The following is a 144179-nucleotide window of genomic DNA, read 5'->3' as shown; positions in this document are numbered from 1 at the left end:
TTTTCACTTAATATAAACAGTTTTATATAGTTTTATACAGTTCATAATTATAATTTTAAATGGCTACATAATATATTCTTTTATTTTGCATGTTCATATCAGCTTTATTATTTTCTACCTGCCAGCATCATTTACACAACTCTTTTTTTTAAGTTCTTTTTTCACACACACACACACACACACACACACACACTGTATTTTATTTTTACAAGAGATAAACTGACACCAAGCATTGTAAATGGATGACCACAACAAAAGCAACGATGATTGCAATTACCAAACACGAAACACACTCATACTATGTCATAATATTGACATTCAGTCCAGTAATCCTCCACTGTAACCGCTCCTTTACTTTGCAGTGAAAATTGATTTGTATATTTTTTGCCTCTGAGTCCTTGTGGGACTTTTTTTTATTCAAACAGAAAGTCACAAAAATTATAATCATCCTCATCAGTTCACTCAGTCCCATGTAATTAATTTTTTTTTCATCTTGATCTTTTGTTAGCACTTTTATGAATTCATCAGTTTTCCACTAGAGTTCTGAAAATGCTTATTCATTCAGTTCAGCAGTATAGTCAGTTACCAGAAACCTGTACCTCTCAGAGTCTTTTCCATGAATTCCTTGAAGATGAAACCCTTTTATAGGAACATCTTTGCAAAAGCATCAGGGTACACCCAGAACTGTCTGTAAATGACAAAAGACTTAAAAATGACCACGGTTAAAGATTTGATGAAAGTTCATAATAATGCAATTGACAAGGAAATTTAGTTATTTCTGAGATATACATTTTAAAGTAATAACTAGAATTATGACTTATAACATTATACCAGAACATAGAAGATTTTTAGAAATTTCATGTAATGTCTGAAACATTTATATTAACATATTTCCATACAAATAACCCAAAGAAAGTTTAGTATTAGTTGTTTTTTTTGTTTGTTTGTTTTTTTATACTGCAGGTTCTTATTAGTCATCAATTTTATACACATCAGTGTATACATGTCAATCCTAATCGTCCAATTCAGCACACCACCATCCCCACCCCACCGTGGTTTTCCCCCTTTGGTGTCCATACGTTGGTTCTCTACATCTGTGTCTCAACCTCTGCCCTGCAAACTGGTTCATCTGTACCATTTTTCTAGGTTCCACATACATGCGTTAATATACGATATTTGTTTTTCTCTTTCTGACTTACTTCACTCTGTATGACAGTCTCTAGATCCATCCATGTCTCAACAAATGACTCAGTTTCGTTCCTTTTTATGGCTGAGTAATATTCCATTGTATATATGTACCACATCTTTATCCATTCGTCTGTCGATGGGCATTTAGGTTGCTTCCATGACTTGGCTATGGTAAATAGTGCTGCAATGAACATTGGGGTGCATGTGTCTTTTTGAATTATGGCTTACTCTAGGTATATGCCCAGTAGTGGGATTGCTGGATCATATGGTAATTTTATTTTCAGTTTTTTAAGGAACCTCCATACTGTTCTCCACAGTGGCTGTATCAATTTACATTCCCACCAACAGTGCAAGAGGGTTGCCTTTTCTCCACATCCTCTCCAGCATTTGTTGTTTGTAGATTTTCTGATGATGCACATTCTAACTGGTGTGAGGTGATACCTCATTGTAGTTTTGATTTGTGTTTCTCTACTAATTAGTGATGTTGAGCAGCTTTTCATGTGCTTCTTGGCCATCTGTATGTCTTCTTTGGAGAAATGTCTATTTAGGTCTTCTGCCCATTTTTGGATTGGGTTGTTTGTTTCTTTAATATTGAGCTGCATGAGCTCTTTATATATTTTGGAGATTAATCCTTTGTCCGTTGATTCGTTGGCAAATATTTTCTCCCATTCTGAGGGTTGTCTTTTGGTCTTGTTTATGGTTTCCTTTGCTGTGCAAAAGCTTTGAAGTTTCATTAGGTCCCATTTGTTTATTTTTGTTTTTATTTCCATTACTCTAGGAGGTGGATCAAAAAAGATCTTGCTGCGATTTATGTCAAAGAGTGTTCTTCCTATGTTTTCCTCTAAGAGTTTTATAGTGTCCGGTCTTACATTTAGGTCTGTAATCCATTTTGAGTTTATTTTTGTGTATGGTGTTAGGGAGTGTTCTAATTTCATTCTTTTACATGTAGCTGTCCAGTTTTCCCAGCACCACTTATTGAAGAGACTGTCTTTTCTCCATTGTATATCTTTGCCTCCTTTGTCATAGATTAGTTGACCATAGGTGCGTGGGTTTATCTCTGGGCTTTCTATCTTGTTCCATTGTAGATCAGGGCTTCTTAACCTTTTTTGTGCCAAGGATCCCTTTGAGAATATAATAAAGCCCATGGATGTCTTCTCAGAACAAAGTTTTTAGATACACAGAATACAATACGTAGGATTACAAAGGAAGTAAATTATATTGAAATGTACTTATCAAAATACGAAAAATGGAAAACTGTCATATAGTTATGTAAGTGCTTGTTATTAATGTAAGTAGCAAGATATGGATGCAGCTCTGATAACCACAGTAACTTCAAAGTAATGATGAGTGTAAAAATATTTAAAGACATCTGTAATAACAGTAATGTGACATAAAACTGTGATTTCTACTGATGACAAAGTCACAGGTACTGCTAATACTACTGCGATCTATTCTCTGCATTTATAATGGAAGGAAATCTAAATTTCAGTTAGAGGTTGGTGAAAATACAGATGTAATATTTTTCCCTTGAAGTTCATTTATCCCCTGATTTTTTAAGAGTTCCTGTTCTAGACCAACCACCTTATAATATTAATAACAACAGCTAACATGAATGAGCCTTTACTATATGCAAGGCACGGTGCTAAAGGCTTTACAACCATTTTCCATTTATTCCTCCTAGCAAGCCTATGAGGTAGCCTTGTTTTACAGCTCTCCCAGAGATGGAATTAATTTTCCAAGGTTACACAGCTGGCAAGTGGAAGAGAACGACAGAAATTTATTTTCTCACAGTTTTGGAAACTAGAAGTCTGAAATCAAGGTGTTGGCAGGGTTGTTTTCTTCCGAGGCCTCTCTCTTTGCCTTGTAGATGGTTATCTTCTCCCCTGGTCTTCACGTGGTCATCCCTCTGTACATGTCTATATCCAAACATCCTCCTTTTATAAGGATACCAGTCATATTGAATTAGGGCTCACCATAATGACCTTGTTTTAACTTAATTACCTCTTTAAAGATCCCATCTCCAAATATAGTCACATTCTGAGGTATAGGGGGGATTAGGATTTCAACATATGGATTTTGAGGAGGAACATAATATCACCCACAACAGATCCCAATTATAAGGATTCAGATTCAGTAGGTCTGGGGTGTGGACCAGGGATCTATAATTTTAAAAGGTCCCCAGGTGATTCTTATAGACAGCCAGGGTTGGGTTCCCAGCCACAGATTTTCTTAGCACAGTGCTTGGACATGGTAGATGCTCCATAAATATTTGTTGATTGACCAAGAGGTGATGCCTGAACTGATCCTTGAAGGATGAACTGGGAAGGCTGAGTCCATTTTCTAGTGCCGAGTTGAGATAGTAGATATACAATACTTAGTGCCTAGCACATAGTGAGAGCTCAATAAATGTTATATATTATTTTACCTGACCCTTTCAAACAAACTTGAAAGACAACCTGTGTTTGCACTGAGGCATAAATGAGATAATGCATGTAAAGTACTTAAGATAGTACCTGGTACATAATAAGTGCACAGGAAAAGGTGGCAGTGGATAGTGTTGGTGGTGGTGGTTTTATTATTTTTAGGTTTTACTGGACTGAGATGGAATCGTCTATCTCTGATCTTCCGTGTTGTATGACTCTGCAGTTTGTCCTGTTACATTATTTCATATATAGTGTCTCCAAGCGTGCTTATATTTGAGATTTCCCTTATAACAAGCACTGGCCCAGCCACCACTACCACCATCACCAGTCATGTGGTGTGTTCATGTTGTAATCTCCAAAAGTGTATAGAAAATAGAGGAGCTGATGGTAGAAGAAATGGATCAGAACTCTGGTTGCCTTGGAAGATATTTTTGTGTAGTAAAGGGGTAGTCTCTGGTTTTCTGATCAGTACAGCCCCTGAAAACAGCTGGTAGAAGTGAATCAAAAGCTTTCCCCCTCTTTCTTGGGCACTTTCACTGTCTGGTAGAGTATACGTAGGCCACAAGTATGGTCCTCAGTCCAACCCAGTCTCCCCACTAGCAGCTGACGATCAGTTTTCCCCCAGTTTCCCTAGCTAGTGCAAAACTCTTAGTGTTCTCGCAGAGCTTCATGGATATCGTAATGGGCATTCGTAAATGGTGGGTATCAGACTTTGCTAGCTTGCTGCCCTATTAACCCAGAGATCCCCTGGATATAATCAATTTTCTTGCTAAGGACTTCAGTGAGAAGGCACAAAAGTCCTTTGTTTTTTCCATGGTCCTTTGTTATTAGCTTTCCACCTCTCTCCATCCTGGGAATCCTGTTTTCACCAGTCATCTCATTTTACCCAAAACAGTAGTCTTCTCCCTCTTTGTAAGGAAAAACTGTGTTGTACTTTCCTGAAGCTTGGATCTCCTCTTGAAAGAAGGAGGTAAGGGCAGAAGGAAGCCAAGTAAACCTGGGGGGTGGTTGTCAGGGTGTGGGTTGAGAAGGATGGAGGTTGGGGATGCTGTTTTCTGTGTTCTTCTCTGAACTGAGAATCAAGGCAAATTATAGAGAGCAATGCAGGAGGAGGGTAACCATCTCGCAGAGATAACTTGTAAGGCCTCTATATTGTTTGTAGATCCGAAGCTACTGATTAGGGGCCCCTGACCTAATATAGTAGAAAAATGGTTCGTGTTGCTCTTGCTGCTGTTTTTAATATCCTTCCTGAGGTGTATCTCCCTTCCTGTATTAGCTTTCTAAACCTTGATACTGTGCCCTCAGATTGATCTATTTACCCTACTTTCTGCTCCTTGGAGCATTCTCATTTACCGTTCAGCCACCTCTAGAATTCTGGAGTCGGTTTATCTAGCCCTTTGTCACCATTCCATATGTTGACATACAGGCAGCCTCCAACATGTACATAGGCTGAGATCTCAAAGTTCACTCTGAAGTCAATCGTTTGGAAGGTGACGTGCGTTTTTCCATAGGAGAAAAAAATTGTTAATAAATGGTAGTTACATTTCCAGGCCAGCCCACAAAAGATATTTTTTAGCTTTAATGTACTAGAACAGTGGGCCATTTGCGATGAAAAAGTAGAAAATCTTAGTAATTCAGCGAAAACAAGAAGATAGTCCAAGGGAGTAAGAAATGCTTTAGCCTGACTCTGCTGGCTGGCGCTGGAATCAAGGAGGTTGAATTGGATGAGGAAAATGGGGCTTTCATGGAGGCTCTCAAGGGGACTTTGGAAGGCTACACTAGTTCTTTGTTATTTCTAACTTCACTTTGAAATGGATCGCTTTCAATAATAATGAGTACTATATACTGAGCACCTACTCTGTGTCAGGCCCTATGCTAGACAGTTTACATACTTTCTCTTCATTTCAACCTCACAAGAGCACTATGAGGCAAATACTATAATGACCTTTATTTTACAGATGAGGGAACTGAAGCTCAGAAAGGTTTATAAGCTTGATGAAGGTTATTCACACAGTACAATGGGAAACCAAGTCTGTGGTTTCCCACTCACCAAACTCATGCTTTACGGCATGTTACCTGGCTACTCTTTTCTTTTCCTTATCTGGGCATGTCATGAGCACTACTTTTAGGGCTCTCAGCCATAATTAGAGTTGTTTGTTAGCTTACAATGTAAACAAGAATCAGAGAAATCAAGAGAGGTGGAGGGAGGGAGAAAAGGAAGGAAGAAGGGAGAGAGTTTTACTAGGCAAAAGTTCAGCTAAGAAACAGGTATAGCAGTGCTTCTCAACCTGTACTGCGCGTTCAAATCACCCGATGCTGCTTCTGTTGCTCCACGGGCAACACTTTGAATTGCAAGGCCGTACAGTGCAAATGATAAACGAACAAACAAAACCCATTAAGCATCATTAATTTCTTGTTACTAATTTAATCGGGGTCAGCTTCTATACTGAACAGTCGCTTATTACACTCTTTTCTCCTGTGGGCTGTCCTAGGCCATCGTCTCTGCTTTGGATCTGCCTGTCTGCTTCAGCTTATGCTCAACTGTTTTTTAAAATACAAGTGTTAAAGACATATGAGCATCTTCTACCACTCTGAGGCCTAAGCAACCTCAATCAAGCATTACTTTCTCTTGGCACAAGCCAGATCTCTGGCCATGAGGTCCAGGCTTCAACAGCTGCTCTCAGCTTTCTCTGTCTTCCTAGGAACAGTCTTATAAAGGTGAGGCATGTAACACTGCTGTCCCAGCTCTTTCTAATTTCCTTTCTCAGAGCTACTGCCTTCATCTGGAACAGGAAACAGCCTGGCTTTTTAAAGAGTCCAAATCTTTATTTCTTCCGCATAGTTGAAATAATACCAAGCATTAATTTAAGGCAGCCATTGAAAAGGTGCTTCGCAGAGTTCTCCTGCTAATTCCAGAAAGCCAGTAAAATTTGTTTCCTGGAAGGTTATTTGCTTTATCTTGCCACCTTCTCCCCTCCCTCCCCTTAGGATTTTGATTGTGATCATTTTGAGCCATTCTTCAAGTTTTTCTTCTATTTTTAGATGCTCTGACTCATTCTTCCCCACTAGCAAGAGTCAGGGAGAGCCTTCTATTCTAGCCAAGCTCTACTTTATAAAGTAGGAAATAGTCTCTCACAGTGTCTACAAATCAACTTGATGATCTGTGGCCTGCAACGACTCCATTGCCTTTCCATCTTCTTTAACAGTAGCCTTTCTAACTCCCTTTTCAGGTATGTATTCATCCAGCCTCCACTTTAATATACTAGGTAAGTTCACATTTCATCATTGGACAAATGAAAAACTGTGCAGAAAAAGATTTGCAATCTTCTCCTTGTAACTTCTATCCATTAATCTTACTTTTACCATATGGAGCAGAAATAACCCTTCAAATGTATCATATCATTTGAAGGGTTATTTCTGCTCCATATCCTTTAAAGGTTAACTATCTCTTTGCTAGACTAAACATGCCCAATTCCTAATCAATCCACTCTAGTTTGTAAGTGTTCACTTTAAAATAAGGTGCCCAGGAATGGATGTACTGCTCCATGTTTGGTTTGACCAGAGCTGAGTACATTAGGACTGTTCCATCTTGTGATTTTCTAATGCGATTTTACTATTGTGTGGGCTTAAAAAAAGTCACTTCTTCACATTCATTGAGCACCTCCTTTGGGTCGGATACTTCACATCTACTAAGCAACTTCTCCAAAGGTTCAGTGGCAGAAGTTCTCTGTTCTCTCTTACCCCGTGGAGCCAGGAAATGATATAGTTACCCTCTTCCAATCCTTCTTACTGTTACCTACAGCCCTCCAGGTCTCTCACTTACTGAGCACCTCGGTACCTCACTTATAGTCTCCCCAACTCTGGCCCTTAGATATGCTCAGCTTTCTCCTATTAAAAAAGAAACAAACATGGACCTAGAGATTATCATACTGAGTGAAGTGAGTCAGACAGAGAAAGACAAATATCATATGATATCACTTATATGTGGAATCTAAAAAAATGATACAAATGAACTCAGTTACAAAGCAGAAATAGACTCACAGACGTAGAAAACAAACTTATGGTTACCAAAGGGGAAAGGGAAGGGGGGAGGGATAAACTAAGAGTTTGGTTTCTATCTATAAAAGAGTTTGTATCTATCTATAAAATAGATACACAGCAAGGTCCTACTGTATAGCACAGTATCACAGAATCACTTTGCTGTATACCAGACGGTAACACAACACTGTGAATCAACTATACTTCAATTTTAAACAAAGAGAAACAAACAAGCAGAACTCTCCTTCGACACTATCCCTAACTGGTGCTCACCCTATTTCTTTCCTCCCACTATCATAGAAGCTTTTCAAAAGAGTAGTCTACACTTATTGTCTCCTTTTCCTCACCTCCCATTCAAAAGCCAGCCCCGCCTCCCTCCACCCCCCAGTCTGACTTTTCTGACCCCAGAACACCACTGTTAACTGCTCTTAAGGAAACCAATGACATCCTGATTGCCAAATCCAACGAACAATTTTAAGTCTTTGTTTTACTGGACCTTTGTTTTACTGGACGTCTTTCTGCTGCATTTAACATCTCATTGTTCCTCCACGTCTGTCCTCATGCCTCTCTCTCTTTTTTTTTTAACATCTTTATTGGAGTATAATTGCTTTACAATGGTTCGTTAGTTTCTGCTTTATAACAAAGTGAATCAGTTATACATATACATATGTTCCCATATCTCTTCCCTCTTGCGTCTCCCTCCCTCCCACCCTCCCTATCCCACCCCTCCAGGTGGTCACAAAGCACCAAGCCGATCTCCCTGTGCCATGCGGCTGCTTCCCACTAGCCATCTACCTTACGTTTGTTAGTGTATATATGTCCATGACTCTCTCTCGCCCTGTCACAGCTCACCCTTCCCCCTCCCCATATCCTCAAGTCCGTTCTCCAGTAGGTCTGTGTCTTTATTCCTGTCTTACCCCTAGGTTCTTCATGACATTTTTTTCCCTTAAATTCCATATATATGTGTTAGCATACGGTATTTGTCTTTCTCTTTCTGACTTACTTCACTCTGTATGACAGACTCTAGGTCTATCCACCTCATTACAAATAGCTCAATTTCATTTCTTTTTATGGCTGGGTAATATTCCATTGTATATATGTGCCACATCTTCTTTATCCATTCATCCGATGATGGGCACTTAGGTTGTTTCCATCTCCGGGCTATTGTAAATAGAGCTGCAATGACTCTCTTGAAAGTGCCTACTCCTTGGCTTTGGTGATGCTGCTCCTCTCCTGATTCTCCTCATTCCTCTCTAGTTGCTCCTTTATATGCTTCTTTGTGGACTCTTCTTCTGCCACCCGTTAAGTGCTGGTGTTTCCCAGGATGTTTCTCATTCTACACCTTTCCCTTAGATCATCTCATCCATCCCCGTGGTTTTATCGACTGTGCTGTTGACTCCCTAATCTATATCTATGGCCTCAGACCTCTCTTGTAAGCTTCAAGCCTGAATACTCAATTGCAGCTAAACATGTGGGACATATGTGCCACAGGTACCTCAACACCAAACTGTGTGTCACAAATTCATCTTCCTTTTCAGATCTGTTCCTCCTGCTCTACCTACCCCATAACTACCATTTTGGTGACTCAGAACTTTATCCACAGTAGTCCAGGCCTGAATGTTGGGAGTCTTCCTAGACTCTTCATTCAACTAGTTACCAAGACCTGTTAAGTCTATCTTCTAAGTGTCTATCTGGTATGTCTTTTCTTTGTATTACTACATTGTATTAGTCCAGAGTCCCCATCATCTCTTTTTTTTTAAACTACTAAAATAGCTTCCCAAATGGTCTCCCTGACTCTGGGCCTACTCCCCTTTAATCTCTTCTCCATATTGGTACTAGAATGAGTTTTCTGTAACGCATATCAGATCACATCACTCCTCTGCTTCAAGCCCTAACATGGCTCTCCACTGCTTACTGGTAGAGTCCAAACTGTTCCACATGCCTTGCAAGGTCTTTCACAACCTGGCCCTGGCTACCCTTCTAGTCTTATCTTCTAGAATCCTTTCCTTATCTTCTTGCCCAAATGGTATCAAACTGAACACCCCACCATGCCTCCATGCCTTTGTACACACTGTTCTTTCTGCTTAGAATGACCCCTTGTTTTCCAGCCAAACCCTTATTCGCCTTTCAGAATTGGACTTGGTGTGTGTCTGGATAGATACACAAGAAACCAGTGACAGTGATTTGCCTCTGCAGAGAACGGGGTGGCTGGGGCACAGTGTCAGAAGGCAGACTTGCTTTGCCCGTCTTTTTGTATATCTTGTACCACAAATCTGAATCGGTTATTCAAAAAATAAATACAATGTGATCATTTTTTAACAGACTCAGGGATCATGTCCCCCTAGAAAGTTGTCCCCCCCTCATATTCCTCCTCTGTAGTTTTCTGTCCCTTCTCTGTGCTACCTCTGGGCCTAGTATGTGCTCCTGTAAGTAGAATAATCACATTGTGTTGGAATTTATCTTAAAAGTTGCCTGTCTCCCCAGGTTGTGAGCTCCTTCAGGGTAGGGGATGCATCTCATTTCTTATTTCCCTAGAATCTAGCACAGTGCTCCAAGAATGTTTATTGAATAAATGAAGAAATGAGTGAATAAATGAATGAACTATGGGATTATAAAATTATAAAACAGGACTCTTAAGCCTGTGCTCTTTCCAGATCTCCCTCACTCTGTCCTTTTGCCCTGTGTTGAATCTAAAAAGTATTACTTCCCATTTATCCCTAAGTACTATCCATCACCTTGTCAGTTTGGGTTCAATCATCCAAGACTGCCCAGATCTGTTCAAAGTCCCTCCTAACTCTGTGTCATCAGCAGATTTGGTATGTACTTATCCTGGGTCACTAAATCCCAGAATTGGAATAATTTGTCTAGTGCCTGCTGTTTATTGAACACCTACAGTGTGTTAAGCACTGTGCAAGGTGTTTTCCCCTATGACATTGTCACAGCATTTGCTTCAAGGTACGTGTTTTTATCTCCGGTTTACAGATGAGGAGATTGAAATCAGTGTGGTTAAGTACTTTGCCTAGGGTCACGTTGCTAATAAGTGGTAAAGCTGAGATTTGAACTCAGGTCTTTTTTTTTTTTTGCTGTGCGTGGGCCTCTCACTGTTGTGGCCTCTCCCGTTGCGGAGCACAGGCTCCGGACGCGCAGGCTCAGCAGCCATGGCTCATGGGCCCAGCCGCTCCGCGGCACGTGGGATCCTCCTGGACCAGGGCACGGACCCGCGTCCCTCGCATCGGCAGGCGGACTCTCAACCACTGCGCCACCAGGGAAGCCCTGAACTGAGGTCTTTTGACTTCAAAATTTATACTTGCTTCATAACACTACACTGGTTAAAAGGGGTGTCTACGTTGCCCGACTACCGGGCAAGGGGTTCTCCAAGGTTGGCTTGAACTCCTCGGTGCCTAGTGTTCATTGCTCCCCAAGGCAGCCCGTTCCAACTTTGGACTGCTCTGACCATTTCAAAAACTCTTATTTGTAGGAAGCCAAAATTATAAATGAGCTGAACAAGACACAGCCAAGAATAGAGCTTTTTGGCTCACTCCTAGAACTTCCCTTCTAGTCTGACACCAAATCATTCGTTTGTTCAATCAGTTACAGACTCATTTCAACAAATAGCTGGAGCACCCAGCCTATATTCTGCCATCTCGTCTGCAATGAAATTATGGGAAACTTTATCTAATGCCTGGATGAAATGAAATCCACTATAGCTATCACATTCTCTGATCTGCCAATCTAGTAACCAGGTCAAAAAAGGAAAAAAAAAAAAGGAAATGAAGTCTGGGAGGGATATTTGTTTTTTAACGGGGCAATTTGTCAATGACTCAAAGTAATGAGTTTCTAGCAGCAGACTTTCAGACACCATTGACAGGCTGTCAGGAAGATGATTTTGGGGCAGTGGTCTTCCTACCAAGTAGGAAGGGCCCCCCATTTTCATTGCTTTGAATTGTACAGCACCTGGTTTTATTTAGGCTCCCATTTCCGGTTTCTATGCTTTTATTTTTCTTTGTGTTCTACCCTTGCACATGTTTTCTCTATCTGGCTCTTTCCCTAAATTTCTACACCCTCCCCCCAAACACACACACACACACACACACACACACACACACACACACCCTCCTTGTCATTTGAGAATCAGTGCACGCAGCCCTTCCTCTGGACACCTTCTCTGGTGCCTCCAAACTGGGTAACTGTTTCTCCTCCTGTGTCATGTGATGGAAAGTGCACGAAATATCCATCGCAAAGTAGATGCCCAATAAATGTTAGTTTCCTTCTCTCTTTCCCCGGGTATTTCGCTAAAATAGTATTGATCACACCATATCATGTTTTCTTGTTTACTTGTCTGGCTTCATCAGTCAATTCTGAATTCATGTGTTCTATCATTCAACACATATTTATCGCCTGTCTACTGTATGTGCAAGTCATTGTTCATGCTAGGTGCTGTGGATACAATAATTTCTGAAAATCATACTATCACTGTATCTTTTTCATTTTTGCATTTATAGCACTTAGCATAGTGCCTGGCAAATAAAGATTGCTCATTATAGGTTTGTTAAGAGAATGCATTTCCTCAGAAGAGTTTCTCCGAAGTGTGGTCCTTGGACTACTTGCATCTGGATCACCGAAGGGTGCAGGTTAAATGTTAAATCTCAGTTCCCAGATCTTGCTCTAGATCTGCTGAGTCAGATTCTCTTAAGGGTGGGCTTCAAGAAGCTGCATTTCAGTCTAGCTCTGCAGGTATTTCTTTCACACTAAAATTTGGGAACCATTGCAAAATAGGAGTCGGGGAGGGGGGAGAACTAATGCATATTTTTTAAAAGTGTAGCTAAAACCAGTTGAATCATTTTTAATGCCTCCGACTACAGTAGGAAAATTTAGTAAAGGGGGAAAAGGGCATTCATTAAAATTATCTGGGAAGGTTTTTTAAGTAGACTTGGAATATTCAAATAATTAAATAAAAGTCTAAAGTCTAAGATGATGAGTGGAATTATTGCTAGTAAAATCTAATCTTAATTTAGGTCAGATTTATGATGCCAGAGAGTTCTTATTTTTATAGAGCTTCTTGTGTACTTGATAGTACATAGGGATTCTGCCTAACCTAACAACACAATCTATTGATTTCCATATTATAGGCTTGAATCACAAATTTATTATTTTAAATCATAAAAGAGTATGCCACAACTGTATTTGTGCTTTGACCCTGATCATGTACGCGTTTTATCTGATGCCTAGTCCTTGATCAGGATGATACTAGTGCTCATTCTCCATGAAAATTTGATCCATTTTACTGTTTTATGCCGTATTTTCCGAGAGCGTACTGTTATTAAATGTGTTCTTTGGTAATAGATGAGGTATGTAAGATCTGAGTCAACCAAAGGTAGCGTAACTTCCCTTTCAGGAAGACTTGCAAAATTGGATTTTATGACCATGTTCCTGGGGCTTTTGGAACTTTCTATTTTTGGTTTGCCTTGATGTGATCCTCATGGTCAAGAGCTGAGATGTCTATGCATCTGGGCACAAACCTCTTAAATATACACAGGTTTGTATTTCAGTTTCCCTCCTTGTAACTTTACTTTTGTTAAATTCAATTTAGGGTTTCTTTGGTGGTGATACTGCTGCTAAGCTGGATCGGGAACTGCTGCCCTCACAGCACCCACTGGGCACTATGTCCAAGGACCTGAGAATTCTGTACAGCGACTCCTCCCTGGAGCTGAGCGAGTACCAGGGCCAGCTGTTTAGTAGCAACGACAATGAGCGTGAAAAATTACTGATGGAAAGCTCCACACTGTATGTGGGGAATCTTTCCCTTCATACAACCGAACAGCAAATATTTGAGCTCTTTAGTAGATGTGGTGATGTCAAGAATGTTTTTATGGGCCTGGATAAAATAAAGAAAATGGCACGTGGTTTCTGTTTTGTAGAACAGCATAACAGAGCTGATGCCAAAAATGTCATGCGATTCCTAAATGCGACCCACCTAGATGACCGTATTGTCCACATAGCTTGAGATCTAGGCTTTAGAGAGGGCAGACAATATGGCCATGGCCAATCTGGGAGCCAGGTAAAAGATGAATTTTGTGAAGAGGAGGCTTTGGAAAACAGCCTCAGGTCCGTGGTAGGAGAGGAATCCACCAGAGAAAAACCTGCAACTGTAGCCCCTCAAAAAATATATTAAAGAAAAATACCAGGCCAGCAAATAGCCCATTTCATAACAAATCTAAATTACTTTATTTGCTGGGCAAACCCTTTTGCTGTATCTTTCTCTCTGAAATGTTATTAAATGGTGCGAACAAAGATAGTCTCTTGTTCTTGTCTTAATTTTGAAGCTGGTTGTCAGATTACCAGTTTGATCATCAGGTGGTCAAAAGTGAAGTGTTCTTCAGGAATAAATTAGGTACGTTAGATATGAGTCATGAAAAGCACAACTTCCCTTTCAGGAAGCGCCAGCTGGATTTCATGACCATGTTCCCAGGGCCTGAAATGATCATTGTTTTAGACTTTGCATAAAATAAAGTCAAATAATTGGAAAACTTTAAAAAATTATTAAAAGAATACAAGCACATTATTTTAAAATATTAAAAAATCCAGAAGAGTCTATAATGAAAGCAAAAATCCTCCTGCCCCACCTCTTCCTACCCCAGGCCTATTCCCTGGGTAATAACTTTCAATTATTTTAGCAGGTTGTTTTGGTTTCTTTGCTGGTAGTTTCCTCCATATTTCTAAATAACATGACTGCTTATACTGTTTATTTTAATTTTAAATGTCATCTACTGACTCCCTGCTTTCATAGATGAGAATTTAGCTCACTTACACCCCCACTGGCACTTCTCTTCTCTCAATCCTCTCAATATAGTTTACAACACTTTACTTACATTTTCTATTGTTACATCACATAGGTTAGGTTATGCTGCAGTAACAAACAACCCCAAAAGCCTTAGTGGCTTAAAATCACTAAAGTCTGCTCCTCACACTACATTTCCATTGCTGATTGCCATGATCATGTTCCTTCTGGGGCCCAGAAGTCTTATCTACTAGCAGTAGTGTGAATCAGTTATGGTAATTCCCTCTTTCTTGCTGGTGATTGGTTTAGGAATCCAGGCTTAAACCAATCAGAGGTTTACAATCCCGTGAGATTAGTTATTAATAAGGTCATAGGTGGACAATGACCAGTGGGGTCCCCCGTAAGACAGAAATGAAAGATTTTTAATTTACGTTTGAAGGAGCTGTTGTCTCTCTCCTTCCCACTGGATGTGAATAAATATGTGTAAAATGATTGCTACAAGCAGCCTTCTTACAACCACAAGAGAAAAAATCCCTAGGATGAATTGGACTCTTTAGAAGGTGGGAAGAAGGACCAAAGAAACTGTGTCCTTCACAAAATTATCCAGCTGCCGAATCAACTAACCTTGTAGCACACACTACATCTGGATGTCCTATTATGTGAGAAAATACATTATTTTATCCTGTAAACCAGCTTGTTTACATGCATCTGAAAGTACTCTGATACCAAATACTTTTTCTTAATTTCATTCTTGCACAAAGAATTTAAATTGCACTCTCATGACCCCAAACTTACCTCTCCAGGGTTCATCACCTTTCATCTGGAAAGTTAGATAAAATCACCTTCTTACTCCTGACTGCTTCACCCTGTGACCTGAGGTTAACCTCTCCATTCAGTAACATTCTTTCCTGAGTAGAGGAGGAAAGGGAATGTCAATTTTTATAACTATTATGTTCCGGGAAATTTGCTAGAGGCTTTAAAACACAATTTCATTTACTCTTAACAGCTCTGCGCCCTTTACATAGATGAGAAAACTGAAGATCAGAGAGGTAAGGGCATCAACTAGTAAGTGGCAGAGCTGGGGTTCAAACCAAGGCATCCATGTCAATGATGGTGCCCTTAATCAAGGTGCTCTATTATCTCTTTCCCTTATCTTCAGTCAGGCCAGGAGGTGGAAACCTCTCGTTGAGTTTCCTCTTTCTCAGGAAATTATCCCACTGACTACATCATATCTGAGCTCTCTCTCCCTCAAGCAAGCTTCTCAAGTGTGATCGCCTTTCGGCCTTGACGTGGAGGATCACTCAGACTCCACCCAGCCATATTTATCTTTACTCTCTGGGAGAAACAGGAGTACCCGACATGCATTTCTGGCCAATTTAGCTTACTCTGCATACAGCAATGGAGTTTACTAACTTTTTAGCATTCCCTCTCTGTAACTTCCCTAAAACATAAAAAGAGATTTTTCAAGTCATGTGATTAAAATTTTGTTTTTATCACAGGATGTTTGTGGAGGAGTACCTTGGCATATCTCCCAACCACTCTTCATATTGGCTACCCACTTACCCTGCTCCCAAGGATGTCTTTAAGGATTTAACAATGTCCTATGAAGCATACTGTTGGTTACTTTAAAGGAACTTTCATACTGTATGGCTAGAGGACTCCTCCAGTAGTTCTTACAATATAACATATTCTTTAAAATCATGCTGAATAGGGGCTTCCCTAGTGGCACAGTGGTTAAGAATCCACCTGCCAATGCAGGGAACACGGGTTCAAGCCCTGCTCCAGGAAGATCCCACATGCCATGGAGCGACTAAGCCTGTGCGCCACAACTACTGAGCCTGCGCTCTAGAGCCCGTGAGCCACAACTACTGAGCCCAGCTGCCACAACTACTGAAGCTCGCATGCCTAGAGCCCGTGCTCCACAACAAGAGAAGCCACCGCAATGAGAAGCCCACACACCACAACGAAGAGTAGCCCCTGCTTGCCACAACTTCACCGCGTGCAGCAACGAAGACCCAATGCAGCCAAAAATAAATTTAAAAATAAAATAAATAAATTTATTAAAAAACCATGCTGAATAAATCAACAGAATAAAGGATAAAAATCACGTGATCAAAATTCAATAGATGCAGAAAAAACATTTGAGAAAATTCAATACGCTTTTCATGATAAAAATGCTCAACCTAGTAGGAATAGAACAGGACTTCCTCACTCTGATAAAGGACATCTATGAAAACCCCACAGCTAACATACTCAATGATGAAAGACTGAAAGCTTTCCCCCTAAGATCAGGAACAATAGACTTTTATTCAATATTGCTCTGGAGGTTTTAAGCTAAGATAATTAGGCAAGAAAATGAAATAAAAGACATTCATATTTAAAAAGAATAAGTAAAATATCTTTACTTGCAGGTTGCAAGAGAAAATCCTAAGGGGTCCACAAAATAGAGAACTACTAGAGCTAATAATTCAGCAAAGTTGCAGGAGATAAAATCAATATACAAAAATCAATTTCACGCCTATGAACTAGCAATAAAAAGTCCAAAATGAAATTAAGAAAGCAATTCCATTTAAAATAGCATCAAAAAGAATAAAATACTTAGGAAAAAATGCAAAACAAGAGTGCCAAATTTATACCCTGAAAACTACAAAATATTGTTGAAAGAAATTGAAGAAAACTTAAAGAAATGGAAAAATATATCCCATGTTCATGGATTGGAAGACTTATTAATATTGTTAAGAGGACAATACCTCCCAAATTGATCAATTGTTTCAGTGCAATTCCTATCAAAATCCCAGCTGGCTTTTTTTTTTTTTTGAGAAATTGACAGGCTGATCCAAGAATTCATATGAAAATGTAATAGAATAGCCAAAACAATCTTGAAAAAGAAGAACCAAGTTGGAAGGCTCACACTTCCTGATTTCAAAACATACTACAAAGCTACTGTAAACAAGACAGTGTTGTACTGGCATAAGGATAGACATATAGATCAATGGAACAGAATTGGGAGTCCAGAAGTAAACCCTCACATTTACAGCCAAATTATTTTTGACAAGGGTGCCAACACAATTCAATGGGGAAAGAATAGCCTTTAAAGCAAATGGTACTGGGACAGCTTTAAACGGATATCCACATGCAAAAGAGTAAAGCTGGACACCTACCACACAGCATATACAAAAATTAATTCAAAATGGATTAAATAACTAAAGGTAAGAGCTAAAACTATAAAACTCTTAGAAGAAAACATAAACATAAATCTTTAAGACCTTGGGATAGGCAATGGTTTCTTAGATATGGCACCAAAAGCCAAAGAAGAAATAGATAATTGGATATCAACAAAAATTTAAAATTTTGTGCTTCAAAGGACAGCACCAAGAAAGTAGAAAGACAATCCACAGAATGGGAGAAACATTTTGTAAACCATATATCTGATAAGGAACTTGTATCTAGAATATATGAAGAATTCTTACAATTCAACAAAAAAAGACAAACAACCTAAGTAAAAATGGGCAAAGGATCTGAATAGACATTTCTCCAAAGAAGAAATACCTATGGTCCATAAGCACATGAAAAGATACTCAGGGTCTTTAGCAATCAGGGAAATGCAAACCAAAACCACAATAAGATGCTACTTCACAAACAGTAGGATGGCTATAACCAAAAAGTCAGATTCTAATAACAAGTGTTGGTGAGGATATAGAGAAACAGGAACACTTATACATTGCTGATGGGAATATAACTTGGCACGGCTGCTTTGGAAATAGTCTGGCAGTACCTTGAAATGTTAAGCAAAGGGTTGCCAAATGACCCAGCAATTCTTCTCCTAGGTACATACCCAAGAGAAATGAAAACATATGCCCACACAAAAACTTGTACACATATGTTCATAGCACCATAATTTGTTAGAGGTAAAAAGTGGAAACAACTCAACCGTCCATCTACTAATGAATGGATAGATAAAATGTGGTATATCCATACAATAAAATATTATTTGGCCATGAAAAGAAATGAAGTACTGATACATGCTATAATATGGATGAACTTTGAAAACATTATGCTGAGAGGCACCAGTCAAAAAGGACCACTTATATGAAATGTCCACTGTAGGTAAATCCACAGAGACAGAAAGCAGATTAATAGTTGCCAGGATCCAGGGAGGTGTGGGGCAATGATTGCTATTTGGTATGAGATTTCTTTTTGGGGTAGTGAAAATGTTCCACACTGATTGTAGTGATGGTTGCACAACTCTATGAATATACTAAAGCCTTTAAATGGGTGAATTGTGTGGTATGTGACACGTCTCAATAAAACTGTTTAAAAAATCACACTGAATAAAAAGTTTGTTGGGGGCTTCCCTGGTGGCGCAGTGGTTAAGAATCCGCCTGCCAATGCAGGGGACACGGGTTTGATCCCTGGTCCGGGAAGATCCCACATGCCGCGGAGCAACTAAGCCCGTGCGCCACAACTACTGAGCCCTCATGCCACAACTACTGAAGCCCACGCACCTAGAGACCGTGCTCCATAACAAGAGAAACCACCGCAATGAGAAGCCCGTGCACTACAACTAAGAGTAGCCCCCGCTCACCACAGCTAGAGAGAAAGCCCTCACACGGCAACGAAGACCCAGTGCAGCCAAAAATAAATAAATATATTAAAAAAGTTTGTTGGATATGGGCAGATATAGGGGGAGACAGGCTATTTTATCTGTGTATATCCTGGTGATATTGAAGGCTTCTTCAATTAAAAATTTATTGTATAAGACTTGTCTTCCCTACAACCCTACTTTCACCCCCAATTCATCTTCTTTCAATTTGTGTTCTTTGATGGGTTTTTCTATGGTGCTAGCACCACCAACACTTTCCTTTGTGGGGAGGGGGCATATATATTTAGTCAGACATTTGGATTTGTTCCTGTATTCTCTTTGTCCTGATAAGGATAGGGCACTGGACCAATTTCTGATCTCAATCTAGGGATAACTGGAAATGATATATAATGCTACCTTTAAATCACTTCCTCCCTGAAAGACACTTTCTCTGTCCTCTTGAGGCTCTTGGATTTTTTATTTTTGCAACTGGACAATGAGATTTTCATCTTCACCAATTTTCCAGACCAAAAAAGAAATCCCCCTGGAACTTTAACTAGCTGTCTCCAGTGGGTGTAAATTGGGCACAAGGTACAAAATAATGAACTGAGAATGGCCTTGTATCTCACCTCATAGGATCTCACATCTCATCTCATAGGATTCCCCCAAAACTCCCTTACTGAGATAATCCATGCTTTTCTCTAATAAAGTTCACTCTTTTATTATGTATGTTCTTTTGCTGATGGGCAGATAAGACCTGCAGATAACAACTTATTCAAGGTTTACCAAGAAATCAGGGAAATGAAAAGGAGGGAAAACATTTTATAATGAGTTATAAATTTATAATGAGTTATAAATTCTTTAATAGTCTTATAGTAGATTTCTAATTATTTTGAAAAAATGTGGTTTCACTATGTTTTTGTTTTTTGGTTTCACTATTTTTGAACTCATATTCATTAAATAATTATTGAGTGCCTACTATATGCCAGCCAGTCTGTAGGTTCTGGGAATACAGCAATGAACAAGATGGACAAAAATTCCTGCCTTCATGGATCTTGTATTCTAAAAGGAGGAGACATAATAAATACATACAATATATATGTTGGATGGTGATAAGTACTATGGTGTTAAAATAAAACACTATTTAGTGAATGAGCAGGTAGGATTGCAATTTAATATAGAGTGGTCAGGAAAGGCCTCACTCAGAAAGTGTCACTTGATCAAAAATCTTTAAGAGGTGAAGGAGCTAGCCATTTGGATAATTGAGTGTGGTAGATTGTATGACTGGAATAATCCCTCTCATGCAGCATGCCCTTTTTGTAATGTGACTTTGCTGCTCCTCCTATCGAGAAGTGGAGTTTCCCCTCTTCTTCTTGAATCTGGGCTGCTCCTGTGACTTGCTTTGACTAATAGAATGGAATAGGAATGATTTGTAAAATTATCAATGCTAGACCTTAAGAGGTTTTGCAGCTTCTGTTTTTACCCTCTTAGAACGTGGCTGCTACATAGAGAAATCCAAGCTCTCTTGATGTAGAAACAGGCCACAAGAAGAATTAAAGTGCCCCAGTTGACAGCGAGCACGAAGGCTCCATTCTTGTGAGTGGGGCCATACTGGATCCTCCAGACCTAGTCAAGCTGCCCCATCCAATACCATGTGGAGCAGAGATGAGCCATCCCCACTGAACTCTGCCCAAAGAGGAGACAGACAAAAAAAGGTAAATAAGTAGAATAATTATAAATTATAGTAAGTTCTACAAAGTAAACAAACAAGAGACTAAGAAGGAGAATAATATAAGGGACCTAATTTATTTAGAAGGATTGGCCAGGGAAGGCGTATCTAAGGAAATGGCATTTGAGTTCAGACATAAAGGAGGTAAAGGAATGGTGGTAAGAGTATACTAGGCAGAGGGAAAAGCAAGTGCAAAAACCCAGTCTCGAAAGAGAGCTTAGGTGTTTCAAGCACTTTTTAAAGAAGACAAGGGGGGCTAAAACAAGGGAGATGATTCCGGGGAAACAGACAGAGATTTGATTATACAAGGTCCAGCAGTTGATAAAGAATTTATATTTTTCCCTAGGTGAACTAAAGGGTTCTAAGCTGTGTAGTGACATGATCTTTCATTTTAAAAGGGTCACTTTTGCTGCTGTGGGAGAATGGATTAGAGGGGTCAAGAATGCAAGTAGAGAAATTAGGTCCTATTGCAATCCAGACTTGAGTGGAAAGTAGTCCCGTTAGAGTGATGACAATGAGGATGGAGAAGTGTGACTAGCTTTAAGGTATGTTCTGAAGATACAGCCTGCTGAGCAGTGAGGACAGGATAAGGGAAAAGGAAGAATCAAAGATGACACATCGATTTCTGGCTTAGGAAATAGGATTGATGGTAGTGCTCACTACTGAACGTAAGGAGATGATTAGGGGACTCCAGACTTCAGTTTTGAATACATAAAGTGTGCTATATTTGTGAGATATCTTTATATAGGTGTCAAGTGGGCAACCGGAACTCAGAGGAGAACTCTGATTGAAAGATTTAAATTTGGGGGTCATCAAAATAAAATACGGTATTTAAATCTATGGGAATGGCTGAGATCACCCATTGAGAGAACATAGAGTAAAAACAGAAGAGAGTATAAGACAGATCACTGAAGAATACCAATATTTAAAAATTAGCTAAAGGAGGAGCACATAGTTAAGCAGAATGAGTAGTGGCTAAGCAGTTACGGGGAAAATCATGGGAGAATGGTGTCAAGAAAGGCAAGAGAGACTGAATGCTTCCTCTCCCATTCCTCAGAATAGCTATTTTGACCCTATACTATGTACTTCCCTCCTTGCACTGCGTAGATGACTTTGCCTCCTACTCACAAAGAATATAGGCCATCAGGAGAAGGATATCTCTCTCACCAACTCCTTACGTACAAACTTACAAACTTACCTACGTATGCACAGTCCCATGTTTTCTTTCTTTCTTTTTTTTAAAATTAATTAATTAATTTTATTTATTTATTTTTGGCTGCGTTGGGTCTTCCTTGCTGCGTGCGTGCTTTTTCTAGTTGTGGTGAGTGGGGGCTACTCTTTGTTGTGGTGCATGGGCTTCTCATTGCGGTGGCTTCTCTTGTTGTGGAGCACGGGCTCTAGGCGCACGGGCTCCGTAGTCGTCATTCACAGGCTCCAGAGCACAGGCTCAGTAGTTGTGGTGCACGGGCTTCGTTGCTCCGCGGCATGTGGGAACTTCCCAGACCAGGGCTCGAACCCGTGTCCCCCGCATTGGCAGGCGGATTCTTAACCACTGCGCCACCAGGGACGCCCTGTTTTCTTCCTTCTTAAGTGCAAATCTATCTACGCTCCTGTCTAAGGCTAATGCTTCAACGATGTGGAACTGCACCAATGTGCCCCATGCCAGCGATATCCCCTCTCTCCTGTATCTTTACCCTATTTCCACTTGATGTTTCCCCTGAGGCTATAAACTGGCACGAATCTGTCCCATCTGAACAACAGCAGCAGCTGCAACCACTACCACCACTGTCCTCCCTCTGGACTTGCCTCCACAGGCAAACTTGCTAAAAGAAGTCGAAAGTAAAGTAAAACTAGTTGAGAAGAAGTTGCTGTCTCCACTTCTTCATCTCAGAATCACTTCTGTGAAATTTTAGCTTTTTATTTGAACATAACTTCAGACACAGAAAACTTGCAAGAAGAGTTTAAAAAAATCCCATTTTGCCCTTCACTCAGATGCCCCAAATGTTAACGTTTTACCACATGTGCTTCCTCCTCTTCTCCCTCCCGCTTCTTCTTCTCCTTCTCCTTCTTCATGTCCCCCGCCCCCACCGCCACACACACACACACACACACACACACACACATGCACACACTTATGTTCTGGACCATTTGAGAGTAATTTGCAGACATGACGCCATCTACCCTTATATATTTCAGAGTGTTTTTCCTAATAATAAGGAGATTATTAGCACAATGATTATTATTAATTAAGGATATCAAGCACAATGATTAAAATCAGGAATTAACATTGATACAGTATTAATAAATCTACAGACCTAATTCCTAATTCAGATTTCACTGAATGCATTGTCCCAAAAGTGTCCTCTGTAGCAGAAGAAAATCTTGGTTCGTGAGTAGCACTCAGCTTTCGCGTCTCCTTTAATCTGGAATAATTCTACAGTCCTTGTGTTTCATGCCATTGACAATTTTGAAGAGTACAGGCCAGCTATTTCGTAGAATGTCCTTCAGTTTGAGTGTATCTGAATTTTCCTCATGATTAGGTTCAGGTTATGTGCTTTTAGAAAGAGCATCACAGAAGGCCTGTGTCCTCAGTAAGCACATGATGCTGACTTGTCCCGTTAGTGGCCATATTAACTTTGACCACTTGGTTCAGATTCTGTTTGTTGGGTTTCTCTGCTGCAAAGTTATTTTTTCCCTCTTGTACTAATAGATATCTAGTAAGGAAACACTTTGAGACTATATAAACATCTTTTTACTCAAACTTTCACCCACTAGTTTTAGCATCCACTGACGAGTCTTTATAAGAGAGAGGAAGGAGAGAAGTTAGAGAAGGTGATATGACATCAGAGGCAGAGACCATGAAGGATATGTGACAAGATTACGCTGCTGGCTTTGAAGATGAAAGAAAGGGCCATGAGGCAAAGGAATGCAGGTGATCTCTAGCAGCTGGCAAAGGCAAGCAAATGGATTATTCCCTAGAGCCTCCAAAAGAACCAGTCCTATTGACACCTTGACTTTAGCTCAGTGAGACTGATTTTAGATTTCTGACCTCCAGAAGCATAAGAAAATAAATTTGTATTGTTCTAAGCCACTAAGTTTGTGGCACTTTGATAGCAAATGCAATAGAAATAGAAATACAATACAATAGGAATACAGTACAGTAGCAGTAAAAATCGAATTCACTGGGGCTTCCCTGGTGGCGCAGTGGTTGAGAGTCTGCCTGCCGATGCAGGGGACATGGGTTCGTGCCCCGGTCCGGGAGGATCCCACATGCTGCGGAGCAGCTGGGCCCGTGAGCCATGGCCGCTGAGCCTGCGCATCCGGAGCCTGTGCTCCGCAACTGGAGAGGCCACAACAGTGAGAGGTCCACATACCGCAAAAAAAAAACAACAAAAAACAATTCACTTACCTCCTTGTTACTACACTGTCCTGCTTTTCCTACCTCTTTGGCTGCTCTTTTTCCTTCCTTCCAGGGGTCTCTTCCTCTGTCACTCCTTAAATAGTGAGGATCCCCCAAACTCTGTCCTCAACCCATCTCTCACCTTATTTTGCAGCCTCTTCCTAGGTGAACGTATGTGTTCTCATAATTCCAGTGTGCACACTCATGATTTCCACATCTGTGTATTCAGCCCTTATCTCTTTTCTGAACTCCCCATCCACATATCCATTTGTCTACTCAACAATTCCACCTAGTTATTCCTCACACTCCTCACACTCAACATGTCCCAAACTGATCTCATTATGCTTCCCCCACATTCTCCATCCCCATTTCTACCCAAAGTCTGCTTCCCCTTCTGCATTCCCTGTCCCGGATAGTAACACCACCGTCTCCAAGTACCCAACCAGAAACCTGACTCTTTTTTCTCCTTCACTTATTTTGTCACAAAGTTCTAAATCTCTTTCATTTGTGCGTTCTCCTTGTTATCTCTTGCTTCACATATTGCAGTGGTTTCCCAACAGCTCTTCTGCTTCTGTCTCAACCCCTTCGAATGACTTCAGCTACCTGAGTAATTTTTCTAAAATGCAAATTTCATCATGGCATTCTTCTATTTAAAGCCATTCAAAGATTGCTCATAGCTTCTGGATAATGTCCATACTCCTTGGAATGTCATTCATGAACTGCCTTCGGACTATCTCACCAGCTTTTTCTTTTCATACTACTCCATCCTCAACCTATGTGCCTACAATATTTTTTTAAAATAAATTTATTTATTTATTTATTTAGGGCTGTGTTGGGTCTTCGTTGCTACACGCGGGCTTTCTCTAGCTGTGGTGAGCGGGGGCTACTCTTTGTTGTGGTGCGCAGGTTTCTCATTGCGGTGGCTTCTCTTGTTGCGGAGCATGGGCTGTAGGTGCGCGGGCTTCAGTAGTTGTGGCACGTGGGCTCAGTAGTTGTGGCTCATGGGCTGTAGAGTGCAGGCTCAGTAGCTGTAGCGCATGCGCTTAGTTGCTCCGCAGCATGTGGGACCTTCCCGGACCAGGGCTCGAACCCATGTCCCCTGCATTGGCAGGCAGATTCTTAACCACTGAGCCACCAGGGAAGTCCTGTGTGCCTACAATATTATTCATTTATTGAAGTTACCATGTTCCCTTTGGCCTCTGTGCCACTGTACCATCTTTCTGAAATGCCCTTCTTCCCCTGAACAACATCTACTCTGCCTTCGAAAGAAGACATAGTGTTTTCTTTTTTAAAGTCTTTATTGAATTCGTTACAATATTGCTTCTGTTTTACGTTTTGGTTTTTTGGCCACGAGGCATGTGGGATCTTAGCTCCCCAACCCGGGATCGAACACGCACCCCTGCATTGGAAGGCAAAGTCTTAACCACTGGACCACCAGGGAAGTCCCTCTACTCTGCTTTCAAGACTTACCTTTCCCTGGCTGCCCTCCTCCCACTTCCACTGCTTAGTAGGATCCCATCCTACATGCTCTGTAGCAGCTTGTATTTATCGTATGTCAGTGCTTTATCACACTTTATTGTAATTGTCTGTTCACTTATCTTTCCCCACTAGACTGTGGACTCCTTGAGGACAGGGACTCAGCACACACTGAAAAAATTAACGCTAGTATAATGAGTTTGATTTACATAAGGCACCAATGAAAACCAATCCAATTGTTTTGTAGTCACAGGCTTGTATTTTATCTCATTGTATATGCATTGATAATTCCTTGAAGTAAAATATGACATATATATATTTTTAAACATTGTTTTTTTTAAATATTTTATTTATTTGGTTGTGCTGGTCTTAGTTGCAACTCACGGGATCCTTAGTTGTGGCTCATCAGCTCCTTAGTTGCAGCATGTGAACTCTTAGTTGCGGCATGCATGTGGGATCTAGTTCCCTAATTAGGGATTGAACCCAGGCTCCCTGCATTGGGACCATAGTCTTAACCACTGTGCCACCAGGGAAGTCCCAGATTTATATATTAATTGTCATGTATTTTGATACATTTGCTAATTCTCTCATTCTGTCCACCTGGACTCCATTTTCACTCCTTGAAGCTTATAGCTCCTTAGAACACAACTTAAAGTCCATTCTAAATGATTATCTTCAGTGAACAGGTAATTTTCCACAGTCGCACAGAACTGAATTCTTCATTTTCTCCTACAAGCTTATCAGGAGTTAGAGAATCTAAGAGTTGAAAAAGATCTTCATAGGTCTCATTTTCCAGTGCTTCCCAACACTGATAGCTCATCTGAGGGAGCCTGTAAATATACAGATTCTCATGCCCAACCCAAGAGGTACAATACAGTATAATCTGAGATCAGTATTTCTAAAATTTTCCTCAATTAGTTCAGATGAGCAACCAGGGTTTAGAACCCTTGATTGGGTCTAATCATCTTACCTGTCCTTAAATACCCTGGATGGCATTATAGCATATACAATTCTTCTTAAACTTTAAAGTGGAATTTTACTCGGTAGGTCTGGGTAGGGGGCCTGAGATTCTGTATTTCTAGGAAATTCTCCTATGATACGATGTGGCTGGTCCTTAGGCCACACTTTGAATAGCAAGGGCATGAAAAGCACACAATGGTGGAGTCAAGAGAAACCTGGGTTCAAATCCTACTTCTTCTACGTAGTAGTTATGCAACCTTGGGCAATTTACTTCACTTTTCTGATCCTCAGTTTCCTCACTTATAAAATTGATATGATAAAGCCTCATTGGGCTGTCGTGGAGATTTTTTTTTTAAAGAATACAAATTGACACAGATATATTCTTTTGAAAATTCAAGCAATCCAAACCAATTGAACTTTCTCTTCATCTTGATTATGCAGACACATTCGAAGAGAACATCTTTACAGTACTGTGCCTTCCTATACAGAAATGTTGCTGTTTATTTGTCTTTATGTGCCATGATTAAATTAAATGAAATAATGCTTTAGAAACACTTAGCATGGTTCCTGGCCATCTTAAGTGCTCAGAACATGGTAGCCGGTAGCTTTAAAAAAAAATTGATTTTGGAAAATTTCAAACACACGCACTGGAAAGAGGACAGTATAAGTGAATCTCCATGTATCCATCACCCAGTTTCAACAATTATCACCATATGACTAATCATGTTTCACCTGTACACCAACCCATGTCTCCTTCCTCTGGATTATTTTAAAGCAAATCCTAGACACACTTCAGTGTGTATCTCTGAAAGACCAATCCCCACCCCACCCTTATCTCCCTCTCTCTCTCATTAAAACCATTATGCCATTATTTTCACCTAAAAATTGAACCCCAAAATCTTAATGTGATCAAATATCCAATCAGCATTCAAATATCTCCAATTATATCAAAAACAGTCTTTTGAAGTTGGCTTGTTCAAATCAGGGTAAGAATGGAAGTTGTATTATTCTTATTCTTATTATCATCATCATTATTATCATTTCTATCACACAAATCTCCAGCCTTGACCTCCAGTGATGAGAAGCTTACCAGCTTTCACAGCAGCTCGTTTTTATTATTATTTCTTTTTTTTGCTGTGTGTGGGCCTCTCACTGTTGTGGCCTCTCCCGTCGTGGAGCACAGGCTCCGGATGCACAGGCTCAGCAGCCATGGCTCACGGGCCCAGCCGCTCCGCGGCATGTAGGATCCTCCCAGACTGGGGCACGAACCCGTGTCCCCTGCATCGGCAGGCGGACTCTCAACCACTGCGCCACCAGGGAAGCCCTCACAGCAGCTCATTTTATTTTTCGATAGTGTGACTATGAGGTTTCCATTAAATATAAAGAAGATTGCTGTCTCCCTGTATCTTCCATCCATTTGGGTCTTACATGGAACAAATCTGCTCCCTCTGCTCCGTTACAGCCTGTATTAGTTTCCTGTGGCTGCCGTAACAAAGTGTCACAGACCAGGTGGCTTAAAACAGAAACTTATTGTCTCAGTTCTAGAGACTAGAAGTCTGAAATCAAGGTATTGACAGGGCTATGTTTCATTTGAAGGCTCTGGGGAGAATCCTTTCTTGCCCCTTCCAGCTTCTGAGGGCTCCTGCTCTTTGGGTTGTGACACCACAATTCCAATCTGTGCCTCCTGCTTCACCTGACCTTCTTCCCTCTGTGTCTGTGACCGAATATCCTTCTCAGAAGGACGCCAGTCATATTGGGTTAAGGGCCGACCCTATGCCAATATGCCTCATCTGAATGAATTGCATCTGCAAAGACTTCATTCAAAAGTAAGGTCACATTCTGATGTTCCAGAGGTTAGGACTTCAACATACCTTTTGTGGAGGGGGCGGGACATGATTCAACCCATAACACAGCCCTTCAAATATTTGAAGAAAATAATCAAGTCCCTTAGAGTCTTCTCTTATCCTGGTTAAACCTTCCCTGTTCCTTCAACCATTCCTGAACTTTGGCTTTATTTTTTTCCAAACCACTGCCATTTATTGAATAATCCAACTGAGCTCACTGATTGAAATGTTGTTCAGGCATAGTTTGACCATGCAAATAGACCCACACTATCTCCTCCCTGGTTCAACATACTCTATTTCTATCACTGCAGCTTAGGTTTGACGTATCATTTCCTCTACCTCCCCTCATCTCAGGCTGAATTGGGTGTCCCTTTTCTGTTCTTTTGTTTTACCTTTATCATTGCACTTACCACACTATGTAACAATCATTTGTGTGAAAAGAATTAAGGGTGTTATAAGTCAACCTAATGAGCCAACAGTATGTTATGGCCATAAAATAGTTGATTCATCAAATATTAATTGAATTCTTACTATGTGCCAGGCACTGTACATGGTGTGATGGATACAATTTTGAATAAAGCATAGTCCTTGCCCTCAGGAAACTCATAGTCTAATGAGGGATACGGGCATGTGAACAGACAAGAAAAATATGGCTGGACTAGTGCTGGGATAGAAGCAGGATGCTTTGGAAGCACAGAAGAGGAAAATCTAACCCAGCCCAGGATGGGACATGTTAAAGAAGCCTTCTTTTAGGAAATGATGCCGGGGCTGAGTCTGAGAGAATGAGAAGAAGTCTGCCAGGCAAACGGGGAGTGAGAAGCAGAGAGGATGGGCATCAAAGCAGAGGCTGCAGCATGAGCAAAGTCATAGAAGTGTTTGGAGAATTGCAAGGTTGCAAGCAGTTTGGTATTGTTGAGACATTAGCTGTGAGTGAGGCAGTAGTGTGGGAGATGAAGCTGGGAAGTTTGAGATTTGCATGGCCCTGACGTAGCTTGGATTCCATCTTGCAGGTAATGATGTGTTACATGATCATATCTGCAATTTCAAAAGCTCGTTCTGGTGGCTGTGCGAAGGGTTGGACAGGGTCAAAACTGGAGGCAGGGAGATCAACTAAGAGTTGGTTACAGTTACTAGGTGTGTGATGAGGTGAGAAATATTTGAGAAGGAAAATTATCGAGATTGGCTGGGGGGGACTTCCCTGGTGGTCCAGTGGGTAAGACTCCACGCTCCCAATGCAAGGGGCCTGGGTTTGATCCCTGGTCAGGGAACTAGATCCCACATGCATGCCACAACTAAAGATCCCACATGCCGCAAGGAAGATCCTGCATGCTGCAACCAAGACCCAGCCCAGCCTAAATAAATAAATAAGTAAATATTAAAAAAAAAGATTGGGTCAGGATTTAGCTATGGGGGGAGTGAGAGGAAGTGAGGAGGCAGAACTGACTTTCAGGTTTCTGGTGTGGGAGGGACTGGGTGATGCCATCAGTTGAGACAGGGAATATAAGAAAAAAAATAGATCTGGGGAGGAGATACTGAGTTTGGTTTTGGACATGTTCAAGTTGAGGTACCTGAAGGATTTTTCAGACTTGGAGTAAAGTTCTGGCCTGGAGTTACACATTTAGGTGTCATCAGAGCAAAGGTAAAAATGAAAACAATGAGGATGGATGGGACCATCTGGGAGAATTTGGAAAGTGGGAGGAACCAAGGACCCAGGATGAAATCCTGGTCAACACCTACGGGTTGATGGAGGAGGGGGATCACGTGAAAGAACAAGCAAGAATAGTCATAGAGGTGTGAAGGGAACAAGGAAAGTGTGGTGTCATGGAAACCGCAAAAAAGAAAGAAATGAGCAGCAGTGTTAAGTGACACTGAAAGGTCTAGTAAAATAGGGATTCCAGGAAAGAACTTATTTAATGCTTTGCTAAAATCCAAAGAAATCCAAGATTCCATTTGCTTATTCTTCCTAACAATTAGCCTCATCAAAGAAGGAAATCAGGTTAATTTGACTTATTCTTAGTGAAAACGTCTCCCTTTAATAATCTGAGCGTTCTAGAATTTTTATTAAATGGACATATATTTATTGAGCATTTAACTTATGCCAGGCGTTGCACTAGGCTCTGTTCTAGGCTCATCATTAGTAGACTAGACAGAAAAAAATCCCTTCTCTTGTGGAGCTTGTAACTGAGATACACTATAGCTATGATTCTGACTCCAATTCCGATGAGTGTCAGGGGTTGTCCCCATACCACCAAGCAATTTTCCCACACCAGCCGAGTGTCCTACAATTCAACTCAATTCTGACACTATCCACCTGGACATAAATGTTAGAACACACAGGTTAAGGGCTCAGTCCTATAAGACCCCCACACCTTTAAATGCCAATCACAAGATCAGATTGTTGCCTGTGCTTCTGACCCACTGGCTATAGATTTGAGGTTCCAATGACCCCCTCCTTGAGTTCAGTTAATTTGCTAGTGCGGCTCACAGAACTCAGAGAAACATTTTACTTACTAGACTACCAGTTTATTATTAAAAGATATAATTTTAGGAACAGCCAGATGGAAGAGATGCATAGGGCAAGGTATATGGGAAGGGACACTGAATTTCCAAGCCCTTTCTGAGTGCCCAATCTCCCAGCATCAACATGTGTTCATCAACCTGGAAGCTCTCCGAACCCTGTCCTTTTGGATTTTTATGGAGGCCTCATTACACAGGCATCACTGATTAAATCATTGGCCATTGGCTATTGACTCAACCTCCAGCCCCTCCTCTCCCTGGAGGTCCCCTGACAACCAGCATCCTACCTTGGGTGTGGTCCAAAATTCACCTCATTAACGTAACAAAAACACATTTCACACTCTCATCACTTAGGAAATTCCAAGAGTTTTAGGAGCTCTGTGCCAGGAACAGGAACAAAATTCAAGCATATATTTCTTATTATAAATCACAATATCACAATAGCATAATGCTTATGAGCCTGGGTCTAGATCCTGGAATCACCACCTGCTAAACTATATGAGTATGGATAAATTACTTAATCTCACAGCCCTAGTTTCTTCGTCTGTAAAATGGGGAGACTAAGGATTATTGCCGGGAGGTTATTATTAAGGTTAAAGGAGCTAATACACGTAAAATGCTTTGAACAGTGTCAGGCGCATAATAAGAGCTCAATAAATGCTAGTTATTCTGCTGTGTATGGGGGCATGGGGACAAGCCAATAAATAAGAAAATATGCATTAGTGCAATGGAAATAATTAAAATAGATTTGAAAGCAAGTAAATGCATAGTTACTTTAGATTGGATTGTCTTACTCTAAGACAAGGATGTTTGAGTTGAATTCTGAACAAAGAGGAATTAGCTATGTAACAATCCTGGCAAAGTACACTCCAGGTAGACCAACTATGGCCCTTGGGCCAAATCCGGTCCATAGCCTGTTTTTGTAAATAAAGTTTGATTCTTTACATATTATCTGTGGCTGCTTTTGCTCAGAGATGAGTAGTTGCGACAGAGACCATATGGCCCAAAAGCCAAAAATATTTACTGTTTGGTTCCTTAGAGAAGTTTGCCCACCCCTGCTCTAGGCAGAAGGAATAGCAAATGCAAAGGCCCTAGGCAGGTATGAGCTTGGAGAGCTCAAGGAACAGAAAGAAGTACTGGAATGGGTAAGAGGGATGAATGGTAATGAATCTTGCCTCAGACCCACATTAAGCCCACACTGGTCTGTAGTTTGCAGAATCCACCTTCCTTCCCCTTTTGAAAGCCATTCATCTCCAATCTTTGAGAATCTGATACTGGTACTTCTCCCTTGTGTACGATTTTCCAAGGATCACTAACCGTGGTTCATCAATTGTACTTGCAGGTTCTCATTGCCTAGGGAGTAATTCATCTGGGCCAGAAGATTTGAACTTATTTAGAGCAGCACTCTTAACATATCGCAGGCCAGTCGATACTAACAGTAAGCACTATCTCCAACCACTGCTTTATTTTAAACTTGAATCCCATTGAACTTCATTTCACTGATATTTTTGACTTGGAATTTATTGTCATGGATCTTAAGTTAACTCTGATTAATATCCATTATATATATATTTATAGATATACATATCTATATGTTTGTCTATACATATCTATACTTGTCTATATCTGTGACAGTATTTCCAAAACTGTATTTTGAGAGATGCTAGTATCCTGTGAGATATTAATAAGTGAGTAGAACATGAAAGTTCCACGGTCAAATATATATGGTAAATGCTAAGCAAAGCTAAAATAGGTTTTATTTCTGGCAGGACTTCTTAAAGCCTTAATATGCTAATGTGTGCTGTGAGTCTCTGAGAGAGAGATTCAGTGTGCAACATTTCCTAAACTTACTTGATCAAATTCATTTTTCTTAGAACACCAGTTAGTACCCCGAGGGACACTAGTGTTTCTTGGGTCAGTTTGAAAATTGCTGGCTTTTAGGCAGTTGAGGCACTGAGAAATGTATCTGGCCTCCCTGCGTGAATCTACTATAAATTTCTGCCAAAAGATCCTTTTCATGTGATATTCTCATTGCAGATTGAAAGTTGGGGTAAATCTGTATCGGTGTGATTAAAGTTATCTCTGGACTGTACTCTTTCCTGATTCTTGCCATCCATCCAGCGAATATTAGCACCTACTATGAGCTAGGTCCTGTTCTAGGTGTTGGAGATACACCAGTGATGGAGACAGACAAGGTTCCCGTTCTTGTGGAATATATATGCGTGCGTGCGCGTGTGCATGGCGGGGAACATATAACAAACACACATGATAATTTTAGCTAGTGATAAGTGCCCTGAAGGGTGTTATATCAGAGAGTAATGTGAAGGGGTAACTTTAGATGGGGTAGTCAGGGAAGGCTTCTCCGAGTATGTGATGCATAACCTGAAAGAAGGAACTAGAACAGCTATGTGAAGAGTGGAAGGAAGAGCACTCCAGCAGAGGGAGAGAACTTGCAAAGTTTTGGGGATGGCCAAGAGTTTGTGGTTCAAGGGGTGTCAGAAGGCTAGTGTGTTTGGATTGTAGTGAGCAAGGGTGAGAGTGGATGGAGTGGGAGAGGTAGACAGGGGCCAGCTAATGCCAAGTCTTATAGACCATGTCAAGAAATTTGCATTTTACTCTAATGGCCATGAGAGGAGAAAGTAAAATGGTCAGATTTCCATTTTTAAAAGATCACTTTGATTGCAGTACTGATTGCAAGAGGGCAAAAGTAGAAGAGGGGAGACCCAAATTAAAACTTGATGGATTGAACATTGGGTGTTGTGGAGAGGAGAGCATCAAGGATGACATCCCAGTATCTGGTTTAAGCAATTGGGTGGTGCCATTTACTGAGATGGGGAGGACTAGAAACCGATAGGTCTCTTTTGGTCACATTAAGTTAGCGCTGTCCATGAGGCATCCAGGTGGAGATGTGAAATAGTCAGGTGGAGATGCAAGTCTGGACTCAGGGGAGAGGTCTGAGCTGAAGAGCTAAAGTGGGGATTGTACTTAAATCACGGGACTAGAAGAGGTCACCTAGGAAGTGTAGCTGTAGGTGGAGAAGACAGCCAAGGACCAAGGCTTGGCTCACACCAACCTTCAGAGGTTGAAGAGCAGGAGGAGGAAGCAACAGATCCCGAGGAAGAGGCAGTGAGATGGGAGAAAAACCTGGAGGATGTGAAGTCACAGAAACTAGACCCTAAGTGACCCGGTGCGCTGGTTAGGAAGTCACGGTGAGCCAGAAGGTCTAGGCTTGGCCCTAAAGATTAAAGCTCTAGGAAGCCCGTGAGCCACAACTACTGAGCCCATGTGTCACACCTACTGAAGCCCGCGTGCCTAGAGCCCGTGCTCCGCAACAAGAGAAGCCACCGCAATGAGAAGCCCACGCATGGCAACGAAGAGGAGCCCCCGCTCACCGCAAGTAGAGAAAGCCCACGCGCAGCAACGAAGACCCAACACAGCCAAAAATAAATAAATAAAATAAATTTTTAAAAAAGAAAACTTAAAAAAAGAAAGCTCCAGGGAAATATTTACCAATATACTATAGATTTCAAACAGATGTGTTCATTGTAACAAACACAATAATTCAGATAAATTACAAAATTAATGAAAGCAATACCAAAATATAGATCAAAAGTGAATAAGAAATACCAGGAGCATGCCATTTCTTCATACTGGGAATGTATTTATTTTGAACATGGCCTGTTCACAACTGGTTTTAGAACAATGTCTTATTGATGAGCCCGTGCCAAAGGACTTTTCACCATCCTGTTAAGAGCCCCCTGGTTAGAAAAGCCTTCAGTCAACCTCTGGATTTCAGACAACTAGCTGCTTCTTTTGAGAGCAGCGTGAAGGTTCCCTTCTGCAGAAGCAACAATGCTCTTGTGCAACAAAATCTCCCTTCTGTGATTTTTTTTTCCTTCTGAAACAGACTGGGTTCTGTGCTTCTCTCTGTAGAAAGTATCTGGAGCGTTCCCCTGCCTACCCTGCCCCCCTATTTGTAGTTAGAAAAAAAGAGCCCATGAGCTGTCCCTTTCATACTGTCGGACTCTGGTGTCCTGAGTCTGCCTCAGATTAATTCAATTAAACACCTCAAGCTGAATCTGTCAATCGTCTTTTTTTTTTTTGCCATGGGCCTGATTTACTCTGCTAATAGGATCAACACATGTTATATACAAAGGTAACCATTAAATAATTATAAACAAATAATTTCACCCCATACTCCCAGCCGATTTTGCATCTCCTGCCAAATACAAAACATTTACTTTAATACATTTACAGCGATAATTTGCATAAAACCACTGAAAGTGGGGATATTTTCAAAGCAGCTGCTTATGTGATGTGATTAGCAAAATCTTCCTACCCCTATCCCCATCCACCCACGCTATTCGTCATTGCTTTGAGTTAATACATTGAAGCCCTCTGTTAAAATTAAAACATTATCTACAGAGACAAATGAAGTTATTAACATTTAGTTCAAATCAGTTGATTGAAATCCTTAATCAGTAAGGTCCTTTGTGAAAGGAACCCAGAAGCAGTGTTAAGTTTTGAGGAAGGAAAAGGAAAGGTCCAGAATATGGGCTGCTGCTCGGGGAGGGAAGATGGGTTTGGGGCACTCTGTATAGAGCTCTGGTAAGCCAGGGAATAGCTTGAAAGCACTGGAAGCTCAGGCGGAGGGGAGACTGCTAAAAAGTAAAGGAAAGGGTGGTTTCTAAAGGACAATAAAAGCCATTAAAAGCAAGTCTCCTTTAAGTGACAGTTCTGCCAAGAGCCAGCTAGCTTGCTTCTGGTGTGTCTATGATGAAAGTGGTCATTTCTTCACATTTTAGAAAATTCTCCAGCTCTCTGTAGGGATCATATCAAGTGAGGTTAAAGAATTCTCAGGGGTCAATTGACTTCTGACTCAACTTTGGGATTTTTGGAGACATATCTTAAAAACAATTTAACTACAAAAGAAATTCTGATTGTAGAATATTCAAACAGTTATAACATATATAGAATCAAACCTGGGGACTTCCCTGGTGGTCCCGTGGCTAAGACTCCGTGCTCCCAATGCAGGGGGCCTGGGTTCAATCCCTGGTCAGGGAACCAGATCCTATATGCGGCAACTAAGAGTTCGCATGCCACAACTAAAGATCCCACGTGCAGCAACTAAGACCCAGCACAGCCAAATAAATAAATAAATATATTTTTAAAAAACCACCTTGAAAATAAAACCTGAACGATCCCCTCAACATCCACCACAATTCTAGGCTCACACTATTTTACACTGTGCTTCCAGGTTACTTTCTATGCATTTACTGGCATATACATACATCTATTTTCTTACACAAATACAATAAGCTCTACCTGTTCTGTATACCTCCTTGTTCTTTTTAAAATTTGTTTTATTGTGGTAAAATGTACATAACGTAAAATTTACCATTTTAACCAATTTTGAATGTACAATTCAGTGGTATTAAGTACATTCACAATGTTGTTTAACCATCACCACTATTCAGTTCCAGAACTTTTTCCATCATCCAAAATAAAAACTCTGTAACCATTAAAGAGTATGCCCCCGTTCTCCCCTCCCCTCAATCCCTGGTAACCTCTGTTCTATTTTCTGTCTCTATGCTCCTCTTTCTTGCAAAATTGTTTTTGAAAAGGTAATACACAAACATTATAAAAAAATTCAAACAATACAAAAGGGCAGATACAATGTTAAATACTTCTTCTCCTATGCTTGACTCCCAGGGAACCAGGTAATCAGTTTCTTAGGTATCTTTACTGAAGAGTCTGTGCGCATACAAGCACACATGGACAGACATATACCTTCCCCCCTTTTTTACATAGTAGTAGCAAACCATACACAGCTTGCTCTTTTCACTTAATATCTGCGATATATAAATATATATAATACATATATATATAATTGTTATACACACACTTCTGTTATGCTAGGATCATTTTATTTCTGACTCAATTTTTTAAATGAACTTTTTATTGTGGCAAAAAGCATATAACATAAAATTCACCCTCCTAACAATTTCTAAGTGTACAATACCATATTGTCACCCACATGCACATTGTCGTGCAACAGATTCCCCAGAGCCCCTCACCCCAGTCCTGCATGACTGAAACTCTACATCCACAAAACAACTCCTTCCCTCCCCTTCCCCCCAGCCCCTAGCGTGCACCATTCTGCTTTCTGTTTCTATGAGTTTGACTACTTTTGGTACCTCCTATAAGTGGCATCATACAATATTTGTCCTTCTGTGACTGGCTTATTTCACTTAGCATATTTATCCTCAAGGTTCATCCATGTCATAGCATATGATAGGATTTCCCTCTTTTCTAAGGCAGAATGTATATGCCATATTCAGTGCATATACGCTGAATGTATATGCCACATTTTCTTTATCCATTCATCTCTCCATGGATATTTAGGTTGCTGTTAATTCTTGTTATTGTGAATAATGCTGCAATGAACATGGGGGTGCAAATATCTCTTTGAGAGTCTGATTTCAATTCTTTCATATATATTTCCAGAAGTGGGATCGCTGTATCATATGGTAGTTCTATTTTTAATTTTTTGAGGAACCTCCTTACTGTTTTCCATAGCAGTTGCACCATTTTACATTCCCACCAACTGTGTACAGTGTTCCAATTTCTCCACATCCTCACCAACACTTACTATTTTGTTTTTTGTTTTTTTGTTTTTTTAATACTGGTCAGACTAACAGGTGTGAGATGATATCTTATTGTGGTTTTAGTTTGCATTTCCCTGATGAATAGTGATGTTGAGCATCTTTTCATATGCTTGTTAGCCATTTGTATATCTTCTTTGGAGAAATGTCTATTCAAGTCCTTTGCCCATTTTAAAATTTTATTTATTTATTTATTTATAGCGGTATGCGGGCCTCTCACTGTTGTGGCCTCTCCCTTTGCGGAGCACAGGCTCCCGACGCGCAGGCTCAGTGGCCATGGCTCACGGGCCCAGCCGCTCCGCGGCATGTGGGATCTTCCTGGACCGGGGCACGAACTCGTGGCCCCTGCATCGGCAGGCGGACTCTCAACCACTGCACCACCAGGGAAGCCCCTTTGCCCATTTTTAAATTGTGTTATTTATTTTGTTATTGGGCTGTAGGGGTTCTTTACACATTAACCCCTTATCAGGTACATGGTTTGCAAATATTTTCTCTCCTTTCTTGCCTTTTCACTGTTGATTCTCCTGTTGCACAGAAATTTTTAAGTTCGATGTAGTCCCACTTGTCTATTTTTGCCTGTGCTTTTGGTGTGACTCTTTTACTTCTCTTAGGGCCAGACCTTCATCAGGATAGCTTGGTTGTGATTTTTGCCTTCCTTTCCACCTCAGTACTCTCTAGCACATCGTTTTTAAATAAATTTGTTTATTTATTTTTGGCTGCCTTGGGTCTTCGTTGTGGTACGCAGGCTTCTCATTGCCGTGGCTTCTCTTGTTGCCGAGCACAGGCTCGCGGGCTCTAGAGCGCAGGCTCAGTAGTTGTGGCGCACAGACTTAGTTGCTCCGCGGCATGGCATGTGAGATCTTCCCGGACCAGGGCTCGAACCCCTTGTCTCCTGCATTGTCAGGCAGATTCTTAACCACTGCACCACCAGGGAAATCCTAGCACATTGTTTTACAGGGGTGTTGGCTAATTACTATTGGTTCTCTGATGGGATACACCCAGAATTACCTTAATTTTTCTGGAATCATTCCCATGGAAGGTAAAGGGAGGCCTATGTGAGAGGGGGTTGTTTCCTCCCATTTTCTCACTTCTTTCCCTTTCATCTCCCCTTTTTCTCCCCTTCCAGAATCTCCTCTGGGGCCTCCTTCCCTCTCCCACCCTCCTCGTGAGTGGGGCAGTGGTCTCTGAGACAATGACAGGTCAGCCCAAGGGCTGACTCCAGACCAATGACCGCTTCTGGGTTCCAGATGGACCAATTAGCTTATTAGGGACATTGAATACCTGTATGGCTGGCATCTGTCCCATTGTCCTCTTATTAACGACCCTCTTGTTTTGTCCATCAAGGATTTGAATGTGTAAATGAAGCCGTATTCTCTCTCCCATTTTTTTTGTTTTGTTTTTAAATTTTGGTGGCTTTAATCCATCCCCACAACTTCTGCCCAAGGCCAATAAAACACAGCCATTCTCCCTTTGTAAAAAGAAAGAGGGGTTGGGTTTCCTTCAATTGTCTGCCCTTTTCTGTCTCCTCCACTATTTTTGTTTTACTCTGTAGTTAACTTTGCATAGAGCAGCTTCACCCGAGGACCTGTGCGGTGGACCTAGGCACTCTTTTCTCACTGCCGGTTGCAACCGCCTTGTCGTTGTTCTAACCTGGGGGTTTGTGGGACCAGGGGCTTGGCGGCTGGGAGAAGAGTTTGGCCAGAGCCTTCCTTCTGCATTTCACACACATTCTGCTCTCGCTCTCTCTCTCTTACTTACACACACACACACACACACACACACTCACACACACCCGTTCAGGCCCCTCTCCGTGTGTCTTCCTTCAAGATGACAGGGCGCTGGAGAAAAGGCTGCTGGAATCAGCTGGTAGGTACAGTAGTAGCCCGAACCCCACCCACCCGCTGCCTTTGCTCGCTCAGGTTTCTCCGGTCACTCCTGCCAGGGGAGAAAACATGTAAACGCGCCTCCAGAGGAGGGGCAGGGGGAGCTGGGAGCGGCGGGGGTGGCGAAAGGTGAGCCGGGGAAGGTGGCCGAGCACCGTGCTGCCGGGCCCTTCCCAGAGCTCCCTCGGGGCGTTAGTCCCAGCCCGGTTCGCCCCCACCCCATCCCCCTTTTCGTCAGGATTGCCTTTTTTTCCCCTCCTTCTGCGGCGGCGGAAATGACAGTGTGGTGCTGCCGCGGTGTCATGGTGCTGCCCCTGGACTGAGGAGCGAAAACTCTAAGTTTGGCTCGGGAGACCCAGCCGCGGTAGCTTGGCGGCCGCCGTGCTGTCCCCGGCGGGGCGCGCGGGCGGGCGGATCCCGGCTGCTGCGCGGCGGCGGCGGCGGCGAAGGCGGGCGGCGGCCTAGAGCGGCGACGGCAACGGCGGCAGCGGCGGCGGCGGCGGCCGGGGAGCTCGCGCCGGAGCCCGAGCCAGTTCGCGCAGGAGGCAGGCGAGCACCCGGCGCCCTCGGGCGCGCCGAGGACATGGCCGGCAGCCGGGAATGCTCTGGGTAAAACGCGCCCCCTCGCCGCGGCCCCGGGGGCCGAGCGCCACCGTAGGCGCAGGGCTCGGCCCCGGCTCGGGCCGCGTCTCAGGTGCGGCCGGGGCCCGGGGCGGGCAGAAGGCTGCTCCGGGGCTCGGCGGGGCGTGATGACGGGGCCCGCGAGGCTCGAGGTGGCGGCGGCGACGGAGGGCGCCCCGGCCCGGCCCTGGCTTCCCGTTGCGCCGCTGGGGCCCGGGCACCAGTCGCTGCCTTCCTGGGACGGAGTTTGCACTCCGCGATGCGGGGCGGGGGCGGGTCCGCGGCCTCCCGCGCAGCCCGGTGGGGCCGGGTGCGGCCCCTCGAGCGGCTCTCCTGGAGCCTGGGTGCTAGTCTGGGAAAGGGCACCGCCGCCTTCCCACGCTCCCGCGGCCGGCAGCCTCCTCGGCCCGGGCGGCGCCCCTCGGCCGCCCGGCGGTGGCTGCTGCGGCAGCCGGTTGCTGCGGACAGCCTGCCCGCAGGAAGGCCCGGCGAAACTTAATCCCTTTGCTGCTGGGGGAGCGATCCTCGAGTCTCCGTCTGGGTGGTTCCTTATTTCTGGCCTAGCTGTGAAAGCAGCTCAGTGGGGGAGAGGGAAAACTTATAGGTGCCCAGGACAGGCTGCGACTGAACCCGGGAGAGGTGGGGTTTTTCCATTCCTGGCTCGTAAGAATTAAGTAAATAACGGCGGAGTAGATTTACAGAAACATTTTCGGTGATAAGGATTAGGTTACTTAGCATTTCGTATGCAGCGCATTTCTTGGAGGTGTTTCTTCTCGGAGCAGGAAATTGGGATCCTGGGGTCCTTAGGTTCTTCACTTTCTCTCTTCCACACTCCCCTACCCGCCTTCACGCTCACTCGCCTTCTTCCTACGTGGTCGTCACACATCTACCTGCCCACCCGAATCTCCCACCAACCACCCGTCCCCTGGACTCCTCCCCATCAATCTGTGCACTCCCAGCCTCCCAGCCATGCAGCCTCTGGCTTGTGAACCACTTTGCCTTTTTGAGGGTTTCTGAGTGTGGGGACGGTGGATGGTGATGGTTGTTTGTGAAGAGGAGCCCTTATAAAGGAATATATTAGAGGCTATGTAAATAGACAAGTACTACTGTGTGTGAGTTGATTCTTCAGATTCTCAAATTGGGCCAAGAGGTCTACCTTTAACCCCATTCTGTTCCCTCCCAGTACTCTAATCAGTTCTCTGGCAATGTTCCAAAAGAAGGGAAATGCTGAATAGGGAGACTCCCTCCGTACTCTACCCGGGCTGGCTACCCCTAACCCTCACATGCCCCTTTTCACTTCTCTCCACTGATCACTGCCTTGGGGGGGGCGGTGGGGAAGAGTCTTTGCTATTTTTCTATATTCCTGCCCAATCAATTAACTTAATGCAGATATATAATGTAAATTAGATTTCTCCTGATTGTTCCTCACAACTTGATTTATGTGCTTGAAATACAAGTCTAGGAGCCAAGAAGATCAGAGAGTTCATTCCCAAATCTGATGTTGCATTGGCTTTGTGGCCTTAGGACATTCCTATAACCTTTCACTTGTATGAAAGGCATCGTATTTTGTACTGGCTATTGTGAGCCTTGGCATGGCCCTTTGAAGATGAAAGGGCTCTATAAACTCTCAGCACTATACTTTTCGAAGAAAGTTCTTCATTTACCTTTTATTGGGGTAATAGATTGGGTGTAAGTAGCAACCCTAGTTTACTGGGAACCCTCACTTGCCATTATTAATTCCCCTGGGAGCCAAATATATCACTCTACTTTGGTCCTAAGTCTGTTTCTTTTTTTTTTTCCTCTCGTGCACATGCAACTGAATGAAAACATACATAAAAGTAGGCATACAGAGTAATTGGTGATTATTTTACACTAAGGCTTGAATCATATCTAATGTACTCCAACCTAACAATCTGAGTCAGACTCATTTGAAAACATAACCTCACTAATTTTTAGCCCGTATGGGGTCAGGTAGTTAATTTCTACTGAAAAGTGGCATAAATAATTTTAGTCATGGCTATCTGAGCATGATTAGCATCTAGCAGTGGTGAGTCAACAATATTTATTAAAAGCACCTACAGCATGCAGAATCCTCTGTTGACTGGTCTAAGGCCGCAGCCTTGGCCTTGTATCTTGGCCTCCTGCTTGTTTAAGGCCTACCTCCTTACTTGCAGCTCCGGGATTAGTCCAGGGAGGGGCTGTGCAGGGCAGGGGTAGAGGCTATAGGGACATGAAGGAGCAATTGTTTCCCTCCCATTTACTTTCATGACTACTAGACTCCTCATCTAGCATGTTGTACCTTGCAAGGCCACCCCCCTGGGAAGTACTGCCGCAAATCAGAATGACTTGCTTGCTTCATGAACATATCATCTGAACAGTGCAAACTGATTTAGGTGAAATTGGTTTAGTTAATCCCTCCTCTAAGTGCAGGGCAACTTGCTCAAACTTGTATATCCTAAAGCAGTGCCAGTGGAGTCTCATAATAGCGTCCAAAAATTGCTGTGGGTAGTGAGCCTGTCCATTCCCTCATCCCTCCTCCCATGAAATCTGCTGACACCATGACAGTTGAGAAGGAAACTGCAGAAGGAGTATGTCTTTGCTACTTGGTGAAGAGGAGAGAATGTCCTCCCTTGACTCTGTCCCTTAGTACTCAGGTTCTCTCTTTCCCAACAGGGACAGACAGCCCTAAAAAGGAGGTGAAGACAGGGCGGAGGCACAGAACGTGTCTCAAATGGCTGTTCTCAGAGGTACCTGCTTGGCCTTGTGTGTGTGTGTCATTCAGTCTCTATGGGTCTTGGTAAGTCCCTAGCTGTTAGGCCATGGTCCTCTGCTGCTAGTGGAGGCCAGGGGGTGTTCCATTTCCAGTTAGCATTAAGTTTGTGGTCTTCTCTTCTGTGCAAAAGGGGAACATGTGGTACTGTGTTTGTGAAGCACCTCCTTACTTAGGCTGAGTGCCTTGACTTAGAGCATTGCATCACCAAGATATGACACGTAACATGTTGATACCGGATATACGACAGTTCAGGAGAGTTCACAGTTGTTCACTTTTTGATGAATGAAATTTGGGTACCAAGGTGGTGTTGTGCTAATGTCTGTATTTCAGGTCTCTCAACAAACATTGTGTTCATCACTGAGCAGTGTGAAAAATAGACTAGAAAAGTGTTTCTCAACCAGTGTGTTGGATCATGCTAACATGTGAGAAGACCAGATGAGTGGTGTTGAGACAAGAAGTTCCAACTCCAATGATCCCCTCTGTACGGGCTGCTAGCCCTCTTTTTATTTCCCCTCTCTTCCAAGGATCAATATATGTTTCTGTCTCCATTTTCATGAATTAAAACTCTGCTAAGGGTCTTCTGTGGGCACTGGAGGTTTGTGGCTCTTTCTACAGTTTCTCTTTTTCCATCTTCCCCTTCTCCATGATCACAGCCAGACATATTCTTTTTGACAATCTCCCAGCTCCTGCATTGCCCTTAGAAATCCTGTAAGCTGCTAAGACTACTAGATGGTTAAAGTATGGGTGGTGGAGGGATTTTGAGTAATGTGCCAACATCCACTACTCCCTTCTCTGTGTTGGGTTCAACTGAATACATAATAAGGGTGTTGGTTCTGCCTAAGTGGGTTAGCAAAGTATCCTTAGGAAGACTTGTTCTACTTGGGTTCTTTTCTCCCTGCAGAGCTCTGACTGCCTGACCTTGGGCTTTGTCTCAGACTCTTTCCTGCAGGTCAGACTCCTCTAGTTGATGAACAGCATCCCCAGTCTCTGAATCTTCCTCTTACAGAGACCAGAAGATCTGATAACAAATTCATTATATAACCTAAAATCCTCCTGAAACAGAAAATCCCGGTATTTACAGTTTTCCCAGTTAGGGGTATAATGTATGGGCATGGTAGACAGTGTTAATGCAGGACAGTGACATGTCTGAATGTATACAGCCCAGAGATAGAAAAATGGTTTACGGTCCAGAATCCTCCATCGCTTTGTCTATAGCCCTTTGTTCAGTGTTGCTAAGATCCATGTGGTTCCCAGGGGAGTAGAAGCTTGATTTCAAATAGGCTTCTGTTCTCTGTCCCTTGTCTCTGACCTGAACTTGGGGTCCTCTCAGCCTAACACTCAACAGCATGCCCTACATACATATATTGCCAATTTTATTCTGTAGAAGTAGAGATGACTGCCCATATGGGGGGGGCACTGAACATTAAAAAATTTACAAATATTTTATTGGGTAACAGATTGGGAAAAGCAGTCCTAGAATAGATGGAAAGCTGTGCTGGTAGCAGTAGGTAAATTAAGTTTGTTCTCCAATCTGGAAACTGCTAGTGTAATTGGCATTAAGATAAAGGTGTTATGAATTATACTTAATGATTTGTGACAATTATCATGTGTTACCTTGGTAAATCTGTTTCTTGGTTACTTAGATTAATCTATTGTGTTTGTAGCAGATCTAGGACTTTTAGTTCTGCTATTGTGATATTCCTTTTAATGTTTATGATGACTATATTGTATAAAATAGCCAATGGCTGGATTTAGGAGCTAATTATTAAAAAACAAAAGATCATTAAGGAACTTGCCTGGTTGAGACTTCGCCTTCCAATGCAGGGGGTATGGGTTGGATCCCTGGTGGGGGAGCTGGGATCCCACATGCCTTGGGGCCAAAAGGCCAAGACATGGAACAGAAGCAACATTGCAACAAATTCAATAAAGACTTTAAAAATGGTTCACATCAAAACCATCTTTAAAAAAAAGTATAGGTCTCAAGTCATTAAAAAAATCATTAAATCCATGTACTGTAAAATATTAAGTAGGCTTTAATAACCTATTGGACAGGAACTGGCTCTGGTGCTGTCAGTCGGTAATCAACCTCCAGTCCTGAGCTCACCCTGTGTGTGATAAAAGCTTAAGAAAAAAGAAGAGAGACAGTTCTTCCCTTTGCGGGGGACTCCAGTCTAACAGGGGAGACATATGAGCATAATAAATACCACAAGAAGACTCATGGCCCTCCAGAAAACTTGTGGGGGAGTGTAATTGTCCTCCATTATGTCAACCATGCATTTGGGGTGAATTTCCAAACATGTGCTATTTCCTTAATAACTTGCTCTGTATCTGTCATCTGTGAATGTGTGTTGAGAATATCTGTATTTTTAAAGCAAGTTGATAATTTTATTTTATTCTCATCTGATCCTCACAAGAGCCTGTGAGATGGGTAGGGCAGGTATTTTTCATTTGACAGATGAGGAGACTGTGGCCCAAACAGTTTAAATGTCTTACCTGGGATCACTCAGCTAATTCAGTTTAGAGCTAGGACGACAACCAGGCTCTGTTGTGAGGATCAAATGAGATAGTGGCTTTGGAACCATTTGAAAAGTGTAAAACTGGTACACAAATGTAAGGTGACTGTTATTATTAATTATGCTTACTGACCACCTGCCTCTTTTTTCTGGGTTTCTATTTTCAGTCTATCTTTTTAGGGTGAGAATTCTATGCATTGGTTACCTTTTATGTTCCCAAATGATCATTTCTGAAATTAAAGAGGTCTTTTCCTACTAATAGTATTCTAGGATTTGGTTGTCTTCCTTTTCTTCCAAAAGGTGTTGTCATTAGTTTGTACTCCCATGGGACTCTCCTCACCTTTAGTTGTCCCCTGGAACACCCATTATATCTTCTTTGAAGTACAACAGGCAAAACCAGCCACTGTCCTTGGGCACCTTGGCTTAGCCAAGGGTAAGTAATGCATTTTGTTTATTTCCAGTTCCTTTCATGATGATGCCCATCTCTTGTCAGCCTTTCTTTTCTTTTTTTTTTATTTTTATTTTTATTTTTTGGTATGCGGGCCTCTCACTGTTGTGGCCTCTCCCGTTGCGGAGCACAGGCTCCGGATGCATAGGCTCAGGGGCCCAGCCACTCCGCGGCACGTGGGATCTTCCCGGACCGGGGCACAAACCCATGTCCCCTGCATCGGCAGGCGGACTCTCAACCACTGCGCCACCAGGGAAGCCCTGTCAACCTTTCTAGTCACACTAATAAATAAGACTTGTGTCTTGAGGAGCTGGTTTTCAGTAATCCAAGGTGTCTTTCCTATGTGGTAACAGATAGCAAGAGCTCTGTAATAATAGGATGTCAGAGCTGGAACACATGTTAAAGATTGTCTGGTGATTCTAGTCCAACTTGAATGACATTTTACAGTTAAGGGAACATCAGACTAAGCCAGGACTCATTTGCTCATCCTCCAAGGCAGAGAGACAGTTTCTGGTGTTTTTAGGAAGAGCTCATGGGACATTACTGTTAATATCCTGAAGAATGTAAATCCTACAAGCCAGCTCAATCCTCATTGTACAGCCCAGGGGTCAGGTTGGGTTTTACACTCATGGTCTTTCTGTGAAGAAAGGGAGACTGTGGCTCCTCAGGGAGGTAATGAGAGCCCAGACCCGTGTTCCGTGGATCTGGAAGATGAACACTAGATGGAATATAAGCTGTTGAAATAAGTAGGCATTTAATTATGTTCAAATAACACTTGAAATAATAGCATTCTGCCAAGTGCAGATCATGACTTCTCTCTCTGATCAGAGTTAACCGAATATTGGATTTGAAGGGCAACGCTGAAATCAATCTTTCATTTTGTAAGTGCAGAATGTATTATTTTTATTCTAATCGTCTGCATTGAAAACTCCTCCTTTGTATTTCTATCTACTCACACAGTCTTATGATACCTTCTTAAAGTTTATTCTCATCAACTTTTTTTTCAGGAGTCTCAGCCTGAAGGGGGGTGCAGGGTGACGATAAGCCATACAGAAACAATTTTATACTAGAACAAGGGCAAATACATAAGCATCCTTATTTGACTACACAGCAGTAACTAAATGATATGGAAGGGAACAAATCAGTGGATGTGGATGTGGGCATTTGTTTCTTAACATGGCATTTGGTCTGCCCGCCTAGGCATTTCATCAGTGCATTTTTATGACAAACCATTGTGTTTTCTGGCAAAAGCTTCATGATTACCTGTCATTCAGTGACACTCTACCAGGTTTACATCCTGTCTTTATCCTTAGTATATTCTCTAATTCTGCATAGATTAATGACTCACAAGCTTTTTGAAGTTGCAGCACTGCCATTGTTTTATTTTTTGTCATACCACTTCCTCCTGTACTTCCTAAAGGTATTTTGTGATCTAGGAGTCAAATATTTTTTAGGAGTCTTATCATTTTTAAATGAATTAAAAAATTGGGAGCTGATAATTTTCTGACACCCATTGATCATTAGAGATATCCCAGGTATTGCAAAACCTAGACAGGGAATCACTAACCTAGAAGAGCAATTGAAAGGAGTAAGCAATTCAGTAGAGTTTAGAAATAGTACATAATTACACAGTTGACAGTATGGAATAGTGGTTAGGTGTTTGTTCACACTCTGGATTGTGGGTTTGAATCTGTTTTAAAAATTAAGGTAAAATCCATATACCATAATATTTACCATTTTAAAGTGTACAATTCAGTGGTTTTTAGTATATTCACAAAGCTGTGCAATCATCACTGCTAAATCCTAGACATTTTCATCATCGTCAAGAGAAAACCCATACCATTAGCAGCCACTCTCCATTCCCTCTACCCCCATGCCCCCCGACCCAGGCCCCTGACAAACACTAATCTACTTTCTGTTCTTATGGGTTTGCCTATTCTGGGCATTTCCTATAAAGGGAATCATATAATCTGTGACCTTTTGTGACTAGCTTCTTTTACTTAGCATAATGTTTTCAAAGATTATCCATGTCGTAGCATGTATCAGTACCTCATTCCTTTTTCTTGCTAAATTATATTCTGTTGTATGGACATACCACATTTGTTTATCTGTTCATAAGTTGAGGGACATTTGGATTGTTTCCACCATTTGGTTATTGTGAATACTGCTGCTATGAACATTTGTGTACGAGTTTTTGAGTGAGCATATCTTCAGTTCTTCTGGATCATATGGTAACTCTACCTTTAACATTTTGAGGAACTGCCAAACTATTTCCCAAAGCAGCTGCATCATTTTACATTCCCACCCGCAATGTATGAGGGTCCCAATTTTTCTATATCCTGGCTGACATTTGCTATGTTTTTAAATTATGGCCATCCTAGTGTGTGTGAAGTAATATTATAGGTATCCTAGTGAGTGTAAAGTGGTATCTCAATGTGGTTTTGATTTGTATTTCCCTAATGGCTAATGATGTTGAGTACATTTTCATATGCTTACTGATCATTTGCATATCTTCTTTGGAGAAATGTCTATTCAGATCCTTTGCCATTTAAAATATTTTTTTGCCTTTTTATTGTTGAGCTGTAAGAGTTCTGCGTATTTCTAGATACTTGACCTGTATCACATGTATGATCTGCAAATAGTTTTCCTATTCTGTGAGTTGTCTTTTCACTTTTTTGATGGTGTCATTTATAGTACAGAAGTTTTAAATTTTGATGAAGTCCAATTTATTTTTTTCTTCAGTTACTTGTGCATTTGGTGTCATCTGAGAAACCCTTGCTTAACCTAAGTTCATGAAGATTTACACTTATGTTTCCTTCTAAGAGTTTTATAGTTTCTGTGCTGACATTTAGATTGTGGATCCATTTTGAGTAAATTTTTATGTATAGTGTGAGGTAGGGCTGTAACTTTATCCTTTTGCATGTGGGCATCCGGTTATCCCAGAACCACTTGTCAAAAAGATTATTATTTCCCTGTTGAATGGTTTTGGAACCCTTATCAAAAGTCAGTTGACCATAAATATATGAGTTTATTTTTGGACTCTCAGTTTTATCTGGTTTTGAATCTTAACTTTGCTACTTGCAAACAAGTGTGACCCTGGACACATTACCTTTTTTGTTGTTGTAAAATAGTACCTGCCTTTTAGAGGGTTGTTGTGCCTGGCACATGGCAAAAGCACAATAAATTTAAAGGGGAAATGTGCTTAGGTAATCAGGGAGGTAGGGAAAATGGGAGATAGGTTGAAAGGATGCTGAAATATTAGGAGTGACCAGAACAAGGTGGCCTCATAAATGAGAGATGAGATGAACAGATGTTTGGAGAAGTTGCAAAAATACTCAGTTCCCTGAAATTGTAAAATAAAACAGAATAGAAACAGTATAATAGAAAAAGTTACTTACCATAAGGAACAGAGTGTAACCATCTTATATTATTCTCTATACAGCCGAAATCAGTTAAGGTAGTTATTTTAAAGCACTGATGTTTGGCTTTTTTTCTGCCAAGGACTCTTTTGAGAACATTTTGAATGCTATGGACAACCTTCTCCCCGTGAAAGTGTATATATGATATACATACAGCATCCTTTAAACATTTCTAGGAGTTTCAGGAATCCCTGGTTAAAAATCCTATTTTGACCTTATCCAAGGCAATCCTGGCCCATAGCATGCTTTCCTAAGCTTAGTTACATAGTGAGGTTCAAGTGTCTCATGTAGTCAGGAACAACTTTTAGGACTGCGGGAAAATTCGCAGAGCTTTTCCTCTGTACAGAAGAATTAATATGGCATGATCCTAAGATTTAGAAGAGTTGTGGTACTCTAATTGTTTTTGTAAAGGTTACAACACAGAGGCAGGTCTATCAGCAATGCATCTTGACCAACTATAATTTTGGCAGGAGGCCTTACTCGATTCTCCCAGGTAGCTTCCAACACAGACACTGAGGAATGCAGACCTGCAGTTCTGGAAGAGGCAGTAATAGAAATGCAGAGTAAGGTGGAGATGGGCCTAGAAGAAAGAGGTATGATTCTGAAAGGGACTAGGAGTGAGAGGCAGATTCAGAGAAACTCAGAGGGACACAGAGAGACAGAAATAGAAGTGGAAACATGGTGTCTATAAGCCCTCTTGTAAATAGTCAAGATATTTGTCAAGTGAAGGAGGTGAGATGATTGAAATAAAGGTGTGTGGGAAAGAGCACAGGCCTTGGCATTGGACTGCCCCAGTGCTCTGGGTGTGTGTGTTCCTGGTTCATTTACTTAATAACACTGAGCCCCAGTTTCCCAACCATAATATGCGTATAGTATTAGTACCTTCCGTACAGCCTTCCTGATAGAATTTAATGAAATATTGTGTGTAAAGTTCTTAACATGGCACTCAGAATACAGGAGGTACTCAATAAATGCTAGGCCCCTTCTTTAACTTCCTCTACTTGAAGGGATCCTTCATTTAACAATTTTTAAATACTCTGTGAGTGTGAGGCACTGTACTATGAATAAAAATATGAAATAGTTGATGCCCTCAAGGAGCAAGGAGGGTTAGCTGGAGACACAGATGTGTAAATGAAATAAAACAGAATGTTCTGGAAGCCACCAAGTGGTTGAAGTGATAAACATGTTCAGTGAGAGAACTCCTAGGTTTCTAGGCTTGGATGGTGACATTCAACAGATAGGGAAAATTGGAAGAGGAGCAGGTGTTTTGTTTTGGGGGGCAGGGAAGAATAGCAAGTTCATTTATGGACATGTTGAATTTGACCAATGGAACTACCAAAGGCAATATTCCTGCCTTGAGCGGAAGTTGGAATCTATCATCTCTAAAGTCTCTTCCAATTCTAAGATTCTATGATATATGTACATTTTAATTGTTTTACTTTTTCATCTCTATAGGTGAATGCTGATAGATGTTATAAGCTACAAAATACTAGCCAACAATTTCCAAGCTCTTGTAAATTGTAAAATAAGAATACCACACACCTCACTTTTAAAAAAAGTGGTTATACAAACATCTAAACTTATCAAAACAACTGAGAGTGACCGTTTTACAAAAAGATTCTTCACTTTTACAGTCCAATTTCCTATAGATTTCCATTAAACAGCTAGTTAGTTCAGTGCACTTAAAAGGTTTGATTTAGAAACAGCTTTTAGGGATACATCTATTGTACTTATGCACAATGTATAATTGTACTCCGTATTTAAGTTTCCTGTGAGAGGGCTATGCAGATGTCTCTGACAGATGACAAAACCTGAACAAATACCAGTGGCGGAATCCAACTTTCAAGCCCTGATGAGAGTCTCCGGTGATAGTGAGATGATGAACAAAAGTTATTCAAAAGCAAAAGATGCCTTTCTCTTTCCTATAAATAAGATTAACACTTTAAACCAACAAAATATATTTTATACTTTTTATATTTTAATATTTTTCCTATTTGTCTCTAGTAACTCAGTTTACTAGAAATAGGATGGAACAGAAATTTCCATGTGTGGTAACAGGAAGTAATTCAAGTTCACACATCTGAAGGACTTATTATCCTGTGCTGAGAACTACATTTTTCTAAAGCTCTCTCTTCTCTTTTTATGCAGGCTCTGAGAATGGGATCATTTCAAGAACTAGAGAGTTAGTTTCAAATATGGCCTTGTTTTCCTTCCACTAGATGTGAAATAGGAGCAGCCTCTGTATTTTAACTGGAAGTAAAATAGAGAACAATATCGGAGAATGGAGACTGAGAATTTGGCAGGGCCTCAGGTGCATCATAGTCCAGGACAAGAGATGTCAGTGGAGAGGGTGTGTGAGAGACTGATCCGCACCAGTGTGGTGAGTTGGAACAGGAATGTGAGTCAGTAAACCGGGATTCAGAGATGGCCTCTAGTTTCTGTTTATTAGCGCAGGAAAATAAACCCAGGCATTTGTCAAAAACAAGGTTTAAAGGGGGAGAATGGCTTTTTGATTAATTCCCAGCTCACTTTCCTATTGCTCCAGCATCCCTGGGGAATCCAGCCTGTAAAACCTCCATTGGTTAGTGTGTAATTATGCTACATCCACGTTTCCTTTGGAAATGCTTAATGACTCTTGCTTCGTGTTCCTTGCAGGTGAAAGCCCAGCCTCTGCGGTTCTTAATGCCTCAGCAGGATTATTTTCACTAAAGATGGAAACACTGGAGTCTGAATTGACCTGTCCAATCTGCCTAGAGTTGTTTGAAGACCCCCTTCTGCTCCCTTGTGCTCACAGCCTCTGCTTCAGCTGTGCCCATCGCATCTTGGTCTCGAGCTGCAGCTCTGGTGAATCCGTTGAACCCATTACTGCTTTCCAGTGTCCTACGTGCAGGTATGTTATCTCACTGAACCACCGGGGCCTGGACGGCCTCAAGAGGAATGTGACTCTGCAGAACATTATTGACCGCTTCCAGAAGGCTTCCGTCAGTGGACCCAATTCCCCAAGTGAGAGCCGCCGGGAGAGGACTTACAGGCCCAGCAGCGCCATGTCTAGTGAGCGAATTGCTTGCCAGTTTTGTGAGCAGGACCCGCCAAGGGATGCAGTGAAAACATGCATCACCTGCGAGGTCTCCTACTGTGACCGTTGCCTGCGGGCCACGCACCCCAATAAGAAACCTTTCACCAGCCACCGCCTGGTGGAACCAGTGCCGGACACACATCTTCGAGGGATCACCTGCCTGGACCATGAGAATGAGAAAGTGAACATGTATTGTGTATCTGATGACCAATTGATCTGTGCCTTATGCAAACTGGTGGGGCGTCACCGAGACCATCAGGTCGCGTCCCTGAATGATCGGTTTGAGAAGCTCAAGGTAAGGGATCTGGGAGATACCCCTTACACGACTTTGTCTCTTTATACACAGTTATACAGTTAGCAAGTTCCCTAATAAACCAGGTCACTTTTTCTATATGACAAGTGAATTAACTCCAAACTCTTCTCGTGACAAATAGCCTCCTCGCCTGCAGGCTCTCACTGGAACCTGTTTCATCTGTTGCACAAACCTGCTTGCGTTCATTCACCTCTGGCCAGTTCTGGGGGAATTAGCCTATGGCTCATACTAATAGTACGGCCAGAGAAACAGCAGCCTCTCTCCTCTGACAGTGATATATTGTACCCTATATATCTTTGCCATGATCTTTCTACCTCTTCTTTTAAGTATGTGAGTAACCGTGTAGGTGTATCACAATTAGCATATGTGCTGATTTGCATATATATGCGTATAGCTATGGGAAGGTTGGGTGTGTCTCCGGTATGTGTGGGTGGAGGTGTCTGAGTGTATCTATGTAGGTGAGAGGTTTTTGTGGAGGACAGTAGTGTATGTGTTTGCACACTCAGTACACTAAATAAGCAAAGTTTTGGTACTGGCCACTACCAGTTGCCACCAAGCCCTTAAGAGGGGGCTAATTCTAAACCTGCCTTAAAAAACAGAGCAAAGCAAAACAAACAGCCAAAAAAGGGACTTCGGTGTACCACGAAGTTAGGAGGGATAATCAAATACCTGAACTAAAAATTTAAACTGAAGGCAATAAATATTTAATCCAGTATCATATTTTGTGCCAGTGTTCGTTTTGAAGTGCTTGCTTGCAGTCTCTGCCTGGGAAGTTCCTGTTCGGTGGCCAGAGTTTTCTGAAGTTGTTGTGCCAGCATAGTATTTATATGCAAGTCTAAGTGCCTATTTTTTTAAAGCACTACTACCTCACGTTGATGTTAACAAATGTCAGATCCAGCAAAATTGTTTTAGTCCCATTGCCTGTCTGCGATGTGGCTTGATTTCTCTTAAGAAGCTACTTAACAGAAATTCCAGAAAAATAAAATGTTTAACTGAATAATAAGATTACCACTCCAAAATCAGGCCTAGATATATAAGCCAAGCTGGAAGGAAGACCCAGATGGGATGGAAGGAAGGCAATAAAAGAGTGGAGATCTTCCTCTTGCCATGCTATGGAAAAGTCATTGTAACATATGTAAAAATTATGATGTTGGTGAGGGTAGTAATACTCAGAATAGGATACATTTTCCCTTCTGTAATTTATTGAAAACAATATTGAGAGTCACATTGACAATGGTTTGTGCTGTTTTTGATTTTTTATTTACATTTAATATTTATAAATTTGTACAAATTTTAATGTTTGTTGATTTCACTAAGGGTGATATTCTCATTCACATCAAGACTGCAGAGCAACAATCTCAGTGGCTGCAATTCTTTTTTTTTCCCATTTTTAATTTTTATTTATTTATTTCTTTAACATCTTTGTTGGAGTATAATTGCTGTACAATGGTGTGTTAGTTTCTGCTTTTTAACAAAGTGAATCAGCTATACATACACATATATCCCCATATCTCACCCCTCTTGCGTCTCCCTCCCACTCTCCCTATCCCACCCCTCTAGGTGGTCACAAAGCACCGAGCTGGTCTCCCTGTGCTATGCAGCTGCTTCCCACTAGCTATCTATTTTACATTTGGTAGTGTATATATGTCCATGCCACTCTCTCACTTCATCGCAGCTTACCCTTCCCCCTCCCCGTGTCCTCAAGTCCATTCTCTACGTCTGCATCTTGATTCCTGTCCTGCCCCTAGGTTCTTCATAACCATTTTTTTTTAGATTCCATATATATGTGTTAGCATACAGTACTTATTTTTCTCTTTCTGACTTACTTCACTCTGTATGACAGACTCTAGGTCCATCCATCTCACTACAAACAACTCAGTTTCGTCTCTTTTTATGGCTGAGTAATATTCCATTGTATATATGTGCCACATCTTCGTTATCCATTCATCTGTTGATGGACACTTAGGTTGCTTCCATGTCCTGGCTATTGTAAATAGAGCTGCAATGAACATTGTGGTACATGACTCTTTTTGAATGATGGTTTTCTCAGGGTATATGCCCAGTAGTGGGATTGCTGGGTCGTATGGTAGTTCTATTTGTAGTTTTCTAAGGAACCTCCATACTGTTCTCCATAGTTGCTGTATCAATTTACATTCCTACCAACAGTGCAAGAGGGTTCCCTTTTCTCCACAACCTCTCCAGCATTTGTTTGTAGATTTTTTGATGATGGCCATTCTGACTGGTGTGAGGTGATACCTCATTGTAGCTTTGATTTGCATTTCTCTAACGATTAGTGATGTTGAGCATTCTTTCATGTGTTTGTTGGCAATCTGTATATCTTCTTTGGAGAAATGTCTACTTAGGTCTCTGCCCATTTTTGGATTGGGTAGTTTGTTTTTTTTATATTGAGCTGCATGAGCTGCTTATATATTTTGGAGATTAATCCTTTGTCAGTTGCTTCATCTGCAAATATTTTCTCCCATTCTGAGGGTTGTCTTTTGGTCTTGTTTATGGTTTCCTTTGCTGTGCAAAAGCTTTGAAGTTTCATTAGGTCCCATTTGTTTGTTTTTGTTTTTATTTCCATTTCTCTAGGAGGTGGGTCAAAAAGGACCTTGCTGTGATTTATGTCATGGAGTTCTCTTCCTATGTTTTCCTCTAAGAGTTTTATAGTGTCCGGCCTTACATTTAGGTCTCTAATCCATTTTGAGTTTATTTTTGTGTATGGTGTTAAGGAGTGTTCTAATCTCATTCTTTTACATGTACCTGTCCAGTTTTCCCAGCACCACTTGTTGAAGAGCCTGTCTTTTCTCCATTGTATATCCTTGCCTCCTTTGTTATAGATTAGTTGACCCTAGGTGTGTGGGTTTATCTCTGGGCTTTCTATCCTGTTCCATTGATTTATATTTCTGTTTTTGTGCCAGTACCATACTGTCTTCATTACTATAGCTTTGTAGTGTAGTCTGAAATCCAGGAGCCTGATTCCTCCAGCTCCATTTTTCTTTCTCAAGATCGCTTTGGCTATTCAGGGTCTTTTGTGTATCCATACAAATTGTGAAATTTTTTGTTCTAGTTCTGTGAATAATGCCACTGGTAGTTTGATAGGGATTGCATTGAATCTGTAGATTGCTTTGGGTAGTATAGTCATTTTCACAATGTTGATTCTTCCAATCCAAGAACATGGCATATCTCTCCATCTGTTTGTGTCATCTTTGATTTCTTACATCAGTGTCTTATAGTTTTCTGAGTACAGGTCTTTTACCTCCTTAGGTAGGTTTATTCCTAGGTATTTTATTCTTTTTGTTGCAATCGTAAAATGGGAGTGTTTCCTTAATTTCTCTTTCAGATTTTTCACCATTAGTGTATAGGAATGCCAGAGATTTCTGTGCATTAATTTTGTATCCTGCTACTTTACCAAATTCATTGATTAGCTCTAGTAGTTTTCTGGTAGAGTCTTTAGGATTCTCTATGTATAGTATCATGTCATCTAGTGGCTGCAATTCTTAGACTCCTAAGATGGTAGGCCTTGGACTTGGTCTAGTTGAAGCCCTACGCCTTAAAGTGGTATAAATGGAGGCTCTGAGAGGTTAAGCAATTTGGTCAAAGTCCCAGAACTGGAACTGGAACTCAGCTTCTAGAGCTGAGTTGAATTAAGTACCTTTCTATTGCAGCCTGCTGTCACTTTGTTTTGGACCTAAATTTTCCCTATGAAATGTGATTTGAAACTTACTTTTATGCTCCAGCAACTGCACATTTCATGGGTCACAGATAAACGGTTAACAGCGTCAAGGAAAAGACATAGTATAAACTTAGAGTTTTTTAATGGCAAGAGTTGGGGGCGGGGTGCAGGAAGAGTGGGGGACACGGAGAGGTAGAACAATCTCTTGCCAAATATTTGCAGGTGTTGGAACTATAATAAGGCATTGGCCTTGAGAAATATTCCAAACAGAAAAATCTGTATCCATATGTACTGTTGAGATAACAAAAGACTGGATAGAATAAGCCTGTATCTACAGAGCACCAGCTTTTTGAAAACATCCGAAAACGTGAAAACATTGGATGATTGATTAGATATTTGGCATCGTGCAGCTATAGTCCTTGTCTCCAGGGATAGATGGAACACAAAAGTATTTTACCAAAAGATCCTTTACTCTGTAACTAATCAGTAATTTTTGGAGAAAGAGAGGCCAAGTTTTGAATCGTTCCCCTTTAAGTTTTTAGGAAATGTGCAGAAAATTCAGATTATAAATTAAGTGGAAACTTCTTTGCTCATTTTTGGACGGAGAGTGGAAACATATGAATCATTCCCAACCGTGTGGTTTGTTATGTTGTCTGGAACATCTTGGGCTTTGAGGGGGGAGAGGGAGGTGCTGCTTGTGTGAGAGGGGGATGGAGTGGGGTAGGAGTCACTTTGGTTTGGTGCCAAGTATAAAAGGATATTAGTTCTCCGCATTAAGCAGAGAGGAAGTCTGACTTTTAGTGTCACATATCCTCACTTCTTTGAGTTAATTTTAATTTAGGAAAGCATTTAGGATTATCCCCTTAATCTGCTTGATTCTTCCCCAAGGAGAAAGGAGAAAGCCAGCTGTCAGAAGCTATAGGGGAGATGGCCTTGAGTATACTCCCCCTGGCCCTGAGAGGAGCACGGGAGTCCTACAGGAGTAGGGAAAGGGGTTTGACTTTCTGGCCAGTGACTGATACAGTGTTTGTTTGTACTTTTTTGTTCTGGAGATTCATTGTTGGCGTTTATAACTACACTTTTTTTTTTTACTAATCCCTGATTAGGATTAGTGGTCTCTAATATTTATTTGTTCAGTAAAGAATAAACAGATCATTACATTATAGATGAAAGGTCAGAATAGCCAGAAGCCAGCCTGTCATCTTAACATGTACTCAAAATGGACTAGAGGGTTTGGGATACTTAGTATAGTTTATTATCCTTAGTTAATAGTCCAGGTTACCTAAATATCCTTCAGAAGGCTATCAGTGGTTCTTCAATTTGAAAGAATAATTGTGTTTATGACAGTTATTACAGTTGTAAGGCCTATCAGAGTAACTATTTTCTCTATCACTTTTCATTTACTACTCCCAATATATATCTTAGTTCATGATCTGTGTTGCGTTTCTAGTGCTTCACATTTTAGAGTTTTCATTGTCACATGACTTCCTCCCCTTAGAAAAGACTGATATTATTGTATTAATAAATGTGGCTTTATAAAAGAGGTCAAATTTGGGTGACTCTCTATTGGTGACAGATCTCAACTCAATATTCCAAATTCTGTACAACTTGGTTCTCATGCTTGCCCAGCTGTCTTTTCTTCCTGCCACTCTCAAACATGTTACCTTCACCTGTCCAGTCTAACCTAACTGTCTGCTAAACATACTACTCTCTTTCCTGACTCTTAACTTTCACTCATACTGTTCTCTTGGCCTGCTTAGGAATCCTACCTATTCTTTAGTGCTCAATTAAAATCCCACAAGGCCGCTCCAACATACCCCAGTTTTACCATAAATTCTTTGGGGGCCAGGCACAGTGTCTTTTATTTCTCCAATGTCTCCCTTAGTGTCTAGCACACATAGTATATGCTCAAGAAATCCAAGTGAATTAAATCTTTGTAATGGATTTGCAGTAAGTATACCAGCATCTATAGCTTGTTTCCATACTCATAAGATATAAAGCTGTCTTACCATTATGAATACCTTAGAAGTCTGGGGAGAAAAATCTCCTGTGAACTACTGATAATGTTCAAAACCACAGTGTTAGCAAAAGTACGACATGTCCTTAATTTTAGGTGCCTATCCATTTTGATTGCTGGATTTTCCGACTGCCTAACCCCATGGTGACATCTGTATAAATCAGATGTGATTATTGTAATTCTCTTTGAGAGTGATGGCTTCACATTTCCATGCCCACAGCCTGCCAAAAATATAGCTGATGAAAACCAGGGGGAATAGAGGAATTTCCTGAAAGAAATAAACAAGTACATTTTCTTTATCTCATTACATTTCCACAAATTCATTACTACAAATAATTCTTTTTTTTAAGATATTGGAAATGTCTGTTTCTTTTTTTAAAATATTTCTTTCTTTCTTTGGCTGCATTGGATCTTAGTTGCGACATGTGGGATCTCACTGCGGCATGCAGGATCTTTCATTGCTGCGTGCCGGCTCTTCCTTGTGGTGCGTGGGCTCTTCACTGTGGTGTGTAGGCTTCTCTAGTTGTGGCGCGCAGGCTCTAGAGCACATGGGCTCAGTAGTTGTGGCTCGGGCTTGGTTGCCCCGCGACATGTGGGATCTTAGTTCCCCAACCAGGGATTGAACCCATGTCCCCTGCATTGGCAGGCGGATTCTTAATCCCTGGACCACCAGGGAAGTCCTACAAATAATTCTTAAATGTAGTTACATTTACCTATCAGGGGTCTTGTTGTTATAAAATATTACCTGGTATTAGAGTAAGCTTTTTGTTATGGGAAAGTAAAATACACACACCACACACACAAAGAGAGACTGAGACAGAGAGAGCCAAAGATTGCCAAAGAGAAGGGGGATATGAGACTTGGAGAATATTCAAAGGAAAACCACAACGAGAGTCAACAGGTTGGAAAATATGATATTCTAGAATCTTATCATAGTTGGTCACTTGTCCTTCTTCCTACTCAGTCACTCTATCATCTACCCACCCATTCTCACTCAGCCACCACCCTTCTCCCAGTTGTTTGTCTACTCACCCACTCCTGTCTGCCAAAACAGATACCCTCTCAACTTATCTACCAATGGACATTTGACTGTTTCTGAACCAGTATGAATATGAGTATATGGGAAGGAGAAATATCTTTATGAGAGACTGGGTTGAGAGGGCATATTTGCGTACATCTGTATGTGCCATTATATACGAGTGTGTGTATTTCTGCATGGGTGAGTGGCTGAGAATTTAATCTGTGTGTGTCTATGTGTATCTATAAATGTGTGTCACTGTGTGTGAGGAGGAGTGCCTGTGTTAGTCTTCTGTGGGCTTATCTGTGGATAACTTGGGTGTGAGGGGGCCATGAGTGTAGGGCAAGTTTTCTGTGGTCACCCTAGGGAGATTTAGGACTTTAGGAGAACCTATCCTGAGACTAGGGATCTCCCTAATAAATGAGCCTCATGATGAGACAAATCTTCAGTGGAGGCCAGGGTGGGTTACCATAGCTGAGGGAACAGAAAAAGTTGTTTCTCACTTTCACTCACTTAGGTACTGAATCACAGTAGCTAAATATTATAAGAGCAAAGCATTTGTGTCTAGATTTGGACTCTCTAAGGTATGGTGGTGGACATGTGTGCATGGGGTGGGTGTAATATCTGTCATGGGGTTTTTCAGCAAAACCAGCCTTCAGCTCAACAATAGTAAAATCATTCTTGCTTGTAGAACTTGCTTCTCTGTGGTCTCTTAATTGTCCAAGACTTGCTCCCCATTACTTATAATATGTATAAATCTGTACATGTTTTGTATGTGTGTGAGAGGGTAAAAAATGCATATTATTCCATTTCTACTCGAACTGTGTGCTAAGACTCATTTGAACCCCCCTTTCCCCCCTCCAATAATTATATTGATTCTCTGGCTCTACTCTCACATGGTATTAACGGGACTCTGTGTTGGAAGATGTTTTCTATTGTTTCTTAGGTTTGAGAGCAAGTTTAGCTAGTGGATACTCCAACTACCTGTGTTCTTATCTTTCTGTTTTTCTTTTATTTCTTTTGTCCCAAGTCTCCTCCTCATCAACATCTGAAAGAGCTAACAATCATCAGTCTGAGAACAGCTTACAAAACATTGACTCAGAGATTGTTCTTGGGTGGATGAAAATCCTGTCTGTTATTATTGGGCAAGAGGACATGTTACAGAAATATAATATAGGTGAAGAAAGATTAAGGAAACAAGAATTATTGAACCCAAAGAAGTGAGGTTTAAAGGAGAAAATGTGATAATGACACTCAAGTTCATAAAGGGTTGATATAATGAGGTACTCTCTTGTTCTTTATCTCCCCTGAAGATGGACCAGACAAGAAGCTAAACTGTAGCCCCAGGGTGTTAGGCCAGGGGCCCATTCATTCATTTAAAAAACAATTAATGAACATGCACTTTGTTTATTAAACACTTAAATTGTTCAAGTCATTGTAGTAGGAGCTGGGGACACAGGAACTAAGGCACAGTGCCCGCCTTACTGAGCTCAAAGCTCAGTAAGGGAGATAGGTAAGAACATCTTCGAATTCAGTATGGTAAATGCCATGGCAGAGGTTTGCACAGGGTTCTCTGAAGCACAGAGGAAGGGTCAGTGAAAGGAAGTCATTGGGCTCAAAAGCAGGGAATCATAAATGAATTCATTGGAGAAGAGGGCCAACTGGAGAGAGACTGTGAAGAAAGAATTGACAGGACTTGGAGAACGACTGTAGTGGTTATAGATGATGGAGAGAAAGAATTAAAAAATGATTTTCGAGGATGAGATGTCTTGAAGAATGGTGGTGTCGGTTACAGAAATAGAGAAATTAAGAAGGGACTAGCAGTTTTGGGCGATGACTTCAGACTTGAGTCTGAAGGTGCCAAGCACTAGAAAAGGGGTTGCGGTTCCAGTGATAAAGACAACACATCCCAACCCTGGTGGAGGTGCAGAGGCAGACGAGTGAGGACACAGTTACAAGACAGTGTGGTGAGTCCTGTGGCAGTGGAGGCACGGGGCGTGTGTGTGTGTGTGTGTGTGTGTGAGAGAGAGAGAGCTCATAGGAGGGGCATCAGAAGAGACTTTGGGTGGCGTTAGAGACTTTAGGTGTCCCTCCTAGTTGGGGGACAGGGATGGGGTCAGGGACAGGGAGTGTTCTAGTCCAGAGAAAATAGTTTGTTCAAATATCTGGTGGAGATAGAGCATGGGGCACTCTCAGAACTGAAAGGGCAAGTGTTCCAGAAGGGGTTGAAATCCAGGCCTTTGTGGTGGCCGAAGGATCAGGGCCAGAGACATAGGTTTGAGGGTCTTTAGCGTGGAGGTAGAGCCAGGCAGTAGGGAGCTGAATGAAGGCTGAGGAGTGAGCCTTGCAGCACACTCCTGGTCTAGAAGGTAGACAGAGAGGAAGGGCAAGTGAAGGAGAAAGGGGAGGATGTGTATGAGAGGCAGGAACCGAAGAGGAATCGTGCAAGTGGAATACAATATGGAGGCCTCCGGGAAAGTAGAGTGGTTTCAGCTCAATATTATCAAAATGAACACTGGATTTAGGTTTTTAGTATAGGTTTTCTTTTCGAAGGTCCAAATAATAATTTATACATTTAAGCTAGAGATTTAACCATGCTATGCAACTGAACAGAGGGAAAAGAAAAGAATGTGGGATTGTTTGTGTAACATTTCTGATAAGGGGACTGGGAGAGGGTGTGTCTTTGCTGGATGATTTCAGAACCTTCTGAGAAGAGGAGGGCTGGCCACCTGTTTCACCTGGCTTGAAGACCAGTCTGGTGATCCCCAGCAAACCTGAGGTAGAGTAGACCTCATACCTCCAGTATGTCACCTGCATCTCATTCTGGGACATAGCCCGTGTCTATACAACAGCGAATAAATGTTTGGGGAAAGAATAAACTCAGGCATAAGGGTGTGGGCTTCAGTTTGTGGACCAGATGGTGTGTTCTGCTGTTGAAAGGCCATATGTAATTGATACATAAAGTGACAGACTGAAGCAAAAGCAAAGTAAGTATTTTAAGACAAGCAGTTAAAAAAAGAAGGCAGAATGTGACCCCAAAAGTGTGCTAAGATTTTGGCTGCTGGCTTTTGGAAGAGCTGGGAACATAAGTGAATAGACAAGATGTCAAAAAAGAGCTTATTAAAGAATAGTAACGGGGTCACTGGCTCCGAGTATTTTTAAAGATGAAGATGTCTTCTGTCAATTGGGGAGGCTCGGGTTTGGGGTGGGTTGGCCCTTCTTCTCTTCACTTCTTTTCGAAACCTTCAAGGTTCAATTCCCACATCAAAACAGTTGGGATCTTGTCTAGTTTTAGATAATGTTCGCCTTGTACCTTGTAGAAAGTAAGAGAGAATATAGGCATTCAATGGCAATAAAACATGTTTCAATAGAACAAACAGAAAGGCTCTGACCCCTTTTTAGGCTTCAAGACTCGCTGTGTCAGGTAGGTGTATGTAAGTGTGCTCATACATGTGTGAATGCATGTGCCTTCCCGGAGCATGACATATGAAGAACACAGTCAAGTGTGTGCCATAAGGGGACTCTCTGGCTTCAGTGAAGAGCTGGTGTTTGGACATGTAGCTAGTTTTCTTCAGGGAGCCAATGAGAAAGTTATCTGAAATAACCTGTGTCTAAAGAAGTGGAAAAAAAAAACCCAGCAATTATTTGAGAGTGTTAGTGAAGCCATTTCTTTTTATGGGAAGCTGTCTGGAAGAAAAATAGCCTGTGCCTAGCTTTCTCAGAAATAGCAAAACATTTTCCTCTTTGGGGAGGGTATAACAGAACACAAACAGGCCAAGTCTATATGACACAAATGAAGTGGAACTTGGATAAAAATGGAATCAGTGTAGACTGCCAATTTAGCTAACTTGGGCCTTTTAAAATCTCAATTATGCAAATCAGCCAAACCTTCCCCTCACTTTGTGCTGTTTAGACACATGTACAGTTTTGTGAGAGCTCTGACAATGTAGCCACCTGGAGGTGTGGAGGGTCTCACAGTTTCATAGCTGAAATGGCTTCTCTAACCTTCACACAGGGAAGCACAGGAGGGCCCAGAGCTAACCTCCTGCAGCAGGAAATGGGAGCTTCATCCTGCTCTCCCTGCCAACCTCCTGTCCAGTTTCCTCCCGGCAGATATCTCCATTCCAATCTCCCCTGCCACTTGGGCTCTCTCGTTGTCACAGTTCAAGTGTTCTGAGAAAGCTGCACTAACTAGGCTTGGGCAGAAGGAGCCTGGCTCAGTCACTAAGTGGACTGCATGAGAAAAGAACACAGCAAACCGGTTCTTCACAACCAAGCAACAACAACAACACAACAAAGAGACGTGTTTAGTTTTACATAAAATTTTGCACACACACACACATCCTTTTTGTTTACTTAGTCTGCGTATAGACATGATAATTACTTGGCCAAATCAATGAAATTCATACCTAGAGTGGCCCAGAATTTCTAGTTTGAAATGATTCATCAGGGCTAAGCATGATAAGGAAGGGTGAGGAAATCAACTGCATAATTGCTTCAATTCTCGGCTTCCCTTTGCATATGTTGATTATTGAGAATCAATTCCAGCTTGAGAGGAGGCTTTAATTCCTGGTAAATGAATAGGAAGTGAGTAAGTAAATGTTCGGTGTTTCCCTCAAATTATGTCTTGTAATGTAAGAAAACAGTGGCAAAAAGCCATCAACAGATGGTGTTTTCATTAGCCAAAGATTTATTTTTCAAAGCCTTTTCATATTAATGAAGTAAAGATGAAATTAGAGTCATCTTGTCAGTTCTAGTTCTGGATTGCTAAAATGTGCTGGCATTCTGCAAATTGCTAGGGGGCCAGAGCAAAATAACCATTTGCCATAATGTTGTGATGGAGACCCAAGGTCCGTAGTCTAACCAGACCCCAAATTATGTGTTCAGCCCTAATTTTTGTTTTCAGTGGCTTTACAGAAGCTGTGAGTCTCAGTTGTGGGCCACAAATGAGGAACACACAGCAGGGATCTTAGTCCTGCTCTGCATTATGAATTATTTATAAGATATCAGTTTCATGACAAGTGTTGCAACAGGTTGCATACACTTGTTAGAAAACATTCTCCCCTTGGAATCCCATGTTTGAAAGAAAACACATTACAGTTGAAACACAGATTTCTTACACTGTATCTGCTCTGAGTTCCTCAGTCTACATTATATTTACCTAATATGTCCATAAACTCATTTGTGAGACATGGAATTTCCACTGATCTAGGAATCTGGACCACTCTGCGGGAGGAGATCACAAACTGATTGGGCCCGTTACACATGCCCACTCTCTAACTTGAGCTGGACCTTTTCATCAAACTACAGCTCCATCATATTCACCTTACGTTCGAATTTTTGAAGAGGAGTCCAGACTTGTAGCCTCCACATCGTCACTATTGACATACTCACTAACCCTGTACAGTTTGGCATTTGCTTCCAAAACTCTATTGAAACTCCTTTTCCAAAGGTCACCAGTGACCTCTAATTACCAAATCCAGCTGCCTTTACTCAGGCCTCGTATTTCTTGCGCTCTCTGCATATCTGAGAGTGACAAATCCTTTCTTGAAACGTGTTTCTCTCGATTATCCTCTTAGCTTGGCCTAGATCTGCATTACCAACTGCTTTGCATATTGCACTCTCCTCCTAACCAGTGCCCCTGCCCCCAGGCTCTCCTGTCTTAGTCTGCCCCACATAGGTTGATCTCATAAATGCAGCCCTGATTATGTCATAATCTTGCTCAAAAAAACCTACAACCAAGATGACTCTACCCAGCAAGGATCTCATTCAGATTTGATGGAGAAATTAAAACCTTTACAGACAAGCAAAAGCTGAGAGAGTTCAGCACCACCAAACCAGCTTTACAACAAATGCTAAAGGATCTTCTCTAGGCAAGAAACACAAGAGAAGGAAAAGATCTATAATAACAAACCCAAAACAGTGAAGAAAATGGGAATAGGAACATACATATCGATAATTACCTTAAATGTAAATGGATTAAGTGCTCCCACCAAAAGACACAGACTGGCTGAATGGATACAAAAACAAGACCCATATATATGCTGTCTACAAGAGACCCACTTCAGACCTAGAGACACATACAGACTGAAAGTGAGGGGATGGAAAAAGATATTCCATGCAAATGGAAACCAAAAGAAAGCTGGAGTAGCAATTCTCATATCAGACAAAGTAGACTTTAAAATAAAGACTATTAGAAGAGACAAAGAAGGACACTACATAATGATCAAGGGATCGATCCAAAAGCCTTTGGTAAACCCCTACTGCTTTCAAAAATAGGTACAGACTCCTCACCTAGACATTTAAGACCTTCATAACAGGGCCTCTGTCTCCATTTCCAGCCTGTGCCCCTCTATTTTCTTGTACCCTCTGTTCTAGTCAAACTCACCTCTGTTCCCTGGATGTGTCCTATGCCTTATTCCCTTTTACTTTTGCTCATGCTACTCCCTGTGCCTGGAACGCCCTGCCTGCCTCCATCTCTGTCTATTAAAATCCTGCTTATCCTTCAAGACCCAGCATAATTTCACCTCCTCTTTATCTCTGAAGTCAAAGCACCTTGAATAGAGTAGGTGCTCAATACCTTTTGTATTAAGTAGAAATGAAATACCTGTTGTATTAAATCTCCGAACTGCCATTTCTTTTTTTTCCCCTGACATCTACTTAGCTTAGAACTGATGTCCAAATCAACAATTACGGCCCTTTGTTTTTCCTTTTTCTCTCCCTTTTTCCTTGCTAAGGAGAAGACCACAGATTGAGATGGTGGTGGGGTTAAAGAAGGCCAGGGGAGACACTGTATCCAAGCCAAGAAAAATGGAATAAATGGTGAAAAATCACTCCCATGGGCATAAAGCCAAAGAAACCAAGCGAGATCTGGCCAGAAGCAGAGATTAAGCTGATTCTCATAATCCAGATTGAGAACAAGTGAGATCAGACTGCCTGTCCTAGAAATACATATATCTGTGGGAATACTCCTCTGGGATGGATTCATGGGACAGTGCCAAGGGTACTAAGGAGCCACAGCTACCTAGCAGAGAAGAAAGGGGCCAACACGAGTCCTCTCCCCTTCTTCCCACTATCCCTTGCCCCCTCTCTCCCCCGCCCGCCCCGCCCAAAACATGCACTTTGAACAACTATGAACCATAGGAACCATGGAGACAGCAATGAAGCAATGAACACAACCAAGGGAAGGAATGCTGTGCTAGCAGAATAAGGACCAGGAAGTTGGGGTATTCCATTTGGAACAGACTTTGTGGGGATGTTGGGATGGTGAGTGAGAGAGGAGTGGATATTGGGGCAGGTCCTGGAAGAAGCAGCCGTCAGAGCTGAAGACTTGGAAATGAGGAGGAATAAAAAAAGCCCATTACCAATCTAGAGTGAATAACATTCTATTTTTTTCACATGAGGAATGTAAGAGAGTAGCTTGCTCAACTGAAAATATGCGAGGAGGTCTTAGTACTGTTTTAACTTATGTTATAATAAACAGATTTGCAAAGCGCTGCTAATGTTTCCCTAAAAGGATCTATGTCCCAGTAAACAACAGTAAACAATGGATGTCCTGTCTTGATACATACAGCTAGGCTTTGCATTTTGAAGTCTGGCATTTCTGTAGGCTATTGCTTCGTGCCAAAGGAGGGAAGCTGTGAGATACAACGCTAGATTTTGATGAATTCCACACTGAAAATGCCATCTTTTTTTCTGAAGGAACCTACTGATAAATATAAAGTGTTATCAGACAAAGACAAAAAAATCATGGAATACTGGGGCAAAGCTGTATCTGAAGACTAGAGACCTGGATTCCAGTCCTAGCTTTGCTACATACTAGTTATATGACTGTGCAAAACACTTTAAGCCCACTCTGCAGCTCAGTTCTCTCATCTGTAAAATGCTGACATCTCCTACTTCATAGACTGTCATGATTATTAAATGATATGTATGAAATTGCCTAGCATAGTGTCTGTTAAGTAGTAATTGCTCAATAAATTATAGTTTTCTTAGTCAACTCATCTGTAAAAAAGAGAGAATAAAATCTGTTCTCCCTATGTCACAGGATTACTATGAGGGCAAAATGAGATATTGACTATGAAATACTTTTTTTTTTTTTTTTTTTGCGGTACGTGGGCCTCTCGCTGTTGTGGCCTCTCCCGTTGCGGAGCACAGGCTCCAGACGCGCAGGCCCAGCGGCCATGGCTCACGGGCCCAGCTGCTCCGCGGCATGTGGGATCCTCCCGGACCGGGGCACGAACCCGTGTCCCCTGCATCGGCAGGCGGACTCTCAACCACTGCGCCACCAGGAAAGCCCCTATGAAGTACTTTTAAAAGTTAAAAAATATTATAGAAAACATAAAGTTGCTTTAATGTTATTAAATTCCTACATTCACAAAGTCATGAATGTCATCTTTTCCCCAATAATGACAGTCTGGAGCAAATGTACAGCATTATTACTTGGCACCTAGAACAGTGCTTGGCCCATGTGCAACGAATCTTTGAAATATTTGTTTACTGACTGACTGATTTCCACGTGATACTGGGTCTCAAACTCATTGAACATTTCTTCTTTTTTCCCCTCTTCCCTCTGGCTTCATACTCTGCGATGGCAGCAAACTCTGGAGATGAACCTCACCAACCTGGTTAAGCGCAACAGTGAACTAGAAAATCAAATGGCCAAGCTAATACAGATCTGCCAGCAGGTTGAGGTATGTAACAGAAACATCTGTCATTCTTTCGAAGAACCTGGATCATGCGATCCTTTTGGGGGGACTTGTTTTGTCAGAGTGTAGCTCGGACATTTGGAGTGAAGGGCTGAATGATAATTTTAAGAAGTCTCATTCCTTTAGGATGCTTGTTCCAAGAAAAGCGGCAGATAGCTATTGTTTAAAAAATAATAATAAGTGGTGGTGGTGGGTTGGAGAGACATCAGTCCCAGGGGCAATCCCTTCTCCTTTTCCAATAGCAGGTGGTGTGAGAATCCAACATGAAGTGTGTTTCTTTCTTCATCAGACTGAACATCCTAGCTCTTTAAAAAGATTGCTAGGGAGTAAGGGAAGTTGGGAACCCCAGGTCCTCAGGGTAGAGCGAGGTTTGTTCAGTGCAATATTGTTTCTATAAGAATATCATCAGAACTGCTTCTCCTCTTCCTAACCTCTCCTCCCTTCTTCCCCATGCACCTTACCTGGTCCTCACTCATCGCCTTTCCACTTATTCTTGTCATCAACAAATGGTATCTGTGTTAGAGTTATCTGTGAATTATCAAGTGTTGTACCATATGAGGTTATCTACATCAGATCTCAGAACAGAGCCTACAAGAGGAGTCGACCTCTTCATAAGTGGACATAATAAAACAAAGATGTTATTTCTCTCTTTTTTGCAAGAGTGTGAAACTTCAGCCATAGCATTTGGTTTTGTGTTGCTTTTGTTGAAGAGGTGATGGTAGGTAGGGCTTAAAGTGTAAACAGGGTCGGGTAAAATATTATACAGGACTCCTCATGGGCAGTGGTTGGATAAAAATGTTTCTGTTTATAAACCTGATAGTCTAGTTCTAATCTTACTTGTATGACAGAAAATGTAATGGTTCAAGTTTATTTTATTTTAAGCAATAAAATAATTTTATTAAGATCTCATCTCTTAATACCTCCTGGGGAGTCCTATTTAAGAGAATGTGGAGAGTCTTCTTATAAGGCAAATAATCTTCTTATATAAGTAACCACTCCTGATTGTTTGAATATCTTAAAGTATTGGGTTTCTTAAAGTAGATTGTTGTTGTATGATGAGCATACCATAGCAATTTAATCCCTGCTGGGCACTCCATTTGTGGAAGAGACTGGTGCTATAGGTAGAGTACACAGGATACCAGTTAAACTCAGGTGTGAGATTATGGAATGGGGTGGGGAATTTAGGAAGAAGCATAAGGAATGGAAAGACAGAATGCTGGAATGTAAGTTGGAAAGTTGGTTTCTGAACTTGACTCTGTCATTAACCGGTAGTATGAACTTGAGTAAGTCATCTAGCCTCTCAACTTCAGTGTCCTTACCTATAAAATGAGGGATTGAACTGAATACCTGACCTTCAGTGTCACTTCCAGATTTCTCAAGTCGTGATTCTGTGAATGGTTGCTTTCTTTATTCTTTTCTTTTTCTCTTCGGTCTCATCCTTTCCAAGAGGGGAGAAGCAAAACAAGGCATTTTAGAGTGGTTTTCAGCTATTCAGATTCCCTTTATGTTCTACTCTATCAAAGCTTCTGATTATGCTGTTAGATTACAGTATAAGAAACCCACACTGGTGAAGAGACAAGGAAGTATTGTGAGCAGGAGACAAGATAAGACATCCCTTGGTTTAGAATTTACATGATTGAGGGTGGGGCAACATCTCATGGTGAATAAAATGTGGTTAGAAATTGTAATCATCACTTCCTCATTCTCATCAAAAAGTTATTTAAGTAGAGAGCAGGTTGTAGTCAAATTAGCAAAGTAAGCAGTTTATTTTCATTGCTTATTCACTTTAGCACCTCTCTAACATCTTATCATCCCACCCCCCTGCACCGCCCCCGCCCAGGGAGTTTATCACTCTGGCCAGCCTCACCCAAACATAGCCCTGTTCCAACCTTTCCCAGCCCATCGCACCAATCAAACCTTTATGATTCAGGGCCCTACTCTTTTCAAGTGGCAAGGAGCTAGTCTCATAAAACAGTGCATCATTGTGTTAGTGGAGGAGGACTCATCCTGGTCCTCTAGGTCATAGGTGATGTTTTCACAGTGCCTTTCTGAAGTTAGTATTCCTACTTGAGCCTTCAGGAGATAACACTAGTGGTGCCAAATGTAAGCAAAGTAGGTGGGAAAAGTAGCCCCATGGCAACCAGCAAAGGAAGGGTTTAAGAGACTCCCTCAGGGATGCTTACTAATCCTCGGCCAGCTGTCTGCTCTGGTACACAAAAGGTCACCTTTTATTAATACTTACTTATGCATAGCACTGTACCAGGTACAAAGAAAACAGCATAGACACAGTATTTACCCTCTGGGGGCTTACATGTTATACAAATCCACCCTGATGTGGATACACATGTGCAAGAAATACAGACAATGGAATTGAAATGCTAACTGAGAATTGGGAAAGAATCTTGAGATACTGCATTACATGTCAAGGGCGAGAGTGTATTTTGGGAGTTAACTCCATGGTCTTATTCAGTTTAGGATTCTGTCTTTGACAGGCGCCCTACAGGATGGTTTATGGAAGGCCATGGCTGTGCTCTATGACATCATCCCTTCTGAAAGGTTAGGGGTGTGCCCTAACTTCCCCATAATAATAGGGTGAATCCAGGGTACTTATTATGTTCGTTCAGCACAGAGCCTGTGTGTCCAGAAGGCTTCAAGACAAGCCCCGGGATTAGAAATGCAGTTAAAGAAGAGATTTGAGACTTCATAAATGCTTACAAATACTTTATAAAATGAAATAAATAGTAGGATACTTTCATGTAAGCCAGACATTAAGGGGTGGTTTGAATTTTTTTCATTTTATCTAATCCAGATTTGTCTATTGGGAATGACTATATTCACAGTGTAAACCAGGCATTTCACATCGGGCGGGGGTGGAGGATACCAGCTAAGGCACTTCTGAGAAAACTAGAATAGGCTATTTTCCTGCCAAACCTGTTCCCCTTCCTGATTGTCTGCAAATGTTTTTGTCACAGATTGACTTTTCATAAAAGAGCCATAAATACTGCCTCCCTCTCCTGGTTCTTTCTCCCTGTTCTCTATTCTCCTCAGAAAGTAAACAAAGCTGCAGTCTTCCTATTATTACAGAAACAGAGATTAGGATCACCACAGATTTGTTAGCTGAATTCTTTGGTAATGCAGCCTGTTAGAGTCACTGCCCAGCTTTCAGAATTCAGTGGATAGGCAGCTGGAAAATATTTTCTGTCGGGGCTGGAGAACATGGGAAGGAGGGAGAGGCAGGCCCAAGACTCCTTTAATCTGGTTAAGGAAGGGCATGCTCTGACCTTGCTACTCTGGCCACTTGATCTCTATATATAGTTCTTTGTCCGGTCTCATCAGGCATCCTTTGTTTACATTTCCAAAGGAAATCTCTGTTTAATGCATAGCCAAGGGAAAATGTATACCAACAGATGAATAGTTCCTCTTGGCTTCCAAGTCTGCATGGTTTTCTGAATAAATAAGCATTCCGGAAAATATTGAGGGGAAGAAAAATGGTTAAATACTTAGTAATCAGTCAGGCAACAACATTTCTTGAGCAAACGCGATGTACTCAGTGTGGTAGGTCATTTGGGGGTTACAAAAGAAACATATTTTTTGATGACCTCCAGAAACTCTTATTAGTCTAGCTAGGGACAACCCAGTATCGAGAGAAAGAGGAGTATTTATAACACAGCGTGCAGTACAGGGAGCACAGATGAATGTAGTATAGCCCTTCTGTGTTTACTTTTTTAGTCTTCTTGTTAACTTTTAGGGCATGGAGCACATTAAAGCATTTTCCTGGCTATTTCGTGTGCCATCTGTTTTCCTCCCCTCCAGAACTGCTGCAGGACAATGGGTTGGTCCATCCCAGAAGCTCCATGGGCAGATTGATTTCTTTCTGGCTCTTCTCAAGCCTTTTAAGGGGCTGGGTGGCATGGCTGTTTAGCATTAAGAGAAAGAAAAAAGAAAGGAGATGAGCTGGAAGAGAGGGAAAGGCTTCCCTTAGTTTGGGGAATTTCAGCTTTTCATCTTGCCACCAGGTCTTTGCTCCAGTAACTTTCAGAAGTCTTAGAGCTCAAACCGTAGGTGGCTTGGAATTCTCCCCTTTCTGCTCATGTTGCTCATTGAAATGGTATTTGGTTTGGGAAGGGCAAGATTCAATGTCTGACTACTTCTCCAAGCATAAAAATAAGTGTCTTAATAGAAATTAGTTAAAAAAACACACCACTATGGATGACTTCAGCAGATGATCCTGAAATGTTTTAGAGTGGTCGGGCTAGAAGCAATAATAGAATCTAAATCATTAAAGCACAAATATGTTTGTTGGAGGGCTCTTCTGCAAGCACGGAGGACATGATAAAATGAAGGAGTGATTAGACTGAAGTAAGTGTGATTAGGGAAAATTTAATGGATAAAATGCATTTTAGCCAAATGTTGCAGGAAGAAAAATAAATTCCTCCCTCTGCTGAGACAGAGAGCAGTGATATTAATGGAGGTGAAAATGAGCAAATTGTATGGGCAAAGTGGTACATCTGACCTCAAGGAACTTGCTTAACAGGTAAAATGTCAAATATAATGTGAAGTGATGATTATTGTAATGAAGGTAAGTGCAAGATGACAAGCTAGCATAGAGAAAGAAACAACTAAGTCTGCCTGAGGGACTTAGGAAGGACTGCAAAATGGAAATAAAAATCAAATTGTCTTGCAATAAGAGTAGAATTTTGCCCAAAAAATGAGAAAAGGGAGTAAAGGGAACACCATGTGGGAACATAGAAGGGTAAACAGCATAGAGGTGTTCAGGAAATCACCAGAAGTTTGGTTCAGCCAGAATGTGAGATGTGAGATCATTGCAAGAGGTGAGTGTGGAGAAGTAGCTAGGGCCTGGATAGTGAAGGGCCTTGTATGCCATGCACAGGTGTTTGGACTTTGTCCTGAAGACTCTAGGGACCCATGGAAGGATTTAAAGTAGGTGAATAACTGGATAAGGTCTTCGTTTTAGGATTGCTCTGGCTGTAGTATGCAGGATGGAGCAAGGATCAGGGGTCAAAACTGAAGGTAAAGAGACCAGTTCGGTGGCTTTTCCTGATCCATGCAGAGATGAAAGCCCAACCTAAGGCAATGGCAGTAGGGCTAGGGAGCGGGGGATAAATTCAAAACGCATTTGTAGTAGGTAGAATCAATATGACTTGGTGATCAGTTAGATGCAGTGGGTAGAGAGATGAGAGAATAGTAGGGTGATCTATAGGTTTCTGGCTTGGGTAACTGAATGGACGTGTTTCCTTTAACTAGGTTAGGAAATAGATGGAGTTCTTTTTATTTTTTAAATTTTAACATTTTTTTGAATTTTATTTTATTTTATTTTTTAATACAGCAGGTTCTTATTAGTTAACTATTTTATACATATTAGTGTATATAAGTCAATCCCAGTCTTCCATTTCATCCCCACCCCACCCCACCGCTTCCCTCCCCCCTTGGTGTCCATATGTTTGTTCTCTACATCTGTGTCTCTATTTCGGCCTTGCAAACTGGTTCATCTGTACCATTTTTCTAGATTCCACATATATGCATTAATATACGATATTTGTTTTTCTCTTTCTGACTTACTTCACTCTGTATGACAGTATCCAAGTGAATCCATGTCTCTCTACAAACGACCCAATTTCGTTCCTTTTTATGGCTGAGTAATATTCCATGGTATATACGTACCACATCTTCTTTATCCATTCATTTGTTGATGGGCATTTAGGTTGCTTCCATGTCCTGGTTATTGTAAATAGTGCTGCAGTGAATACTGGGGTGCATGTGTCTTTTTGAATTATGGTTTTCTCTGGGTATATGCCCAGGACTGGGATTGCTGGGTCATATGGTAGTTCTGTTTTTAGTTTCTTAAGGAACCTCCATACTGTTCTCCATAGTGGCTGTATCACTTTACATTCCCACCAACAGTGCAAGAGGGTTCCCTTTTCTCCACACCCTCTCCAGCATTTGTTGTTTGTAGATTTTTCTGATGATGCCCGTTCTGACTGGTGTGAGGTGATACCTCATTGTAGTTTTGATTTGTGTTTCTCTACTAATTAGTGATGTTGAGCAGCTTTTCATGTGCTTCTTGGCCATTTGTATGTCTTCTTTGGAGAAATGTCTATTTAGGTCTTCTGCCCATTTTTGGATTGGGTTGTTTGTTTCTTTAATATTGAGCTGCCTGAGCTCTTTATATATTTTGGAGACTAATCCTTTGTCCGTTGATTCGTTTGCAAATATTTTCTCCCATTCTGAGGGTTGTCTTTTCATCTTGTTTATGGTTTCCTTTGCTGTGCAAAAGCTTTGAAGTTTCATTAGGTCCCATTTGTTTATTTTTGTTTTTATTTCCACTACTCTAGGAGGTGGATCAAAAAAGATCTTGCTGTGATTTACGTCAAAGAGTGTTCTTCCTCTGTTTTCCTCTAAGAGTTTTATAGTGTCCAGTCTTACATTTAGGTCTCTAATCCATTTTGAGTTTATTTTTGTGTATGGTGTTAAGGAGTGTTCTAATTTCATTCTTTTACATGTAGCTGTCCAGTTTTCCCAGCATCACTTATTGAAGAGCCTGTCTTTTCTCCATTGTATATCCTTGCCTCCTTTGCCATAGATTAGTTGACCCTAGGTGTGTGGGTTTATCTCTGGGCTTTCTATCCTGTTCCATTGATCTGTATTTCTGGTTTTGTGCCAGTACAATATTGTCTTGATTACTCTAGCTTTGTAGTATAGTCTGAAGTCAGGGAGTCTGATTCCTCCAGCTCCGTTTTTTCCCCTCAAGATTGCTTTGGCCATTCGGGATCTTTTGTGTCTCCATACAAATGTTAAGGTTTTTTGTTCTAGTTCTGTAAAAAATGCCATTGGTAATTTGATCAGGATTGCACTGAATCTGTAGATTGCTTTGGGTAGTATAGTCATTTTCACAATGTTGATTCTTCCAATCCAAGAACATGGTATATCTCTCCATCTCTTTGACTCCTTTCATCAGTGTCTTATAGTTTTCTGAGTACAGGTGTTTTACCTCCTTAGGTAGGTTTATTCCTAGGTATTTTATTCTTTTTGTTGCAATGGTGAATGAGATTGTTTTCTTAATTTCTCTTTCTGATCTTTCGTTGTTAGTGTATAGGAATGCAAGAAATTTCTGTGCATTAATTTTGTATCATGCAACTTTACCAGATTCATTGATTAGCTCTTTTAGTTTTCTGGTGGCATCTTTAGGATTCTCTATGTATAGTATCATGTCATCTGCAAACAGTGACAGTTTTGCTTCTTCTTTTCTAATTTGTATACCTTTTATATCTTTTCCTTCTCTGGTTGCCATGGCTAGGACTTGCAAAACTATGGTGAATAATAGTGGTGAGAGTGGACATCCTTGTCTTGTTCCTGATCTTAGAGGAAATGCTTTCAGATTTTCACCATTGAGAATGATGTTTCCTGTGGGTTTGTCATATATGGCCTTTATTATGTTGAGGTAGGTTGCCTCTATGCCCACTTTCTGGAGAGTTTTTTTTTTATCATAAATACGTGTTGAATTTGGTCAAAAGGTTTTTCTGCATCTATTGAGATGATCATATGGTTTTTATTCTTCAGTTTGTTAATATGGTGTATCACATTGATTGATTTGTGTATGTTGAAGAATCCTTGCATCCCTGGGATAAGTCCCACTTGATCATGGTGTATGATCCTTTTAATGTGTTGTTGGATTCTGTTTGCTAGTATTTTGTTGAGGATTTTTTTTTTCAGTACGTGAGCCTCTCACTGTTGTGGCCTCTCCCGTTGTGGAGCACAGGCTACGGACGCGCAGGCTCAGTGGCCATGGCTCACGGGCCCAGCCGCTCTGCGGCATGCGGGATCTTCCCGGACCGGGGCACGAACCCATGTCCCCTGCATCAGCAGGCGGACTCTCAACCACTGTGCCACCAGGGAAGCCCTTTGTTGAGGATTTTTGCATCTATATCTATCAGTGATATTGGTGTGTAATCTTCTTTTTTTGTAGTATCTTTGTCTGGTTTTGGTATCAGGGTGATGGTGGCCTCATAGAATGAGTTTGGGAGTGTTCCTTCCTCTGCAAATTTTTGGAAGTTTGAGAAGGATGGGTGTTAGCTCTTCTCTAAATGTTTGATAGAATTCACCTGTGAAGCCATCTGGTCCTGGACTTTTGTTTGTTGGAAGATTTTAAATCACAGTTTCAATTTCATTACTTGTGATTGGTCTGTTCATATTTTCTATTTCTTCCTGGTTCAGTCTTGAAAGGTTATACCTTCCTAAGAATTTGTCCATTTCTTCCAGGTTGTCCATTTTATTGACATAGAGTTGCTTGTAGTAGTCTCTTAAGGTGCTCTGTATTTCTGCGGTGTCTGTTGTAACTTCTCCTTTCTTGTTTCCAATTTTATTGATTTGAGTCCTCTCCCTCTTTTTCTTGATGAGTCTGGCTAAAGGTTTGTCAGTTTTGTTTATCTTCTCAAAGAACCAGCTTTTAGTTTTATTGGTCTTTGATATTGTTTTCTTTGTTTCTATTTCATTTGTTTCTGCTCTGATCTTTATGATTTCTTTCCTTCTACTAACTTTGGGTTTTGTTTGTTCTTTTCTCTAGTTCATTTAGGTGTGAGGTTAGATTGCTTATTTGAGATTTTTCTTGTTTCTTGAGGTAGGATTGTATTGCTATAACCTTCTCTCTTAGAACTGCTTTTGCTGCATCCCAGAGGTTTTGGATTGTCATGTTTTCATTGTCATTTGTGTCCAGGCAGTTTTTGATTCCCTCTTTGATTTCTTCAGTGATCTGTTGATTATTCAGTAACATATTGTTTAGCCTCCATGTGTTTTGTGTTTTTTACGTTTTTTTCCCTGTAATTGATTTCTAATCTCATAGTGTTGTGGTCGGAAAAGATGCTTGATATGATTTCAGTTTTCTTAAATTTCCTGAGGCTTGATTTGTGACCCAAGATGTGATCTATCCTGGAGAATGTTCCGTGCACACTTGAGAAGAAAATGTAATCTGCTGTTTTCCGATGGAATGTCCTATAAATATCAATTAAATCTATTTGGTCTATTGTGTCATTTAAAGCTTGTGTTTTCTTATTAATTTTCTGTCTGGATGATCTGTCCATTGGTGTATGTGAGCTGTTAAAGTCCCCCACTATTATTGTGTTACTGTCGATTTCCTCTTTTATAGATGTTAGCAGTTGCCTTATGTATTAAGGAGCTCTTACACTGGGTACGTGTGTATTTATAATTGTTATTATCCTCTTCTTGGATTGATCCCTTGATAATTATGTAGTGTCCTTCCTTGTCTCTTATAACATTATTTATTTTAAATTCTATTTTATCTGATACAAGTATTGCTACTCCAGCTTTCTTTTGATTTCCATTTGCATGGAATATCTTTTTCCATCCCCTCACTTTCAGTCTTTCTGTGTCCTTAGGTCTGAATTGGGTCTTTTGTAGACAGCATATATATGGGTCTTCTTTTGGTATCCATTCAGCAAGCCTGTGTCTCTTGATTGGAGCATTTAATCTATTCACATTTAAGGTAATTATCGATATGTAAGTTACTATTACCATTTTCTTAATTGTTTTGGGTTTGTTTTTGTAGGTCCTTTTCTTCTCTTGTGTTTTACGCTTAGAGAAGTTCCTTTAGCATTTGTTGTAGGGGTGGTTTGGTGGTGCTGAATTCTCTTCGCTTTTACTTGTCTGTAAAGCTTTTGATTACTGTGAAATCTTAATGAGATCCTTGCCGGGTAGAGTAATCTTGGTTGTAGGTTCTTCTCTTCCATCAGTTTAAGTATATCATGCCCCTCTCTTCTGGCTTGTAGAGTTTCTGCTGAGAAATCAGCTGTTAACCTTATGGGAGTTCCCTTGTATGTTATTTGTCGTTTTTCCCTTGTTGCTTTTCATAATTTTTCTTTGTCTTTAATTTTTGTCAGTTTGATTACTATGTGTCTTGGTGTGTTTCTCCTTGAGTTTATCCTGTCTGGGACTCTCTGCACTTCCTGGACTTGGGTGGCTATTTCCTTTCCCATGTTAGGGAAGTTTTTGACTACAATCTCTTCACATATTTTCTCTGGTCCTTTCTCTCTCTCTTCTCCTTCTGGGACCCGTATAATGTGAATGCTGTTGCGTTTAATGTTGTCCCAGAGGTCTCTTAGACTGTCTTCGTTTCTTTTCATTCTTTTTTCTTTATTCTGTTCAGCAGCAGTGAATTCCACCATTCTGTCTTCCAGGTCACTTATCTATTCTTCTGACTCAGTCATTCTGCTATTGATTCCTTCTAGTGTATTTTTCATTTCAGTTATTGCATTCATCTCTGTTTGTTTGTTCTTTAGTTCTTCTAGGTCTTTGTTAAACATTTCTTGCATCTTCTCGATCTTTGCCTCCATTCTTTTTCCAAGGTCCTGGATCATCTTTACTATCATTATTCTGAATTCTTTTTCTGGAAGGTTGCCTATCTCCACTTCATTTAGTTGTTTTTCTGGGTTTTATCTTGTTCCTTCATCTAGTACATAATCCTCTACCTTTACATCTTGTCTATCTTTCTGTGAATACGGTTTTCGTTCCACAGGCTGCAGGATTGTAGTTCTTCTTGCTTCTGCTGTCTGCCCTCTGGTGGATGAGGCTGTCTAAGAGGCTTGTGCAAACTTCCTGATGGGAGGGACCAGTGGTGGGTAGAGTTGGGTGTTGCTCTGGTGGGCAGAGCTCAGTAAAAGTTTAATATGCTTGTTGCTTGTCTGCTGGTTGGTGGGGCTGAGTTCCCTCCCTCTTGGTTGTTTGGCCTGAGGCGACCCAGCACTGGAGGCTACAGTCTCTTTGGTGGGGATAATGGCGGACTCCAGGAGGGTTCACACCAAGGAGTACTTCCCAGAACTTCTGCTGCCAGTGTCCTTGTCCCTGTGGTGAGACACAGCCACCCCCCGCCTCTGCAGGAGACCCCCCAACACTAGCAGGTAGGTCTGGTTCAGTCTCCTATGGGGTCACTGCTCCTTCCCCCTGGGTCCTGATGTGCACACTACTTTGTGTGTGCCCTCCAAGAGTGGAGTCTCTGTTTCCCCCAGTCCTGTCAAAGTCCTGCATCAAATCCCACTAGCCTTCAAAGTCTGGTTCTCTGGGAATTCCCCCTCCCGTTGCTGGACTCCCAGGTTGGGAAGCCTGACGTGACGTGGGGATCAGAACCTTCACTCCAGTGGGTGGACTTCTGTGGTATGATTGTTCTCCAGTTTGTGAGTCACCCACCCAGTGGTTATGGGATTTGATTTCATTGTGATTGTGCCCCTCCTGCCATCTCATTGTGGCTTCTCCTTTGTCTTTGGATGTGGTGTATCTTTTTTGGTGAGTTCCAGTGTCTTCCTGTTGATGATTGTTCAGCAGTTAGCTGTGATTCCGTTGCTCTCACAAGAGGGATTGAGAACACATCCTTCTACTCCGCCATTTTGAACCAGTCTCCCAGAGTTCTTTTTAGACGTGTGAGGTTTGTTGTGCTGTCAGTCAGAGAGTCTTGTAGGAAATGCCTATTGGACAGCTGGCTGGATCTGGAGGTCAGGAGAGAGGTCTGGGAAAGGGATAAAGACTTGGTAGTCATCTAAGTGGCACTGAAAGCCACGGAGAATGTACAATGTACAATGAGAAGAAAGCCTAGGGCACAGAAATCCAATTGTTTGTCACTCAGAATACAACAACAAACTGAATTTACAAAAATAAATGGAAAGACTGTGGAGCTTTTTATGAGATTACTGAAGGTTGGCGTGTGTTTAAAAAATTAAATATCAGGAGGAAATTTTTCATTTGTGGGAATAGTCAACATTTTAGGAATTACCTCTGTAAAGACTATAATAATAAGTGAACTCAGGCACTTCAGCTCCAGAGCCTCTTCCCCTAACCACCCCATTATACTTCCTTTTGCAAGGCCAAGGTACACATCACTTGGATGTCCCTTGTTTATCACCAGTGGTTCCTGACTCATCATGAGGATGGCTTGTAGTCAGTAAGGAGAATGATATATGGGTGTGAATTCTGGAAGAAAGCAAAAGAGAAACAGATGGAGCAGAAGGGAGGAAGAAAACTGAGAAAACAGAGGCTGAAAATAGCAAAGGAAGAGAGGCCTTCAAGGTGTGGAACTTTTGATAGAGTCCATTGGAGCAGCACCATTATACAGGAAGATATCGTTAATGACCTTTGAGGGAGAAGGTTCAGTGGAAAGGTGAGGATAGAAGATAGAGTCAGAGAGGTCAAAGAGAAAGTAAGTTGTAAGGAAATGCACGCTGTGAGAAGTTTGATCGTGAAAGTGAAGAGAGAAATAGAGTGGTAGTTATTATCCTTTTGAAGTGCAAAACAATCAGACTCACAAACACTCGTACAATATTCTAGTTGTTGATTTTGTTACTGGGTAGCTAACAGTAGGAGTCACTAGATCCACTGACTCTGACCACGCATACTTCATTTCCCATCCTGACTTGGCTTCCAGCCATCTTTCCAATCCTGGGCCCTCCTGCCCAGCTCCAAGCCTCAGTTTCTACAATTCACTCCTCCTAGAAAGTGTGTAGGTTCTGGGATGCAATGTGATGTGGTAGCTTTGGAGTTGGGCATACTAGCTGTGTAACCTTGGACACACACATAACTTCTCTGAGCCTCAGTTTCATTATCTGTGACACTTAGACTAATCATATTTTGAAGGGAAAGGTAGTACATGTAAAACACTTGCTACTGTAATTGGCAGATAGCCAAGGCTCAATAAATGGTAGTAGCAGTAGCAGCAGCAGCAGCAGTGGCAATAGGAGCAGTTGTTAGTATTAATCGTACTAGTAGTAGTAGCAGTATTTCTGGGCACCTCACCTTTGCCAGAGATTCCTAGCCCTGACCTCAGGACTTCTAGAGGATCATCGTTATTTCTGAGGGTGGGGAAAACAGTCAGTCCCCAATACTCACAATCAATCTTAAATTTAACACATGAACCGGAACTTTCCTTGGGAAGGGGGAGTGGTAATGAAATTACAGCACTAAAAATGTTGGAAATCTCAGCCATATGGCCCTATTTAATCACCCACCAACAACTGTGCAAAGGTGGTACACTGAAAAGGGTTATTATGTTCAATAAGCTGCCGGTTTTCAGTTACTGAATTAAACAAATTTTAATTTAGTATGGAAAAGTTCACTGCCCTTCTTTACTTAAGTAAACTTGCCTGTTATCCTGCCCAAATTCCTCTTGATTACTGCCCCAAAGCAAAGGCAAAAGAAAAGTTTTGGGGAGGGACAGATGCTTTCGCCTCTAGTGGTTTTAAAAACAGAGAGTTTGGGGGATTTTTTTTTTTATTGAAGTGTAATTGACATACAACTCTGTTAGTTCCAGTTGCACAGCATAGCGATTCAATATTTATTTGGGATTTTAAAATGTTTATTAGCCAGAATGTTCTGTATTTTTGTGGGAGATGGAAGAGCAAGAGCAGCAGACTTAACACTAAGCTCCTGAGGACGATTTGGGCTACCAGTGCCTGGTGAAAATGAAATAGCTATTTTGAAACCAGTGTGGAATTATGGGTGGAGAAAATGGTTTTCATGAACAATGGGAAACAAGTACATAGTGACCTAGTCAATCTCTTCATTTATACTACTGAAATGACTAATTCAGAGTATTATATTCAATCTTATTAAGTATATGGCAATTAATATTTAATACAGATGAAAAACCTAAGTCAACTGTGCAATCTGAAGTGTGGGCATAGCCTATTTTTATACTAGAAAAGAAAGTGCTTTATAATTTTCCAGATACCTAATGTGCTTGATTCTTTTTCAAAAATACTCTATGACAATTCTTGATATATTCCAGTGAAATAAAATTTTTGAGGACATTAAAGGCTGCATTTGAAACATTTGGAGGGTATGGACACATGACAGGGTTGTAAGGATAAAATGAGTTAGGATGAACATTGTTTTCCCTCCCCTCCTCCTCCATATCTATAGGGCATATAAACTTTCCAGTGTGGCCATGTTTTCATAGTCAGAACAGTTCATACAGGCATGCACTCTTGTTCTGTTTTTGCCCTTTTTTTTTTCAGTGCAGTGAAGCTCATTTTATAGCTCCATTCCCCATCTGCTGCCTTCTTCCTCCAGTTCCCGTTTCTCAGTGTTCAAATTCTATGTTAAACGACCAGAACACTTGCCTAATGTTGGACCCTTCTGCTTACTCCGCTCTTTGCACAATCCACCCAAGTTCCCCATTTCCAGTGTGCTCTTGGAAAGTTGGTGGAATTCTAATAATTCAAGTTAAAGCCCTATCAAGCCTACCCTGTACCTTTAAATGTTTCCAGTTCCACCCCTACCTCCAATCTCTCTTGGCATCAACCCATCCAAAATACCAAACAAATAAAACAAAACAAAGACAAAAAAAAAAACCCTAAAATGGAAACGACTACCACTATAACAGACATGCACACAGCCCTTGAAATGCCCTTTCTGTCTCTTCCTGTCTAGAAGAGTCCAGCTGTATGATATGGTAAGCAGAGATTGGGAGTGGGAGAGAATCGTATTTGAATCATATGTGCTGGTCTTTGTGCTAGAGGCATTCTTGTTTCTAATCTTAGTGTTTATGACAACCCTGTGATAATGTTGGTGATATCCCCATTTTACAAATGAGGAACCTGAGAGTGAGAGAAATTAGATGACTTATTCAAGGTCACACATAGAGTAAGCTCGGGCTCTGTCTTGCATCGCTCTGACTCTGAAGTCCATGTTCTTTCCACTGCACTATTTGTTTACTTGCCATGAATTCATTTGTGTTCAGATAGAAAGGAGACGGCTTAGGATGTCCACTGATATTCCTCCCTTCATTAAACAGCTCCAGAAGAATAGATGATCTATTGGGGGCCTTGGCATTCCTGACTCCATGGTAAGCCTCTTATGTACCTGTATTTGATAGCCCAGAGTGGCTCTCTGTCCTAACAGCCCTTCATGGGGTTAGGAAGCAGAGGGAGAACGGCTGCTAGAGTTGGCAGAAGGAAGCAGTAGTGCCTACAGTTAAGGCACTTACTTGCTCAGATTATTTTTGTGCCATGAGACCCAAGTCAGGTGTTGAACACAGAGTGGGCAGCTCCAGGTATCGATACTGACCATGGTCATGTGGTCAGTTTACTGTGGGACCCACACTTCCTTCCTGAGACTGTCTTGCTGGGTCGTCCTGGGGCATGACTGTCGTCTCCATGCGACACAGATTTTCTTAATTATTACAAAAGAGTTTGGCAGTAAAGATTTACTCTCAAAAAATGTCCTTAATCTTATCATACTTTGACTATAACTAACAAATATAATACCACAGTGACTGCAAATATATGGATCTCCTCAGAAAAAGTGCATATATTGTTACTATTTTTAAAAATTCAATTTATTAAAAAAAGAAAAAGAAACAGTTCACCCATTTCTCCCACCCCACCCCCATCCCTCGCCTCTGGCAACCACCAATTTGTTTTGTATCTATGAGCTTATTTTTTTTTTAATTTTTTTTACATCTTTATTGGAGTATAATTGCTTTACAATGGTGTGTTAGTTTCTGCTTTATAACAAAGTGAATCAGTTATACATATACATATGTTCCCATATCTCTTCCCTCTTGCGTCTCCCTCCCTCCCACCCTCCCTATCCCACGCCTCCAGCGGTCACAAAGCACCGAGCTGATCTCCCTGTGCTATGCGGCTGCTTCCCACTAGCTATCTACCTTACGTTTGGTAGTGTATATATGTCCATGCTTCTCTCGCTTTGTCACAGCTTACCCTTCCCCCTCCCCATATCCTCAAGTCCATTCTCTAGTAGGTCTGTGTCTTTATTCCTGTCTTACCCCTAGGTTCTTCATGACATTTTTTTCCTTAAATTCCATATATATGTGTTAGCATACGGTATTTGTTTTTCTCTTTCTGACTTACTTCACTCTGTATGACAGCCTCTAGGTCAATCCATATCCCTACAAATGACCCAATTTCATTCCTTTTTATGGCTGAGTAATATTCCATTGTATATATGTACCACATCTTCTTTATCCATTTACCTGTCGATGGACATTTTGGTTGTTTCCATGTCCTGGCTATTGTAAATAGTGGTGCAATGAACACTGGGGTACATGTGACCTTTTGAATTATGGTTTTCTCAGGGTATATGCCCGGTAGAGGGACTGCTGGGTCATATGGTAGTTCTATTTTTAGTTTTTTAAGGAACCTCCATACTGTTCTCCATAGTGGCTGTACCAATTCACATTCCCACCAGCAGTGCAAGAGGGTTCCCCTTTCTCCACAACCTCTCCAGAATTTATTGTTTCTAGATTTTTTGATGATGGCCATTCTGACTGGGGTGAGATGATATCTCATTGTAGTTTTGATTTGCATTTCTCTAATGATTAATGATGTTGAGCATTCTTTCATGTGCTTCTTGGCCATCTGTATGTCTTCTTTGGAGAAATGTCTATTTAGGTCTTCTGCCCATTTGTGGATGGGGTTGTTTGTTTTTTTGATATTGAGCTGCACGAGCTGCTTGTAAATTTTGGAGATTAGTCCTCTGTCAGCTGCTTCATTTGCAAATATTTTTTTTAGATTCCACATATAAGAGAGATCATACAGTATCTGTCTTTCTCTGCCTGACTTATTTCAGTTAGTATAATGCCCTTGAGGGCCATCCATATTGTCACAAATGGCAAGATTTCATTCTCTTTTATGACTGAATAATATTCCATTATAGAAGTATATCGCAATTTCTTTATCCGTTCATCCACTGATGAACACTTCGATTGTTTCCATGTCTTAGCTATTGTAAATAATGCTACAATGGACCCGGGGGTGCATATTTTTCAATTAGTGTTTTCATTTTCTTGGGGTAAATACTTGGAAGTGGAGTTGCTGGATCACATATGGTAGTTCTATTTTTAATTTCTTGAGGAACCTCCATACTGTTTTACATAGCAGCTGCACCAATTTACATTCCCACCAAAAGTACACAGGGGTTTTCTCCACACGGTTCTTACTGCCTATGTTTTCTTCTAGGAGCTTTATGGTTTTAGGTGTTATGTTCAAGTATTTAATCCATTTTGAGTTAAGTTTTGTGTATGGCATTAGGTAGTGGTCCAGATACATTGTTACTATTAACAGTGGGCCCATGTCCTTTGATGGAATGATTATTGAGAAGTGCATGTACACCCACGGAATCAGCTATTTACCACCTCAGGACAGAAAGAGAATTCCACATCTCAGCCCATTCCCACTACCTCTCCTCTCACCTACATCATATCTCGAATCTAAGTTTACCCCATCTCAGGCAGTTCTAGGAACTCATTACTCCTAAGAGCTTTATATGCTCTTTATAAGATTCATTTAATCTTTACAATAACGCTATGAGATAAGTATTATTATTATTATTCTCATTTTACAGACGGGGAACCTGAGGCACAGGGCAGGTAACTAATTTGTACAAAGTCACACAGGGAGTAAGTGGCAGAGGGAGGGTTTGTATCCAGTTAGGCTCTAGAATTCATGCTCTTAATCACTATGCTGTATTAAAAGTGAAAGGCAAAGCTAACCAGATCACTCAATGGCTGTATGTGCAGTGCCTTCCAGGCTGCTGTGCCTATGATCTGGGTAAGGACAGACGTCTGTCTGTATAACCAGTCTTGGTGTGTCATGTGAATGTGTGTCCATGTGGGAAGGACATGGTGTGTATCTGGAGCAGTGTTTAGGCATGCCCTTCTTTGTGGTGATAAGCTTCCTATAGAGCATGCATCTTAGCGCCCTTGCACATGCTATGCATCTCTCTTTTTCATACATGGCTGACTGAGCGTTCATCTCGTGTGTGTGTGTTTGTGTGTGTGTGTGTGTGTGTGTGTGTGTGTGTGTGTGTAGGGGGTATATTGTAAAGAGGATATATGTGGAAAGAAGAACATGTCTAGTAAGAGAATTAGTGTTTAATTAATTAAACATTAAACTGGGTTGTGGGGACTGCTTTGACATCTGTTTTTTTTTTTCCCCTCAAAGGGTTCTTTCCAAACTCTCGGAATTTTCCCCATATAGGGGAAGAAACTGGGAAACAACTAGAGGAGGTTGTCTTTTGTTTCCTCTGATTGGAAACATTGTCTCTTGTGTTCAGAGCAGTTTTTCAGCCCTCTTTTCCTCCATATCCCAGGCCTGTTCCACTTTCTTCTAGTAACATCAAAAACATGAGACAATCATTGGCTTTGGAATAATTTCTCAACCAATTAAACTTTAGCCAAAAGATTGCATTGTACCAATGGGAGTCCATGTCGCACAGAATCACACACTTCTGCCTTTAGCTCCTCCACTCCCAATCTATATACGGTAGTCACGCATTGGCACACAATGGCAGGCTTACGAGTGCACAAAGACGTCTTCTTTGAAACATCTCAGGTGGAGGGGCAAGCACAGGACAGGAGGAGGATTAGAGAAGAGGGCGAGAAGACCAGGCAGGAAGGGATCACAATGGTACACTGTGAGAAAGTATGTGAAAAGGAAGGGGGAAAACAATCATAAGATGTCAGTTTAGTATATAGTGCACATAACAACGAAATTCTTGCCAAATCTGTGACGTGTTCTAGGATCTGAAGAGCTCTGAATCTTCTAGCCTCCTGGGGCTATTCTGGGCTTCTGATTACCACCGAGTCATCAGCCAAGAAATCCAAACTATTTTAGGAGGATTCCATTGGCTTTCGAATGAAGTGGAATTTATATTATATTGGTAGCACAGATAGAACATTTTATTTAAGAAGAATCTGATCTCACAGGTGAGTTGGCAAATTGTGTGTTGTCTGCAGGCCAGGGAGTAGAATTAAACATCTTCATGCTTTCGCATTCCATTTCTGTCAATAACAGGATATTGGCAGCAAACCATCTGAAAAAAAAACCCACTGACCTACAGTGAGTACTGCCAAGCACCATGCTTAATGCTAACCTACTGTACAGCTGGTAACACAGTGACACATCGTTAGCCCAGGCGGTAAAAGCAAATGGCGTTCCCAGGATATTAGCGTTTACTATTTATGGCCTTCCTTTTAAAAAAATAACTACCCTTATAGAGAGTCAGTAAAACTTCTGTCACTTTTCCTATGTGAACCTTTATCAAAAGGTATTTATTAAACTCCACTCAGTACTTAGCATTGTGCTAAGTACTACGGGGGACTAGAGCAGGTATGTAAGTCACTATCCTTCTCTTCAAGGACATTATAGTCTAGTTGGGGAAACAAGAACTAACAGTATAAGCAATGGTAAACAATACAAAATAAAATAATTGGGTCCTCAATTGTGTGATGAGGGCTATAGGAGTTCAGAGGAGAGGGAGATCAAAGAAGGCTGACATTATCATCACTCTCATCAATAGCTAACATTTGTTGATACTTAAAATGTGCCAGGGGGCTTCCCTGGTGGCGCAGTGATTGAGAGTCCGCCTGCCGATGCAGGGGACACGGGTTCGTGCCCCGGTCCGGGAAGATCCCACATGCCGTGGAGCGGCTGGGCCCATGAGCCATGGTCCGGAGCCTGTGCTCCGCAACGGGAGAGGCCACAACAGTGAGAGGCCCGCGTACTGCAAAAAAAAAAAAAAAAAAAAGTGTGCCAGGTATTGTGCTAAGTGCTTTACACATATTATCTCATTTAATACTCTCAGCTACCTCTGAGATAAGCATTATTATTATTATCCCCAAAAGATAAGGAAACTCAGATAACTAAGTGACTTATCCAAGGGAGTAATGAGACCTGAGACTTAGAGAGGCAAGGAAGGACCTGATCACAAAGGACCTTAAGAGCCATGTTAAGAAGTTTGTAATTCATCCCAAGGTCAGAGGGAAGCCAGTTGAAAATTAGAACGAAGCCGTTTTAAGCCTGGGAGGAGTGTGTTTTTTAAAAAGATTATGCTGCCTAACTGCTGGATTAAGAACACATTTTGTATTGGGAAGATAACAAACCAGAGACAGAGGGACCAGTTAGATGACTATTGTAGCATAGTGCCTGGTACATATGTATTAGGCACTCAATGCCTATTTGTTGGATGGATGGATAGATTAAGGAAGAGATTCTAGTGGACAGAACTAGTGAAGTAATAATAAAGGATAGAAAGGGATAGGTTCAAATTATATTTAGGAGGTAAAATATATGGGATTTAATGATTAATTGGATGTGGAGGATGAGAAAGAGAAGTTAAGAACAATGCCCAGGATTTCTGAGGGACTGGTGGTGCCATTCATTCATTTAGGGAGTATTAGAGAAGAATCAGATTTAATGGAAAAGTGTGGGGGAAGGAGATGAGTTCAGTTTTGGAAACACTGATTTTATGGTTCCTGTGGTTATACAAATTAAAGTGTCCAGTAAACAGTTAGATATATGGGTCTAAATTTCAGGAGGGAGATTTAGGATGGAGAGAAAGATAAGTGAGGCAAATAGGGATCTTTTTGGGGTGACAGAATTATTCTAAAATTGGATTGTGGTAATGGTTGCACAGTTCTGTAAATTAATAAAAACTCATTGAATTCTCTAGCAGCACTATTTACAATAGCCAAGACATGGAAGCAACCTAAGTGTCCACCAACAGATGAATGGATAAAGAAGATGTGGTACATATATACAATGAAATATTACTCAGCCATAAAAAAGAATGAAATAATGCCATTTGCACCAACATGGTTGGACCTAGAGGTTATCAAACTAAGTCAAGTAAGTCAGACAGAGAAAGACAAATATTACATGATGTCACTTACATGTGGAATCTAAAAAATAATACAAATGAATATACAAAATAGAAACAGACTCACAGACTTAGAAAGCAAACTTATGGTTACCAAAGGGGAAAAGTGGGGAGAGGGATAAATTAGGAGTGTGGGATTAACAGATATACACTACTATGTATAAAATAGATAAGCAACAAGGATTTGCTACATAACACAGGGAACAATATTCAGTATCTTATAATACCTATAATGGAAAATAATCTGAAAAAAATATATGAAAAAAAATCATTGAATTCTCCACTTAAAATAGATGAATTTTATGGTATGTAAATTGTATCTCAATAAAGCTCCTTTTTTTTTTTTTTTTGGGCCACGCCACGCAGCATGTGGGATCTTAGTTCCCTGACCAGGGATTGAACCTGCACCCCCTACATTGGAAGCACAGAGTCTTAACCACTGGACCACCAGGGAAGTCCCAAATAAAGCTTTTTTTAAAAAAAGATAAGCAAGGCACTGGCATATAGGTGGTATTGAGGCCTTAAAAGTGGATAAGATTGGGCTTCCCTGGTGGCGCAGTGGCTAAGAATCTGCCTGCCAATGTAAGGGACACAGGTTCGAGCCCTGGCCGGGAAAGATCCCACATGCCGCAGAGCAACTAAGCTTGTGCTCCACAGCTACTGAGCCCACGTGCCACAGCTACTGAAGCCCGCACACCTAGAGCCTGTGCTCCGCAACAAGAGAAGCCACGACAATGAGAAGCCCGTGCACTGCAATGAAGAGTAGCCCCCACTCGCCACAACTAGAGAAAGCCAGCACACACCAACAAAGACCCAACACAGCCAAAAATAAATAAATTAATTTTTTAAAAAAATGGATAAGATCACGAAAGACTGAGGGTGATAGAATTCTTGGAATACTGGCATTTAAGGTTCAGGCAAAGGAGTTAGAGTGATCAGAAGGAAAACTAGGAGAGTTAGTGTCATGGAAGCCAAGGGAAGAGAGCATTTCCAGAAGAAGTAAATGGATGATTTTTTTAAAACTATAGGAGAGACTTAAATATCTTTAAATGTCGATGGGATCCAGGAACCAGTTGACAGAGAGGTTGAATGAAGGAGAGAAAAGGGAAGATTGATTAAGTGAGGACCCCAAGAGGGCAGGAGAGGATGAGATGCAGAGCACAGGTAGAGGGATGAACTTTCTAGAGGAAGAGAGACACCACTTTTTTATAATGCTAGAAGAGGGCAGGATGGTTGAGGATGCAGGTATGTTTGTTTATTTGTTTGTTTTGAGAATTTGAGGGAATTCTCTGGAATGAGTACTATTTTCTTTGTGAAGAAGGAAGTAAAATCATTTGCTATGATTTTATTGAATATCATGAGTGAGAAGGGAGGTGGTGGCTTTGGAGCTTTGAGGACTGTGGAGATTTGAATAAGCTACTGTGGAGAGGTGGAGAGAGCTGTCAAGAGAATCACTAATATAGGATTAGTAGGAAACGTTGAGAGCCTGTTTGAAGCTGGACACCACGAATTTAAAGGGGAATCAATCTATGCTTGTGTGATCAGCATATAGGTCGCACTTAAACCCACAAGAATCAAAATGTTGCTTAGGTGAGAAGGATGGAGATGTGTGTGTGTGTGTGTGTGTGTGTGTGTGTATACAACAGATAAAAGGTTAATATCACTAATATTGGAGATATCCAATATTCTATTATTATATTAGTGATGTTAACCTTTTATCTGTCTCGTGTTGTGATTTTTTTCCTGGTTTGTCATTTATCTGTATTTTCCTATGTCTTTTAGTTTTTCTGGCTTGTGGAGGAAGGTCTCCCCTCCTTAAACATTGTTTTCATATTTTCAGTGGTTTTCTTTTTTGTATTTCAAGCCTTTAGTATACCTGGAATTTATTTTAGGATATAAAGTTTTGAAATTTATCTTAGGATATGTAGTTTTGTTTTCTTCCAGATAAATAACTCCTATGCCAAGACCATTTATTCACACAACAGTCCTTTTCCCATTGCCATATATTGGGTTTCCATATGTACTTGTACCTATTCTAGACTCTACTCTGTTCCAATGATTTACTTTTCTATTCTTATGCCAATACCTTACTATTTTGATCATGGTGGCTTCATGGTAACTTTTTTTTAAACATCTTTATTGGAATATAATTGCTTTACAATGGTGTGTTAGTTTCTGCTGTGTAACAAAGTGAATCAGCTATACATACACATATATCCCCATATCTCCTCCCTCTTGCGTCTCCCTCCCACCCTCCCTATCCCACCCCTCTAGGTGGTCACAAAGCACCGAGCTGGTCTCCCTGTGCTATGCAGCTGCTTCCCACTAGCTAGCTATTTTACATTTGACAGTGTATATATGTCCATGCCACTCTCTCACTTCGTCCCAGCTTACACTTCCCCCTCCCGTGTCCTCAAGTACATTCTCTATGTCTGCATCTTTATTCCTGTCCTGCCCCTAGGTTCTTCAGAATCTTTTTTTTTTTTAGATTCCATGTATATATGTGTTAGCATACAGTATTTGTTTTTTCTCTTTCTGACTTACTTCACTCTGTATGACAGTCTCTAGGTCCATCCACCTCACTACAAATAACTCAGTTTCATTTCTTTTTATGGCTGAGTAATATTCCATTGTATATATGTGCCACATCTTCGTTATCCATTCATCTGTTGATGGACACTTAGGTTGCTTCCATGTCCTGGCTATTGTAAATAGAGCTGCAACGAACATTGTGGTACATGACTCTTTTTGAATTATGGTTTTCTCAGGGTATATGCCCAGTAGTGGGATTGCTGGGTCATATGGTAATTCTATTTTTAGTTTTTTAAGGAACCTCCATACTATTCTGCATAGTTGCTGTATCAATTTACATTCCCACCAGCAGTGCAAGAGTGTTCCCTTTTCTCCACACCCTCTCCAGCATTTATTGTTTGTAGATTTTTGGATGATGGCCATCTGACTGGTGTGAGGTGGTACCTCACTGTAGCTTTGATTTGCATTTCTCTAATGATTAGTGGTGTTGAGCATTCTTTCATGTGTTTGTTGGCAGTCTGTATCTCTTCTTTGGAGAAATGTCTATTTAGGTCTTCTGCCCATTTTTGGATTGGGTGGTTTGTTTTTGAATATTGAGCTGCATGAGCTTCTTATAAATTTTGGAGATTAGTCCTTTGTCAGTGGCTTCATTTGCAAATATTTTCTCCCATTCTGAGGGCTGTCTTTCGGACTTGTTTATGGTTTCCTTTACTGTGCAAAAGCTTTGAAGTTTCAATAGGTCCCATTTGTTTATTTTTGTTTTTATTTCCATTTCTCTAGGAGGTGGATCACAAAGGATCTTGCTGTGATTTATGTCATAGAGTGTTCTGCCTATGCTTTGTCTGGCCTTACATTTAGGTCTTTAATCCATTTTGAGTTTATTTTTGTGTATGGTGTTAAGGAGCGTTCTAATTTCATTCTTTTACATGTAGCTGCCTAGTTTTCCCAGCGCCACTTATTGAAGCGCCTGTCTTTTCTCCACTGTATATTCTTGCCTCCTTTATCAAAGATAAGGTGACCATATGTGCGTGGGTTTATCTCTGGGCTTTCTATCCTGTTCCATTGATCTATCTTTCTGTTTTTGTGCCAGTACCATACTGTCTTGATTACTGTAGCTTTGTAGTATAGTCTGAAGTCAGGGAGCCTGATTCCTGCAGCTCTGTTTTTCTTTCTCAAGATTGCTTTGGCTATTCGGGGTCTTTTGTGTTTCCATACAAATTGTGAAATTTTTTGTTCTAGTTCTGTGAAAAATGCCATTGGTAGTTTGATAGGGATTGCATTGAATCTGTAGACTGCTTTGGGTAGTATAGTCATTTTCACAATGTTGATTCTTCCAATCCAAGAACATGGCATATCTCTCCATCTGTTTGTATCACCTTTGATTTCTTACATCAGTGTCTTATAGTTTTCTGAGTACAGGTGTTTTACCTCCTTAGGTAGGTTTATTCCTAGGTATTTTATTCTTTTTGTTGCAATCGTAAAATGGGAGTGTTTCCTTAATTTCTCTTTCAGATTTTTCACCATTAGTATATAGGAATGCAAGAGATTTCTGTGCATTAATTTTGTATCCTGCTACTTTACCAAATTCATTGATTAGCTCTAGTAGTTTTTTGGTAGCATCTTTAGGATTCTCTATGTAGCGTATCATGTTATCTGTATGGTAACTTTTAATATTTGGTAATATCTTGTATTTCTTTGTCATAATTTTCTTGCTATTCTTGGATATTTTGTTCTCCATATGAACTGTAGAATATTTTTATCTAGTTACTGAATATACTTAATTTGGATTGTGGTTATCTTATTACATTGGGAAGAAATGGTGTTAAATCATCCCAAACAGAATCATAGTATATCCCTGCAGTTTTTTAGGTTTTATTTTTGGGAACTTCTCTTTAGTATTTTATTGTATTCTTCAAATAGGTACACCTTTCTTGTTAAATTGATCCTTAGGTATCTTATGGTCTTTTCCATGTTGTGAGTGGATTGCTTTTCTATTTCCATTTAAAATAGCATGTGGAGGAAACTCTTGATTTTATGTCTTTTCTTATATGTAATAATCTTATCAAAGTAATATTTTTAGAATATTTTTAAAAAGCTAGAGTCTCTTAGGTTTCTTTGAAGCACTTAAATCTCTTTTTTCACCAATATTTATATCAATTATTTAATTTTCTTATTTTCTTTTGCCTCAGCTAAAACATTAAAAACACTGTTGAATAATAGTGGTGATATCAAACAGCTTTGCTTTGTTCATGTTCTGGGACAGACCTTAGCATTTTCACCATTGACTATCATGTTTGTTATTTGCTTTCTTTATTATATTTAAAAGTTGTCCTTTATATATAGTTTTTATTTGGATTGCCTGCTGAATTTGGTTTAGAAACCTTTAAGAATGTATCAGTATAATCCTGTATGTTGATATATATTTCTAATGTTGAATCATTCTTTTATTTCTGGAATAAACCCTGTTGGATTATAGTGTTTTGTTCTTTTGTAACCCTTCTGGATTTCATTTTCTATTTTATGTATAGCTTTTCCATATATATTCAGAAGTGAAATCAATCTATTGTCTTATTATTTCTGGTACCTTTTTTAGATTTCTGGTATTTTGGTTATACTAGATTCACTAAATGCAATTGGGATCTTTTTATCTTTCTCTGTGGTCTTCATAGTTTAAGCAGCATGGGAATGATCTGTTTTCTAAAGAGTTTGTGGAACCCAGTTCTGAAACCATCTGAACCTGGAGTCTTAAAAAAAATAATTACACATCTTTAATTCCAGTCTGGCCTAAAGTTATCAGTCTCTCTAGGTTTTTTTACTTCTTTTTGGGTAAAATTTGGTAGTATTTAATAGATTTTTCAACTGTATGCTGTAGGTTGCATGTAATATTCCCTTGTAATTACTTTTATATCCATCTAGTGGTATGCTGCAGTTAGCTAGCCAGTTGCGCACATTTCTGGGTTAAGTGAGTACACATTGGTAACTTAAAATCCACCATGGTGGGAGTTTTTACACCATGAAAATCAGCAAGCACTACAAATAGAGGGTTTTTTTGAGAGCCGATTGTTAAATGTTTACCAGCATACTATTGTCTGTATCAATGAGTGTATCTCCTTTTCCACTGTGTTTTCTTTTTTGTTTGGCTTTGCTTTCTCTCTTTTCCCTTAATCAGGATTTTCAAAGAACCCACTTTTTTTTCCTTTTAACTTTTATTTTATTTATTTATTTTATTTATTTATTTATTTATTTATTGCGGTACGTGGGCCTCTCACTGTTGTGGCTTCTCCCGTTGCGGAGCACAGGCTCCGGACGCGCAGGCTCAGTGGCCATGGCTCACGGGCCCAGTCGCTCCGCGGCATGTGGGATCTTCCTGGACTGGGGCACGAACCCGTGTCCCCTGCATCGGCAGGCAGACTCTCAACCACTGCGCCACCAGGGAAGCCCTATTTTATTTATTTTTTATACATCAAGTTCTTATTAGTTATGTATTTTATACATATTAGTGTATATATGTCAATCCCAAACTCCCGATTCATCCCACCACTGCCACCCCCTCCCCCCGCTTTCCCCCCTTGGTGACCATATGTTTGTTCTCTACATGTGAGTCTCTATTTCTGCCTTGCAAACAGGTTCATTGGTACCATTTTTCTAGATTCCACATATACGCATTAATATACGATATTTGTTTTTCTCTTTCTGACTTACTTCACTCTGTAAGACGGACTCTAGGTCCATCCATGTCTCTACAAATGACCCAATTTCATTCCTTTTTATGGCTGAGTAGTATTCCATTGTATATATATACCACATCTTCTTTATCCATTCGTCTTTCGATGGGCATTTAGGTTGCTTCCATGTCCTGGCTGTTGTAAATAGTGCTGCAATGAACATTGGGGTGCATGTGTCTTTCTTTTTTTTTTTTTTGTAATTTATTTTTTTCTCAGTTTCCCCATTTTTTTCACACACACACACTGTATTTTATTTTTACAAGACATATATAAACTGACACCAAGCATTGTAAATGGATGACCACAACAAAAGCAACGATGATTGCAATTACCAAACACGAAACACACTCATACTATGTCATAATATTGACATTCAGTCCAGGAATCCTCCACTGTAACCGCTCCTTTACTTTGCAGTGAAAATTGATTTGTGTATTTTTTGCCTCTGAGTCCTTGTGGGACTTTTTTTTATTCAAACAGAAAGTCACAAAAATTATAATCGTCCTCATCAGTTCACTCAGTCCCATGTAATTAATTTTTTTTCATCTTGATCTTTTGTTAGCACTTTTATGAATTTGTCAGTTTTCCATTAGAGTTCTGAAAATGCTTATTCTTTCAGTTCAGCAGTATAGTCAGTTACCAGAAACCTGTACCTGTCAGAGTCTTTTCCATGAATTCCTTGAAGATGAAACCCTTTTATAGGAACATCTTTGCAAAGGCAACAGAGTACACCCAGAACTGTCTGTAAATGACAAAAGACTTAAAAATGACCACGGTTAAAGATTTGATGAAAGTTCATAATAATGTAACTGACAAGGAAATTTAGTTATTTCTGAGATATACATTTTAAAGTAATAACTAGAATTATGACTTATAACATTATACCAGAACATATAAGATTTTTAGAAATTTCATGTAATGTCTGAAACATTTATATTAACATATTTCCATACAAATAACCCAAAGAAAGTTTAGTATTAGTTGGTTTTATGTTTGTTTTTTTATACTGCAGGCTCTTATTAGTCATCAGTTTTATACACATTAGTATATACATGTCAATCCCAATCGCCCAATTCAGCACACCACCATCCTCACCCCACTGCAATTTTCCCCCCGTGGTGTCCATACGTTTGTTCTCTACATCTGTGTCTCAAGTTCTGCCCTGCAAACCGATTCATCTGTACCATTTTTATAGGTTCCACATACATGTGTTAATATGTGATATTTGTTTTTCTCTTTCTGACTTACTTCACTCTGTATGACAGTCTCTAGATCCATCCACGTCTCAACAAATGACTCAATTTCGTTCCTTTTCATGGCTGAGTAATATTCCATTGTATATATGTGCCACATCTTCTTTATCCATGATAGTTTCATTTTGATTTCATTAATTTAACTTTTCAAAAATGAAATCCTTCCTTCTGTGTCCTTTTAGTTTATTTTATTGTCCTTGACCAGTTTGTTAACTTGAAAAATTAATTCATTTATTTTTCATCTTTATGCATTTTCCTGAGTAGAGCTTTAAGCGTACCCTGTAGATTTTGTTACTGTGTGCCTTTTCATTCTTTTCTATAAAATCAAGAATTTAAGTTTTAATTTCCTCTTTGATTCCAAAATTGTTTAGGTATATGTTTCTTAATTTACAAGTATTTAAAGATTCAGGAATTCATATTCTTGTTATTTTCTTCTTATTTTACAGGATTATGATCAGAGAAGGTAGACTATAAAATCTTTTTAAAATGTATCTGTATTATGTTGTTCTTTGTGGTGAAGAACATGATGAATTGTAAATGTTCCATGAATAGAAGAGAAGAATGTATATTTTCTGTAGGGTGCAAAGATCTACATGTAACTATTTTTAAAAATTAATTAATTAATTAATTTTATTTATTTTTGGCTGTGTTGGGTCTTCGTTGCTGCGCACAGACTTCCTCTAGTTGCAGCTAGCAGGGGCTACTCTTCATTGTGGAGCGCAGGCTTCTCACTGCTGTGGCTTCTCTTGTTGCGGAGCATGGGCCCTAGGCACGCGGACTTCAGCATTTGCAGCATGTGGGCTCAGTAGTTGTGACTCGTGGGCTCTAGAGCACAAGCTCAGTAGTGGGACACAGGCTTAGTTGCTCCGTGTCATGTGGGATCTTCCCGGACCACGGCTCAAATCCGTGTCCCCTGCATTGGCGGGCGGACTCTTAACCACTGTGTAAACAGGGTAGCCCACATTGTTTTACTGATATTTTTTTCCCATATTCTCTATGTCATTGATTATTTTGTAGTCTGAAACCTACTTATTTCATCTGTCTGCTTCACACTGTAACTGTATATTTTCCCCTTGTCATTTCTCCTATTTTTAAGAATATTTGTTTCCTAGAAGTGCAGCTGACAGTTTTTTTTTCTGACAGTTTAAAGGAAAGGCGCATATTTAAAGTTATTAATACATATTGTCAACATTCTCTGTTCACCAAGGCAATTTACACTCCCACCAGAAATGTACAAGGGAGCATATGGGGCTTTCCTGTGTTTTCCTCTACCATACTGTTACAGAATGCTACTGAATTCAGTCAACTCCACCTAGCCTTTTCGGTCTTCTTTATAAGAGAAGAAACATTGGATGCCAAGCAGTAGTTAAGAGCAGGAGCTCCCACAGGATTAGGGTTAGGGCTGACAAAACTGACATGTCATCCAATAGGCTTACTAACTCCTGTTGCAAGGAAGACTGTTGAGTCTCTGGGGTTTGGGTTGTTTCCATACAGAACGAGGTCAGAGAAATCAAAAGCAGTTGTGAGTAAGCAATTAAATATCCCCATGTTGGTCCTTAAGTAGTTTTCTTCACAATTCCTGCCACCCCTGCATCCCCGAGCTTTCTCACTCTCTTTGTTCTGCCCAGTGATGACTTTTTCTTCTCTCCAATATCTTTCAAAACTTGTTTTCTGGGACACTGAAATTCACAATGCTTTCTTTTTTTTAAATTTATTTTTACATCTTTACTGGAGTATAATTGCTTTACAATGGTGTGTTAGTTTCTGCTTTATAACAAAGTGAATCAGCTATACATATACATATGTTCCGATATCTCTTCCCTCTTGCGTCTTGCTCCCTCCCACCCTACCTATCCCAACCCTCTAGGTGGTCAGAAAGCACCGAGCTAATCTCCGTGCTATGCGGCTGCTTCCCACTAGCTATCTGTTTTACGTTTGGTAGTGTATATTTGTCCATGCCACTCTCTCACTTTGTCACAGCTTACCCTTCTCCCTCCCCATACCCTCAAGTCCATTCTCTAGTAGGTCTGTGTCTTTATTCCTGTCTTACCCCTAGGTTCTTCATGACATTTTTTTTCTTAGATTCCATATATATGTGTTAGCATATGGTATTTGTCTTTCTCTTTCTGACTTACTTCACTCTGTATGATAGACTCTAGGTCCATCCACCTCACTACAAATAGCTCAATTTCATTTCTTTTTAAGGCTGAGTAATATTCCATTGTATATATGTGCCACATCTTCTTTATCCATTCATCCGATGATGGACACTCAGGTTGTTTCCATCTCCGGGCTATTGTAAATAGAGCTGCAATGAACATTTTGGTACATGACTCTTTTTGAATTATGGTTTTCTCAGGGTATATGCCCAGTAGTGGGATTGCTGGGTCATATGGTAGTTCTGTTTGTAGTTTTTTAAGGAACCTCCATACTGTTCTCCATAGTGGCTGTCCAATTCACATTCCCACCAGCAGTGCAAGAGTGTTCCCTTTTCTCCACACCCTCTCCAGCATTTATTGTTTCTAGATTTTTTGATGATGGCCATTCTGACCGGTGTGAGATGATTTGCATTTCTTTAATGATTAATGATGTTGAGCATTCTTTCACGTGTTTGTTGGCAGTCTGTATATCTTCTTTGGAGAAATGCCTATTTAGGTCTTTTGCCCATTTTTGGATTGGGTTGTTTGTTTTTTTGTTATTGAGCTGCATGAGCTGCTTGTAAATTTTGGAGATTAATCCTTTGTCAGTTGCTTCATTTGCAAATATTTTCTCCCATTCTGAGGGTTGTCTTTTGGTCTTGTTTATGGTTTCTTTTGCTGTGCAAAAGCTTTGAAGTTTCATTAGGTCCCATTGGTTTATTTTTGTTTTTATTTCCATTTCTCTAGGAGGTGGGTCAAAAAGGATCTTGCTGTGCTTTATGTCATAGAGTGTTCTGCCTATGTTTTCCCCTAAGAGTTTGATAGTTTCTGGCCTTACATTTAGGTCTTTAATCCATTTTGAGCTTATTTTTGTGTATGGTGTTAGGGAGTGATCTAATCTCATCCTTTTACATGTACCTGTCCAGTTTTCCCAGCACCACTTATTGAAGAGGCTGTCCTTTCTCCACTGTACATTCCTGCCTCCTTTATCAAAGGTAAGGTGACCATATGTGCGTGGGTTTATCTCTGGGCTTTCTATCCTGTTCCGTTGATCTTTCTGTTTTTGTGCCAGTACCATACTGTCTTGATTACTTAGCTTTGTAGTATAGTCTGAAGTCAGGGAGCCTGATTCCTCCAGCTCCATTTTTCGTTCTCAAGATTGCTTTGGCTATTCAGGGTCTTTTGTGTTTCCATACAAATTGTGAAATTTTTTGTTCTAGTTCTGTGAAAAATGCCAGTGGTAGTTTGATAGGGATTGCATTGAATCTGTAGATTGCTTTGGGTAATAGAATCATTTTCACAATGTTGATTCTTCCAATCTAAGAACATGGTATATCTCTCCATCTATTTGTATCATTTTTAATTTCTTTCATCAGTGTCTTATAATTTTCTGCATACAGGTCTTTTGTCTCCTTAGGTAGGGTTATTCCTAGATATTTTATTCTTTGTATTGCAATGGTTAATGGGAGTGTTTTCTTGATTTCACTTTCAGATTTTTCATCATTAGTGTATAGGAATGCCAGAGATTTCTGTGCATTAATTTCTTATCCTGCTACTTTACCAAATTCATTGATTAGCTCTAGTAGTTTTCTGGTAGCATCTTCAGGATTCTCTATGTATAGTATCATGTCATCTGCAAACAGTGACAGCTTTACTTCTTCTTTTCCGATTTGCCTTCCTTTTATTTCCTTTTCTTCTCTGATTGCTGTGGCTAAAACTTCCAAATCTATGTTGAATAAGAGTTGTGAGAGTGGGCAACCTTGTCTTGTTCCTGATCTTAGTGGAAATGCTTTCAGTTTTTCACCATTGAGGACGATGTTGGCTGTGGGTTTGTCATATATGGCCTTTATTATGTTGAGGAAAGTTCCCTCTATGCCTACACTCTGCAGGTTTTTTATCATAAATGGGTGTTGAATTTTGTCGAAAGCTTTCTCTGCATCTATTGAGATGACCATATGGTATTTCTCCTTCAATTTGTTAACATGGTGTATCACATCGATTGATTTGCGTATATTGAAGAATCCTTGCATTCCTGGAATAAACCCCACTTGATCCTGGTGTATGATCCTCTTAATGTGCTGTTGGATTCTGTTTGCTAGTATTTTGTTTGCTAGTATTTAGGATTTTTGCATCTATGTTCATCACTGATATTGGCCTGTAGTTTTCTTTCTTTGTGACATCCTTGTCTGGTTTTGGTATCAAAAACCAGATGGTGGCCTCGTAGAATGAGTTTGGGAGTGTTCCTCCCTCTGCTATGTTTTGGAAGAGTTTGAGAAGGATAGGTGTTAGCTCTTCTCTAAACGTTTGATAGAATTCGCCTGTGAAGCCATCTGGTCCTGGGCTTTTGTTTGTTGCAAGATTTTTAATCACAGTTTCAATTTCAGTGCTTGTGATTGGTCTGTTCATATTTTCCATTTCTTCCTGATTCAGTCTTGGTAGGTTGTGCATTTCTAAGAATTTGTCCATTTCTTCCAGGTTGTCCATTTTATTGGTATAGAGTTGCTTGTAGTAATCTCTCATGATCTTTTGTATTTCTGCAGTGTCAGTTGTTACTTCTTTTTCATTCCTAATTCTATTGATTTGAGCCTTCTCCCTTTTTTTCTTGATGAGTCTGGCTAATGGTTTGTCAATTTTGTTTATCTTCTCAAAAAAAGCTTTTACTTTTATTGATCTTTGCTATTGTTTCCTTCATTTCTTTTTCATTTATTTCTGATCTGATCTTTATGATTTCTTTCCTTCCGCTAACTTTGGGGTTTTTTTGTTCTTCTTTCTCTAATTGCTTTAGGTGCAAGGTTAGGTTGTTTATTCGAGATGTTTCCTGTTTCTTAAGGTAGGATTGTATTGCTATAAACTTCCCTCTTAGAACTGCTTTTGCTGCATCCCATAGGTTTTGGGTCGTCGTGTCTCTATTGTCATTTGTTTCTAAGTATTTTTTGATTTCCTCTTTGATTTCTTCAGTGATCACTTCGTTATTGAGTAATGTATTGTTTAGCCTCCATGTGTTTGTATTTTTTACAGATCTTTTCCTGTAATTGGTATCTAGTCTCATAGCGTTGTGGTCGGAAAACTTACTTGATACAAGTTCAATTTTCTTATATTTACCCAGGCTTGATTTGTGACCCAAGATATGATCTATCCTGGAGAATGTTCCAAGAGCACTTGAGAAAAATGTGTATTCGTTGTTTTTGGATGGAATGTCCTATAAATATCAATTAAGTCCATCTTGTTTAATGTATCATTTAAAGCTTGTGTTTCCTTATTTTCATTTTGGATGATCTGTCCATTGGTGAAAGTGGGGTGTTAAAGTCCCTTTCTATGAATGTGTTACTGTCGATTTCCCCTTTTATGGCTGTTAGTATTTGCCTTATGTATTGAGGTGCTCCTATGTTGGGTGCATAAATATTTACAATTGTTATATCTTCTTGGATCGATCCCTTGATCATTATGTAGTGCCCTTCTTTGTCTCTTCTTTATTTTAAAGTCTGTTTTGTCTGATATGAGAATTGCTACTCCAGCTTTCTTTTGGTTTCCATGTGCATGGAATATCTTTTTCCATTCCATCCCCTTACTTTCAGTCTGTATGTGTCTCTAGGTCTGAAGTGGGTCTCTTGCAGACAGCATATATATGGGTCTTGTTTTTGTATCCATTCAGCCAGTCTGTGTCTTTTGGTGGGAGCATTTAGTCCATTTACATTTAAGGTAATTATCGATATGTATGTTCCTATTCCCATTTTGTTCATTGTTTTGGGTTTGTTATTATAGGTCTTTTCCTTCTCTTGTGTTTCTTGCCTAGAGAAGATCCTTTAGCATTTGTTGTAAAGCTGGTTTGGTGGTGCTGAACTCTCTCAGCTTTTGCTTGTCTGTAAAGGTTTTAATTTCTCCATCAAATCTGAATGAGATCCTTGCTGGTTAGAGTAATCTTGGTTGTAGGGTTTTCTCCTTCATCACTTTACATATGTCCTGCCAGTCCCTTCTGGCTTGCAGAGTTTCTGCTGAAAGATCAGCTGTTAAGCTTATGGGGATTCCCTTGTGTGTTATTTGTTGTTTTTCCCTTGCTGCTTTTAATATGTTTTCTTTGTATTTAATTTTTGACAGTTTGATTAATATGTGTCTTGGCGTGTTTCTCCTTGGATTTATCCTGTATGGGACTCTCTGTGCTTCCTGGACTTGATTAACTATTTCCTTTCCCATATTAGGGAAGTTTTCAACTATAATCTCTTCAAATATTTTCTCAGTCCCTTTCTTTTTCTCTTCTTCTTCTGGGACCCCTATAATTCAAATGTTGGTGTGTTTAATGTTGTCCCAGAGGTCTCTGAGACTGTCCTCGGTTCTTTTCATTCGTTTTTCTTTATTCTGCTCTGCAGTAGTTATTTCCACTATTTTATCTTCCAGGTCACTTATCCGTTCTTCTGCCTCAGTTATTCTGCTATTGATCCCTTCTAGAGTATTTTTAATTTCATTTATTATGTTGTTCATCGTTGCTTGTTTCATCTTTAGTTCTTCTAGGTCCTTGTTAAATGTTTCTTGCATTTTCTCTATTCTATTTCCATGATTTTGGATCATCTTTACTATTACTATTCTGAATTCTTTTTCAGGTAGACTGCCTATTTCCTCTTCATTTGTTAGGTCTAGTGGGTTTTTATCTTGCTCCTTCATCTGCTGTGTGTTTTTCTGTCTTCTCATTTTTCTTATCTTACTGTGTTTGGGGTCTCCTTGTTGCAGGCTGCACGTTCATAGTTCCCGTTGTTTTTGGTGTCTGTCCCCAGTGGCTGAAGTTGGTTCAGTGCGTTGTGTAGGCTTCCTGGTGGAGGGGACTAGTGCCTGTGTTCTGGTGGATGAGGCTGGATCTTGTCTGTCTGGTGGGCAGGTCCACGTCTCGTGGTGTGTTTTGGGGTGTCTGTGGACTTATTATGATTTTAGGCAGCCTCTCTGATAATGGGTTGTGTTGTGTTCCTGTCTTGCTAGTTGTTTGGCATAGGGTGTCCAGCACTGTAGCTTGCTGGTCGTTGAGTGAAGCTTGGTGTTGGTGTTGAGATGGAGATCGCTTGGAGATTTTCACCGTTTGATATTACGTGGAGCTGGAAGGTCTCTTGTGGACCAGTGTCCTGAAGTTGGCTGTCCCACCTCAGAGGCACAGCACTGACTCCTGGCTGCAGCACCAAGAGCCTTTCATCCACACAGCTCAGAATAAAAGGGAGAAAAAGTAGAAAGAAAGAAAGAAAGGAAGGAATGGAGGGAGGGAGGGAGGGAGGGAAAGAAAGGAGGAAAGAAAGAAAGAGGATAAAAGAAAATAAAATAAAGATAAAATAATATCATTAAAATAAAAAATAATTATTAAGAAAAAAATTTTTTAAAAAAGTAAAAAAAAAGGATGGATAGAACCCTAGGACAAATGGTGAAAACAAAGCTATACAGACAAAATCTCACACAGAAGCATACACATACACACTCACAAAAACAGAAAAAGGGGAAAAAATAATAAATCTTGCTCTCAAAGTCCACCTCCTCAATTTGGGATGATTCATTGTCTCTTCAGGCGTTCCACAGATGCAGGGTACATCAAGTTGATTGTGGAGATTTAATCCGCTGCTCCTGAGGCTGCTGGAAGAGATTTCCCTTTCTCTTCTTTGTTCGCACAGCTCTCGGGGTTCAGCTTTGGATTTGGCCCCGCCTCTGCATGTAGGTCGCCGGAGGGCGTCTGTTCTTTGCTCAGACAGGACGGGGTTAAAGGAGCCGCTGATTCGGGGGCTCTGGCTCACTCAGGCCGGGGGGAGGGAGGGTCACGGAATGCGGGGTGAGCCTGCGGCGGCAGAAGCCGGCAGGACGTTGCACCAGCCTGAGGCGCGCCATGCGTTCTCCCGGGGAAGTTGTCCCTGGATCATGGGACCCTGGCAGTGGTGGGCTGCACAGGCTCCCTGACGGGAGGTGTGGACGGTGACCTGTGCTCGCACACAGGCTTCTTGGTGGCGGCAGCATCGGCCTTAGCATCTCATGCCCGTCTCTGGGGTCCGTGCTGTTAGCCGCGGCTCGCGCCCCGTCTCTGGAGCTCCTTTAAGCAGTGCTCTTAATCCCCGCTCCTCGTGCACCAGGAAACAAAGAGGGAAGAAAAAGTCCCTTGCCTCTTCGGCAGGTCCAGACTTTTCCCCGTACTCCCTCCCGGCCAGCTGTGGCACACTAGCCCCCTGCAGTCTGTGTTCGCGCCGCCAACCCCAGTCCTCTCCCTGTGCTCCAACCGAAGCCCGAGCCTCAGCTCCCAGCCCCGCGCGCCCTGGCAGGCGAGCAGACAAGCCTCTCGGGCTGGTGAGGGCCGGTCAGCACCGATCCTCTGTGCGGGAATCTCTCCGCTTTGCCCTCTGCACCCCTGTTGCTGTGCTCTCCTCCGTGGCTCTGAAGCTTACCTCCTCCATCACCCGCAGTCTCTGCCCGCGAAGGGGCTTCTAGTGTGTGGAAACCTTTCCTCCTTCATGGCTCGCTCCCACTGGTGCAGGTCCCGTCCCTATTCTTTTTTCTCTGTTTATTCTTTTTTCTTTTGCCTTACCCAGGTACATGGGGAGTTTCTTGCCTTTTGGGAGGTCAGAGGTCTTCTGCCAGCATTCAGTAGGTGTTTGGTAGGAGTTGTTCCACGTGTAGATGTATTTCTGATGTATCACTGTTGGGCCCCCAGGAATTACTTCTTCTCATCTCTTGCCATGTCTGAGTTCTTCCACAATGCTTTCTTAATGCATGAAAACTGCTGTACAGAGATTTGCATTTTCAAAAAATACATACATTTCTGAAAACAGAATTTTAAGGGTCAATAATTTAAGTGGAAAGAGTGCATGGTACTGATGGGGTCTTCCATTTTTTTACACCATGAAACAGCAGTATTTAATTATTCATTAGAAATATACATGTCCTTTGAAAAATCGGTATTAAATTTCTCTTCCTAAAGTATCTGATTCAAAGAAATCAACTGTAAAAGCATGTTTTTTACATAATTGGGAAAATTTAAATATGGAACAAGCACTAGATGAATGATATTAAGGAATTATTTTAGTCATTGTGATTGTGCAATAAAATATCCTTTTATTTTTGAGATGCAAACTGAAGTATTTAAAGGGTAGAATAATATAATGTTGTAGATTTGCTTTAAAATACTCCAGCAAAAAAGGGAAATAAATCAAACAAGTATAACAAAATGTTGATGGCTTTTGCAGCTGGGGGGTGGGTACATGAGGTTTTTATCTAGAGGATGTCTAGCTTTAAATATGCTTAGAAAATTTCATAATAAAATGTTTACAATGGTAATAGTGATGTATGTTCACTGCAACCAGTAAAACAATGCTAAAATGAATAAGGAAAACATTTTAATTTTCCCTACCTTCTCTCCAGTCAGAGTCACAACCTAGCTTATTTTCTGTCTGCTGAATCCACTTCTATCAAAGTCCTATATCCCCCCTCTCGGGACTAGCTCAGTTTTCTCCCATGCCCACTTTATCTTCCTTTTTTTTGGTCACATTGTTTGAAGCTCTTCAGTGAGGTGAATGTGACAACAGGGAAAGATCCAGGTGCAAGAACTAAACCACATTACTATCTAAAGACAGACCACAAGAATTGGCTGCTTGTGGATGCATCCTTCCTTAGAAAATGCAGTTGGAATCTGGTGCTGGAGATGTGAGATTTGAACTCTAAGGGATCTTAGAAGTAACTGAATAAGTTAGTTCATTGTTCAAATAAGGCCAACCCAGCCCTTTAGGTTCTAGATGAGATTAAGAAGAATGAGAGAATGGAAATAACTTCCGAGTAATAACTGAAGCCTTTAAATGATTTGGGAACACATTCATATGTGCACACATACACGCCTACATGTTTTAAATTCCAAAACTATCTCAAGTAACCAACAAAAGATTACAGAAATATCAGTTGTAAATGATAAGCCATCAAGAGTTGAAATGCCAGTCATCCTATTTTTACAGTAATATAAATAAGTATAGACATAAACCTAAGACTGAATTTCAGCTTTCTGGGAAAGAAGTACTACATATTTCCAGTCTAGAGTAGCAAGTAGGGGTGTGGGAGGAGTGGGAAAGGGAATCAATATTTATTTAACTCCTGCTATGTTCCGGGTTCTGTGCTAAGGCTGTTATCTCCATTTTCTCATTTGGTTTTTAGAACAATCTGTGGGATAGGTGACAGTGCTTCTGTTTTACTTGCTGGGAAGATGGGCTCAGAGATGTTAAGTAACTTGTCTGAGGTCACTCAGCTTATAAGTGGTAAAGCTAGAATTCAGACTCAGACCTGCTTGACTTTAAATCCAGAGCTTTTTCCAGTCTACTTTTTGCCTCCCGGGAGAAAAAAGTGCTGAGAAGAAATGGCACCTTAGCACATGAAAACCCTCAAAAAGAAAAAAAGGAAGGGTGCTTTTTCTCTCTAGTTATAGCTACAAAGAGAGTGATCAAAGAGCAGGATTTCTTTGATGGTTAGAATGAAACACGGGGGATCTGAAGGAGCCCTGGCTTTGAAATTAGAAAACCTAATTTGGGTTGTAACTCCATCGCTTCATAGTTTATATGACTTTGATAACTCACTTTACCTCTCTGGATCTCAGTTTCCTCATCTATAAAATGCAGACAGTAATGCCTGCCCTAGCAATCTTGTAAGGTTGTTATGAAGATCAAATGTAGAGATCAAATATACCTGAAAGCAGTCTCTAGTCTAAACCAAAACAACTACACAGCTATATTAACTACACAACTGTAACTAATGATTTCCTTGGTTATAGCAACATTGTATTAAGATGATCAGCTCTTTGGAATTTCCCAGCAAGTCCTTCTTGCTTCTCCTTTTCTTTGTATTTTCTCTAGGAGCTACTGGACTTCCCAAAGTGAGAAACTGAGCCCTGAGCCCTAGGCGGAAAGTACAGACCCAAAGTAAATCACATTCTGTGCTCCCTTATACCGTCACTATTTATGTATGGGTGAATCAGGTTAAGGACAACATCAAGGGCAGACTTATAAGGGAAAAGAAGCTCCCAAAAGGTAGCCTTTTGTCTGAGCAAGTGTGAGGTTGGGGGACACAGACCTACCTGCTTTGTCCTAGTGAAGGTGGAGAGAGATTATGAATAACAGGAATTATACACACACAAACACATATGCAAACACTCACACATATGTGAGCCTCAGGGGCTTTTCACCATAAGGCAATGCCCAACAGGATAGAGTCCCTAGATGTAACCTAGGGCCATCGCTGATTCCAGTAATACTTGCATAATACCATACTTTCTGTTCATATTTTTGACAACTGCCTCTCATCTTTCCTCATCAATACCACAGGCAGGCTAACTGGTGAATCCCTGCTCTGTAGAGCAGGGATTGTGTGTGGGAAGGTGCATATTCATCAATGCATTAACAAGTATTTTAATGAGCCTCCAAGGTATAGTGCTCTACTATGCTTGGAGCTCAGAGTACAGGACAGATGGGGTCCTCTCCCTTAGGGAGCACCGCAGAGGAAACTGAAACAGAATGTAATTACGGTATTATATTTTTGTAAGTGAGGGAATGTGTTAGCTTTCTTGCTTACACCCCTATTTCTTCGAGACCCACCCTAATATCTTTTGGGCTCTGAGCCTGGGGAATTGTGTTAATTATGAGGGAGCCCAGAGCAGAAAAACAGAGAATAACAAGCTTGAGCCAGCCAAATTCCTTCCCAGCCAAAGATGTGAAATGTAATCAGTGTTTTGTCAGAAATCAGCACTTGATCTCCTTTCTGGCATCAGCCTTCTGCTCTGAATGGAGGGGGAAGGTGATGGTCTGGCTCCTGGTAGGAAGAGAGACCATTTTATCTTCAGATGCAGGGTGAACTCTGTCCACCAGTGTGGAGGTAACTACACTTGGGCATGAGATCTAGATGCTTAGGTGTGGGAAGAAGAATAAGAAAAGGGACATGGTAATCTCAGAGAAAAGCAAATCGTGACCCAGTATGTTCCAGAAAGCAAAAAATATGCATAAACTGAATAAAAATAAACCAGAAGATAAAACAGTGCTTGCTTGTTTGTTCGGCAGAAAACCCCAGAAGATATAGTGGTTTTAGCAATAGTAGTCACAGTCATCACCATCATCAGAGCAATAGTAGTAAAACAACAACAACTATTTGACTACCTATTATATATCAGAAAATGTATTAGGTGCTTTATTTCTGTTGCTTAATCTAATAAGCATGTACAAAACCCTATGAGGCTAGATACTAGTATCATCCTAATTTACAGAATAGGAAACTTAGGCTGCTTGCCCAAGACCAGACAGAGCTAGGAGGCTAACCTGAGGCTAACTTCAGGTCTGACTTCAAAGCCCATTCTTTTAACAAATTTCAGTTTGGCTTTTGGTTCAGTAAAGATAAACCCCTACCCCAGGACACCCAGGGATCCTTCCCAGCGAGTGCCCCCATGTGTGTGTGTGTGTGTGAGTGTGTGTGTGTGAGTGTGTGTGTGTGTGTGTGCACGCGCACGCACTCTCTCAGTCTCTCTCCATCCCCAACCCCATCCCCACCAAGATAGCCTGACCAAGAGCTCTCCTCAGGACCCCTTTATCTCCTTGCACTTTCCTACATAGAAACTCCTTAGCTCTGGTCTCTGTCCTGGCTCATGAGGCAGTCAGGACCCCTGGAAATACGTTCTCAAGGCATCTTTGTTACCTACTCACAGAACTGGACTTTTTTCTGGGGTCTCCTTTTTCACTTATGCTCTCGTACAGAATTTTTCAGGTCCGTGTCCTGAGGCTCTTTCCTGGTGCTTCTCTGTCTTCTTTCGCTACCCCCCAACTCCTCCACCCTCCGCAGCTTAGAAAGCAATATAGGCTCTTCTTCAGCTCTTTTCACTCTTCCACTTGGGCCCTTGCTCTTTCTAGTGACCATCTTCCTTTTCTGAACATGGATCCAGTTTTTTTTTCCTTTTGTCATCTGAAGTCCCCTGTCTCATAAAGAATGACTTATTTCTCAGAATTATGGCTTCCCTGACCTTAGCTGTCAGAGTGTGAATTTCCTTGGCTCTCGCAGTAGATTCCTTATTCTGTATGTATATAGGAAGTATCAGGATACCAAAGCCATCTCCCAGAAACAAAGGTTTTGGGGAGGGATGCTTATGTCAGACTTGAGTACAAAGTAGGGCTAAGTGCTCCCCACGGTCTAGTCTGAGGCTAAAGAAGGCATAATCTTTCATTGGCTCGCCCTGCTCTCTTTCTCTTACATAGTTCTGTGGTTGTGAAAGGCAGTTAAAAGGAGGACTTGGGGAAAAGCCCTAGACTCGGAATCAGGAAACCTGGTTTCTGATACTGGCTCCGCTGCCGCCCACTAGCTGCATGACCTTGGGCAGAGTGGCCAGTGCATCACGTTACACTGCCTGCTTCGCTGTATTAGAATTACCTGATTCTGTTTTGTGTCCTTCATTGGACTATAAGCTTCTTAAAGGCAGTGGCCATGACCACGCCATATTCATTTTGGAAACCGCAATTCCTAACTGGTCTCTCTGACTCATGCTGTCCCCCCTCTAATCCATCTTCCACATTGTTGTGGGAATGATCTTTTTACAATGCAAAGCCCACATGTCACTCCCCTACCACAAACCCTTCAATGGTTCTCCATCACCATTAAGATAAAGATTTATAAGACCTATCATGATCTGGACCCTACCTACCTCTAGCATGTGCTTTTTACTACCTGCACTTTATAATTTGTTCATTCATTCCACAGATATTTAAGCATATTTCTGCCTTGGGCCGGGCATTGGGAACACAGTGTGAACATGGCCCCTGCCCTCACAGAACTTCCACTCCTCCCCTTTTCTCCTGGCTGACTACTACTTGTCTTTTAAGACTCAGCTCAGGCATCACCTCCTCCAGGGAGCCATCACACATGCTCTGTACTTCTCTCTCGCGCCTTACCCCGTGTACCTGGAACACCCTATGCATGCTTCTGTCATAGCACTTCTATGTACTGATCTGTCTCCCCACCAGACTGCAAACTCTGAGAGCGGGTACTGTGTCCTATCAACTTTTTTATACCCAGCACATGGCTTGGTACACAATAGGTATTGAGAAAGGATAACTGAATAAACAGTACCCTCTGGTGGCTGACTGTTGTAAGTATAATCTTTTATGCATCATAAGGGTGAGTAAAGCACAGCCGATTATCCAGAGGAGGTAACTTTTTCTTTCTTTTAACATTGGGTGAAGAACCATTTCAGAATATGTGATCTCCTAGCACCCAGGTTGTTATTCCGATATCTTTCCAAATCTTCCATAATGCAGTAAACAATATGTAAATGATAGAACAAAATTACCATTTTGAGTAATTATGTAAAAAGAAAACGTTAAGGGAAACTTGTCTCATGTAATGAAGAAATGTAATCTAGTATACAGTTTTGCATTTGTCCTTTATTTCAGGGCCAAAATACTCACATTCATTCATTAATTCAACAGATATTTGTTGAGTACCCACAGTGTGCCAGGCATTATTCTAGGTGTAGTGAACAAAACAAAGTCCTTAACTTTAAGAAGCTTACATTCTAGTTGGGGGAGACACACAATAAACAAATATATTTTTATTAGAGGTTATAAGTGTTATGGATAAATATAGACCAGGGTGCAAAGTGGAGTATGAGATGAGATGCCATTTGAGCAAAGGCCTGAAAACATATTAGTTATAACTTCAGAAAAATACATAAATGTTGGTTCACCAGACCTGTCTAAATCACTGTGGGACATCTAGAGTTTTCTTTCTTTCTTTTTCTTTTCTTTTTTTTTTTTTAATATGACACGTGACAGCTATGACAAGGTCCTTACACGTCAGCATTGGCTCCTACTCAACTCTCTGGACTCACCCATCATGAAGCATCCTGACTCTCCTCCTACTCCATCACCACCCATTAATCTGAACTAGACCCACTGAAGTTCATTAAGGTCCTAGAATATTCTAGATCCTCTTTGACTCCAGTCCTTCCCACCTGCTAACCCATCTGCCTGAAGCTCTGCTTCCTCAACTCACTTTCACCAAACTAACTCTTACTTAAGATTAAAATCACTTTCTCTAAGAAGCCTACTGCAGCCTCTTGAGTCTGGATCAGGTGCCCCTGCTGTATTCCTTTAGCAACCTTACCTCAGCACTCCTCACCCTCTATGTGCTAACAAATGCTCCTTCAATAGGCCAGGAGACTTTAACTGGGGAGTAACCTAGAAAATGCCAAACATTTTTTTTTTGATGTTGGGGGTAGGAGTTTATTAATTAATTAATTTTTGCTGTGTTGCGTCTTCGTTTCTGTGTGAGGGCTTTCTCTAGTTGTGGCAAGCGGGGGCCACTCTTCATCGCGGTGCGCGGGCCTCTCACTATCGGCGGCCTCTCTTGTTGCGGAGCACAGGCTCCAGACGCGCAGGCTCAGTAGTCGTGGCACATGGGCTTAGTTGCTCCGCGGCATGTGGGATCCTCCCAGGCCCGGGCTCGAACCCGTGTCCCCTGCATTAGCAGGCAGATTCTCAACCACTGCGCCACCAGGGAAGCCCTCTTTCTTTTTCTTTTAAATTTTGAAGTAAGTTTAAGCTCATATAGAAGTTGCTAAAATAAACCTAAGTGTCCATCGACAGATGAATGGATAAAGAAGATGTGGCACATATATACAATGGAATATTACTCAGCCATAATAAGAAACGAAACTGAGTTATTTGTAGTGAGGTGGATGGACCTAGAGTCTGTCATACAGAGTGAAGTCAGAAAGAGAAAAACAAATACCGTATGCTAACACATATATATATGAAATCTAAAAAAAAAAAAAAGGTTCTGATGAACCTAGGGGCAGGACAGGAATAAAGACGCAGACATAGAGAATGGGCTTGAGAACACGGTGGGGGGAGGGTAAGCTGGGACAAAGTGAGAGAGTAGCATTGACATATATACACTACCAGATGTAAAATAGATAGCTAGTGGGAAGCAGCCGCATAGCACAGGGAGATCAGCTCAGTGCTTTGTGACCGCCTAGAGGGGTGGGATAGGGAGGGTGGGAGGGAGGGAGATGCAGGAAGGAAGAGATATGGGAACATATGTATATGTATAACTGATTCACTTTGTTATACAGCGGAAACTAACACACCATTGTAAAGCAATTGTACTCCAATAAAATATGTTAAAATAAGTAAGTTCCTGTATCAAAAAGGGAACTGTAAAAGATCATTAAAATCTAGCAATTTAAAAATAAAAAAAATAATTTAAAAAATTAAAGAAAAGAATTTGCTAAAATAATAGAGTTCCAACATACCATTCATCTCCTCTTCCCCAGTGTTAACATCTTTCATAACCACGTAACTATTGCAATTAGGAAATTGTCATTGGTACAATATTCTACTAAGCAAACTACAGACCTCATTCAAATTTCGCCAGTTTTTACATGTACTCAAACTTTGGGGGACGGGGGAGTATGTGTATTTCCATGAATTTTATCCCATGTATAGATTCATGTAATCACCACTATCATCAGAACAATACAGTTTCATCACCCCCAAAAACCTCTGGGGTGCAAACTCTTTGTCGTCACATCTGCCCCCTGGCAACCACTGATCTGTTCTTCATCACTATGTAACTTGTAGAATATTATATAAATGGAATCATACTTTATGTGACATATTATGATTTGCTTATGCCACTCATCATAATGCCTCTGAGATACATTTAAGTTGTGTGTATCAATAGTTTTAAAAAATTTTATTGTTGATGTTCCACAATTTGTTTATTCATGCCTCTACTGAAGAGCATTTCAGTTGTTTTTGGCTAATACAAATAAAGCTGTTATAAACATTCATGCAAGTTTTTTGTGTGTTTAGACATACACGTTCATATTTCTAGGGTAAATACACAAGGGTGAGATCTAGAGAGTTTTATAACTTCAGAGGGGGTTATAAGCAAGGGCTGTGCTTCACAAAACAAGCAGTAGAGTAGGAAGAACACTGGATGGGGAGTTAAAGGATCTTGCTCCAGCCTTGCCCTGTCATTGATCAGTAATATGATGTTGGGTAAGCCCTTCTCCTCTCTAGGCCTCATATTTCTTTCTTTCTTTCTTTCTTTCTTTCTTTCTTTTTTTTTTTGCGGTACGCGGGCCTCTCACTGTTGTGGCCTCTGCCATTGCGGAGCGCAGGCTCAGCGGCCATGGCTCACGGTCCCAGCTGCTCCACCGCATGTGGGATCCTCCCGGACCGGGGCACAAACCCGTGTCCCCTGCATCGGCAGGCGGACTCTCAACCACTGCGCCACCAGGGAAGCCCTAGGCCTCATATTTCTATCTGTAAAGTGAGGAGCTAGGAATTGATGATTTCTTCAGTCTTTTTAAGATCTGACAGTTCGGTGGTTCTGAAGAGACAGAAAGGAGGTTTCTGCCTCATTTCACATAGGATTTATAGCTATATATATAGAATCCCAGGTGCAAACCTAGATTATGCCTCTCCTGCTTCTTGCACGTTCTAAACAGCAACCTTGTGTGGAAAGAGAATATGGGGGAGAAAGTAACTAACCCTAAGGCTACCAAGGTTTGGGGGTCTGATCCCTGAGGAGAAGGGACTCTAAAGCCAACAAAGAATTGCCACATGGCACAGGGCCATTCCTAAGGCATGTATGTGGAGCAAATTGTCCTCTCTTTTGCCAAAATTTTTGTTAGTTAAACTCAGGGTGAAATAAATATGGAATACGTGTATGTGTTGATACACATGTGTGTGCATTATATATTCTAAGTGTTACATTATATGCATTTTTATACTATATATTAGTTTCAAAATCAGGAAGAAATTACACAAAATGTTTGTAATAGTTAACTCAAAGGAATGTGATTATCTTGAGAGGCAACTCTGAGAGGAAAAGAAGTATGTTTATGAACACGTTTTCTCTGTCTCTGTTTCTCTCTCTCTCTCTCACATGCGTGCACACACACACACACACACACACACACACACACGCACGCTGGTTAAATCACGGACAAGAGCCAGGCTGCCGGAGATCAAATGCTGGCTCTGCTGTTTACTAGTTATATGTATGACCTTTGGGCAAATTACATAACCTCTGCGTTTCTCAGTTTCTTTTGTAAAATGGCAATGATAACAACAGTGCCAACTTCATAGGGTAAGTGGGAGAAGTAAATGAGTTAAAATATATGAAGCAATTCGAACAGCATCTAGCACATCGTAAGCACCCACAAGCTGACAGGAAACGTGTCTGTCAGTCGATGTCCATGTCTGTCTCGAGGCCTCCCACAGCATGGATCCCTGGGCCCAATACTCTAGGGTTCTTACACTTCAAGAGATGGCCTGGCTGCTACCTCCTCAGCCACACTACTTTTCTAGTGTGCGTGATCCACATCCTAGATGGGAGTGATCCACTCCCATCCCCCACCTACCTCTACCCTGCAACCCCTCATCCACTCCTCTGCCAAAAAATTAAACTTAAGCACTGAGGCAGTAGGTTGCTTAACTATGCCTCAGGAATTTTTCATTTTTTTGTCTCTTAAGCTGCAGTTACTCCAGTACAGGGGACTCAAAATCCTATTAATAGTTTTAGGTGTCCCCCAGTCTGTTAAGTGACCCCCTCCCTCCAAATCCAATGAAACAGATAAAATTCATAAAAACAGCCCTACTTCATTTAGTTATTTTTATGTAAAGCTGGCAGAATCATCTTTGAAATGTTGCAGTGTTTTGCTCTGGAAAACGAAAAAGAAGGTAGTCTCGTCTTCCTCTTCCTGTTATACATTTGAACCTTCCTTATACGAAGGGCTGCGGAGGTGGTGGTGTGTGTGATGGTGTCCTTTAAAGTGTGATCTGGATTAACACCTTAGCTTAGATGCTGCCACAGTAAGTGCAACATCTGTATCATAAACATCGTGGTTTCTTTTTTCCCCCCAGCTTTATTGACATATAACATTGTGTTTTAATTGACATATATCACATATAACATTGACATATAATTGACAGAAAACATTGTGTAAGTTTAAGGCGTACAATGCGATGATTTGATATGCTAATATATCACAAGATTACCACAATAAGGTTAATTAATACATTCCTCACCTTACATAGTTACCTGTGTGTGTGTGTGTGTGGTGAGAATATTTAAGATCCACTCTCATAGCAACTTTCAAGTATACAATATAGTCTTGTTAAGTATAATCAAGGAATCTAAAAAAAAAACCTAAACTCATAGAAACAGAGAGAACATTGTGTTTTCTTGACTGCATCGTTACGAGAGTAATGAATTCTTTGCAGCTCAGCAAGGTGACAGAGTTGTTCGTAACAATTCCTTGATAATCCGTCAGATGTTCAATTTACCTCTCACTTTTCCTTCTCATCTCCTTTGCACAGAAAGTGGCTGCATGTAGAATGAAGCCCTCAGCCTCTTTTCTCTGACATTTTGGAGTCTGAGAAGGTGGGGCAATGGTCACCTGGGTGCTCCTGGGCAAGAATGGGAAGTGAGAAATGTGTTGTGCCCTTCCACTTCTTGGAATACTATGCCTGCTTTTTCTCTCCACCTTGTTCTCAGCTAAGATGGTTAAGGTGTTACTATGGCATTAAGATCCAGACATTTTATCCAGGTACGTTCAAAGACTCCAAATGACAGTGCAGCTTTCCATAATATATCTGCAGTCTCCGTTTCTAGCCTTATTTCCCTCCCTTGCATCTGTCAGGCTGATCTGCTTTACCCAAACACGTTCTTTGCTTTCCTGCCTGTGTTTTCGCTCATGCTATTTATAGTATTCTCTCTGCCTGGAATTCTCTCCCCATAAACCTCATCCTTCAAGACCAGCTCAGCTGCATGAAACCTTCCCTAATCCCCTGACTGTCCTTTTCCACAGGCCAAATTATTTTCCCTTCTCTATGCTCCCCTAGAGCTGTGTTTGTATTCTATTGCTTGTTCTGCTATTCGTTAAATTGTAATTAGCTGAATTCACACTCATCTTTTGCACTAGACTATAAGTGCCTTGAAGGCAGAAGCTGAGTCTTTTTCATCATTTTGGTCCCACTCAGGAACCCTTGTATATGGTGTGGGCACTCAATAAGTGTTTGTTGAAATAAAAACATTTCCAAATGATCTTTAATGCTGGCATTTCAAAATCTCCTAGGTGGAAGGGGAAGATCTATTTGGGCAGAAGGTTTCAGGAAATAATCATTTATTTATTTATTTTACTTTTGGTCGCACTGGGTCTTCGTTGCTTCGTGGAGGCTTTCTCTAGTTGTGGCGAGCGGGGGCTACTCTTTTTTTTTTTTTTTTTTTGCTGGGGGCTACTCTTCGTCGCGGTGCACGGGCTTCTCATTGCGGTGGCTTCTCTCGTTGTGGAGCGCAGGCTCTAGGCGCGCAGGCTTCAGTAGCTGTGGCACATGGGCTTCAGTAGTTGTGGCTCATCAGCTCTAGAGCGCAGGCTCAGTAGTTGTGGCGCACCGGCTTAGTTGCTCCGCGGGATGTGGGATCTTCCCGGACCAGGGATTGAACCCGTGTCCCCTGCATTGGCAGGCAGATTCTTAACCACTGCGTCACCAGGGAAGTCCAGGAAATAAACTAAGCTGGCATTGATCTTTTAGAGTGGAGTACACTAAGATGGAGATGCCGAGGAGGAGTTCTATTACCATGTAAATAAATTGCACTTGAGTCTGGGTAGAGGGCTCATCCACTATTTCATACATATTGTTCCACCTGAACTCCAGTGTGGTGCTCTGCAGGACTGATGGACGTGACTGAGCTGAGGGGAAGGTATGAGTGGTGACGTTTCTCCTGGGGGTGGGCTGGAGGGAAGGCTGATGAACTTAAAACCCAGAGATAAAAGACCTGTAGAATGAGTGTGTGGGAGATCTCCCAAGAAACTATGAAATAAGCTCTCTAAAAGGAGGGAAGGGTAAAAGGTTAGTCCATTTACATTTCAATAGGGAACAGGAACAATGACCAACATAACTTTTTGCAGTCTCTTAAACCTTGGCAACTTGTGGCTTTTGTGAGCCCCTATGTACTGATTTCCTTGTAGTGACCAGCAAGAAAATCCTTCAAATAGGGAATGTGTGTCTTTGTGTCAGAGAAGGATGGAAATTGGGGAAGACTAGGTCTGACTGGGTTTAATCTTTGGGCCGGGAGGTAGGAAAGAACTACAGGAAATAGAGGAGGGTGGGCAGTTGGAAAGAAACATGAGAGTCAAATTCTTGCTGCCTTTGGGAGGAAAGAAGAGAGCACAGAACAGAAAAGATCTGGAGGCTTAACAGGAAGGCCCATGTTCCCTAGTGCTTAGGCCTTGGAAGACTGGTGCTGAGACTCAGTCTTAAACATGAGAAACTGCCCTTCCTTTACACAAACAGATTGCCAAGATTACTCTAATGGTATTTTCAGGGAGGATAGATGTTTCCACAGACATAAAGCCACTTAGGCAAACCCACTAATCTAAACCAAAGAACAAACTTCAAATAAAAATCTTGAGTCTTCCGCAAACCACCAACCAACTAACCAATGAACCAGCCAACAGATCAACCGACCAAGAATGCTTATCAATATAACCCCAGTTGTTTTCAGCTGACGGTTAATAAGCAAGTGAAATACCTCACTGCATTTTCAAAGAAAACTGCAAACATGGAAACTACCAGGGCTTTCAAGTGCCTTCCAAGCAATTTGAGATGTTTTATTCACATCATGAAGACAGATTTTCCCTGGAGTATTTCCTGTTCAGAAAACACTTAAGGACCCTGCTCTTTTGGGCTGCTTCTTGACATGGAAAGATTTTAATGTCACTGCTTTAACTTTAGTTTGGGATTTTGCCTCTTCAGCCAACTTTCTGCTCTACTAGTTGCATCTGGCTGTTTTATCTTGCCTGATGCAACTGTCCAAACCCCACCCAAGCTCCCTCACTTCAACCTACATTTTCTCTACAAAATGCATTTACTATAGTATATTTTCTAATGTTTGCCATTCCTATTTTGATTTTTCACTTTGCTAAATCCATCAATAAATGTTTCTTATGTGTTTTTTATGTTTAAGGCATTGTGTCTGTTACAGTGGGAGAAACAAAGTGTCATAAAACCTTTCCTCAAGGAGCTTGCTGTCTAATTGAAGATTTTCAAGCAAGGGGGTGCATCTCATATTTGACCGTTCCTTTCAGTTCCCATTACCCTCCTTGGCTAGGCCCTGTTCACATCACAATAGCCTCCTAAATTGTCCCCATGCTTACGATTACCCCCAGTCACATTAAGCCCAGTTCATCTTCTTAAAAAATTTAATTATAGTCATTCTCCCACCATCTTACCCTCTCCCCCACTTCCCAAATTTTCAAAGATACCATATTGTCTAAAGAGTAGGGTTCAATCTCATTAGCTTGGCTCAAAATTTCCCTCCTTCTCACCTTTTAAATCTGAGTCCTATCCATCTCCGAGGCTCAATTCAAGTCCCACTTCATTCAAGCGTCTTTTCTCCACTTCCCCACTGAGAGTGATCTTTCCCTTCAATTTCTGTAGATTGTAGCCTTCACCACTCATTGATATTTCACTTACGCTAACTTGGCTTGTTTGCTTTATATGTATGAGGCTTTCCCCCATAAAATTGGCCAAGGAACCAATAAGCTGAAACCCTTATCACCCTTTGTACTGCACATTTATTGAGGGCAGGGCCTGAGCATAATGCATTGCACACAAGAGATGATTAATACATGGTTGATATGAAGATGGTGGTGATTTTCCCTGGTTTCAGGGTGTAGGGTGGATTTTGGGGGGCGGTTACAAAGGAAAGATTCTAGAGGCAGGGGGATGAATTAATGAGGCTTTTACAATAATAGTCCAAAAAGATGATAAGGGCTTCAATTTATTGTTTCCTTGGCCCAGAACCTCACTGTATTACGAGAAGAACTTTAGTGAGATTGAAAAGAAAAGGAGGCAGGACTGCTGTGAATTTATGTGGGGGATGAGGGAGAAGTAGGTAACTGAACCTGAGCAAGTGCAATAATGATAGTAGAAATAACCAAAAAGAGGAAATCAGAGGTGGAAGCTGGATTTAGAGGGAAAGTGATGAGTTTGTTTTTAGAGATACTGAGTTTAGGGTAACTTGAGTAACCAAGTGGACATGTCTGGCAAGCAGTGAGATACTGCCCCCCGTTCAATTCAATGCAACAAATATTTACTGAACGTAGTAAATGGTATAATAGAATTATATATAAAGTACTATGGGAATATAAATAGGGAACCAACTGTATCCAAGCAGATGAGAAAACGTTTCAGAAGTGACGATCTTTGAGCTGGGCTTAGAAAGATAAGTAGAACTTTGTTAATGAAGTGACTTTCCAAGTGAAAGGAGAGTCTTGAGCAAAGGCACAAGACATGGATGTGCATGGCCTTCTAGGGGAACAACAGGTAGTCTGAAAAGACTAAACAGAATGGGATGACAAAATAAAGATGGATGGTGCAGAAGAGGTAATGATTGTCAGGAACTGAAGACAGGATTCTGTTACACTACACTGGAGAGGCAGTTTAGTGTGACGGTTAAAGGTGTGGACTCTTAAAGTCAGACCCCCTGGGTTCACATGCCATCTCTGCCACTTACTAGGCGTGTGGCCTTGAGCAAGTCACTTAGTCTCTCTGTGCTCAGGTTTCCTCATCTGTAAAATGGGGCTAATGGCACGTCCTTCATACGGTTGTTTTGATGATTGAGAGAGCTAGTATATAAACTGATTAGGGCAATGCCTGGCATGTAGTGAGTGTTATGTCAAGGTTAGTCCAAGGGCTGAATTATAAGAAACAAGGCACCATACCACTGTGTACTATACCATCAGCAGCCTCAAGAGGAAACTATAAATGGGAACTAAGTCTCCAAATAGTCTAAGCACAGATCCAGGGAGCTCTAGATGAATCTCTTATTCTCACATGAGTGGGAGTTCTTTGAGAGGGTGATATTGTCTGCTTTGGAAAGGTAGATCCAATTTAGGGAGACAGTGAGGAGTCTGAGAAGCCAAACTAGAATGGTCTGAGTGGGACTGTTCATTCAGGACAAATGGAAGCTCTCATTGTGGCATTTGCCCCTTGGAAAGTGGAAATAAAACAAAACAAGGTTGAAATTCGGCAAGCATATTTTATTTCAGTTAGGTAAGAAACAGAAAATTGGCCAGCAGGGACCTTAGAGGGTGAGAGAGGAGGCAGCAGGGTCCAGCGACAGGTATTTTGCTGGGCTTGGGAGTATGTAAAGGAGCCCTCTGAAGAGGGCTAGCAATTGGAAATGCAGCCCTACCTTGCTAATGAAGCACATCTGGCCACTTGAGTTCTGGTGCTCTCAAGTAACCCATTGTCTATTCCTCGGCTTTTTAGAGCTCTACTCGAGTGATCCTTGAATAGACTCTTGGAATGATTGTGCTTCCCTGTGTGACTGCTGCTGAAATGGAACTGAACCTTGTCCGCCCACCTCGCCAGCCAAGGGGTTTCCCTTGACACGTCTTGGTTTGAATACTGGTCTCACCACGTCCCAGCTGTGCAATCTTGAGCAAGTTGCTGAAATTCTCTTAGCCTCAGTTTTCACATCTGTGAAATGGAAATAAGAATAGCTCCTATATTTTAAAGTGGTTCTGATAATTATATGAAATAATTTATCTATCAATATAAAGTAATTGACACATTAAATGCTTAAAAGATGTAAGTTCCTTTCCCCTTCCTTTCCTTTTACACTTAGGCAGCCCAAAGATCCTCTGCCCTCATTTTAGCCCAGCTGGGGACTTCATATCATCTAATGTCAACAGTAATAGAGATGGGCAGAAGGACAAGTCAGTACATGGGAAGACAATGAAGAATGGTGGCTTTTTTTTCACCCCCTACCCTGACTTGGCAGTAAAGATATTTTGATATAGCCAGTGTCCCCAAGTAGGAAAGGTATTCAGATACTGGACAGCCCAAAGTGAGAAATATCTACTAAGACATGATGACAACTATGTGAAAATATATCTACACAATCATATATTTAATGTGAAGATATAGCTATGCATTCATATATTTTAAAATGGAAACATTTTCTATATTTTAGAAAGGAACAAGGAAAACTGAAAACACTTTTGTTAGGATGATACAAATACGTTGTTGTAATGTTATCTTAATATTCTTGTGCCTGTGGAGAGGGATCCTCTTTCCCTGATGTACTTAAATCTCCTTACCCTCTTTCCAAAAGAACAGTAGGAGGACAGGGTGCTGGAGTAAAGGGAATTTCACAGTGGGAATAATATGCCCCCATCTCATCTGTCCTTCTGCTCAGCCTCCATTAACCATCATGATCTACCAGAGGCCGGAGAGCTTCCTATCTGTGGTGCTTCAATGCCCTTGCATCATTAATATCATCATCTCTACCCTTCTTCTAGGAGTGGATCTTATGAGGGAGGTATGGAAGAAGTTATGCATGTTTAGCTATCAGTCCGAACCTTTGAGAGCCCGCAGTAGACAAAGGCAGAAATCACTGTGTAACACTCTGGACTTTCTTGGCAGGTGAATACTGCTATGCATGAGGCAAAACTTATGGAAGAATGTGACGAATTGGTAGAGATCATCCAGCAGAGGAAGCAAATGATTGCTGTCAAAATCAAAGAGACAAAGGTAAAGCACAGCAGTTCAGTGAGGCCAAGGCCGAGTTGACTTTACAAATGTCCAAGCTTCAAACCGATGGTTCCAGTTTGAACTTGGATCATGAAAGCAAGAAGAAATGAGGTTTTAGGGAGATGGGCAAAGAAGAAGCAATATTTGGCCTGGTGCTATGAATTCAGTCAAAATGATGGCAGTTCTGGGGTGTTGGAAACGTTCTATATCATGACCTGGTTGGTAGTTACATGGGTGTGTGTATATGCAAAAAATCATGGAGTTGTACACTTCAGATTTGGGTGCTTTACTGTGTGTATGGTATAAGTCAATACAAAAAGAAAACAAAGTAATGGTAGAAATGTGGACCAGAATTACAGAAGGATCATGACTGCCATTGTAAGGACTTTGGGCTTAATCTGAAAGGCATTAGGAAATCATCCTAGTTTCTTAGGAAGGGAGAAGACTGATAGATACGGCAGAAGTGTGCAGTGTAGATCAGAATGGGATGATACTGAAGTCAGGCAAGCATGTTATGAGGCTTATGGAATGATTCTTGGCATGAGTTGATGAAGGCCTAACCAGGGAAGTGGTAGCACAAACGGAAGGGCAGAGCATAGCAGGCGTTGCTAGCAAGGAAATGATGGGAACCATCGACTGATTAGATATAAAAGATGAAGGAGAGAGAGAGAAGGCTTCCAGGCCTTTAGCATGGGAACTGAAGAATCGTGGTCAAGAAGCTCAGGTGTGAGCCTCTATGCAGCTCTGTGGTTTTACGCTTGCTGGTCTGCTGGTCAGTATAGTGATTGTGAGCTCATGCTGTGTATACAGTGTGAGAAGTTATGAGAGCCTGGGGCGATAGCCATTACTTTGTGCCATGCTGGGTGGTTCCAACTAACACAGGAACTGAAGTGTCCGAGAACACAGATCTGTGAACACATAGGTATGCTTAAAGATGCTTAGAGAAATACATACATAGAAATGTAGATACTCATAAAGAAAAAGGAGGTGCTTTTTATTAAACATGTATGTGACAATAAAGTGTCAACAATGGTGATGTCTGGGTGGTAGGGTTTCTTTTTATTTTCTAAATTTTCTGTAATGACCACACATTGCTTTTATAATAAAAATAATTAATGTGATCAATAAAAAGAGGAGGTAGGTAACCTGGAGTATATGACTGTGTTGCAGGGTAAGTAAGCGGGCTGTAGGTGGTAGGAGGGGTTGACAAAACAGACATGGTGGGTAGGGTGACAAGGTGAGTGCTTAGTGCAGGGACCATGGGATGTTAATAGGTCTTATTTTTAGAATCACTGCAGCAGATCTCCTTCATGTTGTTTTATCATTTTTAATTAACCACTGGATGTGTTATCTTATTTTTCTTTTGCTAATTCTTTAAGGTTATGAAACTGAGAAAGCTGGCACAGCAGGTTGCTAATTGCCGCCAGTGTCTTGAACGCTCAACAGTCCTCATCAACCAAGCTGAGCATATCCTGAAAGAAAATGACCAGGCGCGGTTTCTCCAGTCTGCAAAAAATATTGCTGAGAGGTGAGTTCCTTATGTTCTTGCAGCAATGCTTCCTCTTATGAAAAGGGGCCAGCTTAAAGTCACTTAATTCTGTTCAGGCGTGTATCAATATGTAGCCGCTACCACCTGAAGATTTTACCAGCTGGCTAGTTACTAAGCCTCAGGGTGGTAGATTGCCCTGTGGATTTCTGGCACCCTTCTCTCTGTCTCTGTAGCCTACCGGTTCTTCTAATGCACAGCCAACCATGTGCCCTAGTGATGCCATGGCTCTCTGCTGCCCACTCAGGGCTGGAGCTTTCTATGTTGGTGTTGGTGTAGGAGCAGAGAAACTTCTGGCCACATACATAGGTGGATGCCCTTCTAGTCTAGACTATAGCACTAGACTCCCTAGATTTGAATCCTGGCTCTGACCCTAAACTAGTTGGTCGCTCTTAGGGAAGTCATATAACCTCTCTGAGCTTCATTCTCATTCTCTCATTTGCAAAATGGGAATGATAATAGTGTCTATCTCATAAAGTTTTTGTGAGGGTTAAATGAGTTAGTACTTATAAAGGCTCAGAAAAATGCCCAACACAAAATCAATGCTCAATACTATTATTATTGGAGAGCAGAAATTGGGGATGAGAGGAGATTGTTACTTCTTGCAGTATAACTATTAGCAACATTTGACTATTTAATTAGGTACAAGTATTACGTTAATATAAATAACTTTCAAATGTTTAAGAAGAGTAAATTAGAGGCGAAGAAATGAAAATTCTTTCAAGAAGTTTGCTATGAAGAGAAGGAGAGAGAGATGGCAGTAGCTAGAATGACTATGTGGTAGAGGAAAGTTGTGGGTATTATTTTTTTAGATAGGAGAGATGTGAGTGAGTTTAAAAGTGGATGTAGGTCAGACTTCCCTGTTGGTGCAGTGATTAAGAATCTGCCTGCCAATGCAGGGGACAAGGGTTCGATCCCTAGTCCCGGGAAGATCCCACATGCTGCGGAGCAACTAAGCCCATGCGCCACAACTACTAAGCTTGTGCGCCACAGCTACTGAAGACCGCACGCCTAGAGCCAGTGCTCCACAACATGAGAAGCCATTGCAATGAGAAGCCTGCGCACCGCAACGAAGAGTAGTCCCTGCACACCACAACTAGAGAAAGCCTGTGCAGCAACGGAGACCCAGCACAGCCAAAAATTAATTAAAAAAAAAAAAGTGGATACAGGTCAGCTAGAGATGGGGCAAAACTGAAGCTATGGAAAAAAGAAGGTATGTGGCCAAAGCACAAATGAAGGGACATCTCTTCCATTTAACCAGAAGGAAGACGGAAGTAATGGATGTGGATGTCAGTATGCCCAGCAGTTTGGTATGAGAAATTGAGGAATTTATCATTTCATATCTACCCCTCTTTTTGTAAAATAGGAGGCAAAGTCATTTGCTGAGCATGAGCAGGAAGGTAGCAGGGTTCTCTAGCTTTTTGAACATATGGAATACAGTTATAATAATTGCTTTAAGTCTAATTCTAATATCTGGGTCAGTTTCAACTAGTTGCTTTTTTCTCCTTCTTATGGGCTTTATTTTCTTGCTTCTTTGCATGTCTGGCTATTTCTTATTGGATGCCAGACAATGTGAATTTTATCTTATTGGGCACTATATATTTTTGTATTCCTATAAATATTCCTAAACTTTGTTCTGGGACACGGTTAAGTTACTTGAAAATAGCTTGCTCCTTTCAGGTCTTACTTTTAAGATTTGTTAGGTGTGATCAAAGCAGTGTTTAGTCCAGGGGAAATTTTTCCCCACTACTGAGACAAGACCCTTCTGAGTACGCTACCAGGTCCCCCATGAATCATGAGATTTTCTGGTCTGGCTGGCGGGAACATACACTATTCCTGGCCCTGTGTGAGCATTAGGGTTTGTTCCCTCTAGTCTTTTTGGGTGACTCTTTCTCTAGCATTGGGCAGTTTCCTTATATGCATGTGTTGATCAGTATTTTATTGAATACTAGAGGCAAACCCTCTGAAGTTCCCAGAATTCTCTCTGTGCAGCTTTCTCCTCTCCAGTACTCTGCCCTGTGAACTCCAACCAACTTAGTCTCCTTGGATTCACAGCTCTGTGTTCTTAATTAGGGACTCCATCGGGCTCCACCTGATTCCCCCTTCATGTACCATTTTATTCCCTTAATTTTTGCTGGAACAAATTTTCCCACAGCTTCCTAAGAAAGAGTACAAGGTAAATAAAATTTTGAGAATTTTTTGTTTAAATAATATTTTAAATTTATTTTCTAATTTGATAGGTTGGAAATAAATTTTCCTTATAATTTTGAAGGCATGGCTCTATTGTCTCCTAAATTCCACTGCTATTTTGATTCCTGATCTTTTGAATGTGACCTATATTTTAAAATCTGAAGCTTTGAAGGTCTTATCTTTAATCTACTTTTTTCTGAAATTTCACCAAGATATGCCTTGGTGTGGGTCTTTTATTATTCATTTTTGTTGGGCACTAAGTGAGTCTTCCCAGTCTAAAGACTACTGACTTTTAGTTCTGGGAAACTGTCTTTTATTATTTGCTAAGGACTTCCTCCCCTTCTCTCTTCTATCTTTCTGGGACTCTAATTAGCCAGATTTTGGACACCCTTGATTTTCCCTCTAATTTTAAAAAAATCTTTTATCTCCCACTTTCCATGACTTTATTTTCTTGATCTAAGATGTTTCCTTAATTTTTCATCCAATCGTTCTATTAAAATTTTAATTTAAGTATTTATATTTTTATTTATAAGAGCTCTTTCTTGATCTTTGCTTCTTTTTTAGCACTCCGTCCTTGCTTTATGAATACAAACTATTTATCTTCCTGATGATATTAAGGATCACTAAAAAAGTTTTCTTCTAAACTGCATTGTGTTGGTTTCCTCCACGTTCCTTTTCTCTGTTAGTTTCTGTCTTTCCCTAAATGTTTGGGGAGCTTTTCACTGCCTGTTTGAATTTAAGACTAAAAGGTGACTGGAAGATCTGAGGGGGTGGGAACAGTTTGTTGCTTGGTGAACTTTGCTATAGGATTATAAGGCGGAATGCTAGATTTTTTAAAAATTTATTTATTTTTATTTTTGACTGCGTTGGGTCTTCGTTGCTGCGCGCGGGCTTTCTCTAGTTGAGGCGAGCGGGGGCTACTCTTCGTTGCGGTGCCCGTGTTTCTCATTGCGGTGGCTTCTCTTGTTGCAGAGCACGGGCTCTAGGCGCGCGGGCTTCAGTAACTGTGGCACGCAGGCTCAGTAGTTGTGGCTCATGGGCTCTAGAGCGCAGGCTCAGTAGTTGTGGCCACGGGCTTAGTTGCTCTGCGGCATGTGGGATCTTCCTGGACCAGAGATGGAACCCGTGTCCCCTGCATTGGCCGGAGGATTCTCAACCACTGCACCACCAGGGAAGTCCGGAATGCCAGATTTTTATTGAGTGGACCCGTCTGTAGGTGTTTTCTCTTGGGTCAGTTACCCGTGGAAGGAATCCACCAATCTCCTGCTTCTGGAGGGGGATGAAGGGTACAAGTCTGGCTGCCATTATTCTAGGAGCCAAGCAGGGAAAGGGTTTTAAGACTGCTTTTAGTATGGCGTCAAGATGAGGGAGGGGTGGTCTGTGGTTGAGTGGATCTGGTGGTCTTGCTGTTCCTCATGCAAACTTTCAACTGTCTGTGGCAATAAATCAGCTTCATGTTTTTGGCTTCCCAATTCAGCTTTCTCTGCTCTGTTGTTGGTTACCACTCATCCATCCCTTTCTAATTTCCAGACATTTGTTGACAATATCTTACTTGCATCTCTTTTTCCATTCTCTTTGTCTTTGTGGGTTTATGATTTTTTTTCTTTGTCATTTCAGTGGGATTTCATGAGAGCAGAGATAAAACATATATTTAAACCACTGTATGTAATCATGTCCACTCAGTCTTCAACTCTCTGAAATGTCTTGTGCCACTACCACACTATTGAAAGTATTCTTTCCAAGGTCACCAAATGAATACCTTGTTGCTAAATTGTAATCAACATTCCTTTGTTTTATCTTACTGTTTCATCTTACTTGGCCTCTCAGTAGCATTTGTCCCTACTGACCATTGTTACTTAAAATTTCTCTGCCCTTAGCTTGAGAAAGCTCCTGGTTTTCTTCCTGCCTGTCTGGTTTCATTTGCCTTTGTGAGCAACTATTCCTTGACGTATTCCTTTATGCTGTTGTTCTTTGTGATTCTGTCTTAAGCTATTCTCTTTTCTCAGTACACATTCTCCCTGTTGCAGACTTGTAGCACCTAGGGCTTTGGTTACCATCTAGCTGTCGATGATTCCCAACTCTCTATATCTAAATATTCTTTTCATGGGCTCATGTATAGCCTATGTGGTAGGAAGAATAGATGGCTAACTATGTGGTATGGCTTGAGAATCATCTATGCAACCTAAATATCTTTCTCACTGGTCTCTCATAGGGTCTGAAATTCTTCCCCACAATTACTCATTGTAATGTATTAAGAAGCAAGACTTCAGTTAAAATGAAATTTTAACTGGGAGAGTTATTCCTTCCCCCTTACAAATGGCACTTATTATATATTATCCGTAATAGAGATCAGAGCCTTGAGAGATAGCTAATGTTGTGTTTTGCTTAAATACAGAAACACAGACACACACACAGACACAAACACTTACGTATATGTCAATGTCATCTTTATATATATATATATATATATATATATATATATATATATACCTCACAAACATAAGGTCATGTCGTATATACTGCATTTTACCCTATGTTTGAAACGTAACATATCACGAACTTTCCCCTGGCATTGGATATTTTTTTATAACCTGATTTTCAGTGACCTTATAGTGTTTCATCTTTTGATGTATGACACATTACTTAGCTCAGTCCCCATTGTTAGACAACTAGGTTACATACAGTGTGTTGAGTGCTCTTATAGTTGTTATCTTTGCATATGTCTTAGTTACTTCTTTAGTAAAAAATTTATGAAGTACTTAGTGAACGGGACGTCTTGTTTGCAAGTGGGAACCTCTGTGTAGCGTGTGATGAAAAAACATATTTTAAAATGGCTGATGTTGAGAAGGGCAAGAATATTTTTTAAAAGGTCAACCCAAGGGCTTCCCTGGTGGCGCAGTGGTTGAGAGTCCGCCTGCTGATGCAGGGGACACGGGTCCGTGCCCCGGTCTGGGAAGATCCCACATGTCGCGGAGCGGCTAGGCCCGTGAGCCATGGCCGCTGAGCCTGTGCGTCCGGAGTCTGTGCTCCACAATGGGAGAGGCCACAACAGTGAGAGGCCTGCATACCGGAAAAAAAAAAAAAAAAAGCTACTAGTGAGTAATATTTGGCCACTGCCTTATTTACTACAAAACAGAAATAGCTCGTGACTTTTTTATGTGTACCGTATTTAAATTGATCTCATACACCAGAATTCAGATCATGAATGGCTGATAGGATATTTCTGTTGGATAGTCATGACTTAAATAAGATTGGCTTGTGGATAAATGAGTATGATCAGCTTTATGAATTTTGATAGTAATTCCAGTTCAGCAAGTGCCATCAGTATTTTCCCCTTCTATAGATATGATTGGGGGACTTCCCTGGTGGCACAGTGGTTAAGAATCCACCTGCCAATGCAGGGGACAAGGGTTCGATCCCTGGTCCGGGAAGATCCCACATGCCGCGGAGCAACTAAGGCCGTGCGCCACAACTACTGAGCCTGCACTGTAGAGCCCGTGAGCCACAACTACTGAAGCCCACATGCCTAGGGCCCGTGCTCCGCAACAAGGGAAGCCACCACAATGAGAAGCCTGCGCACTGAAATGAAGAGTAGACCCCGCTCACCACAACTAGAGAGAAAGCCCTCGTACAGCAACGAAGACCCAACACAAAAATAAATAAATTTATTTAAAAAAAGATATGATTGGACTTGATTAATAATGTTCAACTTTGCACAGAGGTGGTGAATGCCATCTCAAAACCTATAGGAGACTGTGTTTATATTTAGATTTATATAACTGGTGGTATTAATATATTTAAATACTGAGAAGATCCCTTCACTGTCTCATTGAACAGAGTAAGGCTCACCTGTGCTTCAGGGTGTGTTCATTAGCCTGTTAAGGCCAGGACTAACAATAAGCTGGCAATGTCCACTTTCTCTTTTTGGTCTTAACTGTGCCAATTTAATCAAAATTCTCTGTATCTAAAATGTTGCCTTTTACTTAATGAAAGGCATTTTAGTCTGGTTTAGGTATAATGCCAAATAAAGAGTATTTAATACTTCTCACATTTTTTTAAAATAAATTTATTTATTTATTTTTGGCTGTGTTGGGTCTTCGTTTCTGTGCGAGGGTTTCTCCAATTGCGGCGAGCGGGGGCCACTCTTCATCGCGGTGCACGGGCCTCTCACTGTCGCGACCTCTCTTGTTGAGGAGCACAGGCTCCAGATGCGCAGGCTCTGGACTTAGTTGCTCCGCGGCATGTGGGATCTTCCCAGACCAGGGCTCGAACCCATGTCCCCTGCATCAGCAGGCAGATTCTCAACCACTGCGCCACCAGGGAAGCCCACTTCTCACATTTTTATAGATATCTATAAGGTCGGATGTTTTTAAAATTCAGCATGACAAGATACAGTAGCAAATTTTGCTGGGGAATTCTTCACTAAGTCAGACCAAGTTATAATTCAGGATTGTCTTTTAAACAGCTCTCCAAAAACACATGCAACTGTAGAACTACTGTATATGTGTGATTGGTAATGGTGCTTTTGCCAACTCATTAGAAGGATTAAAATAGAGGAGATATACCATCAGCACAAATTTTGTACATTATGTGATCATAAGGCTTAAGAATTAAAACCAAAATCACAGATCAAAAACATTTTATGAAGTAGAACTGTGATGTCAGAGAATATTTACATTTTAAGCTATTTTGATATGTAATGCTAAATTTGGCCTCCAAAAGTTGAATCATTTTCAGTCCTAATAAAAACATGTAGGCATTATTTAATATAGACATAAAAAGCTCCTATGATGTCTTTATAATCATAAACGCTATCTCATTTTAATTTACGTTTCTTTGATTTTTCCTGTAGTTGGGCTTTTTAATATATTTGTTGGCTATTTTCCTGTGTTATGAATTAACTTTCTGTTTTATTTGTCTGCACTTCTCCTGTCACCACTTTACTTTCTGCTCATTCCCAGAAACCTTAAAATCTGATCCGCCTCTAGTTTTGACCCCTTCCAGTCCATCCACTGCAGCTGGAGTATTGTGCTTATTTTTTAAATTTATTTTTTATTTTTTGTCTGCCCTGGGTCTTCGTTGCTGCGCGCAGGCTTTCTCTAGTTGCAGAGAGCGGGGGCTACTCTTCGTTGTGGTGCATGGGCTTCTCATTGCGGTGGCTTCTTTTGTTGTGGAGCATGGGCTCTAGGCGCGTGGGCTTCCGTAGTCGTGGCACACGGGCTCAGTAGTTGTGGCGCACGGGCTTAGTTGCTCTGAGGCGTGTGGGATCTTCCTGGACCAGGGCTCGAACTTGTGTCCCCTGCGTTGGCAGGCGGATTCTTAACCACTGCGCTACCAGGGAAGCCCTGGAGTGTTGTCCTTGAAACATAAATTTGAGCACATCACTCCTTTGCCTCAAAAGCTTCAGTGGCTCTCATTGTATTAGTCTTTCATTTGTTTATCCTGACCTGAATTTTATTCCTGAAACATCGCAATTTCCAGAAACAGCCAAAAGCTATTGTAGGTAGATGTGTAACAGGGTATCCATGCATAAGGATATGTATTTGTTTAACTCCTCATCCCCTTACAACTAGTTCACCATACAAGTTTCCTCTCTGCTCTTCCTGCATTCAATGCCTCTTCTCTCCACTCTAACATGCATACTGTTGCCAAGTTAATGTTTCTTTCCATCCTGTTATTTGCATGCTCAAGGATCTTCATTGGCTCCGATTCAGGTCTGGCACAGGACCTAAACATGCATATTTTGATCAAAGCTCAGAGATAAATCTGATGTGGAACAATGGTTTAGAATTGCTGAAGTATGTAAAAATATACCTTATTTTTTTAAAAAACAGGAACTGTCTACATGGTTAAGGGTATAAAGTTTAGAATCCAATGAACATGGGTTCAGTTATATATTTTTTTCTGATCCTTGTGTGACCTTGAGCAAGTTCCTTAACCTTTCTATGTCTCATTTACAAAACGGAAATAACCTTTGCTACTCAGGGCGATAGTAAGGAGTAACTTAATGTATGTAGAGTGCATGCATGGTGTCTTACATGTACTAAATGCTCAATAAGGTTAGCATTTGTGTTGTTGTTAGTCATTCAGTTATTCATTCAACAATTATTTATTCATTATGTGTCCAACACTGTGTTAGGGACCATGGAAGATTGTAAGAGGTACAAAACATGGATCCTCCTCTTGAGACTCTTAGAATTAGTTGGGGAGATAAAACTAGCATAGCATTATACAATTAGAGAATAATAAAATTAAATGTAAATGTTATCAAAGGTCAAACAAAGTACAGGATTTAGGGGAAGGTTTTAACCAAGCCCCAGCATGCTGGCTTGTTGAGTAGCATTAAAAAAATAGAGGGGGAGAAAAAATCCTCTCAAACTGCTCTTACCAAGCCTTCAGAGGTCTAGTTTTGATGCTGCCTGCCAGATGGAAAATGATGCAGAGGGGAAAGAATCCTGTATTTACTTCTCCTAATTAAGACAGGATGGGGGAGTGTGTTTGAGGGGTGAACATATGTGAATAAATATGGTATAACCCTTAATTGGTTCCTGATGATTAAAATTTAAATGGTTTCCATTGGAAAAGCACAGATATGATATTTTTCACTAAATGAATCAAGCTCTAGCAGTCATTTATTTTCACCTTGTTTAACCAGAAATCAAACATTGGATAAAGGTTGCAAACCTATTTTGATGTATATTGATGTACTTTTCTCTCTTCCAGGGTCGCTATGGCAACTGCATCTTCTCAAGTTCTGATTCCAGACATCAATTTTAATGATGCCTTTGAAAACTTTGCTTTAGATTTTTCCAGAGAAAAGAAACTGCTGGAGGGGCTAGATTATTTAACAGGTGTGAAAATACTGTGCTTTCCTTTCCATTTTAGTCCTTTTCTTTTGGTGTGCTTTGACTTTAAAATAATCTGTAAAGGGCAATATTGATCATGAAAATGCTTTTATAATCTTTAAAATGATACATGTATCTTTTTACATAGAATATATTTTAGTTCATGTAACAGAAAAGAGAAATGAGTTGTCAGTGTCTCCGGGGACAGAATGGGTATACATACCATCCTTACTTAAAGGTAAAAAACAAGAAGTTGCTGGTGGTTTTCTCCTTATGAGCCTGTCAGTAATATAATGTCACTTGTTATAAGGGGTAGAACCCGGGTGGTAATTAAAGAATATTAGAGAATGTCTCACATGGGTATAGGTACCACCCAAATGATTTTAAGGAAATTTAGGGATTAGCAGATTAGGAAGAAAAATATCTGAGTTGCAGAGAATTTTAGAAGATGAGGGAGACAACCAGTCTGTTAAAAATACTGACTACCTTCAGGATTGTTGAATGATCATTCCATGAGAAAAATATACACACACAATAACTTTGTGTTTGTAGTTATCTTTGTTACTATGTTAAAATAGTTGTCATTTATTGAACATCTACTTTGTACCAGACACTATATATTAATTTTATATCATGATCCTTACAACAAATCTGTGAGGTAATTATCATCCCCATTTTACAGATGAGGGAACTCATATTAATTTGCACAATTAACCCCTATTAATACTGCCAAAAATATATAATACAACTTACTTTGAAAAAAAAGAAATAGGTCAAAGGTCATGTAATAAGGAAACATGTGACCACTTTGCTCTAATATCTACATATGTGTTAGTGCAGGCAGAGTAGACGATGGGCAATCAATCATCTCAATAACTTAGGCTTAGATCTTTGCCTAAAATACCTTTACCATTGAAGCAAAAGTGGTTTGGGGGAACTTGAGGTCTCAGCACTTGGATTCAGGTTGTATGGTACATGCAGTCTAAAGCTTCTTATTAAGAAAACCACCTTTCCATGAGATGTTGGGTTGGGCAGCAAGAATAACGATTGTAAATTCCAGAACAGAGAGTATGCTTTCCTTACCTTCTTTTCCACCTTTCCTTACAGCCCCAAACCCACCATCTATCCGAGAGGAGCTCTGTACTGCTTCCCATGACACCATTACAGTCCACTGGATCTCGGATGATGAGTTCAGCATCAGCTCCTATGAGCTTCAGTACACCATATTCACTGGCCAGGCTAACTTCATCAGTAAGTCATGGTGTAGTTGGGGCCTGTGGCCAGAGATAAGGAAATGTAAGGAAGCAGTAAGCTGCTCAAGATTGGCCGGGGCGCCACGAGGCAAGTGTTTGTAAGACATGTCAGGTTGTTTAGTATAGTGTTTTGTAGACAGTGCAAGCTCCCCCAGGGCGTTGCAAAGACCTTACTGATGGGTGACAAGCAAGTTGTGTATTTCCTTGCTGGGCAGCCACTGGGGCCACTCCCATTTGTTTATGTAATCCTTAGCTTTTCCTCAGTTAATCCATGTCACTCCGCTCTCCCAAATCAGAACACAGCTCAGAATTCATTCCTGAGTAGCTAAGCCACCATCACTGCTGATTCTATGTGTGTGAACATCTCTCTCCCTGACTCTTCTTCCACTTCATTATCATGGTAAAATACATTACATTCAAAGACTACCGCTTCCTTTACCACACCTATTTGTATCAGTGAATAAGTGAAGTGACAAGCCTCCTGCCTCCGTCACTCTTCCCTCTACCCCTTCTCCCTTTCCTCCAAGAATTACACCAAATATAAAATGGCCCATCAGTGGGCCATCAAATGAAAGACGTTCGCAAAGCAGTCATTTAGCCTACATGTTATGGTTTCACCTTCTGATGAACTGGAGCAAGACAAGGCAGTAGGATCTTAACTAGAGGTGCAAGTTCCCCTCAATGTGCTGGGGAAAATGGAAATGAAAGCAGAATTAAAAGTGGACTCAAGATTGGAACTGATTTGCACCCTAAGGTTGCATCTGCATAGCTGCAAATTAGTATTTTCTTTTTACTTTGTGTTTGTGCTTCTGTGTCTGACTTCACAGACCCGCATGAGAGGAGTTTTTCCAACGAAACCGTCCCGATAGGCTTCCTTTTCCCGTCTTGTGACAATTTAGGGCCACATGATGGGATGGGGAGGTGAGAGGACATTTGGGCTCAAACTCTAAAAAACACTTGCCTCGTGCAGCTCCATCCTAAGCCACTTGGCCCTGGTAGCTGCTTTCCTGGGTGTTTCTTCAGGTTGTGAAGTCGCAAAACGCTACGGCCTCCCCAACATACTTGTCTGCAGTTGTCTTTCCTGCTCGGGAAAGTCTTAAAGCCAGTAACTGTGCTTCTCTTTCCTGATATGGGGAGAGCAGCGGTCTCCTGGGAGTTGAGAATAAGTCTAAGAAGTGACAAAGATCAAAAGGCTGTCACCTCTGTTTTCAAGGGTGCATAGTCCTTTGTAAAGAAAAGCTTAGAGGATAATTCTTAATAGTGATAGGACCATAGCATCTTAGAATTGGAAGGGACCTCAGATGTCATCTTGTCAAATCTTGCCTTCTACCAGAAACCCTGTAGGTGATTGTCCTGTCTCTGCTCAAACATTTCCAGCGATGGGCAGCTGAATTCTAGCCAAACAGCCCATTCAGTTGTTGTGCAGCTATAAATAATTGTTAGTGCTTCCTTATAAAAGGCCTAAGACTTCCTCCTAGTGAATAATAACAATTTGGATACGTATTATGCTTTTCCATTTACAAATACTCCCATATATGTTATGTCATTTGGTCCTCATAACTTCTTCCTTAGCCTTATGAAATAGATGATAATAATTCTATTTTATAGACGTAGAAACTGAGGCTCTAGTTAAATGAGTTGTCCAAGGTCACAGAGCTACAAACTGATGGAGTCATTATTTGAACCCAAGCCTGTCAGGCTTCAAGGTTAATGCTCCTTGAATTAAACCAGCTACCAATTATTCCTAGTCCACTGAGGATAGCTGTATTATTGCTCTGGTGTGTTAGCTGATGCCCCCTTGTCCTGTACCTTTTTTCCAGCAGCCATGTTGACTGTTGTGTTGACTGAGCATATAGTCAGCTGAAATCCCCAGGCATTCCAAATCCTATTCCTATACAATTGAATTTCTAGACTGAAATACAACATCTTGAATTTATTCCTATGACATTTTATCTGGTTAGTTCTGACTCCTTATTCCAGCCTACCAAAATTCCTTTGTATGTAGTTTCTGCCTTTCAGTATATTTACTTTCCCTTCCAGCGTGCCTTCTATGTCTTCCTCCTTCGACCATTGATAGAAAAGTAGAATAGGACAGGAACAAAGGCAGAGCCCTGAAGCAAAATTTTGGATGGCAATGGGCAGATAAGTTGAAACTATTTTACTAGTAAAAAATAGTCATGAAGATTCCAGTCCAACCTGCTGGTCTGGCCTGCCACTGTTGACTGAACCCTGGTTGTGAGAGCTACTTTCCCTTGAGGTTTTCCTATATTTTCTCTTTTTTAAAACCATTTTATTGAGGTATAATTGACATACAAAAAGTTGTCCATCAACAGATGAATGGATAAAGAAAATGTGGTATATACATAAAATAGAATATTATTAAGCCTTTAAAAAGAAGGAAATCCTCCCACATGCAATAACATGGATGAACCTGGAGGGCATTATGCTAAGTGAAATAAACCAGACACAGAAGGACAAATCCTACATGATACCACTTACATGAAGAATCTTAAAATAGTCAAACTCCACATTTTCTTTAACCAGAAATTTCTTCCTTGCTGGTTAGAATTTTGTCCGGAGAAGTACTTCTCCTTATTTTTTCAACTTTCCTCCTTTATTTTAAACTTTCTCCCCACTTTATGTAAGATTTGAAATTGTCACAAGCCAATAATGTTTCAGATGATGCTGTTAGCTGAATGAGAATTCCAACAGATGTTTGGATAATGGTCTTCCCCATTACTGTATATCTTTCCTCTGTTTCAGCTTTGCGTTTTGTATTATGAAAGCACTGGCTATAACCTCTCCCTGGCCAGGCAGTCTGTAACATACTGCCACAAAGATGTAACTTCTATTTCCCCTCATTTTCATTCTCATGCAAATGCTCTCCACACACATTTACACTCAGGTTCATGAATTTCCATATTGTGGTCTTTCCATTTTGAACACGGTTTATACTTCCATTACCATAATTCAATGATAAATCCCATCTCATTAAGTCTCAGTGATACCCAGAGGATCATATATTTACCTTTTTAAAATTTAGAAATGATTTCAAAATTACAGAAAACTTGCAAGACCAGCACAAAGAATGCCCATATACTCTTTACCCAGATTCACCTATTGTTAATGTTTTATCCCATTTCCTTTATCATTTGCTAACATTCTCTGTTTCTGTCCATTTTTTCTGAACCATTTGAGAGTAACTGGCATACATCATGGCCTTTCACCCCTAAATCCTTCAGTGTGTGTTTCCTAAGAATAAAGAAATTCTCTTATGTATCCACAGTACAGTTATCAACTTTAAGAGGTATGACGTTGATGCAGTACTTTTAACTAATCCACCATTCATATTCCAATCTTGACGGTTGACCCAATAATATACTTTATGACATATTAAGGACCCAATGTTGTCCTATATAGTCTAGGATCAGGCATTGGACTTAATTGTCATATTTCTAGCATCCTTTAATCTGGAACATTTTCTCAGCCTTTCTTTGTCTTTAATGACATTGATATATATATATTTGTGTGTGTGTGTGTGTGTGGTATGCGGGCCTCTCACTGCCGCGGCCTCTCCCGTTGCGCAGTACAGGCTCCGGACGCGCAGGCTCAGCGACCATGGCTCACGGGCCCAGCCACTCTGTGGCATGTGGGATCCTCCCGGACCGGGGCACGAACCCGTGTCCCCTGCATCGGCAGGCAGACTCTCAACTACTGCGCCACCAGGGAAGCCCATACATTGATATTTTTTAAAGTGCCCTTTTAATTTGTTTATTATGCTGTTCCTTATTTTGAGTTTGTCTGATGTTTCCTCACGATTATATTCAGATTACACATTTATGGCTGGAAGGCTACATAAGAGACGTGTTCTCCTTAGGACATCACAACTGGAGACACACGATGTGTACTTGCCCTTCATTGGTGATGCTCATTTTGATCACTTGATCAAAGGTGTTGCCTGATTTCTTCTTTGCATAGTTACTGTTTTTCCTTTTGCAACTAATAAGCAATCTGTGCCATGATACTTTAAGACCATGAAAATATCCTGCTTCCTCATCAAACCCATCCCACCCCATCCCTGTTTTAGCATCAATCAATAATTCTCACCTGATCCAGTCTTTACTCTGATGATGGCAAAATAATGATTTTCCAACTGAGCATCCCCTTCCACATTTACAAGTTGCCACTCTGCATTCTACTGTAAGCAAGAGACTCATCCTTCATTTGTTTATTTTTTTTTTTTTTACTTCTCAGTATGGACTTATGAATTCTCTTTTTTCGATGGTTTATAATTCTTTACTGCCCTTATTTATTTTGGTGCTCAGATTGCCCAAATTTAGCCAGTGGGAGCCTTTTAAGCTGACTCCTGGGTCCTTATAGTCTTCCATCATTTTCTCCAGTGCTTCCTTACTTTTCAGCATAACAAAAGGTTGTACGCTCATTTTGACCATATCCTGCCCCAGCCCTGAAGTCAGCCATTTTTCCAAGGAACCATGGTCCCTTTTAGTAGGAGAATGTTATTATAGACCAAAACCTGGGTACTAGAAGTACACACATACACCCATGTACATATACGTATTCACACATAATATACGTACACACTTACTTAACATATGTGCAATATGTATGCACATACACATACAAATACATATTTTAGAAATCATGAGTTTATACCAATATCTCCAATTCCAGTCCATCCCCACAGGTTCTTTCTTACCTTCCCCCATTTCATATTTGTATGTTCCTACTTCCACAATGAGAAGCCTGGTCCCAGCAACATCGACACGGATACTCATTTGCTCAATAACACATCTGAAATAGTTTCAGAATGGCGTTGCCCATCCCACTGCAAACACAAACAATAGTGAGGATTTGTTTACAGTTCTCCTCTTGCCCTTTGCTGTGATTGTTTACATTTGAAATGCAGGTGGCTTCATTTTTTTCAGTTTGCCTTCAGTTTTAGACCCCACTCTTCCCATTCATATTGACAGCATTTAAATTTTTTGAACTTGTAAAACAACAATGTTTCCAAAAGGGAAAACTATACGAAAAAGGTGTACTCAGAGAAGTGTCATTCTCTCCTGTATCCTTTTCATTTTTTTCCCCCACCTCCATCCCCTGTAGGCAACCAGCTTCATTATTTTCTGGTTTTTCCTTCTTGTTGCTGTTATTGTTTTGTAAATCTAAGCAAATATATGTATGTTTTCTTATTTGCCTTTCTTTCTCGCAAAAAAAAAAAGGTAGCATACTACATAAACTCTTTTGCAATTTTCTTTTTAAAATTAACAGTATATCTTGGAAATCACTCTGTTATCAGTTCATAGAGATCTTCCACCTTCTTTTTTATAGCTGCATAGTACTTCACTATGAAGTTAGTTTTGGTTTTGTATTGTTAGCAGTATATCTGGAAGATCATATATTTCCCTCCTAGTAGTAAAATTTAATGTGCAGTTTATGATTCATACTGTGCATTGATACATAGGCAGCCAAGCCCTCAAACATTTTTCCTTGCCCTTATCCTTGTGTCTTTTCATGCAAATCACTGAACATCGCCACCAATTATTCTTCTTTCTATAGCATATCTGTTTGCACCCCATTATGCTTCTTTTTTCTAGTTTTAATTTAGACTTCTTCTACTGCTCCCCAAATTAATTATAAAACCCTTCTGATCATATCTCTTTCAAATCACTTATTATTATTTCCAGTTTTTAACCTCACTAAATCCTTTGCTAGAGCTGCATAGAAATGACTAAATTCACCACTCATTTTCCCCTGCCCTTTCTTTTCTATCCTCTGGTAGAATTATGGTTAAAAAGTGGTAACCTGACTGAAAAGCAGATAACAGAAGAGATAAGTCTAAATTCACAGGCTAGAATGTTGATCCCTCTTTTACTAAAAGTTAGCCAAATACATGTTTTTAATTATGTATATTTTCTCTGTTTAAGTCAATGTTTATGGTCTAAAGAGTTTCAAAAGCAGAAACCTAAATCTCTGATCCCTTTCCCTACTTGGGAGGGAAGGAGATTCCAGACAACAATGTGTTCCTGGACCACCCAACCTCAAATGAGTATTGGAATCAGAACCAAGAAGGGGTAAAACTGGGTAGTGTCAAGTGAGGAGATGATATTCTACTTTGACTGTTATGTCATCTCCTTGGCTTCCCTATGACACCTTGGAGCCCACCAAGATTGGAAGTAAGGGTGAGGATGGTGTGGGAGAGTTGAATCATAAGCCCTGAAAGCTTTGCTACCTTGCAAGAGACTAAGGAACATTACTGTTTGCTCCGTGAATTGTGATGTAGTGGAGAGAACCCTGGACTAGGATTAAAGAGACCAGAGTTCTACTCTCAGCACCATCCCCAGCTATCTGTGGCCTTGGGCAAGTCACTTTTATTCTTAGTTTAAGTCTGTCTTAGTTTAAGACAGACACTCTTCTGTCTTAGTATCCTATTTGTAAAATGAGGGAAATATAGTGCCTAGTTGTCATTTTGGCTCTGAGATTCCATGTTACTGTGCTCTGCTCCACCCATTCGAGGTCAGACTCAGATCTCAGAGGATTAGACCTTTGGGGTAAAGACCTAGAGACTCCATAAAAGAGATGATTCTGTGATTTTGTATAGAAGTTTTCCTGTATTATTTGGCAGCAAATTAGAGTAACCTAACTTTCACTAGTGGTTACATTCAGTTACCAGAAGCAAGGAGCCTGGCATAAGCTTAGCTCCGTGGGAGAAAAGAAGCAGAGGAGGTTCATCTCACTATGTCTTCCACGATTCAAAAGAAAACAAAATGAAATTCACTTTTGGGGGGGCTTATGATGAATTTTCAGTGTGCTTCTCATCATCCTACCTCTATTACCTTAACATCTTTCCTTTCCCCACGTTACAGGCCTGTATAATTCCGTGGATAGCTGGATGATTGTGCCCAACATCAAACAGAACCATTACACAGTTCATGGACTTCAGAGTGGGACACGCTACATCTTCATTGTTAAAGCCATAAACCAAGCAGGCAGCCGGAACAGTGAGCCTACCCGACTCAAAACAAACAGTACGTTGTGGTGATTCCAAAAGGAGAGAGCAGTTTTGCCCTCAGTGCCAGCAAGTACACTTAGCCTGACACTGGCACCCACAGCAGTGTAAGAGGGCAGTGGCACTGGGTAGAGGAGCTGTACTGTTGGAGTCTGTGCTTTGGGCAGGGGGGTTGTTTGTGTCCTTGGGAGGTATGTGGACACAGAGATACACATAAAACAGCTGGTGGCTTGGGAGGATGTTAGTGAAGAGTTTTTCTCTGCATTCTGCCTCCATGCTTTGGGGACAATTGAGTAAAAGAGTACTGTTTGTGATAATCTGGTAAAATCCTCCTGCTGAGAAGCCATACCTGCTAGGAATGCTTTTGACTAAAAGTGACAGAAAAATCCAACTAATTTAGCTTAACAAATAGTATTTTTTAGCAGCTTAAACAAATAGTGTTTTTCTCTCTCTTTTGCATAGCAAGAAGCTCGAAGTTTAGGCAGTTCAGGGATGGTGCAACAGTTCTGTGATGTCGTAAGAGACCCAGGCACCTTCTCCTTTTGTGTGTTGGCTTATTGCCACATGGTCACAACATGACCACTGCAACCTCTAGACGTCATATTTCCTTTCAAGATAGAAAGAAGGGGGAAAGTGTTGGTACACGTGATGGCTGTCCCTTTCATCAAGAAAGCAGACACCTTCCTAGAAGTTTCCTCCATCCTCTCTGACTTCTGCTTCCATCTTCTTAGTCAACCCTAGTAGCGAGGGAGGCTAGGAGCTTGAGTATTTAGCTTTTCTGACCTCTATAGTAAAAGCAGGTAAGAGAGAAAAAGTAGGGGGTGGGTGTTACGTTTGCCAACGGTGTCTGCCAGACGCGTTGGTATTGCCATACCCAGCTGTTGGCTTCTAGTAACTAACTGGTTTTGTCTAGGACTGTAAGGAATAATTTGTTGTGAATGATCCTGCACAACAAATATTTTTTCTAATTATTGATGATGCAAAAGTCACTCTAACAAAGTTACCTAATTATATGTTATTTACATCCCAGTAGTTAGAGGGCAAACAATTTGTCCTGTAGTTGAGTTATTCTCAGGTTTATTTGTTCTGCCACCAAGCAGCAGTTATCTCGTCTATTCCCTCACTTTGTCTCACCTCAAATACTCCTTCCCCTAAAATCTGCTCAAACCCACTGAAATAAAGCAAAGTACAAAACTTATTTGAGGACATGAGACCCTGAGAGCCCCCCCCTTTTTTTTTTTTTTTTGCGGTACGCGGGCCCCTCACTGTTGTGGCCTCTCCCGTTGCGGAGCACAGGCTCCGGACGCGCAGGCTCAGCGGCCATGGCTCACGGGCCCAGCTGCTCCGCGGCATGTGGGATCTTCCCAGACCGGGGCACGAACCCGTGTTCCCTGCATCGGCAGGCGGACTCTCAACCACTGCGCCACCAGGGAAGCCCGAGAGCCCCCTTTTAACTTGATAGTCTGTGAAGGGGGCACAGCTTATTTTTATTTTATTGAAAACAGTGGCTTCTGGCCTGTTTCCTTAATATAATCCAAACACCAGTCAACTTTCACTGACTCAAGAATGATCATCTTGTCGAGGCTTCTCTGATAGTGATGGTCCTGGAGGACAAAGATAGAATTCTTAAATACTTCCTCATGCATTTTCTTTTTGCTACTTTTTTCAGGCCAACCCTTTAAACTGGATCCCAAAATGACTCACAAGAAGTTGAAGATCTCCAATGATGGACTGCAGATGGAGAAGGATGAAAGCTCTCTGAAGAAGAGCCATACCCCAGAGAGGTTTAGTGGCACAGGATGCTATGGGGCAGCAGGAAATATATTCATTGACAGTGGCTGCCACTACTGGGAGGTGGTCATGGGTTCCTCAACATGGTAAGTGGATCCCACTTTTCTTTTCTCCTCTCTCCCCTGTTGTTAGGTCCCTGGGAGATTCAGTTCTATAGCACAAACGTAATACCAGTAAGTCAAGGTTAAAAGGCATGTGATGGAAACCACTGCTAGAAAAAATTGCCAGTTTTTAAAAAATAAAATTAGGGAAAATATACTGAGCTAGGAGTTGAAAATTACAGCACTCTAATTGCTAACTATTTTTAAGGCTCTAGTGATGGGCTTCCCTGGTGGCGCAGTGGTTGAGGGTCCGCCTGCCGATGCAGGGGACACGGGTTCATGCCCCGGTCCGGGAAGATCCCACATGCCGCAGAGAGGCTGGGCCCATGAGCCATGGCTGCTGAGCCTGCGCGTCCGGAGCCTGTGCTCCGCAACGGGAGAGGCCACAACAGTGAGAGGCCACAACAGTGAGAGGCCCGCGTACCACAAAAAAACTAAAACAAAAACAAAAAAAACTCTAGTGCTGTCAGTATTATGGATCTAAATGTAAACTGTTTAAAGAAGAAACATGTATTCTATTTCTTAGATATTCTGTACTGTGTCTAGCATAACTCAGATCATTAATAAATGTTTATTTCTCTCTCCTTTCTACTGTCTCACAGGTATGCAATTGGCATTGCCTACAAATCAGCTCCCAAGAATGAATGGATTGGCAAGAACGCATCCTCATGGGTCTTCTCTCGATGCAATAGTAACTTCGTAGTCAGACATAACAACAAGGAAATGCTGGTGGATGTGCCACCACAGTTGAAGCGTCTGGGTGTCCTTCTGGATTATGACAACAACATGCTGTCTTTCTATGACCCAGCTAACTCTCTCCATCTTCATACTTTTGATGTGACCTTCATTCTTCCAGTTTGTCCAACATTCACAATCTGGAACAAATCCCTGATGATCCTGTCTGGCTTGCCTGCCCCAGATTTTATTGATTACCCCGAGCGGCAGGAATGCAACTGCAGGCCTCAAGAATCCCCTTATGTTTCTGGGATGAAAGCTTGCCATTAAGTTTCAAGAGAGCGTATAATTCACTGGCTCTCCAGTTCAGCAGTTCTTCCCCTCCTAAACCTCAGTTAGTGTCCAATATACAAGATACAAAAATAAAGTTCATTTGAAGCATCCAAAATAAATAGATATTATAGATTTAATTTTTGTGCATTAAAGCTTGTATTTGAATTAATGTATTGAGTTTCTCAGAACAAATTATCTGAGTAGTCTGGGTTCAAGCCATTGGAGAAGAAATTTGAAGAATGCTTCTCTTGTCATTGGAGAATTAAAAGTTCCCAGTGATTTAGGAGTATAAATGATATTGGAAGGAATTAGGGTCATTCTAGGTAAATAATGTAGAAAGATGCTCTGCACAAGGGGCTAGCCAGCTGGAGAGCAGGGGTGTGTCAGCCTTGCTAGTACTGGCCAATTAGGCCAAGTAGAATTTTGAAGTGT

The 144179-nt window shown here is 40.9% G+C and overlaps 1 protein-coding gene across 11 annotated transcripts; it reads left to right on the top strand.

Annotated features, from left to right (window-relative positions):
* Positions 1 to 39369: 39369 nt before the first annotated feature.
* MID2 (midline 2) lies at positions 39370 to 143884 on the top strand. 11 transcript variants are annotated; one of them, XM_089904216.1, is made up of 12 exons: positions 39885 to 40092; positions 51477 to 51637; positions 51913 to 52628; positions 67955 to 68050; positions 121652 to 121774; positions 121879 to 121986; positions 123366 to 123514; positions 132446 to 132573; positions 133675 to 133908; positions 140705 to 140866; positions 142517 to 142724; positions 143342 to 143884. In XM_089904216.1, exons 3-12 carry the CDS (start codon positions 51969 to 51971, stop codon positions 143742 to 143744), a joined length of 2271 nt encoding a protein of 756 aa, XP_089760342.1. In that variant the 5' UTR covers positions 39885 to 40092; positions 51477 to 51637; positions 51913 to 51968; the 3' UTR covers positions 143745 to 143884. The 11 variants fall into 11 exon arrangements, with proteins under 11 accessions (XP_089760343.1, XP_089760342.1, XP_089760340.1 ...); XM_089904214.1 differs by having other exon boundaries at positions 51406 to 51637; XM_089904217.1 differs by lacking the exons at positions 39885 to 40092; positions 51477 to 51637 and adding an exon at positions 39370 to 39466.
* Positions 143885 to 144179: the final 295 nt, after the last annotated feature.

The sequence above is a fragment of the Delphinapterus leucas genome, chromosome X (genome assembly GCF_059928025.1).
Source record: "Delphinapterus leucas isolate spDelLeu-1000000601 "Yukka" chromosome X, BTC_Dleu_Yukka2, whole genome shotgun sequence".
In the NCBI taxonomy this organism is placed as follows: Eukaryota; Metazoa; Chordata; class Mammalia; order Artiodactyla; family Monodontidae; genus Delphinapterus; species Delphinapterus leucas.
The sequence above is the reverse complement of the archived record's forward strand: the minus strand, read 5'-3'. Positions and strand labels throughout refer to the sequence as shown.

Bases quoted from the DNA above. Each gene is read 5' to 3' on its own strand.
- MID2 (XM_089904212.1), top strand. The intron at 52,629-67,954 runs GTAAGGGATCTG...CTGCGATGGCAG, and splicing joins ATCGGTTTGAGAAGCTCAAG to CAAACTCTGGAGATGAACCT. The intron at 133,909-140,704 runs GCAAGTGTTTGT...CCCACGTTACAG, and splicing joins ATTGGCCGGGGCGCCACGAG to GCCTGTATAATTCCGTGGAT.